General features: G+C 40.0%; 1 protein-coding gene and 1 pseudogene across 5 annotated transcripts; one reads left to right on the top strand and one right to left on the bottom strand.

Annotated features, from left to right (window-relative positions):
- Positions 1-16,550: 16,550 nt before the first annotated feature.
- On the bottom strand, positions 16,551-86,355 carry LOC148014284 (uncharacterized). 5 transcript variants are annotated; one of them, XM_087666240.1, is made up of 4 exons: positions 86,180-86,355; positions 85,844-86,080; positions 18,806-18,882; positions 16,551-18,729 (listed from the first exon to the last, which is right to left on the bottom strand). In XM_087666240.1, exons 3-4 carry the CDS (start codon positions 18,818-18,820, stop codon positions 17,470-17,472), a joined length of 1,275 nt encoding a protein of 424 aa, XP_087522366.1. In that variant the 5' UTR covers positions 18,821-18,882; positions 85,844-86,080; positions 86,180-86,355; the 3' UTR covers positions 16,551-17,469. The 5 variants fall into 5 exon arrangements, with proteins under 5 accessions (XP_087522366.1, XP_087522364.1, XP_087522365.1 ...); XM_087666238.1 differs by having other exon boundaries at positions 85,844-86,355; XM_087666239.1 differs by lacking the exons at positions 85,844-86,080; positions 86,180-86,355 and adding an exon at positions 85,798-85,814.
- Positions 53,054-54,947, top strand: LOC148014285 (uncharacterized; annotated as a pseudogene).
- Positions 86,356-144,179: the final 57,824 nt, after the last annotated feature.

Genomic DNA, 144,179 nt, shown 5'->3' on the forward strand with positions numbered 1-144,179 from the left:
ATTTTAAAGTATTTCCTCTCACAACCCAATCTATCTCCAAAAAAGAATAGGAATCAACCACACTGAAAAGTTATGACTTTGAGATCTTATATGTGTTGGGTAAAAACATTATTGTGGCTTATGCACTATCTACCATCTCTACCATACACAAAGATTGGATACAAGGCATTCTAGAGGAGTATTTATTGGATGATCAAGATACCACCATGATGAGGAAACTACCATAAGGTGATGGAGATAAATTCTCTGATTTGAAATGCCATGATGGGCTCCTTTATTTCAAAGAGAGACCTGACATGTCAAACAAATTTCAAGCACCAAACTTTACAAGAGATGCACTCTTAACCATTGGTGGGATATCTTGGATTGTTTAAAACCTTTGACAAGATCCGCAAGAGATTATATTGGAAAGGGATTTACAAGGATGTTAAAGTCTTTGTTTCCCAATGCTTTCCTTAATGCCAACAAAACAAGGATTACACTCTTTTGTTTGATGATTTACTTCAACCTTTGCCTGTTCCTCATAGAAAATGGATTGACATTTGCATGGATTTTATTACAAGGCTTCCTATCACCATGGCTTATCATGTAGGGAATTAGTTGCAGTCTTAGCCTTAAGAATTAGGGTTGACATTTTTCATTTGTATCTTTCATATTAAGGATCTCTTCTTGGACTTCTTGCCTTTCATGGAGGTGTATTTCCATACCCACCATTGCATGAGGTGTGTTTCATGTAGATTTTCATTGTATGCATTCATTTTATTCCATGCTATGGGGCTACATTAATGTACCATGAGTATTAATGAGAAGCTCTACCATGGCATGACTATGGCTTGATCATTTTTTGTGTTTCTTGGAATTATTACATGCATTCTATGTTTAGAAGTATGCTTCATTTCACAAAAGGTATAGAAGGTAAGTGGTCTAGTATTAATCTTGCAGTGAGGTATTCTATAGCCACATGACAATATCCATGGTACTTACCATACCAAATATTTAATCTAGGTGGATTTGAAGTTGAACTAATTTGAGGCTATTGCAAAGTAGCAACTTGCATTCTTAGCAAACAAATTTCCTTAGAGGAGCTTGGAATGCTCATATTATTTCTTATTTTATTTTTCTTAGGGGCTTTGCAATAATATCAGTCACCTTAGTTTCGTCTAATGCACGTTGACATTGCAGCATTGAGGGCATTCCTATTTGTGTCACATAGGCAAGAATAGAAGTATATGGATTCAAGGGTATATTCCACATATTAGAACTTGTAGTTGCATGAGGATTTATTGGAACTATCACATATGACACATTATTAGGTAACCCGCTTGAGATACTTCAATATTCCATCCAAGGTTTCTTAACCAAATCCTTCCATCATTGTTGGCTAACCTAAACTTCTTCCCACCATCTAGTATGTAGCTTTGTATCTTCTAGCGTGGATGGCCTTTGTAGGCTTACATACTTATGTACCTCAAGGTTAATTCCATCTATAAGTCGAATTCATCTTTTGTATAATTATTTCCATTTGCTCAATGTAATAACACTCTCGATCACTCCTTGAGATAAATAAACCAGTAGAAGCACTAGTGTGTCTTGGAAACCTTGACACCTAAACTTTTCTAAGAAGGCCGTAGATAAAGCACGATATGTCATTGTATGTTGTGCATCTATGTTCTCATACTATTTTGCTACTTCATCCTTTACTTGTGCAAGGAGTATAGGTAACTTTTGATCATTATCCACTATTTCATTCACCACAAATGCTACTTCGAACATCTATTTATATGCATTGGGATCTTCACCCCATAATCCCCCAAATTGGGTGAAATCCTCTACATGCAATGGGCTTTGAGCCATTACTTCTCTAAATGATGTTCATAGACTTGAGTCTTGAGCTTGATCAAACCAAGTATGTCTACCATGCTCTTTAAATAGAGATTCTAAATGGATATCTCAATCCTAAATCGGATACTTGACCCGACCAAAAGCTTCTAACAAGATCTTTAAATAATCGATTTAAACCAAAAGTATACTCTAAATCCCAATTATAAGGTTCATCACTTCCCACTATAGTGTTGATCTCACTTTCTTTGCTCAATACTTTTTGCAATTGGACTATCACTACTTGAGATAAATGTTTCCCAATAATATGAATTGGCTTCACTTCCACACGAGGGTGTCTTATGTGATTGCACATCAAGCCTAAAAGGCTTGTTGTTGTTTAAGATAGACACTATGTCCACGATGCCCAAACTTAGTAATGCATTTGCTCTTTCTAATCTCTCTAACAATCAAGCGTCTTACCAATTTGCTCATTCTCTCAGTCATTGATCTCAAGACTCATTCTCTCACTCATTGATCTTAAACCTTTTATTTTTTATTTTTCCTATCCTAAGAATTCATCCACAAACTACCCCCTTCTTATTTTGCACAAAGCTACATTTTGAGCTCGCTTCTATCATTCCCCCACCATTCCCTATTGTATACATCATATCTTGAAGCTCTGATACTTAATTAGGGCTTCCTCTCACTCGAGTGCTCAGTAATTTAAGAAAGTTCATATGATAATTTCTCTTCTTGCTTGAGGATTAAACCTAGAATTTCTACAACTTTCCTAGCCTCCCTTTGTATTTAAAGTTAAGCTCATACCTCTAGAACATTTATACAAATTAATAAATCTTCCCATTTAACCCTCCTAAAGATTTGATATACCAACTAATAGTTCTAATCAAAGTGATGGTATTTACTTAGACTTCATCAACTAACCCAAAATGTGCCATCAACAAGGCAATTATTTGGCCACTGTCATTGTATCCCCAACTCCAAGTCAATAGTTTCTTTACATCAAGATACAATGGATCCCAATGTATCTCCTACCCCCTACTAAATCTTTTTTTTTGCCTAATTCCAAATATGCCTTTGGCAATATTAGAGCAACTCTACAAAGTATTCTCTTAAGAAAGATACTTCATATTCACTCATTAACTTTCACATTAGTCCATAGAATTAATTTATCTTATAGATTACTAAAAGGTGGAGCAAGAGTGAGAGAATAAGCAAACGCAAGAGGAAGAAAGAGCTATGGAGGATCAAGCAAGAGACACCAAGGTGGTATATGGGAACTTCAACAATCACAAAGTGTGACCTGCTTTCTCTTATTCTATTATCATAAAAAGAATAAAGAATAATGTCACTGCCTATAGTATAGAGATGTACAAGCACTATAAATGTAGGCGACTAGACATTGGGAGCTTTAAATCCCCATTAACCTCCCACCTAAAGGTGAATGTTCCTGAGTGAGGAGAGAACAAGAAAAAGTATCAGAGTACAATGTGTATATATAAATATAATAGGATGAGGAATAGACATATTATCGTATGCCATGCCCATCAACTTCTCAAGGAAGGCATAATGTTCCACTAGGAAACTTGTAGTGCGTAGATCTATAGGATTCTCATTTTTTGAGATCTTGACAAGCTCAATCTGCTTGTCCTCAATCAGCTCTAGTTATGCAATCTTTGATTCATTGTAGAAAAAGCATACATGGAACTTGGTTTCCTCGTCGGATTGTAAATATACATTGATATGTAAGTGGGTGAATAAGTTGAAGAGCACCCCTAGTCACTATAGATCATACAATGCCTATTTGGTTGTAAAAGATTTAAAATAGAAAATGGACTTGACTTTGATTATATATTTTCCTATAGATGACTAAACACCATATTGGGGAATATGCGAATTTCCCATAAGTTTGGGATACATGGTCAAATCTTTGGATTTGTCATAACTTGAACATTATAACTTCAAATCAAGTGATCTATAGCTCAATAGATTCCATTTTTCAAGTGCTTTCCAATGAGCTTCCAATGATAGGTCACATCATATAGTTTTGAGAAACTTATGGGCATGTTATCCGAGTATCACCTTTTTAGTATTCAAAAAATTAGAATTGGGAGATTCCCAAACTCACTAATATTGTGTTACTACCTTGTGCTTTATTTTAGCCTTGGTTATACGATTAAATCTAGAACTTAAATAGATGGATGTAAAAATAACTTTTTTACACAATGATCTACACAATGACACTTATATGCAGCAACCTAAGGGCTTTGTAGAGAAGGGTAGGGAACACCTAGTGTGCAAGGTAAGAAAGGGTCTCTATGGACTTAAGTAGGCACCTAGGGAATGGTACCACAAGTTTGATGCTTTTATGCATTCGTAGGGTTATTCCCACAATGCTATGGGTCATTATTTTTACATGAAGAAGGCTTGTGATGATACCCTTATCATTTTGGCACTATATGTTGATGATATGTTGATTGTTGGGAGTGCTCATGTTAAGCTAGATGCCTTGAATACTTAGCTCAAGAAGAGCTTTGAGATGAAGAACATGACCCTTTCTTCTCACATACTTGGTATATGCACATTATGTGTAATTTCTCTAAGGGACTTCTATACTTAGTCACAAAAGGAGTGTATCCACAAGCAATTCTATATATAGATTAGTAAGTTTATTGCCTGCTCGTTACCTTCTCATGTGAATGTTAGTCAGGTAGATTGTACATGGTTAGATGATGAGAAGGCTAAGATGGCCAAGATCCCTTATGCATTTGCAATGGGCAACTATGCCATGATAGCCACCAGACTTGACATAGCATTGGTAGTGAAGTTCTAGCTCATTATATGAAGACACCTAGCCAGCAACATTGGGACATTGCAAAGGGTATCATGAGATTAACCTTAAGGGCACTGCAAATATATGTATTTGTTATGGTGGCTATGATATTGGATTCATGGGCTACATAGACTCAGATTATGTAGGACATATAAATAGTAAGAAGTTCACCTTTGGCTGTCTTTATTTTGATGGAGATGCCTTTTCTTAGATATCCAAAGTGCATAAATGCATGGACTTGTCTACTATCAAGGTTGAGTACACTCCATCCAATGACTATGACTCCTACATTGCATTTGGATGTTATTAATGTTATCCAGTTGCAACGTAATTCTATCCTTTATGTAAACCAAGCACATTGAGGTCAGTTTTATCACTTCCCAAGAGTGACTATTATCTCTATGCATAGCCTGCTCATAATAAAGGGCCCATCAAAATCTATCACAAAGATATAATGCATAGAGGGCTCAAAACGGTCAAGAGGATGGGATGCTCTATATAGAACCTTAAAATCAACTTTGGGGCCTCTATTGCTAATTCTCTATGTCTCACATCATGATGTTGTACAATAAGTAGATCCTAGGCCACTATATCCTAGCAACTACATATTGTCTAGCTAGAGCTGGCCATACTGTAACAAGAGGCTCCTCTTGAAAAATAACCCTGTGGAGCTTAACCACCTACTTTGGTCTCTTATGTCATGTATCCTTATATGAAACACAATATCATGGCTACAAATAACCCTCTCCAACCTATAGATCCCAAAGGTGGTAGCCCATCTCACCTACATCACCATATCCAAGAAAGATGTATTTAACAAACTTTGGATCTAACTTGTTATGTTTGTCTTTGGGAATACTATAAAAAGACTCGCAAGTGTGCATATGAGGAAGGTTCACTAGACCAAACCTCCTTTACAACTCTATTACCAAGAGTAGTGAATGGGGATCTATTAATCAAATGAATGGTAGTAGTATGACTACCTTGGTCCAAAATTATTGTGGTAATCTTGCCTAACTAAGATACTATAGGCTCTTTCTTGAATAGTCCTATTCATGCACTCTGCAACTAAGATACTATAGGCTCTTTCTTGAATAGTCCTATTCATGCACTCTGCAACTAAGATACTATAGGCTCTTTCTTGAATAGTCCTATAAGCTCTTTCTTGAATAGTCCTATTCATGCACTCTGCAACACCATTCTAGGGTGGGATGTAAGGAGTGGTCAACTAACACCTTAACACCCCTGTCATCACAAAACTACTCAAATTCCTTAGAGACATATTCACCCCCATTGTGAGATTGTTGGCATTTCAATCTATGCCCAAACAAGTTCTCAACCATAGCAAGAAAGTGTTAAAATGTAAGCAAGACTTTTGGCTTGTGCTTTATAGAATATACCTAAATCTTATAAAAATAATCATCAATTAATGTAATGAAATACTTTCACCACCTAATGACTGACAGGGCATGGAACCACAAATATCTAAATGCACAAGAGCCAAGCACTCACCCATACATATACAACCACACTTTTTTTACAAGTTATAATTTTGCCTACCATACAAACAATGATCATATGAATTAAAACATGAGTAATCAACATGTAATAAATACTATAAATGAGTCAAGACTTTTATTCATTTAAGGTACATATGCCCAAGACAATGATGTCAAAGAGATATATCTAAAAACCGATCATGGTCAAAACATGATCAACAGATCCAAATACAAGCAAGGGATACAAACTACCAACCTTAGCACCTCTAACAAAGATGAGGTTACTACATATAATCTTCCATACAGAATCACCAGAGCATATATAATATAGATTGCCAAACCTTGGCACCTATTGCAAAAATGAAGTTGCTACATGTAATCTTCCATACAAAATCACCAAAGGATACACAATACCTATAAGCATCCAACTATCCAACTGACATAAGGCCTTAAGTCAAAGCCAAGACATGACATACATCATTCAACACAAATGGAGTACAAGTACTCTAGCATCACCTATGCCAATAATATCACATACGTGATCATCACCTAGTCCAATTGAATCTATCATAGTGAAATAGATATAAAACCAATTATAATACTGGGTAGCTTGAAAGGAAGTCCCCCGAATCAAGAAGCCAATATTGAGAATAAGTAGACTAAACATCAATCAATTGAGTAGCATCAAGTGAAAAAGCAGCAATGTAATAGTCGAAATTGTAGTCCAAGGCATTAATCTCCTCAATCTTAATAGTGGACTTAGGAACAATGTAATCATTAAAAGACTTGGTATTATCCTACACTTTGCCTTTTTCATAGCTATTGTTGCGCATCTTATGGCACTATGGCCATACACATCCCTATTCTCCACAATAAGGACAACTAAGAGAGGACTTAGAACCACAATATCTACTAGGTGACTATATGTGAGACTTAGACTTTCCCCTATTGGGTTGTGAGTCTACCACAGTGATCATTATTCTCTTTACTATCATGTCTGCATCTAACTGTAAGTGCATGAGAAGTACGAGCTGCATCAATGTTCTTCATGCTTACTTCTTTTATAAGCAAAGCACTCTCTACATCGGAGCATTTAAAGCCATCTTCAGGAGTATGAGCACTCCATAGCAATACGAAATCTATCCCAAGACATAGATAGTATGACAAGAAAGAACAAAGACTTTATGTTATCCTCAAATTGAATGCTTTGTGAGATAAGCTAGCTAAAAATGAAGTGGAGCTCATTCAAATGAGTGGACATAGGAGTGCCCTTCTTCATGTGAAGGTCCACAAGATTCTTCAATCACCACCAATACAACTGTAAAGCAAGACTTTTCTTGTTATAAAGATTGCATGTACATAACTAGAAATGCATCCAAAGTTGACAAATCCACTGACAAGAGGAAGTACTGAGCTATCAAATCAAATCTAAAATCAGCCCACAATCATCAATGTCTACAAGGACAATGTATATCAAAGCCAACTAAGCATATATACATAGTCATGAGACTCCCACTTTCTCGAATAAACCAAGCTCTGTAATGAAAATATCAAAGTGGTCCATGGTAGCAAATCCATAATGTCCAAGAGAAAAGCAAAGTTTAATACATATGTCTCATAGCGTCCATGTACCCAAAGACATAAGGCAATACATCTGAGAGTATATGCCTACAATAGGCCTTGAAGCCCATAAATGGAAAATCATTGAAAAATAGTCACTGCAAGACTGTATCAAAGGAGCTCGGATCCAAATCTTACAGCTCAAGATAAGCATATTCAGGCTTAATAATCAATGGGAGGCATCAAGACATCCATGTAGTGTCCCCAAAGCATATGTAGGCATTCAAGACATAAGCATTCATTGTGTATGCTTACTACCCACAAGGTATTACAACAAAAAACCTTCCAAATGTTAAGTTAAACAAGCTCTAATCAATCCAAAAGGCTTTACGGACCATCAATACATCATCTAGGCATCACAAACTTGTCATGTAAGTATCAATAGAGCATTAACCCATCAAGTACTTACTACCCAAATAGTGAACAATAGGTTTGTCATGAATAATAGATCAATGGTTAACCTCAAACACTCAAAACAATACTTGATATGGAAGCCTTCAATGTCAAGGAGGATGCTAAGCAAGTGACCGATGAATTTGGAGCTTAGCAATGCTAGAGCAGATGAAGAATGTCAAGGACAAGGGCAACCAAACTAGCACAATTTTTCACATTGTTTGCTCCTAAGAACTCTACTACTTCTATTGAGCTTAAAGACCACTTGGCAAGGCTCAAAGCAATGTCTAAGAGGCCCTCGATAAGCCTGGAAGGTGTGGATTTGATCGAAGAAGCAACAAGACTAATACATATCTCAATGAGTATCTGCCATGAAAACTAGGAATGAAGCTCTCTTCTCGATATGAAGTGAATGTCAATGAAGCTCATCAAATGCCCACTCTAATACAAGTTGAAAGGTGGAGTAAGAGTGAGCATAAGAAAAAGAAAGAGTTATGGAGGTTCAAGCAAGAGAGAGCAATGTGGCATGTAGAACTCCAACAGTCACAATGTGTGACCTACTTTTCCTTATTCTATTGTCATATAAAGAATAAAGAACAAAGTGACAATGATAGGTGGCCATCACCTGTAGTGTACAAGTATGCAAGCAATGTGTACAAAGTAAATGTATGCAAGCATTGTATACAAGTATGCAAGCACTGTGGCCATCACCTATAGTGTACAAGTATGCAAGCACTCTCTACAAAGTAAATGTAGGTAGCTCAGCACAAGAAACCTTTAAACCCCAACAATAGTATCGCCTATCAAGTGCACTTTTATCCTAGAAAATTCACCAAAAAATATTCAACCAAGGCTAAGCCACTTTTTCTCTAGTAGCAAGCCAACTATTAAGGGTTATTGCACCAAACTAGGTGGAAATTTGCCGATAAATACACTCCCTTTCTTACATTCCAAGCTTATCCTAAAGCCATTTTTGTAGTCCAACAAGCACTAGTACTTAAGCTTTTCTCACCCTAGCTAATTAACCCCCTAGGTTTCAACTAGCCCACAGTCATTTACACTCACTCTAAACAAATATATGCATCTAGGTCTCAAATAAAATCTAGAAAACTACATGAGGCTAACTAGGGATTCTCCCCATCTCTCAAGGGCTGCTCCTCATTACATTTCCCCTTTCATTTAACAATGTTTCATCCAAGATTTCACTGCTAAACTTGAGTATGATTTCAAATTAATCAGATCAACAAATCTAACTGTCATTTATCTTTTTAGAGCATTAAAATAGAAAACATTCAAATCAATCAAAATTACCATATCTAATCAAAACCCCAAAAAATACTTGCAAACATTGTTGCTCTCATTACTAATTAAAAATTAATGCATTTTAGTAATAAGAGAATCCACCTTACTACTTCTCTTATTTGAATTAAAATGAAAAACATATAAAATCACTCTAAAAATCCTTGTAAGCTCTCATATGTAAATGATCACAATTAATGTACTCCCTAGATTATAAATTAAGTTACAATCCTCCACTTGTGCTCACACATATAAAATTCAATGCACAAGCCAAAAACATACAAGTTTAACTTTCTATCTTACTCATTACTAAACTACCTCCAAATCCTTAAATCCTATGTTTAGCACAAATCTAAATATTTAATATATTTCTATTCAACAAGAAACAATATAATAAAATGCAAAGCACCTGAAGCTAATTTAATCATTTGAATTCAATTTAGAATGCATTGCCACTTAGTAGAGTTCCAAAGAAAAAGGATAATAAAAAATAGTACCCCTTGTATTTCCACTAGTTTTCATGATTTCCATAGGCAATTCATAATTTTTATTCTAATGAAAATTGTGATTCTAATTGAAAAAATGTAGTTTGTGACGTTTCAAATATAGTAAACCTAATTTTAAAAATCCTCAAAAAAATCACATAGACTCTTCACATTATGAAAAATATCCAAAAACATGCCAACCTCAATAGAAACTCAGTCTACCATTTTTATGAATTTTCAAATGTTGTTTGTGAACATTTGAAAGGGTTTTTTAACACTTTAAGATTTTAAAAATTTCACCTAGAATCATTTAACATGCTGACATACAAAGGATGAAAAATAAAAATTTACAACATAAAGAAATTAATTATTCCATGGTTCAAAATTAATATACTAGCAAGTCAATATGTCGATGCTTGCAAGATCCACTTCATGACTGGAGCAATTGTTTAAGAAAGATGCTCACCATAGAAATTGAGTAGCCTTAGTGAAAAAACAAGCCATAGGAGAGGAGATCTCATACATGTCAAGATACACATGCACAACAACGACATTGTTCAAGAATGCACTTGAGTTTAGTGTCAACCTTGAATCTAACACTGAAGGAAAAATCTCTCAATATACGAATGCAAAGTGAACCAAAAATTTATTAATATACAAGTAAATGCAAAGGGACAACTCCAAATGGATCTACATGAACCATAGCTTTAAAGGCATTGAAATGCATGTAACAAGTTAAACAAACCAAATGAAGGATGTTACAAAAACACGAGATACACCATCTAAGATTCAAAATATAATATACTCTGTGTGTGTGTGTGTGTGTGTGTGTGTGTGTGTGTGTGTGTGTGTGTGTGTGTGTGTGTGTGAGATCATTATCATCCCTATAGTCATTATAACAATTGCCATCTCCATAAATAAATACTCAAAAATATCTTAGTGAAGTATATTATGCTCAAAAGCACGCATTCCAAATACATCCAAGTCTATAATCGTCTTTAATATATAGCAATAAGGCTCTAACATTCAGACAAAGGCATGATTGCTATGCATAATTCACTTGGCAATAACAAGGTCAAACACAATTGAATCCACAAATATAATTGAATCCACGAGAGAGAGAGAGAGAGAGAGAGAGAGAGAGAGAGAGAGAGTGTGTGTGTGTGTGTGTGTGTGTGTGTGTGTGTAGCTCTACTTAGGCCATCTCAAATTCAAATAACAATAGTCTCTCTCTATATCACATAACTCTTATACTAACTTTTTTATAAGCCTAACCCTAGATATCCACCTTAGATTATGTTCTCATACACACCTAATACATGGATTTCTATCTTTCAACACCCCCCTTGAAGTCTAATATAATGGATCCTTATCGACATAGTTTACAATCCCCCATTGAATATCTCTCAAACACACACAGCTCATTAGTCTTACTCATGTATGTATCAAATACAATTGTCTTTTTGGGAGTGACAAATTATACATTAATAAGAGTTCACATCATGGGGGATTCATGATGGGGACCCAAACAAGGTAATGTAAACTATACATTGTCCATTGGGATGGGATGTGGATCGTTGAAGTAACTCTAAAGCATAGTATGTTGAGGGTATTCCCCTCTAATGGGTCTTTCACCAAAGCATGAGTAACACATTACACCATTGGGCCATCAAAATGTAATGTCCATTCAACTTTCTTACCATGTTTAAAGAAGCTAATTCCCACATCAAACTATTAAACTGGAAATACAAGAAAATAGAATAAATTACTTAGGAACCATAGCCAAGGTGGCTAGGCTGAAATCATATTACCATTAATGAACTGAGAATCGGTTGATGAGAGGCTACAGCATAGTATGCATCCCAATGCTATGGTGGCCAAGCGTATGCACCCTCTTAGATGGTGGGAGATTGAGACCTCAAATATGAAATGTTAGAAATGGTAAAAAGATCCTTGGCAAGTTACATCTTAGCCATTTATACTTAACCCTAGTAGACTAAATATTGGCTAAGGCATTAAGGCATTTTAACTCTATTATAAGCCATCTCAGCCTAGAAGAGCTTTGTCCTCAAAGCTAAATTTGAGATAAGATACAAGGATGAGTATAAGAATAGCTTGAAATAGATGAAATCATGTTGAAATAAAACTCCATGTTGAAGAAGACCAAATAAGTTGATTAAGAAGGACCATGTAAATGGAACGAACTGTTATAGGTTATCCAAAACAAGCTGCAATACAAATATTGCTATATCTTGAAGTAGAAATGTCCAATTTCCATGTGCGAGCTATAGAAATGTAGAGGAAAATATGTAGTATCCAACTATGCCATCAAAATCAAATTTTGATAAAGATAAAGCAATTAATTTTAATACAAATATTTATTAAAATAAGTTGGTTATTGCTCAGTGAGTGAACTATCCTCTTAAAGAAGCCATGGAACTTGTTCTAAATACAAAGCATGATGCCAAGAAAACTCTTCCATAGACAAACCCTTCCATTTTATAAGGAGAACTCGATTCCTTACAACCTTCTCCTGCTCACCAATAATCTTTTCAGATTCATAAATGATCAAACCATCTTCATCAAGGGGAGATAGTTCTTCAAGAACTTGAATTTTAGGGCCAACATACTATCTGAGTTGAGATACATGAAAGACATTGTGGTACGTGTAGTTGAAGGTAAATCAAGTTGATAGGGAAAATCCCCAACTTGCTTAATTATTTGATATGGACCTTAATACCTATAAGCAAGTTTATTATGTTCTCTCTTAAGAAAAGCATGTAGGCAAACCCATTATGAAATCCATGCTAATATCAATCCACTTGTCATAAGGAATAGATAGTGGTTGAAGCAAACCACTGGATAGAAGCGTGGAATCCTTATTTTGTTGGTATAAAAATTAAGTCATGACATGGTCTTTAACATCTCTCCAAATACCCTTCCAATAAAAGCTGTTATGGATATTATCAAATGTTTTGAACAAACCACGATGTCTCGCTAAAGGTGAAGAGTGCATCTCTTGCAAAATGCAGTCTTTGGCATATGATTGAGGAGTCAAGAAGAAAATCCTTGATACCATAAAAGACCATTGGGCCACTTATAATTTGGATACTCTTCTCCTTTGCCTTATTGAAATGTCTTCATCATTTTGGATCTTACTCATCAAGCAAATACTCTTCTTGAATGTCATGGATCCAATCCTTATGCATGGTTGAAATGAAGCATGCCCACATTCTTGATAAGATATCCCATGCCACATTATCTTTTCCAGCCATATAGGATATCTCAAACTTATATCCTTGAAGAGTAGCTAACTATCTTCATTGCTTAGGAGACAAATTTGGTTTTGAAAGGAAGTAGTTCCACATACGATGATCGCTTTTAACTTTGAAATGGATGCCATAGATATAATTACACCACTTTTTAGTAGCGTGCAATATTGCCAATATCCATTGCTCATAAACATGTAATTGGTGCTCCTTGTCATCAAGCTTTCAGCTTTCATAAGCTATGACTCCATGATCTTGACACAAATAGCCCCAACTTCTCTTCCTCTAGGATCCGCACGTATGATAAAATCCTTAGAGAAATCCGAGCATACAAGGATATGTACTGAAATTAAAAGAGATTTCATCTCATCAAAACTTTTATCATCTATGGAGTCTCAAAAGAAAGCCTCTTTTTTAAGCCTATTCGTCAATGGAGCTGCCACATGAGCATAATTCTTTATGAATCTCCTATAGAAAGACGGTAATCCAAGGAATCCTCTCAAAGAGGTCACATTCGTAGAAGTAGGCCATTCTTTCATACATTTCACCTTATTGGGATCCACTCTAATGCCTTATTGTCCCACAATATGACCTTAGTATTTCACTTCATCTTTCACAAATAAACACTTTGTCATCTTAACAAAGAGTATGTATCTTCATAATGTGTCAAAGACCTCTCTACATGCTTCAAATGCTCATCCTTGGATTTGCTATAGATAAGGATATCATTAAAAAACAAGGATTGCTTTGAAGAAGAAGAGCTATAATATTTTATTCATAAGGGCTTGAAAAGTAGCGAGCGCATTGGAAAGCCCAAATTGTATAACCAAGGAGTGGTAGAACCCTCTCCAGTCCTTAAAGGTATTTTGAACTCATCTTCTTCCTTGATTTGAATCTAATGATAACCCGAACAAAGGTCTATTTTCGTAAAGACCTTTGCATCTTAAAGTTCGTCCAAAAGATCATCAATTTGAGGAATAGTATACCTATTCTTGACCATTGACTTGTTCAAATCCCTATAATCAATGTACATATGAAATGATCCATCCTTTTTTACTAAGAGTACGGGAGAGGAAAACGACAATTGACTTGGCTGAATTAAACCCATTTACAGCAATTCTTTAACTTGTCACTCCACCTCTTCTCTCTCAAATTTGGACAAGCGACAGGCAAGTTTGTTGATGGGCTAAAATAAATCCTTGTATTCCTCTTTGAAGCCTTTCTTTTTCCAAAGGAAAAACAAAAATATCAATCATTGCTTGCTTAAACTTTTTCCAAATGAGGAAGTCTTGCTTAATCTTGCACATGTATCACCACCAAGTATGGTCATCACCTTCAAGAAGAAGAGCCGCAAAATAAATATTAACTTATTTACTTCGAGGATAAAGGTTAAAGTACAATTCAAGCTTATTAATCCATTCCTCCCATTCCAAAAGTGAAGCATTATCTCCTTTAAAATTAGTCATGTTGATCTTTTCCTTATACTCCTTTTCATTGTTAGATGGCTATCCATAAGAATGTTGCTTCCATGAATATTTGTTCCAAGAGTGTTGCCTAAAAGTAGGTTGCCCAAAACCATGAGATGAGAGTTGACCGTTTGAAGCATGCTCTTTAGTTAAGAGATTGTGGACTAATCTTCTCCCATCATTCCTTTCACCTTCATAAACTTGATTACCAATTGAATTTCCTTTTGCACATTAGAGAACTGATGGTAAAAAGACTTACAGAAGGATTACATCCATGATAATCATCATCCCCATTGATTGTTTTTTCCTTCATGTCTAAAACCATCTTTTCGACTAGTGAATTGAGACCTTATGGTATAAATGTCATGAATTTATGAAAAGTAAAATAAAAATCTTTAAATATTTTCATACATTTCTATGTTCAAGAGACTGAAAATGCCATCAATCTTGATGAAATGCTTTAATGTAAGTCAATCCTTGATAAAGTAGCTTCAATCTAACCTTCCCGAAGTTGTAAACAACAAATGTTCCATGGATTGAAGCCTCAAGAAATCAAAATTTTTTTAAAAAAAATCATAGTTGTATTTTCTCAATTTGAAATTAAAAATAATACTTCCAATCTTACTTTAAAGCTTCAATGTATACCCAATGTCAGTTGCAAATACTTGCTTTTCACTTCTTGAAGCTAAAAGACGCAAAAGATTGACTCATAACTTCAAGAAATCTTAAAATTTTTCATGATCATAATTCTGTCATAGCTAGGATTATGATGAGAGCTCCAAGATTCAAGAAGAATAAAAGATTAAGTAAAATTATTAATAATCCAAGTTAAGACTACATTTAATCAAGCAAGTGAGACAATAGCTTCAAATCAACATGATCATGATTGCTAATTTTAGAAAAAAAAAAGACTATTGAAAATCAGCACAAACTATCCACGAACATGTTACATCACGCGATGAAAATAAACTAAAGATTAGGCATATAGGTAGTCTACAGGTTGCTTAAGACCTCAACCATCATCCTCTATAGGTTGCATAAGAAGTAATGGCCATGGAAAAAATATATGAGAAGAGATCTCCGTGAAAGCTCTCACAAGGAAGTAATGGCCATGGAAAAAATATATGAGAAGAGATCTCCGTGAAAGCTCTCACAAGGAAGCTTAAAAAAAGAAAAGAGAAACTTGCTTCAAAAAATAACTACAATTTAACTCTTCCAAATCCTATTTAGACTTAAATTAAGTCCAAGAACCTTCAAAACAGCCCCAAATTGACCATGAGCCACTAAAATAACTTTGAATCTGCCATTATTCCTTCAAGCCTTCTTCAAGATTCTCAAATTGAGTCCCGACTTACTGCAAATAACTTTAACTAGTCATGGTTTTAAATGTGTCGAGTCTTATGACTAATTCTTGTTCTCCAGTTACCCTGTGCCTAGTTTTGTAACCAAATCCACCATGAAAATGACATTCCCATTGGATCAAAGATTTGCTATGATACCAATGTAAAGAAGCTAATTCCCACAACGAACTATTAGATTGGAAATACAAAAAATAGACTAAATTGCCAAGGAACCATAGCCAAGGTGACTAGGCTGAAATCATATTACCATTAATGGCTAAGATTCAATTGATGAGAGGTTGCAACATGGTATGCACCCCAACGCTATGGTGGCTAAGAGTATGCACCCTCTTAGATGGTGAGAGGTTGAGACCTCAAATATGAAAGGTTAGAAATGACAAAAAGATCCTTGGCAAGTTACATCTTAGCCTTTTATACTTAACCCTAGTAGGCTAAATATTGGCTAAGGCATTAAGGCATTTGAACTCTATTACACCATGCAAGAACTCATAGAAAGAGAACAATTTTCATCATTTGCCATCAAATACACCATGAGCATCAATGTCCATAAAAACACTAAAAACATACTTTCTATGATCAGTATATGACCATTGCTATGACATTACAACACCATTACTTTATATCATACTCATTTTGAGTCTCCACAATATGTGCTTAGAGTATGCTTACTAACGTTTGTGTTCTACAAATCAAAATTTTACTTGCATTGTAAACAACATTTGAACCATCTGCAACAACAGGCTCACCACAACAATTGTCGCCTTTAACTGAAGGCAGTTGAGACAGGTGGCAGCATTTCCTTGCTTGAACTGTCTGACTTTCTATTTCCTGGCCTTCTCCAGACTGTTGGTCCTTTCTGTGGGCAACGCTCACAGCTTGCATGTGAAGCACCCATTACATAGTCTTTGGAGTCACCTGCACAGGTCATTGAACTGCACATAACTCTGTTCCAATTGATGTCATATTGTTTTGGCTTTTGTAAATGTTGTATCCTCTACAACTCAGAACAAGTATTCAGTACACACATAAAGTTTGGCAGCAAACCCTGTCAGGAAACAAAATACACATACAGAACTTCCATCTATTCACTTGAGCTAAGGCTGCATGATTGCAGTATAAATGTTGTTCTCTATATACTTACATGCATGGTCAACCATATAGACCACCACCGGTTCAAGAAAGCAGGTGTACCTCTTCAGTATGGCTTGGTTCAACAAGATCTTTCAGTATTCACTCTATGATTTCAGCTGAACCCATTTGCACATGCTTGATAAGGTAAAACCAGTCTTTTTTTTTTCTACTGGTAACTGAAACATGCTGCAGATTCACACCACAGAGCCCAAGGCCACACACATAGATCTCAGGCTCTCCATTATTCACACCGATCAGATTCATTTCTACACAATTAATTTTTCTCCAACTTTTGAACAACATGGTGAAAGAAGCCATTATTCTGCCCTTGATAACCAGATATTGCATGATAAACATCTGCAACCGTCAGCTGTTTAGATCCAATGATGTTCAATAAGTACTCAAAATTTCTAGCAACTACAGGATCACCAAATGTCGAGTAGTCCAAAGAGACACACGCCATGGCACTAGCACACACTTGCTGCAAGAACTTAAAATGCTTCTCTCCTTCAAATGCTCCACAACCCCAATGGGAAGTAACCACCTTTTCTGTACCTCCTTGAAAAGCTGCCAGAAAGCCAATATAGGCCTTGTTCAGGTCCCTGTCTACCTTAGACTTCGTAAAATGCATATGTGTAGCAGCATCAATGGACACAATGTCAAATGTTCTCAATCTCGGATAAAACCCTGTGAACCGAAATGTATTTGAGTAGCCTTCATACTCTGAGAACCTCCTCACATTTCTGATTATTATGGTCTCTATGTCCAACATTTCTTCACTAATCAAAATACCAACAAAGGCCTCTGGACATGTACTGAACAGTACTTCCTCCTGTGTGGCAGAAGATATAATCTTATGGATGTGCAATTTCTTGTTTGCAAAGTTTGCAAAGCCTACAGCATCTGATGTTTCCATTCTTTCAGTAAAGACCCTGACATGACCGGCATTGATCTTGACATCAAGGGAGCCCCAATCAGGAGATGGTCCAGCAATCGTATGCCTCTCAAAAGATACCACTTCCTCTCCATATGTGAGATCAAGCACCTGCGCAAAGTAGGAAAGGAGACACACAATGCGCTGACGTGCAAGTTCAGAATCATAATTGTAGAGGGGGAAAAGGCTGATGTTCCCATAATACCTTTGGCCGTCCCTCAAAGACATAACATTCAAGAAAAATGCATTGGAAAGTATGGTCCTTATTCTGCGCCTGGACAAGAGGACCTTGTTGACCTTTCCAGCTTGCAGCAAACCAATGTCCAATTCAGTGTCTTGATAGTCCAAAGCCCATCTGTGGATATGGGGAAGCAGGTCATTGAAAAAATCAAAATCTGGCTGATGATTGTGCTGCATAAACTCTTCGAAATAGTGAATCGCAGCTTGAACAGCATTGAATGTATTTGAAGGCTGGCTACCTCGTCGTCTATAAACTCTGTGGAGAAGGATTTTTCTTAGAGAAGGGAAATCTGAAGCAGACTGTTTTTTGAGAAGAGCAAGGGTGTCTTTCTTCAGGTAGAGAAAGCAACCTTGATCGACCTGAAAATACTGGACTCATAAGAGAGATTGAGAGAGAAAGATACACCAAACAAAAACAAATCATGATTTCTCTTACCGGTTTGTCTTCCATGCTTAGGCTGCTCAAAGACCGTGTAGTATTCAAAAGACTGCTTGATCTATGCAAAGTCCACACTGCAGTATTCACAGTCGTCATTCAAACGGTAGTGGAAATGAGAAATATGATTGTCATTCAAACAGACATGAAAAGAGAAAGGGAGGGACACGTGCATGCACACGCATGCACAGAAAGTATAGATTTCAACAGTCATTCATTGGCAAGTTTATTCATACTTGATAGTACCAGTCAATATTTAAATGTCAAAAGGAAAATTAATGAATCAGAACCCAGATCCTATTTTCCTTGATCAAATATATATCTTTTAAGCACATCTTTGTTGCTTTATAAACACAGCTTTGAGACCAGAAATTTGCACTCACCATATTGTTAATTTAAGTCGATAATACTTGTCATGAAATTTTCAATATCACACTCTTGGACTCTCCCCTTGGGCATAGTTCTTTGAAAGGACAATTCTTTTTCTTGAGGCAGTTACTTATCTCATTACCAAACTAGTGTCAAAGTCATTGGCAGACCATAGCAAAAGAATTTGGATTCTCATGTATATAACCCATTGCCCACTTGGCAGGTTCAAGACACAAAAGGACATGTAACCCTCCAAATTCGCAAGCTTTTTCTTATGAGTTGGGTTTCGGTGCACCTTCCTTTCAGCACTCATCCTCATCTCATTCTGTCTTCTGTGAACATATTCTACCCTCCTTTTCATCCACATTCTCCACCTATGCACTCCAGGGATCGTATTCCTTTAGGCACTCATCCCATATGTCAATTCCTATCTATCAGCCAAGTGTTGTGGGTGTGACACTAGTGGGAGTTCCGCTCCAAAACCATGCACCCCATGGAACTTAAATGCAAGGACATCCATCCTATGCATATCAAGTCCCTAATATCACTCAAGTTGTCACCAAAATGAGAAATGACCTAATGATTTAATTAAAATGAGCTCTAATTTTGGTACCTTGGCTCCTCCCATGGTGACTATAGTATCGACAATGAAGGATTCGACAACATGCATGCAATGAACAAGTGTACGGACTATGTGGTAGAAGAACAAGGCAAAAGGAATTTTGGAAATATGCAATTTCCCAAGAAACCTAGAAAAGTGCAGTTTTTCCAAGGTCTAATGAGTGTTTGAAAGTTTCACCTAGTAGTCAACATTTGACTTAAGTTGTAAAGCAAGCCTAATGCTTAAGTTTGGTCTCATAAGCAGCTCATTTATGATAATCAGCCATAGATTAATTAGCCTTTAATCAAATTGGATTTTTGACTAGGGAGCAACCTGTTACTCATTTAAAAATTTGGACATGGCTATTTGGGATCTCTCTTGAACTTTCATTTGAGCAACATGAGTTTGGCGATAGCCACTCGTCTCAAATTGCAGCTTGCTAACCGCACGTATGAAAAGTCAATAGCCAATCTTCTCCTCTTAGCATGGGAATCCATTGGGGAACTCTATAACTCCATTAACCAGTGGGTATGCTATTGTTTTTATCTAAATATCATTAAGACGAGCTATTACAGTAAGACACACTGAGATCCTCTCTTCTCCTCTAAGATCTCGAGCCTTGTCCACTTTAGCACAACTTGGCCGCAAAGAGAGTGAGTTTCTCACAATTTCATCACAAGAAATCTCTCCCTTTGTGAGAGGAACATCATAAAATTGCATGGGGATTATACAAGATGGTTTGCACAACAAAGCAATAAAATGCATCATTTTATTGGCTATAGTACTAAGAGAAAAGGATATCAATTGTATTAATAATTAACAAATTATATGCAAAGTGCTTGTCAGTAGAGATATTGTCTTTGCTGAAAATTCAGAAATACCTTTGCATGATTGCAAAAATCCGCCAATTGGGCCCCAAAGTGTTAGCAAGATTGTCAGCTCATGTGTGAGTCCATGCATGCCGATTCGGCTCAGCACATTTATTAGTATTTTAGGCATTTTGTGCCAAATGGACATTTTTTGTGCCAGTCCGACCAGCTATTGCTTATGGCTTATTTTGGGTCTAGAGGTTCCTATCATGCTGCCAACTATTGATAGGTGGATTTGGCAATAGGTGGATTTCTGCTCAGCATCTCTGCATTTTTAGATCTAATCTTGATCTTGTGCAAGGCAAAATCCTCTATTTGATTTTTTGTGATCAGCCTATGAATACTACGTGTGAACTCTATTTTTGTTCACTTTGTGCTATTTGGTTGGCCATCTTCTCTTTGTGTATACTTTCTCCCTACTATCTTCTCTTCTTATCCTCTCCATATGGCTCCTCCGTGCACTTCTACAAATGATAAGTTACATGGACTTGACGATCTTACATGCAGTACCTCTGACGAGTTATCCTCTTTCTCAAACTCTGACTCCGATCATTTGGTCACGAGGAGAGCTTAGCTGCCCCTTCCTCTACTGCTAATCTAGGTGATGCAGTCATCCCTCACAACTCTCCAATGCCAAAGAGGGAGTATGAGAGGGTGGTGCGATGGGACAATCGTGCCTCATCTATACAGGTGTACAAGTTCCAAAGATGGACATACCTGATGCATCAATCAAAGTCTAGCAGTTCAAATCCTGGAGTTGGAATTGACATCCACATTCATGATGGGCTGGTATTCGGTCTTGTCTCCTAGTCTTCAACTCATATGAGGGGACACTTTAGTGGTTTGGCCAAAGACAAAGAATCCATGGTCACATATGTTCAGAGGCATTTTTGACAAGATGGTCCTATATGCTACTATGAAACATTGATGACGAACACAGAAACATGCTATGGCTCTTCTCTATTTTCAGGAGTTGATATGATCAACATGGACATCAGATTCTCTCCGAGGCACCTTGATGGTGGCTTAATCATCCACTTCTTGGGTATGCATGGTTCTACTCTAGTGGTTCTATGTTGTATGACCTATAATGAGCCATTATCATTGTATCATTATATTGTATCAAATCACCCATGATCTAAGAGAGAGTGTTAGCAAGATTGTCAACTCATGTGTAAATCTATGCATACCAGTTAGGCTAGGCACATTTATTAGTATTTTAGGCATTTTATTGGCTTGGCATTTTATGCTAGATTGGCATTTTGTGCCAGAACAACTACTAGTTATGGCTTATTTTGGGCCTATTTATTCGGCTCCTCCTCCATAGATTCAGTCATCATCATTCTTTAAGTGGTCTTCCTATTGAAGAGAGGAGCCAGTGCCAGTGCCCACATAGCCAGTGGCTCACTGTTATATGTGACTATCTCATGTTTGGTATATGGATTCCGTTTTCCAAGCACATCTCTGAGTTCTCTTTCTTTGCAATATTCTTTTGTTTTTCTTCTTTTCTATCTTGTGTTCAGCAGTTTATTTCAACACTTATTTATATTACCATTGCTACACCATTTCTGACACAAAGATGTGTTTAATTCCCTTATACCATTATTCAGGTCATTGCTAATGATTGTTGAGCATGCACCCACTCAATGTCATGCATCATAGCAGCAAATTCAGCAACCTATACACATTGAATTTCAGCCTGATTTCCTCTCCATTGAGGCAACAAATCATGATGACATAGAGACCACATAGAGGTCTACCATCCAAGAAGCAAAGACTGTGCCTAGATGGTTGATCTTAAGGGACAGCAAACAGCCTGCTCCCCTTCTAGGATACTACAATAGCTTCTCGTCAAGCATTATGGAACTTTACACATTGTGCTTTATTGTCCACTGCTTGTGGTGAAGAGTGTTAGCAATTTAGTCAACTTGTGAGTGAGCCTAGGCATGTGTAGTTAAGGATTGGGTATTATAGTTTACTTTAGGTATTTTTTCTGGTCATTATTCATGTGATTTATAGCATTTATGGCTGACTATCCAGCATTTATTGCCGGCCGACCTGATGCATTATTTTATGCCTATTTATATCCCTCCCTCCTTCTCAATCAGATCATTCATCACTTGCGAATTCCCAATGCAAGTCTTGTTGGAGAGAGGAAGCCACTGCCACTACCCATGCAGCCAATGACTCATTGTTGTATACAACAATCTCATGTTTGGTATATGGATTCCACTTCCTGAGCATATCTTTGAGTTCTCCCTTTGTAGCGTTATTTTATTTTCTTTTGTTTTCTCTTTTCTCTTATGCTGTGAAATCTATTACAAGTCTTCTACCCTTGCATCACTGCACCCACTTCCGACATGGTATCAAACATTCGTGTTTGGGCCCTAGGTGCTGTTTTTTGTTGTGGACAGCGCCCTCACAGTTTTCTGTTGTTTTTCGTTGTGGACAGTTTGCCCTCATAATTTTGTGGTGTTGATCAGTCTTCTTCTATCTGTTGCATCCTGGGCGACTAGCTTTTAGGCATTTTCTACACTTATTGGTGGCTCCAAAGCTTGGCACCCCTTTCGGTATTTCTTTAGATTATTGAAATATGCTCAAAATCTATTACAAATGGCTGTTTTTCAGCAATTTCTCATGACATAATTGATCCATAGTGCACAATGGCCTTGACACCTTCACTGCTGGTCTCCAACTAGTTGTAGAGTGTTCAAAGCTACAAATGAACACTTCAACTTGCTAAACCCTAAAAATGACAAGCAGCGTTTGACCCTAATTTCATGAAGTGTTTGCTAAGACAACTCTCCTACATAGTCCCCATGCAGTCCCACATTGTTCCTCTCACAAATAGGGGCGGGTTCTCATGAGGGAAGTGTAAAAATGTCACTTTCTTCGCAACAAAATTGCCTAAAAAGTGCACTAGGCTTGAGATCAAGAAGAAAAAAGGATCTCAAACCTAGTGCTGTCATAACCTATTTTTTTACTTTTTAACTCAAAAACAATAGAATACCTTGCTATATATGGAGTTACAAGGCTGTCTAATTGAATCCCCATACCAAAAGGAGAAAATTTGGCTGCTATCCACACTCCATCTATATTGTAAGCTCATTCCATAACTGAAATCTGTAATTTTCTGTGACAATAAACAAAAGAATGATCGTTTTCAAACTTGGATTGCTTCAAATGAAAAAGAAGAAGCCCCAAATAGCCAAGATAAGCTTTCCAAATGAGTAATCAGTCGCTCCTTAGTCATATCACATTTTTATTAAAGGCTACTTAATGACTTAGCCATTAATCATAAGTGAGCTACTTACTAGGCGAAACTTTAGCTCAAGGCTTGCTTAATAACTTAAGTGCCCTAAGTGAGTTGCTTATTGGGTGAAACTTTCAATGTAACTCAGTTCTAAGGTTCAAACTTTCAATTTAATGAAAGCTTTACGTTGCACCTTATTCCTTTAGCCCTAGCCATGGCCCACATACTTGTCCATCACATGCTTCACTGTAAAATGCTTCACTATCAGTGCAATGGTCACCATACCAAGAGCTAGGGACACTAAAATTAAAATTCATTTTAATTAAAAAACTTCATGAAGCTTAATTAAATCATCATTTGTCATTCTAGTGACAATTTCCAACTTCTAACTATGTTTATTGGCTCTCATCCCTCTAACTCTCCTAGATTTTGTACTTGTTTTGTGATCGGCTCCTCTTAATACTGCATATGAACTCCCAACAGTGCAATTTGTGTTGTATTCGGCTGTACTCTCTCTCTCTCTCTCTCTCTCTCTCTCTCTCTCTCTTCATCTTCTTTTCCTATCCTCTCCAAATTGCTCCTCCCTATTGTTCTATTGATGATAAACTTCATGGCGCTTACTATCTTACATGAAGTGTTGTTATGAAAGTATGATTTGTACAAAAGAAAGTGTGGTGTGTGGTGTGTGGCTTCTAGCGCTATTGAGCGCCCTCAAGCTTCTACTACTCTTCCTAATGATTGGAACCATGACAACCATAAGGAAGCTAGGCTTACAAGGGACTCTAATGATGCCCGTGCATATTCTGCTCTTCTCTACCGGCAATCATCTTCTACATGACCACTTCAATAGTATAGGAGAAGCTTCAAATGATGTATGAGGCTCCCTCAACCATGCATGCAATTAGCCTCTATGGATAGCTCCAACAGATGAAGTTTGAGCCTAAAGATACTATCCACTCATTCTTGCTTTGTATTACAGAAGTACAGGATCAACTTTATCACATGCAATCTACCCTCCCCAAGGCTCATCTTGTGGGGACTATGCTCTATAAACTCTCTCCAAAGTTTAAAGTAGCCAATGCTTTGTAAGCCCAGACATCATTGGCACGAGTGATCTACCCATATGTCCTCAATGCTACTTGAGCATGAGGTGTCTTTGCGGTTACAGGGGAAGCTTTCATCTCAATATGGTGGCTTCAATGTGACATTTGCAACTTCAAAGAGCTATCACTATGATAAGAAGAGATAATAGCACAAGGATTATAAGGAGTAAGCAAATTCAAGGAAAAATAAGGAGAAGGCCAAAGAAGTCATCTTCAAATCGAGGCAAGGCCCTCGTAGCACTTCAATGCCAAAGAGGAAGAGTGAGAGGGCGATGAGGTGGGACAGGTAAGCCTCATCTATATAAGTATACAAATGCAAAGGATCCAAAGAGAGCCCTTCGTTTCACATCAACTTAAGTTTGGCAAGTTTTGAAATCCTAGAGCTCGAATTAACTTCCAAGTTCATGATGGGTTGTTCCTTAACAAAGAGTGGAATTAGCTCCTAGTCTGAGCTCACATGAGGGAACATTTTGATAGTTTGACCAAAGACTGTGAATCTATGTTCACATATGCTCAGAGACATTGTTGATAAGATATTCATATATCCTATTACAAGGCATTGTTAATAGACATAGAGAGTTATTATAATTATTCTCTATTTTCAAGAGCTGGTATAATCAACATCGACATCAAGTTCTTTCCAAGACACCTTAGTGGCGGCTTAATCACCCATTTGCCTGGGTATCCATGGTCCTACTCTAGTGGTCTTTGTTGTATGGAGTATGATGAGTCATTATCATTGTATCATTGTATTATATCATATCATCCATGATCTAAGAGAGAGTGTTAACAGTTTAGTCAACTCATAAATGAGTCAGGGCATGTGCAGTTGTGGGCTAGGTATTATAGTTTACTTTAGGCATATTTTTTTGTCATTATTCATGTGATTTATAGCATTTATGGCTGGCCGTCCAGCATTTGTTGTGGGGCAAACCCAATGAATTATTTGTATTATTTTATGCCTATTTATACGCCTCCCTCCTTCTCAATCAAATCATTCATCACTTGCAGATTCCCAATGCATCTTCGAGTTCTCCCTTTGACAGTGTTCTTTTGTTTTCTTCTGTTTTCTCTTTTCTCTTTGGTTGTGCAGTTTATTATAGCTATCTTCTACGCTTCCATCACTGCACCCACTTCTAACAAAGAGTGTGTTTGTATAGAGGATGTGTTGGAGGATACACACTGGCTAGATGCTATGTTTTCAAAGTTCCAAAGCATTGATGAGAACAGTACTGGGGAGTTGTGTGACTTACTTAAAGGCTAGTGTGCCATCGGCATTAAGAGAGTCCTAAGCCTAAACATCATGAAGACACAAGACCTTTGCACCCGCGTCACATATGACAACCATATCATTGCTTTGGCTGCACATCATGGTTGGAATGTACATCAACTTGATGTTAAGACTGCTTTCTTACATGGTACCTTGAATGAGGAAGTTTATCTCAACTAGCCATGAGGGTTTGTACAAGAGGGTATGGAAAAGAAAGTCCACCATTGATGCTTGTATGTGTTGAAGCAAGCATCACGAGCATGGTACACAATGATTCGTTCTTACTTGATTGGTCTAGGCTTTCAAAGCAGCTTAACTAAGAGCGTCATTTACATTAGACAGGATGGGTATAATCTACTCATTCTGATGTTGTATGTTGATGATATACTCAATTGGAGGGTTGTAAGATTGAACTACAGCAATGGAGCAGAAAAAAGTGTACACAACTCATAGAGAGAGGGAGTGGTCACAGCACAATTGTTTGCATAATACAATGTGAAGTACAAAGTTCAAAATACAAAGTACAACCCTTAGACTTTAGGGATGTAACAGTGACTTAAAGTATGTTCATACACAGATGTGTGTATTGTGCAATAAGTGAACAAAATGTGTAATGCGAATACACAAATGAAAATAAAAGTGACTAGGGAAAAAAGCCTCTTCCACAGAGAGTAAAAAGTGTCCTAATTTCCTACATGCGGATCACTGACCCTCCTGTGTGAGCGTAGATACAAGTAAAACCCAACAAACCCCCCTTGAGTGATAGGTAATCAACATACAAGGGTCATCCACCAAAGGAGATCAAATTTAAAGCATTACGGAATGCTTCAAATTTGTCATGAGGAAGAGCTTTGATGAAGATGTCTGCCACATTCTTATTAGTAGGACAATAGACAAGACTGATATCCCTACATGTAGCCTCTCTTTGACAAAGTGATATTGTATCTCGATGTGTTTCGTGCGTGCATGAAGCACTGGGTTCCACGCCACTGCAATGGCACTCTAATTATCCTACGTGCAGATCACTAACACTTGTATGTGAGAGTAGGCGTGAGTAAAACCCAACCAACCCCCCTGGATCGATACGTGAACCGTAATCAGCATACAAGAGTCATCCATCAAAGGAGATCAAATTTAACGCATTGCATAATACTTCAAATTTGTCATGAGGAAGAGCTTTGGTGAAGATATCTGCCACATTCTTATTGGTAGAACAGTAGATAGGACTACTATCCCTTGCATATAGCCTCTCTTTGACAAAGTGATATTGTATATCAATGTGTTTCATGCATGCATGAAACACTGGGTTCCGTGCCACTATAATGGCACTCTGAATGTCAGTACACAAAGGAGTAGGCTCCGTGACAGATACATCAAGATCAGCCAACAAGCATCTCAGCCATACACATTCAACTGTAGTAGTGAAAGATGCCTTATACTCGGCTTCACAAGACGATCTGGCAACAATGGATTGTTTCTTACTAAGCCAAGAAACCGCTCCTGGTCTTCCAATTCCCTGCTTATTCTCTCCTACTCTCTTTCAAGGCTCAGCTTTTTGGTCATGGTTTCTATTTCTCAGTGGTGGTGTTCCTCTTCTCGCTTCCTTCCTTCTTCCCCTGCGGCAAACTCTTTCATGCCTTGTTTGATCCGACCTATTTTTGCCGCCAGATCCTCGTGTTGCACAATTAGAAGCTTATACTCTCCCTGCATTTTCTCTAGCTCTTGATTTTCATCTAGAAAGAAACAATTACCACTATTAGAGTGATGAGAATCAAAATCACCAACCCAATCTAAATCACGGGACCACTCGGATTGGGCAAGTGATGTGGAGTTGAGATGCTCCACTACATGTTTTTTTTCCCCTCAGATCAAGAGCCATGTAGCTGTAGCAGTCGCCCCTTGACATAAAGCAATCCAAGAGTCTTGGTACTCTGCAAATAATAAAAAACACACTTGACAGATTGCCAATGTGACATGCATGGACTGTGCATATATCTGCTCAAGGCTGAAAACGCAAACTAAATATCTGGCCTTGTGATGTATAAATAAATGAGGCAACCAACTGCCAAAGCATATGTATGGATATCAAACATATCACTGTCATTATGCAAAGACAACTTAAGTCCAATCTCCATCAGTGTGCTTACTAGCTCATAATCTTGGAACCTAAATCTCTCAAGGATTTTACCAATATCTGGACTGTGACAATCCAATGCCTCTAGTATCATGAATAAACTGAATGCCCAAATAGTAATGCAAAGGCCCCAAATCTAACATTTCAAAAGTTTAGGTAAATTTTTCTTAAATGTTGAAATTTGATCAACATGTATCCTTGTGAGCAGAAGATCGTCCACATAAAGACATATGACCAGCAAGGATCCCCCCTTAAGTTCCCCTTGTAAAAATGCAGTTTTAATGTCAAGCTAGTGCACAATCTAACCACAATGGGCAGCCAATGCAACCATACACCTGATAGTGCTCATATGGGATGTAAGAGCAATTGTCTCCTCATAATCAATGCCTTTCTTTTGTGCATAGCCTTTTGCCACAAACCTAGCTTTATATTATCAATGGATCCATCCGCTTTTCGTTTCAACTTATAAACCCATTTAGTACCAATGGCTTTCTTCCCAATAGGCAATGTAACTAAATCCCATGTTTGATTCTTCATGATAGAATCATACTCAGCTTGCATTGCTGTCATCCAATGCACACTCTGTTGTGCATCCTCCAAAGAATCAGGCTCATCATCATCATGTGTGTTTGCTGCCATAACAAACTCCATAGCATTGGCATAATCATGCAAACGTGTCTATCTTCAAGTACGACCGGTAAGACGAGCACTCAAATATTCAACATCTTGCTGAATATTCTAAGTAGCCACACGCTAAATTTCTGCATTATTTAATGGGGCAACTCACTGAACATTTTGTTCATTTAATGGAGCTCCAATTGTATCATCAAAAGAAATGGACAGCAGCCCCTCAAAACACACTTTACTTTCACTATTGTACCCCACAAATATACATTTGGCTGCCTTATTGTCCAACTTTTTTCTCAACGATTTGGGAATATAAGCATATACAAGATACCTAAAGGTATGAAAGTGACCAATTGAAGATTTACTATTGTTCCAAGCCTCAAAAGGCATTATATTTTCAATGATTTAGTAGGGCATCTATTCAACACGTGACAAGCACACTTAACTGCTTCCATCCAAAAAATGTGGCAATTTCTTTGCTTTCAATATACATATAGCCATCTCTGTAAGTGACCAATTCTCCCTTTCTACAACCCCATTTCGCTATGGAGTATATGCAGTAGTAAACTAATGTGCAATACCTTTTTGTCAAAGTGAAGCAATGCGGAAGCGAATGACCGTGACAAAGAGTGAAGAGAGAGAGAGTGAAACGTAGAAAATCTGTAGTAAAGAATGTTGTACAAGGATGCAGAATTATACACGAGTGCGAAGAGAATATCTGTGTGTGTCTCCACCTCGATGATCTAGATCTCCGTCAGCCCCAAGAGCAATCTCCGCCGTCTGCAGACTGAAATCTGTGAGACACAATTGCCAAAGACTACTAAAAACACAGCCTATTTATCGGCTGAAAATAATGCCTGAAAATAATCAGGTAGGCTGCAACTAATGCAGCCGACTGCTGCAGTCCGACTGCTACCACCCTCTCTTAGATCCTGGACAAGGCAACAAACGGACGGATCTGGAATGTCGGCGAAGTAGAGCTTGGGGAAGTGCCTTCATAAACAAATTTGCAAGATTGTCTTCGGTCTTACAGTATTCCACATCAATGGTCTCATCCAGAAGCTTCTCCCTGATGAAATACTACTAGATCTCTATGTGTTTTGTCCACGCATGGAATACGGGATTCCATGCCAAGGCAATGCAACTCTCATTGTCGCACCGCAAAATCGTAGGACAAGTCTACGAGCAACCAAGCTCCTCCAACAATCACCAAAGCCACACAATCTCACATGTGGTAGAAGACACGACCCGATACTCCGCCTCAGTCGAAAATAGAGCTACCGCGGACTGCTTCTTGCTACTCTAGGAGATAGCACCAACACCCAAAGGTAAAACAATAATCTATAGTAGACTGCCTTTGGGTCCACATCACCAGCCCAATCCGAATCACTCCAACCTGCAAGAACATGATCGGAAGCACCTGTACCTACTGGATAGGACATCCCTAGGTCGGAGGCCCCCCTCAAAAACTGTAGTATCCTCTGCGCAGCCTGCCAATGCACCTACTGAGGTGCACTCATGAACCCAACCAAGAGACCTACTGTAAAACATAGATCAACCTGTGTGTTGAGGAGCCAAATCAATGATCCAATCAGCTGACGGTAGCGGGCAGCATCTACCAAAGGAGAATCTGAGTTTGAAGTGGCCTTTCAGTTCGGATCTATAGAAGTAGAAATGGGCCAACGATCCTCCATCTAGAAAGTCACCAAGAGCTCCTGTACATATCTCTGCTGAGAGAGGAAAATCCCCCTCTAAGTCTGATAAATCTCATGGCCCAAAAAGAAATGGAGAAGTCCTAAATCCGTAATCTCGAACTTCTGATGTAAGGCTATCTTCGTCTCTTCAACCTTTTGGGCATGGTCATCTGTAACAATCGAGTCATCAACATATAAAACAAACAACACACGACCACCCTCAAAAGTGTGTACATAAAGCTGCGGATCGGCCCTAGAGTGCCGATATCCCAACTTTGCCAAGAGAAATGAGTCAATTTTCTCGTTCCAAGCACGCGGAGCCTGCTTCAGGCCATACAAGGCCTTCTTCAGCCTATAAACCTTCCTATCTGAGAAACCAAAGCCAAGAGGCTGCTTTACATAGACCTCCTCCTTCAAATCGCCGTTCAAGAAGGCCGACTTCACATCCAACTAAAAGACAGGCCATCTCCTATGACCAACCAAGACAAGAACAGCACAAATAGTCACCATACGAGCAATAGGGACAAAAATATCACGGAAATCAACACCTAGGCGCTGTGCAAAACCTTTAGCAACAAGACGAGTCTTGTGCTGTCCAAAGAGCCATCACTATGATACTTGGCCTTGAAAACCTGTTTGACACCAATCACCTTCTTATGAGAAATCAAAACATGGGCACTATGCAAAACCTTTAGCAACAAGGCGAGCCTTGTGCTTGTCCAAAGAGCCATCATTATGGTACTTGGTCTTGAAAACCCGTTTGACACCAATCACCTTCTTATGAGAGGGATGAGGTGCAAGATACCAAGTGTCCTTCCGCTAAATAGCTATGATATCCCAACTTTGATTTAAAATCTTCCTAACTTCTCGCAGAATGGACTTGAAGAATTCTAAAATCATTAAATAGAGAATATCTCAAGCAAAAAGACTCCACGATCGTAACACGATATTTTTCCGTATTGACAAGGACTGTAGCCACCTATCACGAAAGTTACCACATGAACGAGAGTTATGAGCCATATTAGTCATTAGTGTCAGTGTTTATAGTATGGATGGTCTAGAAATACTAGATTTTTGGACAAAACTAGCATATTTTTTATATTATTATTATAAATATCCTAAAAATCTACGGAAACTTTTAGAATAGGGTGTCATGCAAAAAAAGCATGTGGCTTTTTCAGTCAGTTTTGGAGATTTCATATAAAAAGAAGGATTGGCGAAATCGTACGCGTCACGATCGCAGTTTATAGGCAGCAAACAACACTCCGAATAGGGAGAATAAGGAGTGATCTAGAAGAATTTTGATCTGCTATCCCGGCGTTTTACCCCCCTTTCGAAGCCAACAGAACCATCAGATTGCATCTTGGAAGCTTCAAATTACTCATTTTACCAAGATCCCTTCCATAAAGAGCTCTTCTTCTTAGCCACAACCCTTCTTCTCTAATTTAGCTATAAATAAGAGGCATGGGGAGCCGTCGAGAGCAGTCTGAGCAAGAGAGGAGAGACCATTCTCAGGAGTATAAAGCAAGAGGGAGTGAGGCAAGAGAAACATAAGTACGGGAATTTCTCGTCAAGAAGACAAGGAGGATACTTCGTGAGCTCTCGAATGCAATTCCTCCATCCCTTCTATCCTATTCCCCTGTGGAATCAAGACTGTTCTCGATTTCTCAGAATTCTTGGTGATTTCTTTTCCCCTCTCCCTCCCCCTGGTCAATCAAAATTTCCATCAATCAAATTACCCTCAAGCTCCTTCGCTAAATTTCCATTTTTTGCGATCTTGCATAAAGACCATGGCCCCGAAGAAAACAGCTACGAAGGTCGGGGAGGCAGGAGCTACCCATAACGCTGTGGACATAATTACTACAAACGGAATGGTAAGTATGGAGATTACAAATGAAGCTACAAATACCATCAACCAAGCACCCGTCATAGATCGTCATGTACTATTTTTCTTAAATAAAAATAACTAGCAAGCCTTTACCCCATGAATAGGCAATAGAAGCTACATGCATAAAATAAGATTTTATTCGATTCTTGCATATAATTTCATTGAGAAATTCTTAACCACGAATTTCAAGGGGTAACTTGGATCTATACAAGATGAACCTAAGTGAGTATAAGGAAGGTATTGTGTCCCTAAAATATTTAATATTTCTAATTTTTGTGTTGATCAAACAAACTCTCTGATGGGTAATAGCGGATGCTAATCCTCGTATATAAGAGATCTTAAGATGATGCAATTGCCAAATGATACTGTTCATAATTAAACTAACCAAGATTTTCTTTTATTGCACGCAAAGATCCACAAAACTCCAAGGGAGTTATCCTCAAGTATGAAATTCTTGCTTAAATTCTGTCCAAACTACTCCCCAAGGAAGAGGAAGTCCAAGAGGACTATTGGAAGGTATTGCCACTTATCTTGATTTATCTCGAAGTTATTTTGTCACTAATGCTAATTTGCCTCAATGTTTTTTTTTAAAAGATTTTTCTTCAAAATAAACTTATTAAAAAGTTTATGTATAATGCATTCGAAATAAGATGTTTGTGATTCTAAGCTAGGTATTGATCTTTCCTAAAATCATCACGCTAAAGGATAGATGACTGAGTATAGATCGCAAACTAACGCAGTATTCCGATCAACATAGAACGCCGACTAAGGCAGCATTCTTAATAGTGCTAGACCTCCCCAAGGCCAGCATTAATAAAACCTACTCCAAGGGGTTTTTCTTTTTATGTTTCGCGTTAGTGAGTTTAGACTAATCATGACGCGAAAGGTCTTATTGTAGAGAGCTTTAGTCCGTAGGAGGAGATAAGGATACCACGAGGCTCTGGTCATAAACTCCTTAGGCTCTTACAAACTGCCAACTACCCTTCGATTTCCAGACTGTGTCTAGAAGTTCCAATACTAGTTGGAAAACAAAACTTGGAGAGAATAATACCTTCGAACAAGAAAATATTTGTAAAATGTCATTTTTTTTAAAGGAACTATTAAGAAGGAATTACTTTACTCTATTTTTGTGTCGTGAATTAAGAGCGTGTAAGGAATTTGTATCAAGAGATAATTCAAAGTTGTTTTTATATGTTAAACCTAAAGTGGTAGGTAATTAGATAACTAAAACTACTCTCTCGAGAAAAGTGGAAGAATGGACCTCCAACGGATCCAGACCTATGGCTAAGTGGTCTCGGTAAGCTGAAAGCTTTCCTAAGAAAAAATAAAAATAGCACTTGATGGACCATTAGAAACCAGAAAGCATGATTCGCATCACTTTAGAATCTGCTAATACTAATTAGCCGCTAGTAATAGATTTAACTAGAAAGACTCAAGTCGATCCTCGTGGGAGTGGCCGAAACTTCCACTATGGGATAGACTCAAGCGAACCTAGTTAGCAAACTCCACCGGTTTTATCAAACTCCCGAACGTCGCTTCCTAAGAAATCTCTTGATGGGCTACTAAGAACGTACCTCCAAGAAAAGCTCAGGCTGCACGTTACAATTAGTAACAGAGCACAAATTGTTGTAGGACACAACGTAGGTTAATAAAACTAGTTATATTTATAACATAAAATATATTTTCCCTTAAGTAGTAAAGTCTTCTCTTATTGATATATGTTCTTGATTTCTAGCGAAAAGACGAACCTTGGGAACGATTCTTGATTTTCCAAGTTATGTTTATGTCAGCAATGCACTTCTCTAACTTCAGCTCGAGAAACTAGATGATGCGAATATTAGATCAGATATGCAATCCTTCACCCCTATATTACGAAAGGCGATGGATGTTAAGCGGAGAGTATTGTTATATTGACACAAATCATCTTACTTACCTTCAGAATAATTTAAAGAGATTAAGGTGAATGGAAGCCCTTAAGGTTGCCAAGATTTATCTCTTCTATGAGGCCAGAGTAAACTCAAACATGTTCACTAGAGTACGATAGGTCAAACTGAACCGGTACATCTATAAGGAGGTTACAAGGGTTATACCGGCTGATCGGATCATGGTTGTAGAACGCTCTAGTCGCCACAACTACAAGAAAGATGGATTACTTGATCTTCCTCTGAAATATAGAATTTTGGATATTTATCCTCGGAATCCTAATTACTATCCAATGGAAGTATCGCAATGCCATACCTAGATTGTGGTAGAAAAATCTTTTCCAAGAATAATATAAGCTCCCGAACTACTCGAATAATGTATTCCCTTCCTATTGACGTAAAGAATTATTTTTTTCCATCTGTTTGTCTCCTTAATAAATCAAAAATAGTAGATAGACTTTATTTCCTAATTAAAAATTAAAACTCTCTTTTGAAAGTATAAACCCTGTTCATTGTTGGAAGGACAAGTAGTACATAATTTCCCTCCTAAATTAATGAGGTAAAGTAAGCAAGTGAACATCTTTTTTTTTTCTGAATATGATTGGAAAGAAAATTGATTATAAAATTGTATGATTCTCCGAATATCACCTCGAAACTCAATACTACAGAAGCCCAAGAGAAGAAATTTATTCTCAAGCAGTACAAGCTACCAGAGTTTGATGGTAAAGGAAGGTGTCAAAAGATGGCGTATCAATGAGACGCTAGGGTTTACGGGGAGAAACAAGGAGTAAACTTGACAAACATGGAGAAGAGAAAAGAAGAGAGAGGAAACTCTGATGAATGGAATGATGAAGTTCTGAATCGTTGAGTGAATGTGATACAAGGAAACAAGGGTGTCGTAGCACAAGGAAAATGATAAAGACAATCACAATCCACAACTCACAATGTCCTCTTCAAGGGGTGTGAAGGCAATGAAGAGGCTTGAGAGAAGAGGTGGACTAAATGAATCAGCCGTAAAGAATGAGTGAGAGAGTAGTCATAAATAGGCATAGTCAATCTAGGGTGGCACCCCTTTTTAGGGCTGCAAACCCTAAATGCAAAACGCAAAAATGTAAAAACGCAAAAACGCAAACTGTGAGTGAAGGATGAAGGGTTTCTCAACATCTCCTCTCACGCCCAAAAAGAGAAAAAAGAGAAGAGTGAGGTGGAGATAGAATACTCATGCAGCAGGTGCCACTTGGACAGTGTCCCTCGTGGAGAAATTATTCACTTTTCCAAGCACCCTAGTACAAAGATGATGAAATCGTGCAATGCATAGGAGGAATGTCGGAATTTGTGTGGTGCCAAGAACCATAAGAATATGCCCGTACTCGATCTCAAGAGTTGGCTCCATGCTGACCAAGTGACCAAGGCAAGAAGAAGAGAAGAAAGAAGATGTAGAGGATCCCTAAGATCCAAGATTTCCACCTGAAAGGTAACCTACAGTAAAGAACAGTAGACAGAGTGAACTGGAGAACCCGAAACTCAATCTCAAGAGAGAAGCCACTAGCTCTGTGCATCCATGAGGGAAGGAATACGAAGGCCTCATCACCAAGTCGTGGCTGAACCTCCAAGGCCCCGATCTAGGTAGATCCCCAAGATCCTGGGAATGAATAGGTGAAATGATTGCTAGAAGGAAGCCACTCCATCCAAGGGTAGAAGAAGAAGGTAAAAGGCCTCCGCCAAGGTGTGCGAAGGACTGAGTGGTGAGTGGAGAACCCCCTTGAAACCGGAGGAATAGGAGTCCCCTCTAAAGTTGCAGTAGATATAGATGTCCCCTTGGAGAGCAAAGAAATATCAACTCCCTTGAATCCCTCTCTGAGGTAGATAGGGAATCCAAAAACTCATGGATCACAGACTCCGAAATGTCTGAGGATGAAGGAAGTGCCGCTGGTCGTGCCGAAGAAGATATATGGGGTAGTGAAATACACCCACAGTTGGCCTCTCGAACCTGAGTAGGCGAGGGTGAAGGGTGGGGCTCAAACTGAGCAATGAGTGGGCAACAATCGTTGCTTCTCAATGGAGCGACGGACCGAGAAGCCGAAGAAGAGAAAGAAATCGAGCAATCACTGTCTCTCAAAGAAGCGGACTAACAAGGAGATGGTATCAAACAATCACTGTCTCTCGATGGAGCAGACTGCAGAACCGCGGGCCGTGGTAGCCACTGTACCCAAAAATAGGTGGGAGAAGACTATCGTTGGCATTGTGATGATCTCCAGGAGGTCGTAGCGCCAATCAAGATCCTCCATGTGCTCGAAAGGACTTAGTGCGCATCGGATGCGTCTTATTGCCTTGACGCATAGTGCTCTGATAGCCGATGTAAAATGATCTCTGTGACCCAAAAAAGAGAGGTGGCACAAGGAGTGCCTGGTGGAAGACGCATATACTTCGGAGGGGTGGAGAGCAAAGGTCGAAGTTGGCAAGCATTGGTGGTATCTCCGGTAATACTACAGTAGAAGCACCTAGTAGTCTAGGCATCTATTGGTAAAGAAGCCGTGGGTACCAGTATGCCTTGCTGAGGAAGGAAGAGGTGGAAGAGGTCAGTCACGAACCGCAATGTTCGCCTCAAGGGGTGTGAGGGCAATGTGAAGCACGAATCGCAATGTTCGCCTCAAGGGGTGGGAGGGCAGTGGAAAGGTTGAAAGTGAGCTGCCAGTGGAAGGAGGATGCTAATAGCAGTAATAGATTGCAACCAATAGAAAAACACAAGTGAGGACAGAGAGAGAGACTAAAAACGCAGGTTGCAGGAGAGAGAAAACAGCAAACGCAAGCTACAAGAGAGAGAAAGACTAAAAACCAGCAATAGCAGTCAACATGCTAAAATCAACTCCGAATAACGTGTGATAGACTGGAAACAGGCGTCAGACTGTTGTAGACAACAATGGCCAGCTTGAACTACAATGTTCTTTACGTTCGAGGTGTGGGCAGCAAGCTGAAATACTTGAAATCTACAAAAACGAGATTGTTTTTTTGAATGGAGAGTGATCAGCAATAGTCGCTCTGCTGTAAACAGCTACAAACTGCGAGTGGAAGGCTGGAACTAGGCACCAGATTGTAGATGATAGCAAGGGATAGCTGAGACTGCAATGTCCTCCACGAAAGGGGTGCGGGCAGCAAGCTGAAAACACCTGAAACCTGCAAAAACGAGATTTTGATGCAGCGAAAGAAGAGAAGTGGATACCCAACCCGCCACCGGTCTTTGCCTTCACTGGAGTGGAGGATCTTTGCCGCTCTTTGAGCAGATCCAGCTCTGATACCATGTCAAAAGATGATGTACCAGCAAGACAGTAGGGTTTGCGGGGAGGAACATGGAGTGAACTTGACAAACATGGAGAAGAGAATAGAAGAGAGAAGAAACTATGTTGAATGGAATGATGAAGTTCTGAATTGTGGAGTAAATGTAATACAAGGAAACAAGGGTGCCGTAGCACAAGGAAGATGATGAAGACAACCACCAACCACGACTCACAATGTCCTCCTGAAGGGGTGTGAGGGCAATGGAGAGACTGGAGAGAAGAGGTGACAAACTGAATGAATCAACCGTAAAGAATGAGTGAGAGAGTAGCCTATAAATAAGCACAGTCAGTCTAGGGTGGTGCCCCTTTTTGGGGCTGCAAATCCTAAATGCAAAAAGTAAAAATGCAAAAACGCAAACTGCGGGTAAAGGGTGAAGGGTTTCTCAACAAAGGACATTCCCACTGAAGCAGAAACATGGATAGAATCTATGGAGGACTATTTCATTGCTACAAGAACTGCACCATCAAATCAAGCCATGATTGCCAAGCTAAAACTCATAGGAGATGCTCGTCTTTGGTGGAAACAATGGTGCAATGACCAAAGAACACTCGAAGGCGCTATCACTTGGGACAAAATTAAGGACGCGGTACATGAAAGATATCTTCCGCCCACATATCAAGCCCAAAAGATGAACGAGTTCTTCAATCTAAAGCAATTAAGCCTAAGCCTAGAAGCCTACTACTCCAAATTTGTAACACTTCTAAAATATGCATCTATGATAGATGTTTCACAGCAAGTATCCAAATTTTGCAATGGTCTAAATCCGCCCTTGAATACCCATCTTGAATCAATGAAACGATCTAATTTACAAGATGCATTGATTCGAGCAGCTCCAATAGTTCACGAGATTGAATAAAGGCCAAGAAATGCAAAAATTTGAAACAGAAACAGTCAGAATAAGAGCAACTTCCAAGGCTATGCAAAAAGAGCCCAAGGACAGTACCAACCAAACAAAACAAAAAAGGCCAAATCAAATGCCGTGGGAAGCTTTATACCCACAGGAATGAGTAATGAGACTCCAAGGTGTTTCTATAGCAAGGAACCAAGACATTTTAGGAGACACTGCCCGAAGCCTAGCCAAGGTCAGTAACAGTTTCGCCGACAAAGCCAAGATACCAAGGGAAAGGTCGCTGAAATAAACCTAAAGGAGATCAGTAACGATAAAGATCCCACGATGAAATCTGATATGGAAAAAGTTAGAGTGCACACCACTCTCAATAAGAAGGGTCCAAATCACCAATTCTCAGTAATTTAAACACAAGAAAATTATCAAGGTAAACCCTTTCAAATTTTAATCGGCTGTGGAAGTACCCACTCTTTCATATCACCAAAATGTGCAAAAAGACTAGGCATAAACACTACTCTTGCACCTAGTTTGCTCATAGAGTTAGCAAGCAGAAAAGAAATTCTATCAACACAACAAACTAGCAAGGTAGAATTTAGCTTGGGTGGCAATTCTTCCAAAATGAACTTCCGAATTATGAACCTCAGGGCTTATGAATGTCTACTAAATATGGATTGGTTAATTTCAAATAATGCCCATATCCATTGCGGAAAGGGCCAAATCACATTCCAGAACTCAAAGGGAGAACAAGTAACCACTCAAGGAGAAGCAAGAAACCCTAAGGTTCGCTAAAGCCTCTCGAATAGTAAAGGGACTGAAAAAAGAATTACATGTCTATCTAATTAAACTCAACAAGACTGAGCAAGATAGTGAAGCCAAGGATCAACCATCTTGGCTAAAAGAATATGCGGATGTTTTTCTAGAAAACCTGACAGAGCTCCCACCAGCAAGGGAAGTAGACCATGAAATTCAACTTATTCCAAGCGCTACCCCCGTCGCCAAACGGCCGTACCAAATGTCAATTCCTAAAGCCATTGAGTTGAAAGAACAACTTAAATAGCTATTAGACCAGGGATACATCCGACCAAGTAATTCACCAAGATACATCCGACCAAGTAATTCACCATGGAGAACCCTGGTTTTATTTCAAAAAAAGAAAAGCGAAACACTCCACCTTCGTATCGATTACCGTGGATTAAACTAGGTAACAGTGAAAAACAAATATCCAATTCCCAGGATAGTTGAGTTGTTTGACCAACTCCAAGGAGCAAAGGTCTTCTCAAATATCGATCTCAGATCAAGATATTATCAAATAAAAATTAGGGAGGAAGATATCCCTAAAACTGCTTTTACCTCAAGGTACGGTCATTATGAGTTTATTGTGATGTCATTTGGGTTAACAAATGCTCCTACCACCTTCAACAAGTTGATGCAAGACATTTTCCGACCCTACCTTGACAACTTCGTCCTCATTTTCTTTGATGATATCTTAACATATTCCAAGAGTGAAAATAACCATGAACCACAGCTACGAACAGTTCTTGAAACAATGAGAGCCCACAAACTGTATGCTAAAAAGAATAAATGTGCTTTCTTCAAGAAGCAGATAGAATATCTAGGATTCATAGTATCGACAGATGGCATTTCAGTGGATCCTGCCAAGGTCCAAGATGTACAAGACTGGCCACCCCCGACAACAGTCAAGTACGAAGCTTTCTAGGGCTAACTGGTTGGTATAGAGTCTTCATTAAAGACAATGCCTTAATCACCGCACCTCTCATCGACCTTCTCAAAAAGCAAGTCTCCATTACATGGACGTCCGGCAAATAATCTAGCTCTAAGAAGCTTAAGCAAAGTTTGATAGCCGCCCCTATCCTAAGGCTACCCGACCTCAACAAAGAATTCAAAGTCATAACTGACGCAAGCTCTCTTGCTTTGGGTTGTGTGCTTATGCAAGAAGGACATCCAATAGCCTATGCTTCAGGAAAATTAAAGATCCACGAAAGAAACTATGTCATACATGATCTAGAATTACTTGCTGTAATTCATGCATTTAAACTATGGAGATATTACCTACTTGGTAATAGGTTTTCTCTAGTCACTAATCATAAGAGCTTAAAGTGAATTTTTACTCAACCAGATCTCAATATGAGACAACACCAATGGATTGAGACCTTGCAAGAATTTGACTTTGAAATCAAGTATAGACCAGACAAGGAGAATGTGACTACAAATGCCCTAAGCCGTAAATCATTCCTTGATGCTCTAATCCTAGAAGAACCCTCTAGGGCTAGAACTCTTGCCACAATGATTTCAATGCCTAGTAACCCTCTCATAAAAATTGCTAGAGAAAAGTCAGTGAAGGATCCAAGCTATCAGAACTTATTAAGAGAAATTTCCGTCGAGGATTCAAATCCAAAACTCAAGACTAAGTATCAAGATTTTTCCATAAACGAGCAGCTTGCCTATTACAGGACAAGATTATGTATTCCTACAAGTCAGGAACTCAAAAGAAAAATACTCTGAGAAGCTCACCATTCCCCATTTTTGGTTCATCCTGATTATGCTAAGACTCTTAATACAGTCAAAAGAAAACTGGGAAAGACTCAAGGATGATGTACTCAAGTATGTCACCGAATGCCTAAACTGTCAACAAATTAAGGCCGAGTGTGTTAAGTTGCCAGGAAAGCTCCAGCCACTTGACATCCCTCAAATGAAATGGGAGTATATCAACATGGACTTCATAGTTGAATTACCCCTGGTACAAGGAGGATATAACTCCATAATAATAGTCATTGACATGCTAACAAAAGTTACACACCTTATTCCTGTAAAAACCAATTATAAGGCTTCCAATATCGCCAAGCTCTTCATTAAGGAAATTTTTAGGTTATATGGATTACCCCAAAGAATCATCAACGACCGCAATTCTCTCTTCATCTCAAACTTTTGGAAGAGTTTGTTCGAAGCTCTAGGAACTCAGTCTACTTCAATACTGCTTATCATCCCCAAACCGATGGTCAAACAGAGTAAATCAACCAAGTTATTGAGGACATACTGAGGGCTTATTATAGTAGGAAACCCAAACAATGGATCCAATACCTACCCTTAGTTGAATTTGCCGTTGAATTTGCCTACAATGCATCATACCATCAAAGTATTCAGATAACTCCTTTTCAGGCACTATATAGGCAAGATTATCTTACACCATCCATTTTTTTCCGATCCTACCCTACAGGTAGAAGCATCTAGGCAAATGCTTGAAAAAATGGATCAACAAGTGAAAGCTATAAGGCAAGATATTCAAGCCGCCAAGAATTGACAAAAGGCATATGCCAATCAACGAAGACAAGAACGCATCTTCAAAGAAGGTGACATGGTTTTCTTACAAGTTCGCCCAAAGAAAAGCTCCTTATCTTTAGGGGAATTCAAGAAGCTAAGTCCCAGGGTATTGTGGGCCATATAAGGTACTAAAGTGTCTAGGACCAAATGCCTACAAGCTACAACTTCCTAATAACTTGAAAGTACATAATGTATTTCATGTTAGTCTATTGAAAGCATATGTCCCTAACCCAGACTATGTACTTGACAGACCAACAAATTGTAATGCCAAGTCAAGGAATCCTCGAACTTCAACTAGAAAATATACTTGACATGCGGAAGAAGACTCTAAGAAGCAAAATCCTTAGAGAATATCTCATCCAATGGAAAGACTACCCTGAAGAGGATGCCACTTGGATTGACCATAAGTCACTATATAACCAATATCCCCAGTTTCAATCGAGATGAGGATATCTCGATTCCTCTTAGGGGAAGAGGATGTGATATCCCGACTTTGATTTAAAATATTCCCAACTTCTCGCAAAATGAACTTGAAGAACTCTACAATCATTAAATAGAGATCTCGAGCAAAAAGACCTGTAATTCATAACCCAACATTTTTCCGGGTTGACAAGGACTGTAGCCACCCATTACGGAAGTTACCGTGTGAACGAGAGTTATGAGCCATATTAGTCATTAGTGTCAGTGTCTATAGTATGGATGGTCCAAAAATACCAACTATAACGTGCCGCCCGAGCTTTTCTTGCCGCTACGTTATTAGTAGCCCATCAAGAGATGTCCTAGGAAGCACCGTCCGGGATAAAACCCTCGAAGTTTGCTAACTAGGCTCGCTTGAGTCTACCCCCCTGCAGTGTAGCCACCCATTACAGAAGTTACCCTATGAACGAGAGTTATGAGCCATATTAGTCATTAGTGTCAGTGTCTATAGTATGGATGGTCCAAAAATACCAACTGTAACATGCCGCCCGAGCTTTTCTTGACGGTACGTTGTTAGTAGCCCATCAAGAGATATCCTAGGAAGCGCCGTCCGGGATTTTGATAAAACCCTCGAAGTTTGCTAACTAGGCTCGCTTAAGTCTATCCCCCTGCAGTGGAAGTTCCATCCGCTCCCACGAGAATCGACTTGAGTTTTTCTCATTGAATCTATTACTAGCAGCTAATTAGTATTAGCAGATTCTAAAGTGATGCGAATCAAGCTTTTTGGTTTTTAATGGTCCATCAAGTGTAATTTTTATTTCTTCTTAGGAAAGTTGTTGGCTTACCGAGACCACCCAACCATAGGTCTAGATTCGTTGAAGGTCCATCCTCCCACTTTCCTCAAAAGAGTAGTTTTAGTTATCTAATTACCTACCACTTTAGATTCAACATATAAAAACAGCTTATTTGAATTATCTCCTGATACAAATTCGTTACATGCCCTTAATTCACGACACAAAAATACAATAAAGAAAATCTTTTTTAATAGTTCCTTTCAAAAAAATGACATTTTACAAATATTTTCTTGTTTAAAGGTATTATTCTCTCCAAGTTCAGTTCCCCAACTAGTATTGAAACTTCCAAACAGTCTGAAAATCGAAGGGTAGTTGGCAATTCGTAAGAGCCTAAGGAGTTTATGACCAGAGCCCCCTGATATTCTCACTTCCTCCTACCGACTAGAGCTCCCTACAACAAGACCTTTCGCATCATGATTGGTCTAAACTCACTAATGCGAAACAAAAAACGAAAAACCCCTTAGAGTAGGTGTTATTTACGCTGGCCTTGGGGAGTTCTAGCGCTATCAAAAACACTCCCTCAGTCGGCGTTCTGAGTTCACCGAAATACTGCCTCAATCATCAATGATCTATACTGAGTCATCTATCTTTTAGCCTAATGATTTTAGGAAAGATCAATACCTACCGACTAGAGTTCCCTACAATAAGACCTTTTGTATCATGATTGGTCTTAACTCACTAATGTGAAACAAAAAAAGAAAAACCCCTTAGAGTAGGTTTTGTTCACGCTAGCCTTGGGGAGGTCTAGCGCTATCAAGAGCACTCCCTCAGTCGGTGTTCTGAGTTCACCGCAATACTGCCTCAATCATCGGCAATCTATACTAAGTCATCCATCTTTTAACCTGATGATTTTAGGAAAGATCAAAATCTAGCTTACAATCACAAACATCTTATTTCGAATGCATTATACATAAACTGTAATGAAGGAGACCTAGCTAGCCTAACTAAGGGAGAGAAGAGAGAGAGACTACAGGAGAAGAAGAGAAAGATAGGAAGGAGAGAGAGAGAGAGAGAGAGAGAGAAAGAGAAAGAGAGAGGAAGAAGAAGAAGCCATGAGAGCTTAAGAGAGGTGGAAGAGAGATTTCTTGATAATTCCGTGATGCCTGAGGAAACCCTCTTACACCTTTTATACCATCAGTGTGACTGGTATTTTCCCATATACCCGGTTCATTACAAACCATCCCTTCTCATGAAGTTTTTGTCCTCAAAACAAGGGAGGAACAGGCGGGGAGGAGGCTACAAAGTACTACTCTGCGCATGATACAAGGGCAATAAGCAAGGGCGTCCATGTCATGAAAATAAGGCCCTGGATAGAGTGGACAATGTGCAGTCCAAGATGGGCCTGCTATAGGAAGTCAGCCATAACTTTGGGTAGAAGACTCCGAACAAGATGACTGAGGTGTCGTTGTAGACCCCACGAGATATACTTTCAGCCCATGTGGGTAAGGTGGGGGTGAAAATAATTCAGGACCAAAACTATTGCAAAACAGATGGCTGTCCAGAAGCAGACAGGTATGCTGTCTGAGACAGGACTGCTGTAGGAGAACAGCCATAACTTCCCGTAGGAAACTCCGATCGGGACAAGTGAGGTGTCGTTGCGGAGCCCTTAAGGTGTACTTTCAGCCCGTGTAGGTAAGGTGGGGCTGAAAATAGCTTAGGACCAAAACTGGTGCAAAATAGATGGCTGTCCAGAAGCAGACTGTAGTCCAAATAGGGGCCAAGCGTGGTCAAGATCCAGCCAATGCAGCCTCCTTGAGGTGGGAAAACTCATCCAAAATAGAGGCCGGGCGCCAAGAAGCTTCCTCTAGAGATAGGCCTTGCCATTTGATCAAGTATTCATGAATGGACCGAGTACAAAGCATTCTGCACATCATGACAAAAATGTCTCAAGTAGGTCTCAAGCCACTTATTAACCTGCTCGATCTGCCCGTCTGTTTGGGGATGATAGCTATAGACGGAGCTAGTTTGGTCCCCATGGAGCTGAAAACTGTCTGCCAAAATTGACTCATAAATTTGGTATCCCGGTCATGCACTATGACATGTGCCAATCCATGCAACCTAAATAGATGCTCCATAAATTGAGTGGCAACTTGAGATGCTGTAAACTGAGATTTTGTAGGGATGACATAGGCTGCTTTGGTGACGCAATCAACTACCACATAGATGCTGTTCCAGCCCTTCTTGGTTGTAGGCAACCTGATGATGAAGTCCATCGTAATGTGGGTCCATTTGCCCTCAAGTATAGGCAAAGGCTGCAGTAATCCACCCGATTTAAGAGTGCTGTCCTTATTTTGCTGACAAGGCATACATCTAGACACAAAGTCTTTAACATCCTGCCATAGGCCTTTCCAATGGAAGCTTTTTGCAATGCAGTCATACGTCTTAAACACCCCTAAGTGACCAGTAATCGAAGAAGAATGCATCTCTTCAAGTATCCGTTGAGTAAAAGGGGAGGCATGGGAAATCACAATACGGCCATGTGTCCAAATAAGACCATTGTGGAGCTGATATTGGGAGTTGGCATCCATAACACCTTGCTGTAATTTCTGAAAAGAGGGCTGAATTCAGCATCAAGCAAGTAAGCCTCTTAGAGTTCTTCTATCCAATCATGATGGAGTTCAATGATAGATGAGACCTTACATACCCACATGCGAGAGAGTGCATCAGCCACTACATTATCCTTGCCAAGGGTGTGAGTAATCTCAAAGTCATAGTTCTGTAAGGTGGCTACCCATCTGTGTTGCTTAGGAGTTAAGTTGGGTTGAGTCAAGAAGTATTTGAGCACACGGTGGTCACTTTTCACTTTAAATTTACTGTCATACAAGTAGTAATGCCACTTTTTGATAGCATGAATGACTACCAACATCTCCTGATCATAGACATGCAACTGTCTCTCTTTATCATCCAATTTGCGGCTCTCAAAGGCTATCACACCATGTTCTTGCAACAAGACAGCACCAATACCCCGTCCACTAGCATCACACTGAATGGTAAATTCTTTCAAGAAGTCAGGGCGCACAAGAATGGGGGTTGAGGTAAGCAATTCCTTCTGCGCTGAAAACTGTGATCAGCCAAGGCATCCCAAAATAAGACTTCTTTTTTCAGCCTATCAGTCAATGGTGCTGCAATTGTAGCATAATGGCAGATAAATCTCCGATAAAAGGAGAAGAGACCAAGAAAACCACGCAATGAGGTAGTGTTAGTGGGAGTGGGCCAATCCCGAACACACTCCACTTTCTTAGGGTCAGCTTGGATGCCTTTCTCACTAATGATGTGCCAAGTACTCAACCTCAGTTTGCATAAAAATGCACTTGCATTCCTTGGCAACTCTTAGTATATCAAAAACTTGCTTGACATGGTGTAAATGCTCATGCAGTGACTTGCTGTAAATGAGTATATCATCAAAGAATACCAACACAAACTGGAAAAGCCATGGCTGCAATATCTTATTCATGAGGCTCTGAAACGTGACGGGGGCATTAGTGAGCCCAAATGGCATAACAAGGAAGTGGTACAAGCCACGATTAGTCCGGAAAGTTGTCTTAACTTCATCACCCTCTCTCATTCGTATCTCGTGGTAGTCGGATCTCAAATCAATCTTGGTGAAGTAGCGGGCTCCCTTCAGCTCATCAAGCAAGTCATCAATTCTAGGGATAGGATACCTATTTTTGACTGTGATCATATTGAGATCATGATAGTCAATGCACATTCAAAAGGACCCATCCTTTTTCTTGACCAATAGAACCGGGGAGGCATAAGGGGAAGAACTAGACTCGATGAATCCCATCTCAATGAGCTCCCTGACTTGCTTGGCTACTTCCTCTCGCTCACATTTAGAGAGTCAATACGGGGGTTTATTGACTAGTTTGGCATGGGGCTCCAAGTCAATCGGGTGGTCTACTTGCCTCTTAGGTGGGAGGGTGGTGGGGGGTTGAAAGAGATCTCGATATTCAGCCAAGAGTGCCTTTAATGTTGCATCTTTCTTCCAAGAATTGTGCTGGTCATCAACATCCTTATTCAAATGCAAAACAAAGATCTGTGAGCGCTTCTTAAATTCCTTTTTCAATTGTCTTGCTGTTATAAGCTGAAAATCTGCATTTTCTTTGATGCCTTCCAAATGTACAAGCTGCCCATGCACCATAAACTCCATATACAACTAAGAGAAGTCCATAGAAATTTTCCCCAACTGCTTCAGCCAATCACAACCTATGACAACATTCACAGGGCCCATATCAAGTGTTATTAGGTCCACTGTTACTGCATAATTTCCAGCCAACCTGAGAGGCACTTATGTCCAAACATGGGTGCTTATCTCTTCACTCCCATAAGCCACTTGGACTTTTAGAGGTTGTTGTGATTCAGTAGGAATACATGTGAGATGGGCAAGGGTGGATTTATTCACAAAACTGTGTGTGCTGCCACTATCTATGAGGATCAATCTTGTCATGTAATTCATTTGGGCCCTGCTGCCCATGCATGCCATGTGCTGCATGCTGCCCATACATACCTTGCTACCCATACATGCCTTGCTGACCAAAATGTCCCGGGGTGCCATGCTGCCCATACATTACATGTGGGCCAAATTGAAACTGATTATTAGTGCCTTGCTGCCCAAAATTTCCATGCTGACCATGTGCACCTACATTAGGGCCTTGCTACCCAAAATTTCCATGCTGCCCATGCAATACATGCGAACCAAACTGAACATTGGGGCCTTGGTGCCCAAAACTGCCATATGCATGCTGCCCATGTGCACCTTGCATACTATGCTGCCCAAAATGTGCATTTTGCCCTTGCATATAGCATCCACTACGGGGGAGCTGCTATCCCAAGGATGGGCTGGAAGGGTTCGTCACAAGTGAGAGGAGGATGGGCTTATCACGTCGCATAGAAGACTCGCCCAGCTCATAGGTGCTATGGGGAAAACCATGGGTGCTACCAAAACCTTGTTAGCCACGTCCTGTCTCCAAGGGGGGAGGACGGTTGGTCTCACGGGGAGGACCATGCTCCTTGGGCTGAGCTGAGGAGGGTGAGAGGGTGGAGATGAGGGTGCCCATGCGCTCTACGAGCAAGTCCATCTCAGCCATCATCTCGCTATGACGCTGATCTTGGCAGTTTTCCATCTCCCTATGGCTGTGTTCCAGCTCTCGATGCCGCTCAGCATGATGCGTCTCATGTTGGCATAGTGTGTCGTTAAGCATAGCAAAACGGTCCGTCTCGGGGGCACCTTCTTCAAGCATGTCTTCACAATCCACTTGGGCAGAGCTAGGATCATTCATAGATGCACGGGAATCTTTGATCTCGCGCAGGAAGTCCTCCTGGGCCTTGGCTTTACCCTTATGACCGACCATACTAGGTGCAGTCCACCGGACCCCCCGTCACAAAAACTGCAATATCTCGAGTTAGGGAGCTCCAATCACCAAGCTTCTTAATTCGAAACGGAGCCCTTGATCCCCTCTACGAGGCCATGCAAAAATATTTCTCATAGTAAATATGCAAAATTTGCTGTAATTGACTTTTCAGAGCTGAGGCAGGGTATACCTATCTCCCACTGCATACATCCATCAAGTCGTACATGTTCTCCCCCAATACGTGTGCATTTAGCCATCATACATCCACCAAGTCATACATTTTCTATACATCCATCAAGTCATACATTTGCTGTCCATACATGTGCAAGCCACTTGGACGTCAATGATTGGGACTCGGGCCACCAATTTAGAGTACCTGCACCTGCAAACAAATTTTGGGCTCCGGATCACCGGGAGATGGGCAAAGTTCCCCCCAGGCCGGGTTGTGCACCCCTTCAATGTCTTTGGTGGCAAGGGAGGGTCACCCCTCTTTTATCTTGCCACCTCGCCTGGCATTAGGCTTTTCCTCACCCAGAATATATATGGCAGACATTTATTATTAAGCAACCAGCATGATATGCATTTACAAATTGAGGATTGGGCATTTCATGATATGCATGATCAATAAGGAAAATGGGATGGGGAAAGGGGTTACCTCTACAAATCAGTGACTCACTAATTGCATCACTTACCCTTTCTTACAATTTTTAGCTTAATGATCAAAAATCAAGACCAAGCACGGTTATGGGTTAGGAGTGAAATTCTCAACCAATAGGAAAGAAATTTGAAGTGTGCTCGGTCATGCATGCATTTCAAGAAGTGCATAATGGAAAAAGGCAATCAATAGGTGATCCATAGCTTCAAGCTAAGCAAGAATTCATGTAATTCTTTAATCTCTCCAAGCAAGAGGTTGGGCTCAGCAAGCGGTTGGAGAAGAGAGACCAAGAACCATGAGACATACCTTGCTTAAGCTTGGGGAAGAGGTAGTGGCTACCCACTCCAAGAAATTCATGGTTGTCCTCCTTCTTGCAGCCCGTGGTCGTATGGAGCCTTCAATGTCTTGTGGCTCGCACTTGTTGAAGCTTATGGTTGCTCCCACGGCTCCCGAGACAAGAATTTGAAGCGTCTTCAGTGTACCTCGAGATCCCTTGAAGGTTTCATGGCTGCCATGGCTGCTGCCCACAGTAGGATTTTGGGAAGTGCCAAGAAGATGAAATGTCAACCAAGGAGGTCAAGAGTGGGACCAAATGAGTGCCTGGAGCTGGGGTTTAACGCTAAAGACCATGGCTATGAGCTGGAGGGGTAGGAAGAGCAGCAGATCAGTCCCCTAAAAATGTGCCGCAAATTATGGGGGCAGCCCTGGGGGCTTCAGCAGGGTATGGGGTGGCACTCAGGTACTCCAAGGTGAGTCCAAGGTCTCAAGAAAGTGGCTGGAGGTGCCATGCAAGCCTTGGAAGAAGGGGAAGAGAGATCTTGCAAGATTTTGGGCTGGAGCTTTCATGGCAGCTTGAGGGTCCTGAGAGAAAGAAGGGGGAAAACTCACTTTTGTAAAAGAGAGTCATGGTTAGTCTTTTCCCCAAGTCCAAAGGGGTCTTCTTGGAAGAGGCACCCCTAAAATTGCTCTATGAAGTAAAAACGAGCTACCATTCTTGCCCTTCTACCTCCAGATGCAGTCAAACCTCCAGTGAGCTCCCCAAGAAAGGCTGCCATAGTCTTCAAGAAGGCTGACAGCTTGTCAAAGTACTCCATGTATACCTGTGGGAATTGTGTAACTTGGATTTTCTAACTGTGAAGAGCTGTAAGGAACCTAAATCTAAGGGAAGAAGAATCAACGACAAGGCTCTGATACCACCTATAATGAAGGAGACCTAGCTAGCCTAACTAAGGGAGAGAAGAGAGAGAAAGCAGGAGAAGAAGAGGAGAGAGAAAGATAGGAAGGAGAGAGAGAGAGAGAGAGAGGAAAACGGAGAAACCATGAGAGCTAAAGAGAGGTGGAAGAGAGATTTCTTGATAATTCCATGATGCCTGAGGAAACCTTCTTACACCTTTTATACCGTCAGTGTGACTAGTATTTTCTCGTATACCTGGTTCATTACATAAACTTTTAAACAAGTTTATTTCCAAGACAAATCTTTTTTTTTCAAAAATAATAACATCAAAGCAAATTAGCATAAGTGGCAAAATAACTTCGAGACAAATCAACATAAGTGGCAAGATAACTTCGAGACAAATCAGCATAAGTGGCAAAATAACTTCGAGACAAATCAGCATAAGTGGCAATACCTTTCAATAGTCTTCCTGGACTTCCTCTTCCTTAGGGATTAGCTTGGACTCAATTTAAGCAAGAATTTCATACTTAAGGATAACTCCTTTGGAGTTTGGTGGATCTTTGCGCACAATAAAAGAAAATCTTGGTTAGTTTAATTATAAACAATATCATTTGGCAATTGCATCTCAAGATCTCTTATATACCAAGGATTAGCATCCGTTATTACCCATCAGAGATTTCGTTTGATCAACACAAAAATCAGAAATATTAAATCTTTTAGGGACACAGCACCTTCCTTGTACTCGCTTAGGTTCATCTTGTACAAACCTAAGTTACCCCTTGGAATTCCCGGTTAAGAATTCCTCAAAGAAGTTATATGAAAGAATCGAATAAAATCTTATTTTACGCATGCAGCTTATGTTGCCTATTCATGCGATAAAGGCCTGCTAGTTGTTTTTATTTAAGAAAAATAGTATATGAGCATCCATGACGGGTGCTTGGTTGATGGTATTTGCAGCTTCGTTTGCAAGCCTTGTACTCGCCATCATAGTTGCCTCCATATGTGGTATGGAACAATCTATACGGTACGATCCGTACGGTACCATACGGTACGATTTCGTACATTAAAACTGGCCTCTTTCAGCCACCTGGCCTGCATGTCCTCTTTCCGCGTTTCCTACGCCCCAGCGTCTTACGTTTCGCGCTTTTCCTGCACTGTTGCACTTTTTGGGGGGGTGGAAAGCCTTGGATATCTCACCCCACCCCCCTTTTCCAAATTCCAACCATGCAAAACTTAAAAGGTACTCCTCTTTGGATTCCTTCCAAGCTCCAGCTTGCAGCCCTCTCTTTGGATTCCTTCTCTCTTTAGACTTTGATTGTTTGAACTTTGAACTTTGACCCTTCTCTCATCTACAAAAGGTACTCCTCTCCTCCATGCTTCCACACCAATTCAGCAAGCACTTACAAGTTACCATTCTCATCTTCCTCTTTCCCGCACCCTATCGAAGCATTTGCCATTCTCAAATCTCATCTCCCATCCACTCGGGCCTCTATCCCGCACCCTATCAAAGCATTTTCCATTCTCATCTCCCATTCCCTCTCTCTCACTCTTGCTCTTTCAACTTTACCCCAACCCTCGGGCCTCTCGAGTCTCCCTCCCTTTCAACTTTCAAGACTCAAGTTTCAAGAGTCGAGACTCAAGCATCTCTCTCTCTCTCTCTCTCTCTCTCTCTCTCTCTCTCTCTCTCTCTCTCTCTCTTTATTCGTCATTGGCACCATGACACGTGAGAAGCACGAGGCCTTCAATTTGCATGCGATCCATGTGGAGAGGAACACAAAGAAGTCCAACTCCCACCATTGGACATGCAAGTATTGCGGGAAGCGCTATACAAGTGGTGCAACTTGGCTTCTCCAACATCTTTCCAAGACGGGGAGGCAAGTTGCTCCATGCAAGGAGATCCCTCAAAACATTGCGGAGGAGATTCTTGCCAAGATGAGAGGGGGGATCCACAAGAGGAGAAGGAAGTGGCTTATCGGCACCAACTCCTATGCCTACTAACGAGGAAGCATCCAATGTAGGCGTATCTTCAAACGATGCAGGGGAGGCCTCTACCATTGGTGGTGGGGGCTCCACATCCGCATCCGGCTCCAGTAAAAGACAAAGAGTGGAGGCTCATGCGGTGCCGGAGAGACAATCGTCTCTCTCTCAAGCTCCCGGTCATGTGCATGGATCGGTTGCCTTTCTTAGAGAAAGGCAACGACTTGCGGACATTGAAATTGCACGCACGGTGATTAAGTGCAATCTTGTATTCAATGTCCTAAAGCAAGAGCAATGAAAGAAGATGATAAAAGCCATTGCCAATGTGGGTCCATGTAAAGGATGGACCACTATCACATACAACGACATGAGGACAAGAAAGATTAATGAAGAGAAAGAGAGGATTAATAGAGCTCTTGATCCTATTCAGGCCGCATGGATAAAATATGGTTACTCCATTCTCAACGATGGATGGAGTGATCGTAAGAAACGGGACATCATCAACATACTCGTCTCATGTCCACTCAGCACTTACTTTTTGTGGGCCATAGATACTGGCAAGAGGGGGAGAAAAAGGGGGGGCGCATTCATCTACCGCCACATTCGACAAACTATCATTGAGGTATACATTGCAATTTGCGTTTTAAATTTATTTCACTTTCTTTCATTATGATAATATCATGATTCATAATTGAAATTTGATTTATACATAACTTGTAATTTGTAAATTGTGGTTGTAGGTGGATCCCTCAAATGTGGTGCAAGTTGTTACGGACAATGCATCAAATTGTCGGTGCATGGGCCGGTGCATGGGCCGTTTGCTTGAGGCCGAGTTCCCTACAATTGTGTGGACTCCATGTGTAAGTCATTGTTTGGACTTGCTCGTGGAGGACATTGGGAAGCTCAAGTGGGTGAAGAGAGTGGTCCACAAAGCTACATCAATTATCACATTCTTCATGGTAAAGGTAAAGGTGCTTGCGATGTATCGTGAGCATAGCACACTGGAGTTGAAGAAGCCTTCTTCAACTCACTTTGCTTACATGTGGTTATTGTTGAAGCGCCTTTATGAGGTGCGGTCTGCCTTGCGCCAAACAGTGGTGTCCACTCTATGGAATGAGTGGGATGAGCATGAGATAGAGAAGGCCAAAGCCATGCAGCGCTTATGCCTTAATGAGCAGTTTTGGCAAAAAGTCCGTGCTGTTATCATTGTCGTGACTCCCTTTTATACCGTGTTACGTATGAGTGATTGTGAGGGGTCCACCATGGGCCTTCTCTTTCACTTCTTTAGGGCGGCATTGGCAGAGGCACGTGCTTGTACAGTGATCACAAAGACACAGCGTGCACATGTTTTAGAGATAGCAGAGAGGATATGGGCGTAGATGCATAAGCCCATCCATGGTTTTGCCGCATTGGTACATCCAGCCTACAAGTCACCGGCCGTCATGGATGATAGAGAGTTCCGTTCAGACCAGCTTGCTTATTTGACTCGTGTGGTCCCTGTTGATGACCACAATGCAGTGCTAGAGGAGCTAGGATACTATGCAGATCAGAGAGGGCATGTGGCTTCTATTCCTCCCACTTGTTGGAGGAGAGAGTCACTTGTGAAGCCTTTATTTTGGTGGCAAAACTTTGGATACGCACTGGAGACTCTTCAGCCCTTAGCCATGAGGGTCCTTGCCTAAGATTGCTCTTCAGGTGCATGTGAGAGAAACTGAAGTGTCTATTCTCTTATTCACACAAAGATTCGCAATCGGCTTAGCACACGACAGTTAGAGCGGCTAGTCTATTGCTACACTAACTTACGCATGATGAGGGCTATGATGAGCATAGGTAGTCCGAAGCGAGTAAAGTTTAAACACTTAACCATAGCATTTAAAATTTGTTGTTTTAACTTTTAAGCTTTGAACTTTGAAGTTTAAACTTTATACTTTACAATTTAGACTTTAACATTTACAATGAATCATGATCAATCTTACGTACATCACTGCATTGTGTAGGTAAATGTTGATACATTCAAGTTGACGGGCGACACTCTTCCGAGAGTACATAAGGAGGTGGACAAGGAGGAGATGATTTTTGCAAAGCTCTATAGAGAGCTTATAGCAGCAGATACTCGTGACACTCGCAGTCAGCGTGCTCGTGGGTGAGGAGTTCGAGCAGATGGTAGCAGGGACATGGTCATTCGACGCCCTCCATCATCGAGGAGGGGCGGTTTGAGTGGCTTGCAGACATATGTAAGGCGGGGTTCTAGTAGCTCACATCTTGTGCCTCATGATGACATCCCCCCCTTGCCTACACAACTGCCACCTAGGGAGCCATCATTTGATGATGATGATGACCTCATTAGTGAGGATGAGTATGAGTCTATCTCATCATCGTATGCCGAGGAGTCATCTTCGGACTCTCTTGATGAGCACTCAAATGGTTCTGATGATGATGATGATAGTGATGCCTCATCATAAATTCATCATTCATATGACATAGGTCTCTCTTTTTTTTTTTATCAGATATACTAGACTGTAGTTGTATGATGCATCGCATGTTTTCCATAGCCCATGCGACCGCGGTGGTCACCCTCATGTATTCATCTTATTCTGTAATGAAATGGCTATTTCCGCTTTAAACATGTATTCTATGATCTATCATTTAATATTTATGATTTTTGTTATTTTAAAAATCATCTTAATTTTTTTTCGTACTAATATCGTACCGTACCTTATAAAATCACAAGGTACCAATTAGTACCGTATTTTATCGTACTGTACCTTTCATACCTCACAAGTATGCTCGCCATTCCGTTTGTAGTAATTGTGTCCGCAGCGTTATTGGCAACTCCTGCCTCCGCAACCTTCATAGCTTGCTTCTTCGGGGCCATTGATTCCACGTAAATAAAATAGAAGGAACGAAGAAATTGAATTCAAGAGCTCACGGAGTATCCTTCTTGTCTTCTTGACGAGAAATTCTCGTGCTCGCCCTTCTCTTGCCCACTCCCTCTTGCTTTATACTCCTGAAAAGGGCCTCTTCTCTCTTGCTCCAACTACTCTCCATGGCTCCCGATGCCTCTTATTTATAGCTAAATTAGAGAAGAAGGGTTGTGGCTAAGAAGAAGAGCTTTTTATGGAAGGGATCTTGGCAAAATCAGCAATCTAAAGCTTCCAAGATGCAATCTAATGGTTCCGTTCACTCTGAAAGGGGGGTAAAACATTAAGACACCTCAGAATTCTTCCTGATCACTCCTCCTCCCCGTTCGAAGTGCTATTTATTGCCTATAAACTGCATTCGTAACGCACGCGATTTCGCCAATCCTTCTTTTTGCATGAAATCTCCAAAACTGGTTGAAAAAGCCACTTGCTTTTTTGCATAAAATCCTATTCAAAAAGTTTCCGTAGTTTTTTAGAATATTTACAATAAATAATTTTCAAAATATCAAAAATATACTAGTTTTTTCCAAAAATCTAGTATTTTTAAATCATCCATACTATAGACACTGACACTATTAACTAATATGGCTCATATCTCTTGTTCACGCGGTAACTTCTGTAACGGGTGGCTACAACCTTCTGAATCTAGAAAAACGTCGAGTTACAATCCTCGGATCTTTTTGCTCAAGACCTTCTCTATTTAATGATTTTAGAGTTCCTCCAGTCCATTCTACGAGAAATCGATAAGATTTTAAATCAAATTTGAGATATCACATCCGTTTCTTGGCGGTACGTTCTTAGTAGCCCATCAAGAGATATCCTAGGAAGCGTCGTCCGGGATTTTGATAAAACCCTCGGACTTTGCTATCTAGGCTCACCTGAGTCTACCCCGCACTGGAAGTTCCGGCCGCTCCCACAAGAAACGACCTGAGTTTTTCTAGTTCAATCTATTACTAGCGGCTAATTAGTATTAGCAGATTCTAAAGTGATGCGAATCAAGTTTTTTGGTTTTTAATGGTCCATCAAGTGCGATTTTTATTTCTTCTTAGGAAAACTGTTGGCTTTACCGAGACCACCCAAACATAGGTCTGGATCCGTTGAAGGTTCATCCTCCCACTTCTCTCGAGAGAGCAGTTTTAGTTATCTAATTACCTACCACTTTAGATTGAACATATAAAAACAGCTTCTTTGAATTATCTCCTAATACAAATTCGTTACATGCCCTTAATTCACAACATAAAAACATAATAAAGAAAATCCTTCTTAATAGTTCCTTTCAAAAAAATGACCTTTTACAAACATTTTCTTGTTCGAATGTATTATTCTCTCCAAGTTCTGTTCCCTAACTAGTATCGAAACTTCCAGACAATCTAGAAATCGAAGGGTAGTTGGCAATTCGTAAGAGCCTAAGGAGTTTATGACCAGAGCCCTTGGATATCCTCACCTCCTCCTACCGACTGGAGCTCCCTACGACAAGACCTTTCGCATCATAATTGGTCTAAATCCACTAATGCGAAACAAAAAAAAGAAAAACCCCTTGGAGTAGGTTTCATTCACGCTGGTCTTCGGAAGGTCTTGCGCCATCAAGAACACTGCCTCGGTCGGCATTCTGTGTTCACCGGAATACTGCCTCAGTCGACAATATGTACTTAATCATCTATCCTTTAGCCTGATGATTTTAGAAAAGATCAGTATCTAGCTTACAATCACAAGCATCTTATTTCGAATGCATTATACGTAAACTTTTTAACAAGTTTATTTCCAAGACAAATCTTTTATTTCCAAAAATAATAATATCGAGGCAAATTAGAATTAGTGGCAAAATAACTTCGAGACAAATCGGCATAAGTGAAAATACCTTCCAATAGTCTTTCTAGACTTCCTCTTCCTTGGAGATTAGTTTGGATTGAATTTAAGCAAGAATTTCATACTTGAGGATAACTCTCTTGGAGTTTGGTAGGTCTTTGCCCGCAATAAAAGAACATATTGGTTAGTTTAATTACGAACAGTATCACTTGGCAATTGCATCTCAAGGTCTCTTAAATACCGAGGATTAGCATCTGTTATTACCCCCATCAGAGATTTCTTTTTATCAACACAAAAATCAAAAATATGAAATCTTTTAGGAGACACATTACCTTCCTTGTACTCACTTAGATTCATCTTGTACAGACCCAAGTTACCCCTTGGAATTCGCAGTTAAGAATTCCTCAAAGAAATTATATGCAGGAATGGAATAAAATCTTGTTTTACGTGTGCAGCTTCTGTTGCCTATTCATCGGATAAAGGCCTGCTAGTTATTTTTATTTAAGAAAAATAGTACCTAAGGATCCATGACAAGTGTTTGATTGATGGTATTTGCGGCTTCGCTTGTAATCCCCGTACTCGTCATTCCATTTGTAGTAATTGTGTCCGCAATGTTATTGGCAACACTTACCTCCGCGATCTTCGTAACTTTCTTCTTCGGGGCCATGGTCTTTAATCGCGAGGTCGTAAAAATTTGAAATTTGGAGAAGGAGCTTGGGGGTAATTTAATTAACGGAATTTTTGATTGACCAAGGAAGAGAAAGAGGAAAAAGCAATCACCGAGACTTTTGAGAAATCGAGAATAGTCTTGATTCCACAAGGGAATAGGATAAAAGGGACAGAGGAATTGAATTCAAGAGCTCGCGGAGTATCCTTCTTGTCTTCTTGACAAGAAATTCCCGTGCTCACGCTTCTCTTGCTCCACTACCTCTTGCTCTATACTTCTGAGAAGGATCTCTCTTCTCTTGCTCCGACTGCTCTCCACGGCTCCCCATGCCTCTTATTTATAGCTAAATTAGAGAAGAATGGTTGTGGCTAAGAAAAAAAGCTCTTTATGAAAAGGATCTTGGCAAAATCAACAATCTGAAGCTTCCAAGATACAATCTGATGATTCTGTTGGCTCTGAAAGGGAGGTAAAACCCCAGGACACCTGATCAGAATTCTTCTAGATGACGACTCCTCCCCATTCGGAGTGTTGTTTGCTGCTTGTAAACTACGATCGTGATGCCCACGACTTAATTAAACCTTCTTTTTACATGAAATCTCCAAAACTGGCTGAAAAAGCCACTTGCTTTTTTTGCATGACACCCCATTCTAGAAGTTTTCATAGCTTTTAAGATATTTACAATAAATAATATCCAAAATATAAAAAATGTACTAGTTTTGTCCAAAAATCTAATATATCTAGATAATCCATACTATAGACACTGACACTAATGACTAATATGACTCATAACTCTCGTTCGAGTGGTAACTTCCGTGACAGGTGGCTACAGTCTTTGTCAATCCGGAAAAATGTTGAGTTACGTCTGGATTAACAACGACTATAACCACCTATCACAGAAGTTACCGCATGAACAAGAGTTATGAGCCATATTAGTCATTAGTGTCAGTGTCTATAGTATGGATGGTCCAGAAATACTAGATTTTATGACAAAACTAGCATATTTTTTATATTTTTTACATTATTTATTGTAAATATCCTTAAAAACTATGGAAACTTCTAGAATAGGGTGTCATGCAAAAAAAACAAGTGGCTTTTTCAGCCAGTTTTGGAGATTTCATGTAAAAAGAAGGATTGGCGAAATCACGCACGTCCCGATCACAGTTTACAGTCAACAAACAGCACTCCAAACCGAGAGAAAAAGAAGTGATCTGGAAGAATTCTGATCAGGTATTCTAAGGTTTTATCCCCCTTTCGAAGCCAATAGAACCATCAGATTGCATCTTGGAAGCTTCAGATTGCTGATTTTTCCAAAATCCCTTCCATGAAGAGCTCTTCTTCTTATCCACAACCCTTTTTCTCTAATTTAACTATAAATAAGAGGCATGGGAAGCCGTGGAGAGCAATCTGAGCAAGAGAGGAGAGGCCATATTGTGCTAAGAAATGCACTTAGCCACTTAAACAGCCCCAAAACATGCTTATTTTAGCCAAAACCCTAAAACAGAGAGCGGATTGAGAAAGTTAAGTGGGAGAGAATCTAGAACCCTAATTTTCTATAAATTGGCAGCCAGCCCTCCACTCTTTCACAATCTCGTTTTTGCAGGTTTTAGGTATTACCAGCTTGCTGCCCACATCCCAGTCATGAAGGACATCTCAGCCCTTGCTGTCCATCACTGTTCCCTATTGTCTGGCACATGTTTCCAACCCTCCACACGCTAATTGCTGTTATTTCTGCCTGGCGACTGACTGTTGTTCATTTGCATTGCTGTCGTACAGCCTGCCACACCAGCAAACTTCTGTGTTTGCAGGCTCCAGCTGCCGCCCTGACAGTTTTCTCTCTCTTATTTGCAGTCGTTGCAGTCTTTCTCTCCCTTGCAGGCTCCGTTTTTAGTCCTCTCTCCTGCAGGTTGTCCTGCCTACGTTTTCAATCTCTCTCTCTCCTGCAAGCTCCGTTTTTAGTCTTTCCCTCTCTTGTAGGCTGTCCTACCTGCGTTTTTAGTCTTTCTCTCTCCTGCAGTCTCCGTTTTTAGTCCTTCTCTCTCCTCACTGCTGTCTGCATCAGATCCAACTTCTCACTGCTGCGTTTGCTAGTGTTTGACATCCGGAGACTGCCTTGCTGCGATTCGGGATCCGTTCAAAGTACGGCACACTCTCCAGCTCATTACCCCTACCCTGATCCTAGAGATATAGGAGTTCAAGGTTCACTATTCATTCACTGCATAGTGTGTTTGCTGCATGAGCATCGTATTATTAGTAGTCGTATCATTTCATTTATTCACTGTGTTCATTGTCTCTGAGTTACTCTAACCCTAACCCTAACTCTGTTCCTTTTATCAATCCGTGCTTTGTCGTACGATTTTTGTTTATGTTGCTGTGTTAGGGTATTTTTCTTTACATGGTATCAGAGCCTAGTATTCTCTGAGAAACCTAGGCTTTTGATCTGAAAGCTCTTCGCAAAAAGCAAGAACAATAGTAGATTCAAATGACTTCGAATACATCAACACCAATTCAATCTCCAGATTAGTCTATGCCAAGAACCGAGCAAGAGTGGGCCGATCAACTTGCTCCACAAAGTTACGACATAGTGGGAGAAATATCTGAGTACATGAAAGAAAAGATAGGCAAGCTGACCTCTGAGGAATATAAACTAATCATAGTCTATCGACAAAAGAAGATTGAGGAGCTCGACCGAAGGATTGCCCTTCAAGAAAAGCTTCTAAATGAAGGTATGCATGGATTTCACTCTTCAGATGTTGCGTGTAAGTCTGATGATGTTGCAGGACTGTCGAGACCTCCATCAAGGATGGGGCCCCCTCTTGGAGAGCAAGATCTGGAGTATGTTCCATTTTTTCAGACTCGTCCGTCCTCTTCGATGCAAGGTACTTTTGATTCGTCTTTTGTGCCTTCTTCTTTTACCTCTTCTATTTTACAATATACTGGTGGAGATCATGTGAAAGAAAGAGTCCAGTCTATTGACTACGGAAAAGGTCTTCTAGAGGATCAATTCTTGTATGTTAACACACGTCGCGGGGATTATAAGAAAAAGCCAAGTAACTCTTCTTCTGTCCTTCCTTCTTTTCCATCTACTTCACATAATCAGATTGAATTTGGTGTTCCTTTCACTTCATTACATGGTGTATCATCATCTTCACAGTTTCATTTTCAGTCTTTGAATGATAAAAATGAACAAAAAGAATTTGCACCTCATACATCTCACTTTCAAAACCCACCCATCCCACCACATTCTTCCACTACTTCACCACTTCCATTTACACCATTTACATTTCCATTTTAGACACCTCATGTCGCACCGCACATTACACCGGGGGATTATGGAAACATAGGCACGTCCTTTAGGACCTCATCCTTCCCTCAGCCGGGTGGTGTTCCACCTACCTCATACACACTTTCGGGATCATTGCAGCCTGGATATCCCACTCAGTCTCTCCCGAGTGTGGATCAGTTGCCTCCACAATTTGCCTCCATGGCATTGCCTAGTGGACCTTCTGGTCATAATGCTGTGTCCTAGCCTTACTTTAGACAAGGCTACTATGTCCCAGTGCCTCCACCTATACCGGCACCTTATGGAAACATTCATGTTCCAGTGCCTCCGCATCAATCGGCACTCATTGGACACTCACAGCCTACTTCTGCCTACCTACCTCTTCCCCCTCCTTACTCTTATCAGACACTCTCACCTCCACCATCTTTCCCACCATCATCTTACTCCACCCACCTGATACCTCATGGTTCTAGCTCATCTTTTGCCAAGAATGCATTTAATGACAAGACTCGTTTTAACGCGTCAAACTTTACTACTTGGTTGAATTTGATGAGACATGTCCTTGATTCACAGAACCTATGGGATCTAGTGCAGGGGTTGAAATCCCAATCCGATCCCGCATTTGTTCCATACGAGGTCGTCTGCTCATGGAAGGCTAGGAATGCCTCCGCTATTGTCGAGCTGATGCAGGGCTTATTGCCAAAGTTTCATTCTCAGCTTCAACATTTTGACTTAGTGTCAGAGCAATGGGCACACTTGACTGACCGCTATGCGGCTCGAGATAGGACCCGTCGTATTAATCTTGACCATGAGCTTCAACTTTTCAAAATCAATGATTGGGATGATTTGAAAGTCAAGTTGGCTGAGTATCGATGCCTCCTTGCTAAATTCTCCACTACGGGCACTCCCAAGTTCTCTAACGATCAGGTCACATTGTTCCTAAATAAACTCCCCAAGAAATACTTCAATTTTGTGGAAGGAATAGTTTCAAAGCCTACCATGCCTACATTCTATGAATCTGAGTGTCAGTTGTTACATTATGCACGTTTGTTCGATCAGTTTTATATGAATTCCTCTTCAGAGGGGACTCTTCTTGCTCATTCTCAGAAAGGGCAACAAGGGAAGGACAAAGTAAACCAAACCTCCACTCAAAATCAAAATCAAACTCAAAAGCTAAATCAATCTGGGGATTCTCAAGGAAACTCCCAGTCACAACTCAAATCTGGGTGGCAGAATGTACCCAAAAAGAATAGGTATTGTCAACATTGTCAAAAGGCTGGCCATTTTGACGACAAGTGTTGATCAAAGACACGAGGCACAGCACCGAAACCTAAATCTCAAACCCCCGCCCCTCAGTCGAGCAACCCCCAGCAGGGGAGGCAAGGAGATGGCAAGGGGTAGTTTAAATGTCAAACTCACATTGCCACCACACAGTCATCTCAGTTGACAACGTTCTCAACTCCAGAGGGCTTGTTTGACTGGTCTGCAGAGGCCCATATCGTCTCTATAGAGACATCAGATGCGAGTCTCGTCCACATCTGTGAGTTGCCTCCCGACGAGGTTACTGCAGAGGCCCACTCGTCACAGCCGAGCACTTCAGCTCCAGTTTGGATTGTGGACAGTGGAGCTACACATCACATGACTCCTATAGAGAACATTTTCCGTACCCGAGCCCCTACAGCCAGGCGGGTCCGTGTAGGAAACAACTCCTCGGTCAAGATTCAAGCTCAAGGTTGCATCAGTTTTGCCACTGACAAGGATCTGGATTTGGCTTCGCTGGACAATGTATATCATGTCCCTCAGCTTGGGGTGAACTTGTTATCTATTCAGCAGCTTTGCCGGTTAGGGCGAGCAGTTTTCTTTACAGTGACCACAGTCGAGGTTTTTGACTCTCTGACTGGTTTAGTGATTGCTCGCGGTGAGACACAGCCTAATGGCCTATACCACATAACACTTTCTGACCGAGCCAACCGCCGAAGGCTCCGTGTTTCATAGCTTCCAGGCCTTAGCCACATCTCGGGAGCCTGTGCACAATGAACGTCTTTGGCATTTTCGCTTAGGGCATCTAGGTTATGACTCACTTTATGAGTTGTCACGCCGTGAGCTGGTTGAGAGCCTTCCACACCTGAAGCTAGCTCAAGATGTCTGTAAAGCTTATCAGCTCAGGAAGCAACACCATACCCCATTTCCTCAGCAATCTACACATAGAGCTGAGGATCCTCTTAGACTGGTTCACGTTGATCTTTGTGGGCCGACATCCACTGCTCCTTTGAACGGCGCATTGTACTTCTTTTTTATAGTGGATGATCATTCTCGATACATGTGGGTGTACTTCCTCAAGCATAAGTCAAATGCTTTCACATATTTTTCTGCTTGGGTACTGCTAGTTCATAACCAGACTCGTCGTCGTGTTGGGTGCATGGGGGTGATAGCGGTGGTGAGATTATCTCTCAGGAGTTTTCCGAGTTTCTACAGAAGCATGGCTCCCCCTCTCAGAATGGAGTCGTAGAGCGTAAGAACCGCACAGTCATGGAAATGGCACGCTCTATGGCAGCAGAGCTTCCTGAGCGCCTTTGGGTCAAGGTTGTTAACACTTCGATGTACATCCTCCACCGGTACCCGACTGCAGCTCTTCCTCAAAAGACCCCGTATGAGGCATTTTTTTGGCTCTCGGCCTGTTATTTCCCATTTCAGAATCTTTGGGTGTCGTGCGTTCACACGACCAGTGGCCATGCCTTTTGATCCTATTGTCCACTTGTCGAAGGATATCCTAGGACAGCCCTTCGATGCACACACCTATCGTTCTGTTGTAGAAAAACTTCTTTGGTTAATTCACACTAGGCCAGATTTAGCTTACTCAGTTAGCATACTCAATCAGTATTTCACAGCACCTAGAATGTCACATTGAATTACATGTCTTCATGTGTTGCGTTATTTGCGGTGTACTTTTTCTTATGGCTTAACATATGGTTCTGGTTTATGTTTGCAAGGGTACACTGATTCTGATTGGGCAGGAGATCCTGACACCCTGCATTCTCATGGCGGCTACCTCTTTGCCTTGGGCACGGCTCCCATTTCTTGGTTCAGCCGTAAGCAAGAGATGGTAGCGGCTACCTCTTTGCCTTGGGCACGGCTCCCATTTCTTGGTTCAGTCGTAAGCAAGAGATGGTGGCGGTTTCCACGGCCGAGACTGAGTACCGGGCTCTCTTCGATGGCACCACCGAGGCCATCTATCTGAGGAGTTTACTGGCGACGCTTCATTTTCCATGTAACTCTCCCACAGTTGTCTACTGCGACAACCAGAGTGCCATTGCCCTTGCGGGCAATCCGATCATCACACCACACGGACACGACATATAGGAATCCACTTCCACTTTTCCAAAGAGCAGGTTGAGCTAGGCACTATTCGCCTAGAGTTTGTACCTTCATCAAATAATTTTGCAGATATCTTGACCAAAGTGGTCAATCAGCCGATTCTTCAGTACCTGCTACCCAAGATCAACTTCGATACACCCTCCCCTACTTCTTTAGCTTGACGGGAGAGAGTGCTTCCCTCTTGCTTTCCCTTCCAGTTTGAGAGGGGGCGGCTCCTACTCTTGATTGTGACAGTGATGATGCTTACAGTTTTTTAAACATTACATTCACTTATTCTTTTGTATTGTATTATGGGCATTTGTAACTTCATCCACACTATCTGGATGACCTGATTGTAAAAGGACATTTGGACAAGTGACCACTTCCCCTGCGAGGACACTGTCCCAGTGGCACCGTTGTATAGCATATTGCATGAGCATGACATCTTGCATCTCCCTTTGTATTACCCTATGCATTGGCATTCTGTTCATCTCAACATGCATCTATGCACATTTATCCCTTTTCGGTCTTTTGGAGTGGTCAACTCTAGGATCCACCATATTCGTAGCATAACACATGGCAGTTCTCCTAAAGGCAGTTTCCCTACCCTTGCTTGCTTGCTTGCTTTTGCTTGTCTTACTAAGCCCACCGTTTTTTTTGCCTCTCACATATTCAACACATGATTGGCATACACTCACTTTTCTCATCCTTAGACACTCATCCTAGTCAATGCGAGGGATTGGCTTGCTAGTTTTGTGAATACCTTGGGTTTAAAACTCTCTTTATCTTTTCCTATCTGTCACTTAATCAGCCGCTGCCCCTATATTACTTATGTATTTTCAAAACACTTTCCAAAAAAAAAAACAAAACAAAACAAAACAAAACAAACAAGTCCATTGTTGATTCCATCCGCCTTTGTAGGACTTGGTAGGCCCTTGGGCAGCCGTCGAGCACCCTTGGTTTGATGACCTTACCTCTCTGGCGTGATCACTTGGGCTCCCTTTGTAAGATATCCATCGCCTCTGTAGTCTTGGTAGGCCACTGGGCAACCGACGTGCACCTTTTGTCCAACGCCTTGACTGCTTTGGGGTGGGATGCCTTGGGATAAATCAAAATTTAGGCTGGCCTACTTTTCTCGCTCTACTTTGGGCCTCAAAGGGGGTGTTGTGCTAAGAAATGCAGTTAGCCACTTAAACAGCTCCAAAACATGCTTATTTTAGGCTTATTTTAGCCAAAACCCTAAAATGAAGAGCAGATCGAGAAATTTAAAGTGGGAGAGGATCTAGAACCCTAATTTTCTATAAATTGGTAGCCAGCCCTCCACTCTTTCACAATCTCGTTTTTGCAGGTTTTAGGTGTTACCAACTTGCTGCCCACACCCTGCTCACGGAGGACATCTCAGCCTTTGCTGTCCATCACTCTTCCCTACAGTCTGGCGCCTATTTCTAGCCCTCCACACAGTGATTGTTGCTGTTTCTGCCTGGCGCCTGATTGTTGTTCATCTGCACTGCTGTCGTACAGCCGGCCACACAAGCAAACTGTTGCATTTGCAAACTCCAGTTGCCACCCTGATAGTTTTCTCTCTCCTGTCTGCAATCGCTACAGTCTTTCTCTCTCCTACATGCTGTCCTGTCTGCATTTCCAGTCTCTCTCTCCTACAAGCTGTCCTACCTACGTTTTCAATATTTCTCTCCTGCAGGCTCCGTTTTTAGTCTTTCTCTCTCCTGTAGGCTGTCCTACTTGCGTTTTAGTCTTTCTCTCTCCTGCAAGCTCCGTTTTTACTGCTGTCTGCATCAGATCCAGCTTCTCACTGCTGCGTTTGCTGGTATTCGACATCCAGAGGCTGCCTTGCTACGATTCGGAATCCATTCAGAGTACGACACACTCTCCAGCTCATTACCCCTGCCCTGATCCTAGAGATGCAGAAGTTCGAGGTTCAGTATTCATTCACTACGTAGTATGTTTGTTGTATGAGCATCGTATTATTAGTAGTCATATCATTTTATTTATTCACTGTGTTCATTGTCTCTGAGTTACTCTAACCCTAACCCTAACTGTGTTCTTTTTATTAGTCTGTGCTTTGTCGTACGGTTTCTGTTTATGTTTCTGTGTTAGGATATTTTTCTTTACAAGCCCTTCTCAAGAGTATAGAGCAAAAGGAAGTGGGGCAAGAGAAGCGCAAGCACGAGAATTTCTCATCAAGAAGACAAGGAGGATACTCTGCGAGCTCTCGAGTTCAATTCCTCCGTCCTTTCTATTCTATTTCCTTGTGGAATCAAGACTATTCTCGATTTCTTAGAATTCTTGGTGATTGCTTTTCCCCCTCCCCCCCCCCCCCGATCAATCTAAATTCTGTCAATCAAATTACCCCCAAGCTCCTTCGCCAAATTCCCATTTTTTGCAATCTCGCAATTAAAGACCATGGCGCCGAAGAAGAAATCTATGAAAGTCGCAGAGGCAAGAGCTATCAATAACACTGCGAACATAAATACTACAAACGGAATGACGAGTACGGGGATTACAAATGAAGCCGCAGATACCATCAACCAAGCACCCGTCATGGATCCTCAGATACTATTTTTTTCTAAATAAAAACAACTAGCAAGCCTTTATCCCATGAATAGGCAACAAAAGCTGCATGCATAAAATAAGATTTTATTCGATTCTTGCATATAATTTCTTTGAGAAATTCTTAATCGCGAATTCCAAGGGATAACTTGGGTCTGTACAAGATAAACCTAAGCGAGTACAAGGAAAGTACTGTCCCTAAAAGATTTCATATTTCTGATTTTTGTGTTGATCAAATAAAATCTCTGATGGTAATAACGGATGCAAATCCTTGATATATAAGAGACCCTGAGATGCAATTGCCAAATGATACTGTTCATAATTAAACTAAACAATATTTTCTTTTATTGCAAACAGAGACCCACAAAACTCCAAGGGAGTTATCCTCAAGTATTAAATTCTTGCATAAATTCAATCCAAACTAATCCCCAAGGAAGAGTAGGTCCAAGAAGACTATTGGAAGATATTGCCACTTATGCTCATTTGTCTCGAAGTTATTTTGCCACTTATACTAATTTGCCTTGATGTTATTATTTTTGGAAAGAAAAGATTTGTCTTGGAAATAAACTTGTTAAAAAGTTTATGTGTAATGCATTCGAAATAAGATATTTGTGATTGTAAGCTAGGTACTTGTCATGAGGACATGTATTTTTGAAAGCTCGCTTAACATATGGATTAATTTTTAATCACATGATTAAATAAATGTTGCACATGTGAGGTGTAACTAGGATTAAAGTAAATTTAAGAGTCACGGAATGTCAAAGGTAAAAGTTGCTACAAGTTATGCCGCACATATACTTGCTGATATCTGGTGCCAGTTGTTGACCTAGGTCATTCATTTCGTCATAAGTGTTAGTTGGCAACAATAGAGAAGTGACGTTTAATGGTACCTAACGCCAATCTAATCATCAAAGATAGTGCAGAGACATTCGGGAATGAAAGTTGCCTTGCCAATTTAATTATTGGCTAGTCAAATTATTTTTTCAAAGCATCGAAATAATTATTAGATTAATTTTTAGTATTTAAATATTAAAAATTAATATTTAATTATAGATAATACTGAAAAAACCATTTGGGAAGACTGTCACTTGTTAGAAATGCCCATGTAAGACTGAAAAACATCTTTAGAGACTAAAGAGAGGCATTTTTAGTGTATTCAGTCTGCAAGAGAGAGAAAGAAGATACTGTTGGTCTAATTTGCAAGCATTGGAGGACCTTCTGAGACAACCAAGGGCAACAAAAGACTGATCAACAATAGGTGACGGCATGTACAGGCTGTTGAGATAGAGCAACAGCAGTAAATGATTGATTTTCTTCAGTTCTTTGCATCTACAAGCTATTGAGACAAGGCAACAGCAGTAAATGACAGATTTTCTTCAGTTCTTCGCGAAGAAAGTCCGACTTTTCTCTCTTTACAGCTTTCTCTCTCATCTCTTAGCCATTTCACAGCCTTGCTACGAAGATCTCAACATTTGGACCCTTGGAGACTGATAAATTTCAGATTTCTCTATTGTAAACCCTAATTTGCAGCAGAAATTAGGGTTTAGCAGCAGCCTTGGGAAGCATGCCAGAAATTGGAAGCTCCAAGACTTGGATTTTTCAGGACTGAAGGTGAATTTCAGCTGAATACAGGTGGAGGACTAGCCAGCCATTGAATTTGGGGCATTTTCATTGTCTATGAAGTGGGTGAAGGCCAATTAAGTGCCCAAATCAAGGGGCAAAATAGATTAAAAACTTGCTGGTCACTTTGAACAGCAAGGGGATTTTGGATTCGAAGGGGATTGGGAGAATCCCATTGTAAATCAATTTTTTCTTCCATAAAGCTAAAGAAATACCGAAAGGGGCGCCAATTTTGGGGCCAATCGGATATGCATTGTCCAAGATCAGTAGGTAAATTTTTATTTTCAGATTTGCATTTATTGTTTACTCTTGTAATTAAGTTGTAATCAGGGATTTACCATCCATCCGCGGAAGGAAGGTTGGTTGCAGTACTGATCTTTTCTAAAATCATCAAACTAAAAGATGGATGACTAAGTACAGATTGCCGACTGAGACAATATTTCGATGAACACAGAAACTGAGACAATGTTATTTATGGCACTAGACCTCCCCAAGGCCAACCTGAATAAAACCTACTCTAAGGGGTTTTTCTTTTTTTGTTGGCCCACCAAGGGACTTTGGTCATAATCATAAACTCCTTAGGCTCTTATGAAATACCAACTACCCTTTGATTTCACGACTAACTGAAAGTTCCAATACTAGTTAGGGAATGGAACTTTGAGAGAATAATATCTTCGAACAAGAAAATATTTATAAAATGTCTTTTTTTTTTAAGAAACTATCAAGAAGGAATTACTTTACTCTGTTTTTGTGTCGTGAATTAAGGGCATATAACGAATTTGTATCAGGAGATAATTCAAAGAAGTTGTTTTTACATATTGAACCTAAAGTGGTAGGTAATTAGATAACTAAAACTACTCTCTCGAGGGAAGTGGAAAGATGGAATCTCCAACGAATCCAAACCTATGGTTGGGTGGTCTCGGTAAGCCGAGAGCTTTCCTAAGTAGGAACAAAGATCGCACTTGATGGACCATTTGAAACCAGAAAGCCTGATTCGCATCACTTTAGAATCCACTAATACTAATTAGCCGCTAGTAATAGATTTAACCAGATAAACTCAGGTCGATCCTCGTGGGAGCGGCTGGAACTTCCACTACGGGGTAGACTCAAGCGAGCCTAGTTAGCAAACTTTGAGGGTTTAATCAAAATCCCAAACGGCGCTTCCTAGAACATCTCTAGGCTATCATAGCTATCCATGACTTCTCAAACTAAAAAGTGATGCTAAGCTACCATATTTATCCACAACTTTTGCAGCATGCTCTATATCCACTCAAAATAGATAAAGTAATTGCTTCTCAACTTAGTAAGCACTCAATGCTTAGCTAAGCCTTGGGAAGATCCTCAATCAGCTTGGAACAAATGTTGAAGATAGGGAAGCGAATGCATACCTCAAATGGACTGAAATGGGGCTGCCCTGAAAGTTGCAAGTCAAGCTCTCTCCATAGGCTGAATATAATGTCAGTGAAGCTCTTTGAATAGATGTTCTAATACTAGTTGAAAGGTGGAGCAAGAGTGGAAGCACAAACAGAAGAAAGAAACAAGAAAGAGCTATGGAGGTTCAAGTAAGAGAGAGCAAGATGATATGTGGAGTCACAATGTGTGGCATATCTTCCCTTATTTCATTATCATGTAAAGAATGAAGAATAAAGTGTTAGTGGCAAGTGGTTGCTACCTACAGTGTACAAGTGTGTAGTTAATAAGTACAAGTAAATGTAAGTAGCTAGGCATAAGTGGCCTTTAACCCCCAACAGTTCAACCATGAAATTACCATTTAATTAAGAGGTTTTGCAAACTCCTGGTGAATACCACAATCTGCACAAAACCAAGTAAACTCATTTAAAAAAAATTCTCCCCACTTATCTACTCATAAGGTCTTCAGCTTCCGCCCCAATCGGTACTCCCCGACGAGCAACCAATCCTTAAAGTTGGAGAAAGCCTCCGACTTCAGCTTCCAGAAATAGGCCCATGTCATCCTGTTGTAATCATCTACAATGAGCATGAAATACAAGCTCCCTCGAAGAGATTCCGTCCTCATCGGTCCACAAAGATTAGTAGAAACATGCTTCAAGGGTACTAAAGACCACCTCAAAGCCTTGCTGGTAACAAACATCACGAGTTTGCTTCCCATGGATGCAAGATACACAAGATTGCTGACTCACCACAATATTCAATAAACCTCGAACAAACTGGCACTTTGACGCCTTCTGAAGGTAATCATAATTGAGGTGCTCAAACCAAGCATGCCAAAGCTCGAACTAAGTTTGAGAGGTAAGAAGAAGAGAAGTCAAGGTGGAATAAGACCGCAAGTTGTAGACTCCATTCTCCTCATAACCTAAAGAAAGAACCTGTCTCGATCCTTGATCAAGAATCTAAAAAGAATCCACATCAAATTCAACCAAGAGGTTGAGAGCACAAATCTTGTGCACTGAGATAAGATGATACCCCAAAGCCGGCACATAAAGTACCTTAAGTGTATGGGCACCACCACGCCCATTTGGAAAAAGATGCATGTTGTCCTGTCCCTAAATAGGAATAGACAAACTATCTCCAATGAGAATCTAACCATGAGAAGGCCACAAATGAGTAACACCTGCGAAAGGAGGAGTCATGTGCCGAGAGACACCACTGTTAACAATCCATCCTAGATCAATCCTTTAATGATTTGATACCATGTCAGAGTGAAGCAATGCAGAAGCGAATGACCGTGACAAAGAGTGAACAGAGAGAAAGAGACTGTGAAACACAGAAAATCTACAATGAAGAATGTTGTATAAGGATGCACAATTATACATGGGTACAGAGAGAATATCTACGTATATCTCCATCTTGAAGATCTCGATCTCCATCAGCCCTGAGAGCAGTCCCCACCAAAGACAGCTGAAAACACAGCCTATTTATAGGCTGAAAATAATGCCTGAAAATGATCAGGTTGGCTACAATTAATGCAACCGACTACTACAGTCCGATTGCTGCATTCTGACTGCTAGCATGTGGCAGCTCGTCGACTACCTACCACGTGGCACCTGCTTGCATAGCCTTGCTTGCCGGTCCAAGTGATGACTCTAACATTTTTTGCTTTAGAAAGGAATTCAGCAATGAAGACATATATTCCCCCCTCGGTCCGAATGGAGAGTCTTAATCTTATAGCCAAATTGATTTTCCACGAGCAACAAAAGTCCAAAATCCATCTACTTTTTAATCAATGAAAAAACCCAACAAAAACGTGTAAAGTCATCAATTAACATAACGAAGTAAAAACATCCACCCAATGACTTTCTCTACATGGGTCCACATATATCTCAATGCACAATCTACAACCTAGCCTTAGCTCTAAAAGCAACATCACGAGGGAAAGAAAACCGATGCATTTTTCCCAAAATGCATCCCTCACAAATCTGCTCAAGAGGTCTCTCCAAGAGAGGTAAGTCTTCCAATATCTGAATACACTACATAAGCATTAGATTGCCATAATTCACATACTCCATTCGAGCATGCCATAACTCTATTTGTGACATAGCAGGAGTAAGAGTAGATGCCAAATAAACTAACTAATTAATAGTGAGCATCTAACTCATAAAGTCTATGACATAATGTGCCAATGAGAACCAAAGTCAAGAATTCCTTATCCCAGACCATGCCTTTATTATCATCAAAATAAGTGAACTGTTGGGATATTAAGGCCCGGTAACCTCGGTATATATAGTACACGCACATTGTACATGTGAACGCATCCTTTACGTGCCCTAAGTATAAATACATTTTATTCTTTGTGTACCAACACATTGTCGGTACACTCTTATCTTCTCGTACTTTCACTCTATACACACACTCTCCAACAGTTCTACTCGTACGCTCCTGTTCGAACCCAAACCAACTGAGCTATGGCTTGTCAGTCCAACAATTGGTATCAGAGCTCATAAGACTCTGCACATTTTCAAGATCGTGGCGCGCAAGTCAGACGTGGCGCCTTTCGTGGGCAGTACATGACGCGTCAGTCAGACGTGACGAGGCGGGCAGTTTCAGTGGGCCTTTTTTTAGGCATCAATCAGGCATGGCGTGCAAGTTAGACGGGACGTCTTTCGCGGGCAGTTTCGGCAGATAGGCGTCACAACATGCAGGCGACTTCGCATGACAAGCGACGTGACGCAACAGGGGTCAACGGACCCCCCTCCCCGTTAGTTCCATCGTTTTTTTTTTAATTTAACAAATCAATTTTCTTTAAGCCCCTCATTAGCCTTGGTAGGTGTTCACACACCAGAGGCACTGTTTCAAAATCTGTGCAAATCGGGCCACAAAATTTGGAGCTTTTCCCAGATTTGGCATCATTCATGCTGTCATTGACTTTTGAGTCAAAAATTGCAGACATCGCGTGCAGTGACCTCAATTAAATTGGGGATTTTGCAACCTCAATTAAATTGGGGATTTTGCAAATTTTGTCAAAATTTTGCCTTTCTTGGGTAAAATTTCCTGACATTGGATCCTAGAAATTTGGGGTTTTTCATGTATTTGCAAAGCTTTACTTAGTTGGGTCAAATTGACTGACATTCATGCAATTTTGGACTTGAAATTTTGGGGATTTGCACAGAATTTGGTAAATTTCTGCATTTTTGCCCGTGCAGTGGTTGGTTAATGTATAAATAGCAGAGATTTATTTCGGGTTGAGGAAAAACAGCAGGGTATTTTGCTGGTTCAGCTTGTGCTTCTGCAGATTAGTGCATTTACTCTTGTGTTCGTGATAAAATGGCTGCAACTTCTTCCAGTTCAGGCATCAAGAGTTTGACGGAGATTAAACGGTTTGATGGTCATGGATTTGACCTTTGGAAAGACCGTATGTAGGGCATTTTGTTCCTAAAGGATTGTGAGGATGCTTTGCAAGAAGATAAATCCGCAGTAATGACTGATGCAGATTGGGCCAAAGTGAATAAAAAAGTTGTGGCTTGCATAAAGATGGGTGTCACTGATGACATTCTGACAGACATTAAGGGTTTAGACACAGGTTATGCAATATGGGAGAAGCTGAAAACTACTTATGAGATCACCACACCTGTTAATCAGGTGCATTTAATGCGCAAGTTAGTGAATATGCGATTGGATGAGTCAAACCCTGCAGCTGAGCACTTGAGTGCATTTACAGGGATTCTAAATTAGCTCAAAGATGCAAACTTGGACTTTGATGATAAGTTGAGGTCGATCTTTTTAATCATGACACTACCAGACTCATGGGAAACCTTGGTGGTTTCACTCAGCAATAACACCAATCTCTCATATGATGGGGTGAGGGTTCTATCTTGAATGAAGAAATTAGACATATGTCTAGTGGAGAAGGCAGCAACTCATCTTATAATGTAAGAGGCAGGGCTGAAAAGAAAAATGCATATACAGGGTAGAGAAACAGGAGCAAGAGTAAAGGAAAGGATAAGAGTGACATCACTTGCTATCATTGTGGTCGGAAGGGCCACAAGAAACCTGACTACAAGTACTACAAGAAGGAACAAGAGAGAAAGAAAAATGCAGAAGATAAAAAGAAGAAGGAAGAAAAGATAGATGCATTGGAGACATCCAAAGGCAAAGAAAAGGCCAATGTGACCTCCAATATGGTCATTGAGGAGCTTTCAAATACAGAGGCTAATGTATTATGTGCAGTTGATTATGATGCCCTTGTATGTCACATGCAGGATATGCAGATTACCAAGGCTGATGTGATTGATGCACTCTTGTCAGTTGATGATGGTGTCACTCAAACTTGGATTGTAGACTCTGGTGCCTCTTTCCATGTAACTCCTTGCTTGGAGTGTTTTGCTATGTTTAATGCAGGCAATTATGGAAAGGTGTACCTTGGAAATAACTATGCTTGCAGCATTGATGGGATTGGCACCGTACACTTGTCTTTAGACAATGGTCAAGAACTTGTGTTGAAATATGTTAGATATGTGCCTGGCATTAAAAAGAGTTTACTATCTGTTGGTCAGCTTGACTTGCATGGCTACACCACACTATTTGGTGCTTGATTTTTGTAATGAGTGTCAGTTTGGAAAGCAAATCAAAAATTCCTTTTACAATGGTGTCTCTCGTAAGTCCAATGTCTTGGACTTAGTGCATTCTGATGTATGTAGTATGCCCATGAAATCATTAGGTAGTGCTGCATATTTTGTCTCCTTTATTGATGATTGTTCCAAGAAGATTTGGGTGTACTTGTTGAAAAGAAAAGTAAAGTGTTTGCTGTTTTTAAAACTTATCATGCATTTGTGACCACTCAGATAGATAGAAAGCTAAAATGCTTGAGAACTGATAATGGGGGTGAGTTCACATCGACTGAATTTAAGTCATTTTGTGACTTACATGGTATTAAGAGGGAGCTTACAGCCCCTTACAGTCCTTCAAATGGGGTGACTGAAAGATATAACAGGACTTTATGTGAAAGAGTGCGGTGCATGCTGTCCACTGCCAATCTCCCTCCTGCATTTTGGGGAGAGACACTCAAAACCGTGGTTCACATTTGCAACCGCTCTCCAAATAGGTCTTTAAATAATGGCATCCCTGAGGAGGTTTGGTCTGGCAAATCGACCTCATATGACCATCTGCGTATATTTGACTGTGATGCTTTTGTACATGTTAGGGATGAGCTGAGGAACAAACTTGACCCAAAATCCACCAAAGGCATTTTTGTGGGCTATGGTGATGAGGGTGAATTTGGCTACAGAGTGTGGTTACCTCAGTCCAAGAAAATTATTCGCAGCCGTAATGTTGTATTTAATGAGGCAAAATTGCTGAAAGGCTCTTTAGCCTCTAATGAAGATCTGAAAAAGGTGAAATTTCAGAGTTTACAGCCACCCATAACTTCAAGAAATGAGCCTCAAGGTGCTGTACCACAGGCTGAAACTGATGATCAGCCGGTTACTTTTGAGCCAGATAATGATAGACAGCAAATAGAAGCACAAGGAGGTCATGGACAGCAAGATAGGCTTGCTGATTATGAAAATGCAGGTGCTGGAAATGAAAATGAAGGTCCTGTACAGCATGAACAGCATGCTGAAAATGGTTTACAGCAGCAAATGAATGCTGAAAATAATATACCTCCTGATGTAGACCCAATTCCTGATAATGTTGATCATTGGGTACGCAAGTCTACACACGTAAAAAGGCAAACACATAGGTTTGACCCCCCCTTGCATTATGTGATGCTTACATATGAGGGCGAGCCTCTTACATACAAAGAGGCCAAGTCATGTGAGTTCAGCAGTAAGTCGATGGTTGCTACTTGTCCAAACATTGCTCGTGCAGTGGGAGTTGTTAGCAGGTTTATGTCAAATCCTGGCAAAGCACATTGGGAGTCTGTCAAGTGTATTCTTCGATACCTTAAGGGTACACAAAGAAAAAGTATTTGCTATGGGCAGGGTGCACTTAGTTTGCAGGGTTATTGTGATGCAGACATGGCAGGTGACTTGGACACTCGTAGGTCCACCAGCGGGTATGTCTTTACAGTTGCTAGTGGGGCTATTTCTTGGTGTTCCAGGTTGCAAAACATTGTTGCACTGAGTACCACTGAAGCTGAATACATATCAGCACTACTGAAGCTTCTAAGGAAGCTATATGGTTGAGCAAACGTGCAGATGATCTCGGCATATCTATGGGTACTGCAGTTTTGGGATGTGATAGCCAGAGTACAGTGTATCTGGCTAAGAATGCCATGTATCATTCACGCACAAAGCATATAGATGTGCAATATCACTTCATCAGACAGATTCTAGAATATGGTCAAATCACATTGACCAAGATTAAAACACAAGATAACCCTGCAGATGTTCTCACTAAAAGTCTAAGCAAAGCTCAATACGAGCATTGCATTCGACTAGTGGGAGTTGGTTAGCTAGAGGTTCATATCAGACCTTTAAGTGGGAGGTTGTTGGGATATAAAAGCCCAGTAACCTCCATGTATATAGTACACGCACATTGCACATATGAACGCACCCTTTAAGTGCCCTAAGTATAAATACATTTTATTCTTTGTGTACCAACACATTGTTGGTACACTCTTATCTTCTCGTACTTTCACTCTGCACACACTCTCTCCAGCAGTCATACTCATACGCTCCTTTTCGAACCCAAACCAGCTGAGTTGTGGCCTGTCAGTCCAACATGACCTGCATTCCACATTTTGCTAAAGAAGAAATGAACAACAAATTCTTCTTTATGCTTGGCACATATAAAGCATTATGCAAACAGAGAGTAGAGCCATCAATGGCTTTCAAAACAATCGCTCCAACGTCTCTAACAAGATAAGATACATTGTTGGCATATTATACCGACTTGCAAATAGGAGCTGCAACAACAGAAGTAAACAAATCCCTGTGGGATGTAATGTGCTTAGAAGCACCACTGTCAAAAAACAAGTACTAGCATCCTCGTTAAAGTTAAATGCTCTATCTACCCAAGGAGAATCATAATTGCAAGTATAAAAACAAAATAGTTACAGTCAATGACAAAAGACGTGGACTCTTTGGCAATAGAAGTTGAAGGTGCATCTGAAACTGACATCCTAGACTCTTTCTTTTTCTCCTTGGCAATGCGTTTCCTACATTCTATGATATAATGACCTAGCCTTTTACAATAATGGCACTTACCCTTCTTAGATTGTGTACCCCTCTGCTTCTATTTGTTCTATGAAGTTCCAAAACTTCCAAAACTCTGCGGAGCATTCTTGGGCTGATTGCTCTTTACCTTTCTGCTTTGTCACAAAGGCTTGTTCAGAAGCTACTACCTCCGCATCACTATTCTTTTTTGTTTGCTCTTCTTCCAACAATAAGCTAGCCAATTGAAGAAAAGTAAGTGGCTATGGAAAAACCTGCATTGTAAGATTCAATGCAATATGGAATGCCAAATAAGACGGTGGCAAAGAGTTCAAAACAATAGAAATCATCTCAACATTAGAATAATACTTATCTACAATGATCAACTGCTCCCGCAAGTCCTGAAATTTATTAAGGTGATCTTGCATAGTATCACCTTCTTCCATCTTCACATTTTCAAGCTCCTTCAAAAAAAAAATGTGTGCCTCATTCTTGCCTGTAAAGATGTGCTCAAGTGTGAGCTATGCTACTCGTGAAGTAGTAGCAAAACGAATATGTGGGATTATCAACCGCTGAACTACCAATGAAAAAAGTAACAATGCTTGGGTATCCCTGGTGTCCCAAGCCTTTTGAGCAACTATTCTTTGGGGTGGTGGCTGTGTGGCAACTTCTTGCCTTTATCCACAACCTATTGCTTGTTGAAAGGTTGCTGCTACACACCCTTGCCTTTGTCCACAACCTCATGCTTGTGGAGGGGTTGCAGGAGCCAAATCACCAAAAGATACTTCTTCCCCACTAACATAATTCCAAAGACCTTTTGCAACAAGCACATTTTTCATCATAAAGGACCACAAAGAATAGTTGTTGCCATCCAATCTATCCTCTTTCGAAACATTAGTGAAGACATCATTTTGTTCATTTTGTTCATGAGCTGCCATGATAAATGTCACTTAATCAAATGCAAAAAGAGTAATTATAAAAGCTGGCTGACCTGGAAATCTTCAAATTCCCAGAAATTACAGCAAATGCCAAGCTGTAATCGACCAAATTTAGTCAAAAGAACAAATCGTGTCATACTTAATCAATATTGCCTCAATGTGCTGAAATTGACAATAAGAGTACTTAGCAGCACTAAAAACACAAAAGCCCTGGATTTTGAATGTCCAATGTGTGTAGCTTTAGTCACTTTCAGACTAAAAACACATTACACGTGCCAATGTTTGCCAAAAATTAAAAAATGCCAATTTTTTTGACCCAAATTTCTTCAATTCGTGCACTGAAGCACTTGCTGAAGCAAAAATTGACTTGTTCCTGCAAAAGCCCTTTGCTTTGGCTCTGAAATTCTGATTAAAATAATAAAATATATCTGTACCAGCTGTGCAGATCTGAAAATATGCTGATGTGGCAACCCAAGAGCAAGTAAAACCAGCTTTGAGCTGTATGGCTGCTGATGTGGCAGGCTGGAACAGATCTGGAGCAGTTCTGGACTGCACAGGAGCTGACATGGCAGTTCAAGACTGCACCTCAAAGTCAGGGTTTTTGGGACTGCGCCTACAAAATTAGGGTTTTCTGAACTGCGCCTATAATATTAGGGTTTTCTGAACTGTTCTGAACAGCCATGGCAGGTTGCAGAGCTCAAGGAGAATAGAGAAGGCACGTCAAAAACACGGGTCACCACAGGCAAAGCAGCACGTGGGCTGAGCTGAGTGAAGAGAGCAGAGAGACAACTGACTGAACAGCTCTGATACCAAATGTAAGATTGAAGTACAGCAATGGAGCAGAAAGAACTGTACACAACTAATAGAGAGAGGGAGTGGTCACAGCATGGCTGTTTGCATAGTAGAATGTGAAGTGCAAAGTTCAAAATACAAAGTACAAACCTTAGATTTTAGGATTGTGAAAGTGACTTAAACTGCATTCACACACAGATGTGTGTATTGTGCGGTAAGTGACCAAAATGTGTAATGTAAATACACACATGAAAATAAAAGTGACTCCGGAAAAAAACCTCTTACGAAGAGTGAAAAGTGCTCCAATGTCCTATGTGCACATCATTGATACTCTTGTGTGAGCATAGGTGTGAGTAAAACCCAATAGGGATGACAAGATAAAAATTTCCGCATTTAAGGCTGATTTATAGCAAGCATTTGCTATGATAGATCTTGGCCACTTGCATTGCTATCTTGGTATCCAATTTGATACTATTCAAGGGCATGTTGTTTTCACGGAATCCAAGTACATTGGACAGTTATTATCAGCCCCAGCATGGAGCAATTGTGCGATTGATTTAATAGAAAATCAATGAGAATGAATGAATTAATCAATGCACAATAATACTCAATCATGAATGAGGAGTGTATTAATGAGTGAAAGAGCGTACAACACTCAAGGCAACCACAATGAATAATGTTTCACTTATGTACTAATGAGACACAAAGTGTATTTATAATAGAATATGAAACCCTAACCGCTTAACCATCATAGGAAACCCTAAATAAACCCTAGCCCTAGTATCACTTAGTGCCTAAGACACTAGGGACAAGAACTACATTTGACGACAATTTAAATGCCTAGGAAGCCCAGATCATGGATCAAAGCACATCAATGCATAGCCCACGAGATGGCCTACAATTACTACAACGTTCTCACTTTGAGGACTGCTAATCCAGTTGATTCAAGCTTTCGTTTTTCTCTTGAGGATGCTAGTGATCCTTTCAACACTTCTCTTTATCAATAGGTAGTTGGACATTTGATCTACTTGTGCAATACATGGCCAGATAGTATGTTGTATCGCAATTGAGAAAATTTACGCATAGCCTAGGCTCATAGCATCGGCAAGCAGTTAAGTATGTCCTCTAATACCTAAAAGAGGCACATGGGCTTTGAGTTGTTCTAACCTTATGGCAACTCTACTTCCTTGCATGCTTTTACAGATAGTGACTGTGCAAGATGTTTTGACACAAGTGTCCACTAGTGGAAATCATTTCTTACTTTGCGATGCTTGCATCTCTTAGCTTAGCAAGAAGTAACCTAGAGTGGCCACTTCAAGCTATGAAGCTAAATATAAGGCAGCTTTTATAGTTATAGTTAAATATGTTTGGCTTAGACACCTTTTATCAAACCTACATATTGCACTTCTATTAGCTACATGTATCTACATTGACAATCAAAGCACACTCGGAGTTGCACGAAATCTAGTATTTCATGCACGAACAAAGCGCATCAAAGTACATTATCATTATGTTAGAGAGAGACTCCATGCAAGGCAGATTGATTTGGTCTATGTGTCTATACACGACAACATAACAAACATATTCACCAAGGCTCTATCCAAAGAAATGTTTAAAGCTTTCCGCAAAGCTTTATGCTTCCTTCCGTTTGGGGATTGATTTGCGACATCCCTATTTTGTTCACATCATTAGCTCCAAGGGGATTTAATAAATACACCTTGTATTTTCCTCTAAGTCATTTATAAAGGTATACTGTCCATGTGGCATTTTTTACCCTCTTGCATGGGAGGGGTTTTCTTCCCTATTTACACACACTTCATGTTGTAGGTCTACATGACCTTATCAAAAGACGACATACCAGCGAGATAGTAGGGTTTGCGGGAAGAAACACAGAGTAAACTTGGCAAACACTGAGAAGAGAAGAGAAGAGAAAAGAAACTCTAATGAATGGAATGATGAAGATCTGAATCTTGGAGTGAATGTGATACAAGGAAACAAGGGTGTCGTAGCACAAGGAAGATGATGAAGATAGCGCCAATCGATCCTCCATGTGCTTGAAAGGACTTAGTGTGCATCGGATGTGTCTTATTGCCTTGAGCATAGTACTCTGATAGCTAATGCAGAACGTTTTCTATGGCCCAAAAAGGAGAGGTGACAAAGGTAGTACCGGATGGGAGACGCATATACTCCAAGGGGGTGGGGAGCAAAGGTCAAAGTCGGCAAGCATCGGTAGTGTGTCCGATGATGCCACAATAGGAGCACCCAATAGATTGGTCATCTGTTGGTAAAGAAGCCATGGGTATCAATGTGCCTTGTTGAAGAAGAAAGAGATCAACCACGAACCATGAACTACAATGTCCGCCTCAAGGGGTGTGAGGGCAGTGCAAAGCATGAACCGCAATGTCCGCCTCAAGGAGTAGAAGGGTAGTGGAAGGGCTGGAAGTGAATTACTAGTGGAAGGAGGATGCTACCAACAATAAGAGGTTGCAACCAGTAGAAAAACGCAGGGTACAACAATATGGTGGAGCTATCAGGTTGTAGAAAATAGCCGCCAACAGATTGGCTGAGCTGCTAGGTTGCAAAGAACGGCCACCATCAATCTAGCTGAGCCACCAACAACAAAGAACAACCTCTAGCAATCCAGCTAAGCCACCGACAGCAAGGAGGAGCCGCCAGCAATCTGGCTGAGCTGCCAGCAGTAGAGAACAAACGCCAACAGTCTGGCCGAGCCGCCAATAGCAAGGAGGAGAAGCTAGCAGTCTGGCTAAGCCACCAACAGCAAAGAGTAGGTGCTTGAATACTGCCAGGTGCAACAGAAGAGCTGCCAACAGTAAACGCAACAAAAGAGGAAGTGGAGACGATAGCAACAGCCCTGTGAACGTAGGCCGGAACACAACAAACGCAAGAGGGAGCAACCGCCAATTAGGGTGTTGATGTAGCGGAAGAAGAAAAGTGGATGAAGATCTAAATCTTGGAGTGAATGTGATACAAGAAAACAAGGGTTTTGCAACACAAGGAAGATGATGAAGACAGCCACAAACCACGAACCACAATGTCCTCCTAAAGGGAGGTGAGGATAGTGGAGAGACTGGAGAGAATGAGTAACAGAGACAGCCTATAAATAGGCAAGAGACTGTCTAGGGTAGCGCCAAAAGGGAGAGTGTCGGTTGTCTAGGGAGACGCCCCACTGTGGGCACCTAGCCCCTAGCCCCTTTTGGGGCTATCCATTGTGAAACCCTAAACGCAAAACACAAAATGCAAACTACATGTGAAGGATTTCTCAACAGACCTTGGGGTTATATCTTGTACTTTCGTCCTTGTGACTCATTATAGTGACGGTATTGTTGCACGCTTCTTTATGCATCTACTCTCACTCTCACCCTCTACTCCACTTCATATCTATTGATTGCACATTCAAACCAACATTCTCTTTGATTCTTGAAAAACAAGCAAGCGATGTGAGTTACAGGGATGTGACACATTTGTAATAAGAGGTTATCTTTGCTTGTGGACCATTGCCTTACTGTTTGGAATGGAATTGAGGATATTGCTTCCATTTGTGTTGTTTGAAAATCCATGTTTGCACAAAATATAGCTTTGGTATGGGCACGAGATAGAGCAATGGCATTATGACATGGACTATTGTTGGGTGATCAGCTATAGCTTGCTAGAGTCTTTCTATTGATAGCCTTGCAAACTTCAATATGGATTTATAAAGAGGGTTATTGCATATGTCGATTGGCTGTTTTCACCACTTGATTTGCTCATCCTAGGTGTGAGCTTTGAGAATGATTACACAATTAATATGGGAGTGGATAAATCTCTCATTGTGACAGCTTGGTGTATTTGGACCTCTTGTAGTAAAGCATATATAATATACTTTGTTTAAAAAGTAAATGGGATAGATTCTTTAATGTGCATGGTCATCTTTAGTGTCAAAACAAGCTATGGTCTACATTTGCAAGGCATCAAGCTATTGATACTATTGAGAAAGCAGTTAAGACTTTCTTTGGCAAACTTTGAGATGAGTTAGATGCTTTTGTAAAAAGTTTGCATTGCATAAGATAAGCTATTGGATTTGTTGCACCTCTTTGTCTTATGTATACAATGAGCTTTGAGAATTCTATGATCAATGTGGCAAACACACACATTTCTATAGATATGCTCAATTATTTACTTGTTCAATGAGCACCACTTGATAGCCCTAGATTTGTGCAATTGTAATTTGTTGTTTACTAGTGCACTAACTAACATTTTAATAACTATACATAGAGTAATAACAATGTGCTTGGTTACTTAGAAACATGCATTGACAGCCGTACATTGCCATTGCATGGACTACTAGTAGTGTACATGGTTACTTGGAAATATGTATGGATAGTGAAAACCCTTCTATTATGTGTAATGTAAAAGAAGCTTGCCTTGTATGATGGAAACAGAATCATTTAACTCTTCTTCAAGCATTCCATGTGAAGAATACTCAAGTAGCCTTGCTTTTTGCTAAAGAAGCTTGTGAGAGAAGGGAGTGGATTTCTCTACGAGACCTTGCTAGAAAAGCCTAAGAAAGATGAGGAAAAGAAAAATGAAACCTTGCTTCCAAAAAGTAGTAAGACTTCTTTTAGTCTCCTCTGACCTCTTGTAGCTCCATTTTTTATCACAAGCCTTGAAAATTGCTCCAGTTTTGAATGGCAACAACTCCACCGTTTTGGTCCATATCTTAGCCATGTCCTTCAAGAATAACCACAATTTGTTGTGGAAGAGCCTATTTAGTCATAACCAAGTCCGATGCCCAAGTATCTAACTGCAATGCTCTATTTTGATGATTGTAACTAGATTGTGACATGAAAATGGCTCCACTAACAAGATCTAAATCAAGCTTTGATACCATTGTAAAAGAGACTTGCCCTAACCAAATTACCATGACTGTCTACTCCTAGAAAACAAGGAATTGCACAAAGAAATGCTAAATCATGGCCATGCCATGGATAACCCTTTCATTCAATCCACAGCACAAGGAAGCCATGGTTGTTGCAAGAAAATACAAAGGTGTAACTTGGAATCCCTATAAGCTAATGCTCAAAAAAAATTGAGTATTTGTGAAATGAGCCAAAAGTTGTTACATTGGCACCTTGTGCCCTTTTATACTAAACCCTAGAAGTCTAAACTAGCGGTTCTCCCATTTTATTACAAAAGCTCATGAGGAATATTTCCTTCACTACATGAAAGCACTCCTTTCACTCTACCAAGTGGTTAATCTAGATCCACATGCGCAGCAATCACTATTCACATAATCAACAACATTATCTCAGCATTCTCTCTTCATTACCTCACTATAACTTCATCATCGACACTCTTGAGGGTAGTTTAGCACACTAAATGTCCTTATGGAACATAAGAGCCATAGAAATCCACCCCAAAAAAAAACAAAAAAAAACAAACAAACAAACAAACAAAACAGAAAGGATCCATTAACTTAGGCTACCCAAAAAAAGATGTACATTGCCTCTACGATCCTACTAGGGCCTTGACTAGAATGACATCCTTGGTCCAATGACTTAATCTCTTTGAAATGAAACCTTTTGGCAAAGTTATGCTCTCTCTACACTAGGGAACCTTTTTGAACCCCGGATTGAGTGTCAAGCAAGGGAAATTAAGGACTAAATGAATCTCAAATTAGTAACTTCTATAATTTTACAGTCAAATTTAATTTTTTAAACAGCCCCGAAATGGACTATTTGGACAATAAAAATATATTTTAAAGCAGTGGGACAAAAGGCTTAAAAGTATCTACGTAAGGCAATCATGGGCATTTCCATCACTTATTCCTGCGCCAGCTTTATTCCATCATCATCACCTTTTCTTCTCCTTGCCATCATTGCCAACTCTCCCTACTGCTGTGTTTCTCCCTCCAGCCCTGCACAATGACCTCTCAGCCTGCATCACCATCATTCTCTACCAAGAGGACCTGCTGTTGTTCGAGCTGCTGGATGTCATCAACGTCATTGTTTCAAGACTATCTGCTGCTGTTCGAGGCGGTCAACTGCTGCATCTTGCAGCCAGCCTATGACCTGCTGCTATGATCCCTCACTGACCTGTTGTTGTTGCTATCCTCAAGAGATCTTCCTATTGCTACATCTTCACTCTTGAAGGACTGTTGCCATCATTTCCAGGCTTGGCAGGCTCCATGTCGACATTAACAGACTGTTGTTGCTGCATTTTGGGTACAACACACTCTTGGAGTTGCTTATGATGTCTGTGACTCCTCCATCAGCTAACTTTGCCCCGAGTCCTTGAGACATGGAGGCTTGAGGCTCCTTTGTGTGATTCCGCATTTCTATGCACTCTTCCTCGTTGAGTGTTCTTCAGATTGTGTTATTGTGTGCGTTGTATAGTTTGTGCTTACAATGGTGAACCGAAGAAAAGGACACTGACCATAAAAAGAAAAAGCATAGATATAACAGAACTGGAAAGAGCTCATAAGGTCTCTCGTTGACAGAGTGTAGGGCTCACAACCGAGCGATGACCATGGCCACTAACGTGTAGCCCACTAACGTGTAGCAGCTGTATTCAAGGCTGTTTTCATATAAGCAAACTAAGACCATAAGTGTCCATCACAAGGCAAAGAAGCTTCATCTCTGAAATTTATCCAATAAGAGGCTTACAATAACATCAAGGCAATTTGACGAGCAATACGGTATGCATGATAAATCTCAAGCTAATAATCATTGTTAAGAAGAAGATCGATTGGATTGCTCGCAACGAATCTTTGGCAGCCTAAATCCCAAAAGCCAGAGCGAACCTGAGCAGAAACGTAAGGACTGGAAAAGAGAAAAAGAAAGGATGACCTTGAACGTTGATTCTTTGTCCGGCTGAAGCTATCAAAATTAAAGGCCTCAGATGGAGGGTGCGGGGCGTGTCTCTGACACAGGCAGGCCTACGGTTCTTCTTTCTTCTGTCTCTTCTGCGAAAAGACGGGCAGACGTCTGAACTGTTGTTGTGCGTCTCATCACAAAATGCAGTCCAACCAGGTCTTCATACAAGAGGCGGCCATGTCCTCAACGGTGATCGAAATAGCCCAGAGCCTGTCACAAAATGCAGTCCAATCAGGTCTTCATACAAGAGGTGGCCATGTCCCCAACGGTGCTCGAAATAGCCCAGGGCCTGTCAAAAGTATACGTGACCCTGTATATATATGCGCTTGTATACAAGTGCTTCGATCGTTTCGGCCCTAAAATATACTTGAGCTTCAAGTATCTCCAGATGTTTTGACCGATCAGGAACAGGAAGAACCAGCGGAAAAAACAGAATATTCGCCTCCCATGATATCCGTCCCACATCTCTCCTCTCCCTCTACGTCCTTTAGATGAAAGATGCAATTCCATTTATACGAGCATCTCTAAACTTTTAGAGAGAACTCCCCACCCACTTTTGGATGGAGAGTTTCCCTTGCCCACTTTGTAAAGTGGTGGACAAGGGTGCACTTTTTACCTTTGTAATCAATCAAAAAAAAATTAAGTTTATTATTTTTTATAAATTATAAATTATACCTATTTGGTGTATAAAGGTATGGTGCCCATGTCCACACCCAATTTCAAAGAATGCATGCCGACACTCCAGGTAAGAATTGGTCATTCGTCACTTGGTGTGTAACCAACCTCATTTTCAAATATCATTTCTCCCAGAAAAGCAAGGGAGTTTTTACAATTTGAATTAGAAAAGGGACGACTCCCTCTCCTTTCGCATTCATTTTGCCGCATCTCTTTTTGCTTTTCTTTTGGATCATTCATGACCTGCAACCTGTCAATTACCTGAACAAGACAATATCAAATTCATGTCAGAGCTCCACCTTCATATGTGCCTAACTAATCACTACAACATTTTAAATGCAAAATAGTATGCATTGCACAATCTCCTCCCTATGCCTACACCCTACCACTGTTCTCAATGTTTGTTGATCCTAGTCACCTTGTTGGAGCCAATCCATCCATAGCAAATTTGCTACTATCTGTCCACTAATCTCCTCATGATGGCATTCAAGACAAACTTTGACCATTAAGAGTATCAAAATGTCATATAACCAACAATAAGCCATATCTAGGTTCAAACAACCCTAGAACTAGTTTTACACCAATCAATATTCTTCAAGCACACCATGCAATGCAAGATTTGGCTTGCATTAGAAGTAGTGGAGCTTCCCCTAAACCCAATGGCATGCATGCTTACCGAAACTGTCATACTAGCAGTTAAAAATAGCAAATCGTGGTGCAAGGAGGATATGTCATACTATCACAAATAATAGCAGTCCATCATGACAAGTCCAAACTTTCATGTTGTCATAAAAACAACACTCCAACATGTGATGAATCCAAGTAACGCAATATATTTGAGCATATATCTAATAGAAGCCATCATAATGCGGGGAGTGACCAACATGCCAATGATGTTTGTGGAATTTAGTCATGCCAGATTGCATCACATATGCCATTTTAGGCATGTAAATAAGCATAGAGAGAGAGGGAGGGAGGGAGGGAGGGAGGGAGGGAGATAGAGGCATACCATTCTTTGCTACATTTGGCAACCATGAAACACAATTCAAGGGAACAATCAACATTCACCTATGATTGTTGTGTGATTTGCATATATGCTCCATGTGATTATTGTGCAATTCGACCATCTATGAGGTGAGGCAAAGCCTGAGAGAGAGAGAGAGAGAGAGAGAGAGAGAGAGAGAGGCATATCGTCCTTGTCCTCCTTCAACTCGTTTGTGGCTTACATGGTGCTTCTACCTTTTTGCAAGTGTTGATCTTAAAGTCTGATTCAACAACCTTTCTATTGGTGTGACAATGCAAGCCTTTTTGTAGGAGTGGCTTTGCATCCTAATTTGACAAGGGTTGCAAAGAAAATCAACTCGTTTGTGGTTTGCAAACTTGATACCTTGTGCAACATATTGGACTCCCAACCTTTGCATCTTATTGGGGATATAGTAGTGTCTCTGACAAAGTGGAATGTAGCATTGAATATGTGTATAACATACATATATGCATATGTACATATATTTGTATTTATATTTATTTTGTGTGTGTGTGTGTGTGTGTGTGTGTGTTATAATTACAATATACATACGTACATGAAGGGAAAAGCCCAAGTGGAAGCATGAGCAAGTAGAAGCAAGAGAGGTGTGAGCTATGATGGATGGATAGAGAGAGAGAGAGAGAGAGAGACTCAAGATGTGGGAAGTCCAATAGTCACAATGTGTGTCCGGCCTTCCCTTTATTCAAACGTCGCTGAAAGAATAAAGAATGAAGTGGCAGTGATGGTCACCTATCATTTGCAATGTGCAAGTGCGGGTACTATTAGTGTAGTAATACACGGATAGCTAGGCACATGCACCTTTACCCATAACAATCTCTCACTTAAAGGTGAATGTACCTCAAGTGAAGAGGGAACAAGAAAAAAAATGACAAAGTACAATGTGTATGTAGAGTACAATAGGATGAGGAATAGAGGTGAACTCATCCAATACCCATTAGCTTCCTTAGAAAGGCAAAACACTCTACTAAGAGACTTTTCATGAGCAAATTTGCATGATTTTAGTTAGTTGAGATCTTGACAATGTCAATAGATTTATCCTCCATGATCTCTCTGATAAATTGATACGATACCTCAATGTGCTTCATCTTCGCATGGAAGACCAGACTAGACAACTCTCATAGAATCCAAATACAGTGTAGGAACCACATTGTCCTAACCAGAGAGTCTCCTTGCAAGCCTCAATGGTGGCTGAAACATACTCGACCTCTATAGTAGAGAGAGCAGTCTATTTTGCACATTGGACATCCAAGAAACAGCACCCCTAGCAAAGATAAATACATAGCCAAAGGTGGATTTTCTATTGTTTACATGTCTTGCATAATCAAAGTCAGTGTACCCCACAACTCTTCTATCATGGCCACCATAATATATGCACATATTTGATGTTCCCTTCAAGTACCTCATGATACCCTTGATGATATCCCAATGCCAATTGCCAGTTGTAGCCATATAGCATGCCAGAAGTCCCACTGCAAAAGCTATGTCAAGATGAGTGGCTATCATGGCATATATCAAATTGGCCACCATTGCAAATGCATAAGGGATCTTGGCATCCCACATATGAAACCACTTAAGGACCTTCTGGATATACTCCTTTTGTGATAAGTAAAGGAGCCCCTGAGAGTAGTCACGCATAATGTGCATCCCAAGTATATGTGAGGCCTATCCCATGTCTTTCATCTCAAAGCTATTCTTGAGCTGACTTTTTAGAGCATCCATCTTATCAGGAGCTCTCTAAGCAATCAACATGTCATCCACATAGAGTGCTAAAATCAAAAGACTATTATCATGAGCCTTCTTTGTATATAAACACACAACTATATCATTGTGTGTATAGTCTTGTGAGTGCATAAAAGCATCAAACTTGTGGTACCATTCCCTAGGTGCTTGCTTAAGGCCATAAAGGCTCTTTCTCAATCTGCACACTAGGTGTTCCTTGCCTTTTTCCTCAAAGCCCTTAGGTTGCTATATATAAATCTTCTCATGCAAGTCCCCATATAAGAAATATGTCGTAACATCCATCTGATAAAGGTCGAGATCTAACTAAGAAACCAATGCTAGTACTAGGCGTAGGGTAACCATCTTGACTATAAGAGAAAAGACTTCCTTGAAGTCAACACCATGCTCCTATTTAAAACCCTTAGCAGCCAAGATGGCCTTATAGGCAAGCTTGGGGCATCTAGGAGTGCTCTTCAACTTGTATACCCACTTGCATGGCAATGCACGCTTTCCACCAGGCAAAGGAACCAACTTCCATGTATGATTTTTCTATAAAGAGTCAAACTTAAACTACATGGCCCTCTCCCAAGAATGATTATCGCCATGGTGCATTGCCTCATCATAAGTGAGATACTCATTTGCATATGTTACCATCACATAATCAACAAAGGGCTCAAACCACTCAGGAGAACATTTAACTCTAATAGAGTATCTCAAGGCAGGCTAAGGAGCCTGCATATTCCATCTAACATCATGGTCATGGGCCGTTGGAGCATCAGCCTGCTATTGTGTGGGCTATTTAGCTGGCTACATGGGAGCAACAGACTCCTCTGAAATATAGCCCTACATATCTTGACTATCCGCTCAAGCTGCTTATGCATATTTTCCTCATGGAAAACTACATCATGGGTGGCTGCGGATGACTTTCTGAGCCTGTGGATCCCATACTGATTTCCCATCTCACCTACCTCCCCATAACCAAGAAAGATGCATTTCACAGACTTAGAATCTAGCTTTGTGTGCTTGTTCATGGGTACACAGCAGAAAGCATCATAACCAAAGGCACGCAAATGAGCATACAAGGGAGGTTTTCCAGACCACACCTCCTTTGCAAACTAAAAGTTAATAATACCTCAAGGAGATCAATTGATCAAGTGTACGGTAACAATCACTGCCTTAGCCCAGAATTGTTGTGATAAGCTTGCCTAGCTAAGCATACTATGGATCCTTTCATATATTGTCTTACTCATGTGCTCAATACCATTCAGGGGTGGGGTGTACGGGGCGATCAATTGAGGCTTAATATCCCTCTCATTGAAAAACTACTCAAAGGCTTAAAGACATACTCACCTCCATTATCTGATCGTAGGCATTTTACCCTATACCCAGACTAGTTCTCAACCAATGCGAGCCAATGTTGAAAGGTAGCCACCAAAACATCAGATTTCAACTTTATGGGATATGCCCAGACCTTATGTGAGTAATCATCAATGAATGTGACAAAGTACTTTGTGCCTCCTAACAACTGACAGGGCATAGGTGCACAAACATTAGAATGAACAAGAGTTAAAGGCTCACCCATGTGCAGAGTGCCAAACTTCTTATGTGTACTATGTGTCTACTTGCCATACAAACAATGATCACATGACTCAAAACACTTATTGTCAAGGGACAAAAGATATTACAAAAGAGTCAGTATTTTCATTCCCTTTAAGGACATGTGCCCAAGGCGATGATGCCAAAGTGATACATGTGGAACTATAGCCACAAACAAAACATGGCCTATAGATCCAGATACAAACAAGGGATATAAAGTGCTAGACTTGGCACCGTGTTAGAACAAGGTTCCCATGGGTGATCTTCTAAGAAGAATCCCCAAAGAAAATAAAGTAACCCTCATCATCCAGTGTGCCAATAGAGATAAGACTCTTCATGAGAGCTGGTACATGTTGAACATTATGCAAATTAAACATACTGCGCGTGAACCAAACTATAGCACGATATCACCAATACTAACTATCTGTAATGCCAAGCCATTCCCCAAATGGATAGATCCAGTGATATTGCAATAGGAGTGGAACCACTCTCTATGAGGGGTCACATGAAAGGAAGCCCTTGAATCCATCAACCAACACTGAGTAATACTAGGTGAGGCATCGATCAACTATGACTCATCCAAATAAGAAGCTATAAGTATGTAATCATCATCAGAGTCATGTTATTGCACTACATTGATCTCTTCAATCTTAACACTAGACTTAGTAGGGACAATGCTGCGATCATCAAACTTGTCGTGCACTTTCCCTTTGTCCTTTTCCTTATGCTTGTCAATGAGCATTTTATGGTAATGTGGCTTGATATGTCCTACTTTCCCACAATAATGGCATGTCAAATCGGACTTGCATCCACAAGACTTACTGCCACGGGAGTTAGAATTAGTAGAGACTTTTGCAAGTCTCTACCACGGTGGTATTCCTACTCTTGCCATCATGGTTACCTTGAATAGTCAAAGCATGAGAAGTATGAGAAGCATCCACATTCTTCCTATTTATCTCCTTTCTTAAGAGTGCACCCTCTACATCAAACAATTTCAACCCATTCTCAGGCATATTTACACACATAGTAGTACAGAATGTGTCCCAAGACTGAGGATGTGTGACCAACAAGAACAAAAGTGGAAGATTGTCAAACTCAATACCTTGTGATGACAGCTGGCCAATGATAATATGAAACTCGCTCAAATGTTGAGAAACACTCATACCTTTCTTCATACAAAGCTCCATGCTGCTTTAGCTAATACATTTGAGAAGCAGGGCTCTGCTTATAATAGAGATTACATATTTTCTCCCAAATATCCCATGCAGACTACCCATCTATGACAACATTATAATAAATCTGCTTGTTGAGAGACAAGGTAATCATAGACTTGGAAAACTCATCTAAGTCATCCCATACATCATGATCTTGACCTTTAGGCTTAATGCTCTTACATTTGATCGGCCTAGTCTGAGATTTCTGCACTAAAACTTGCCAAAACAAGCTTCAAACAAGAGGTATGGACTAAATAATGGGATGTCCACAAATTATGACCAAAATATCATCAAATGGAGGGGAATACTCTAAAAAAAATTCAATAGTCCGTAATTACAACATGCTGAAAATGAGACACAGTAGTAAGAAATCAATGCCAAATAGGGGCAATCATTGATATAAAACAACTTGCAACATGTGGGCAGAAGTTTAAGTAGCTCAAGCCCAATTGCAAATAAAATCCAAAGCTCAATGTAACATCCAAGTGTCAAGTAAGTGGTTCCCATTGGAACAAAATTCAGATGCCAGACGAGCAAACAAAGCTTAAATCCTCATGTGAGTGGCATCCAAGATACATCAAGTACATAGTTGGGAGCATAAGACCTAATAGAAGCTTAAAGTCCATAATGTCATAGATCTTTGAAGCATCCAATCAAGTAATTGATAACCAATGTCAAATGTCCTAAGCTCAAATGCATTCAATAGCATAACCAAGCATAGAGCTTCAATGTCATGCACCAATACATCTGATAGAATGCCTGAATAGCATAAAAGAGCATTGGGCATAGACTGTCCTAGTTAAAAGCTTGCTATCCATTGTATGTACAACAGTAAAATGACAGTCAATACTGAGCAAAAGCAAGCTCAAGCAAAGCCCAAAAGCATTCAGAGAGCATGGCCAAGCATGTGGCATCAACCATAGACATCAATGTATCATCCCAAGTAGTTGGGAAACATCAACAATAGGCATATGCTTTCACTGATAAAATAGCCTTTAGCCTTTCTTATTACATCAATAAAAGTGACAGTAAAATTGAGCCAAATATGGGCTCAAATTAGTCCAAAAGCATTCCAATACATTGGCGAAACATTCCCTAAGTGTCCAACATCAAATGAGCATCCCAAGACCATCACATTCCTCCACAAGTGGAGTCATGGCACTCTTCCAATATAAATGGAACCTTGTCAGGCATCACACATCGGAGATAGATATCATCAACACCCTGCCAATATAGTGTTCCTGTGATCAAGGGAAATTTCAATGCATGTTGTTTAATTTTCCTCTTCTCCGATTTTGATAAAGTAGCTCCAGTCTCTCTCGTAGAAAGATAGTGCGTTATAGCAGCATACCAAGAGGGAATAGACGGTGTATCAATCTTGAACAAAGTTTCCATATCACTTCCTTCAGTCGATACCTCTTTTGGCTCTCCAAAATCCACAAGACACTCCACAATGCTATGAATCTTTGGCGGCTTGCTCTTAATCTCCTAATCAAATTCCTGCAAAGTGATTAACCACTTTGCTAAATGGTCAGGCGACTGTAACTTATTTAACAACAATTGAAGCCCTTCCACCTTTGTATAAAAAACCACCTTCTCATAAAGAATGTAGCGCCTGAACTTTTTGGTCGCAAATACCATCGCAAGGCACAACTTCTCCATATAGGTGTAGTTAAATTCCGATTTGCCCAACTTTCGACTAGCAAAAGCTATTGGATGGTACCACTTCTCCTCCCAAATTTGGGATAAGCAGCAGCTAATACTATACATGGTTGCTGTTGAAAATATATAGAATATTTCGCCCCTTTTAGGTACTTTTAAAACAGGTGCTTTGGCAAGCTCCTACTTCACATCGTCAAAAGATACTTTGCAAGCATCACTCCATGCAAACTGATAGTTAAAGGACAATAGGTTCGTCAGTGGCAACATTCTTTCTGCCAAGGCATTGATAAACCTCCGATAATACCCTATCGATGACATAAAGCTATGCACTTCCTTTGGAGTACGTGGCGGACTCATGGCGACTATGACGCTGATTTTTTCAGGGTCAGTCGTAATCCCTACCTAACTAACCACATGCCCTAACAATAGCCCATAAGGCACTCCAAAGATGCACTTCCGCGGATTGAGAGCTATGCAAAATTGTCTGCAATGCTTGAAACACTTATGCAAAATAATCAATTGCCTTTCTATTATGGTGGCTGCCCCCAAGTCATCAATGAATACTTTCAACTCCTTTGGAGAGATATCACCAAAGGTCTTGTCGGCTATTCTTTGCCACAAACCAGGTGCATTACATAACCCGAATGCCATCACATGGTATGCAAAGGTACCGAAGACAGTGATAAATGCCATTTTCAGCTTGTCTTGCTCAGCAATCCCCATTATGGTTATACCTTGCAAAGTAATCCATGAACGAATATATTTCCCTACTTGCCAATTGATCCAAAATTTGGTCAATAAATGGCAATGGGTTGTAATCTTTAACAATCTTTTTATTTAGCTCTCTAAAATCTACACAAAGATGGATTTGATTATTATTATTCTTTCTAATCACAACTGGCAAACACCATTCAGTATGCTGAACTGGGAAGATCAAACCCACCTTCTGCAACTTCTGAAGCTCTTCAAACAGCCCGTTCCTTAGTTCAAAAGGCATGCACCTTACTTTCTGATGTATAAGGCAGGTGCCTTCCTTTACAAGAATGGTATGCACAGCCAGACTGGAAGGAATACCCCTAGGTTTGTCATAGCTCCAAGCAAAGATGTCGCAGAACTCGTGAATCAGGGACATAGTCCTCTCTCTCTTCCAAACTGAGCATGGAACCTAATTTGATTGGCCGCGAATCATTAGGTGTGTCAAGGTCCAACTCAATAACATCCGCATCTCTTATTTGATCTTGAGGCTCTATCGACTCATTCAAGGTTATCTGATAAATATCCTCTGTAGTGGACCCTTCTTTAGATCCATCACTTGATGACGTCTCACTACTAGATGGATCATCTACTGTTTCTAATTCAGTGGAGGATAAATGAGCTCTCTCACTCTAAGAAGACTCAGGGTAAGCATCCACTATTACATGATGAGCACCTCGACCTAGAATCACTCGACCAGCGGGTATATCGACTTGACAGTCTCTTCGTAGTAGAATCCATGGCCTGCCTAGCAAAACTCAATAGCTAGGACATCCTGCAAACCTTATCACCCTAAAGTCCATATAGCATTCCACGCTCGCAACTGTAATATGGACTTTAGTGATGCAACCTTCCGGTTGCCTTAGACTATCATTAGCCATCCTAAGAAGTGTGGAGCCATTTTTTTGGATCTCTAGACCTAACCTCTCCATCAAATCTGAACTCATGATATTGATGGAGGATCTAGTGTCCACGATAGCGTGCTCCACTAATATTCCATCCACATACGCTGGAACCCTAGGGCAATGCTTTTCAACACGATCAAACCAATCTTCTCCCACTCTAGCTATGCCCAAAGGTTCTACAATATACTCTATACACATGATTTTCTTGAATTCCTTGCATACTCATGGAGAAAGTTTAATCAATTGTAGGAGATTTACGTCTGGTTTAACTTTGCAAAGAAAACTTGCTAGGTCAAAGTCGTGGTAGTTAGCCAAACTTCTCTTCTCACGCCAAACCATTCTCTCCTTTGATCTTTGGATTGACTTTGGTGCCTCTTTTTTAGCCTTTACCTTCTTTCTTGGCAACCCTTTATCCTTCTCAGGATCAACTTTACTACCAACAGGTTTTAAAGGTCCACCTTCCATATCAGGATTCAGGACTTGCTTTTCCCTAGCATCTTGCTCAGGGCTTCCCTCGATAGGTTTTACAATTCCTTTGTCACCCTCTTTGATCTTTTGATCTCTTGTTATTGCTCGTAGATTAGAAGTTTCAGCATCATTGACACATACGGCCTCAATAAGGTTGACTCCACTGCCATGAGGCAACTCCTCTGCAGTAGCCTTTCCTCATTGCAGTAATTGTCCTGGTCCCTCATCTTGCTGGAGATTATTTCCTTGTGCGCGATGGTTAACTGGACATGGTTGTTTACTTCCTTGTTGGAGAGAACTAATCTTACTCCAACAGGTAGTAGCTAAGTGGCCAGACTTTCCGTAAATATTGCATTTAACATTTGGACAATTCCTAGGGAAATGTTGGCCACCACACCACTTATAACTAAATCTTGATATATTTCTGCATAGTGCATCATTCCTCACGCGGTCTAGAGAAATCGGAGGCATAGAGAATCTTCATTCCAACAGCCAGGAGTGTTCCTCTCCATTTGCCCGATCAAAAAATGCTTAAAAATTGGGGGAAAATGGGGCGCCGAAAAACTAAACCCCCCTCCCTCCCCATGGCGTTTCCTTTCTTGAGTTTTTCTCCAAGCTTAAGCTTTTAAACCCAAAGTATTTAGTGCATGACTTTTACTTTCACACTTTCGACAAGTGGATTTTTCAGTTTTGAGAGGGCAACCGACATCGGAATCAAGACATTACAAGATATAGGCCTTATACTGATGTTAAAAGTGACGAAAATGTAAATAAAGAAAATTTCTCCCATCATCACAAAAAGTGTCGTTATTGTCGACGCCATAGAACAGTCGGTATTAGTGTCGTTATCAACGTCGCTATTTGTGTTGGTATCAGCGCGTCGCATGCTATTTGCATTACCGATGCGGATAATGATGCTTTGCGACGCTAATAACACGGGTGTAGGTAAATTTGTGACGCTAATAGCGACATTAACAGGGGATTTTTTTTTTGTGGTAGGGTAGCTTGTGCTATATGTTAGGCCATACAAAATAGTTTCTACACTGTGTACAATGCTCATGTAAATAAAGACAAAGTGTACTTAAATCATAACACTGATACATGAAATAAATACATGATCGCATAATGAAAGCGACTGGTACAATCATGGCAAGATATCACTACTATATAGAAAATGTCTACACAGATCAGGTGACAAAAAAAGAAGGGTGTGTGAGCTTCAGGGATCCAAGGGCGAGCTATAGATTCTCGCCATCTGAAAGCTCGTCCTGCTGCAAAGAAGCATCGAACGGACTTTGCAAAAAAAGAAACAACTACACATCGGTCCACCATACAATAATGCATTCTAATTAAACATGGTAGCTACAGACTAGAAAGATGAGTGACTTACAGGGCCACCGCGTTTATACAATCGGTTGATCAATGCAGTGAGACCATGCCTCTCTACATATCGAGTCTCAAGGCCGGTCAGATCGCGATTTGTAATGGAGTGCTGCAAAGGAAACAAAATACTAACTATTAGAAACACGATTGTCAATACAAAGGATATTGTAAAAAAATAAGCAAGCAAAACAAAAGAAAAACTTACAAAGTCCTCCAGATATGTCCTGTGCCGCTACTCCCAAGATGATGGACCACTCCGGCCTCTAGTTGTGCCCTCACCGCCTCGCGCTACTAACTCTAATGTCCTGGAGAATCTGTAGCCTCCTCCCTGAGTTGACGCTAGTCGTCCGCGTCTAGCCACTCGAGCTTTGCAGCCCCACTCTTGAGTGCCTTGCGTGTGTCCAATCATCTATGTGACATATATGCACGCATGCACTCCATCATCCAGTATGTAGAAAACCTATCTGTTGTGGCTGGTACCAGAAACTCCTCATGCAAGGATGCTACTATGTAGTCCTTGCTCCCCTCCGGTATATTGTTCCAATGATCCAAGACGTTATGGCGAAAAACTTATTGGCACAACTCTCTCATACGAGCCATCACCCTCCTCCTCTCATCATTCATGATGATGGCTCTTGACCTATCATCTACAAAATAGGCATACCCCTATGGGTATGCCTAAGATGGGTCCTCTCCCACTTGCGACCGATCTCTTGGGCATATCCAGGAGACCCTTGTACATTTGGTGTATCGACCAGGGTAGTATCTATCAGAGTAGCACCCATAGGGGTGCCACTTGCGGATGACTGAGCAAAAGCTGGAGTAACTAGAGTAGACGTCCCCACAGGTGTGACAAATCCCAGAGGTGACGCAACTCCAGTAGAACGACGAGACGGAGACACTGTGTCTGTGCCTCCACAGCAACCACCTGAGCCACGCTCTCTGGAACTGCCACGAGAGTGAGGAGTAGCACCTGTATCCCGAGCCGATCGCGGGCTCACTGCATCTGTATCTCTGCAACATCCCCCTGACCCTGAAGCACTCCCTCCGTTTGGCCCAAGTTTGGAGAGTCAACCTCGTCTGCTTGAAGATGAAGCATCTGATTGCACCGAAGTAGATGTAATAAAGCGGCCTGACGATTTCCGAGACAGGTCCTAGTCTACCATGTCTCTGAATCTCGCCATTTAATCTGGAGACATGCGTGTGAAGATATCTTGCAACTCCTCATTGCTCATCTCTCGACTCATCCTGATGATCTAAGTATCCACAAAGGTCACCTGCATATACAAAAAATGATGTTAGCATAATCAATTTAAATCATACAAAGCACAGTAATATAAATCTTTAAAAAATGATCTTACTTAAAATGCATATCTTATGTACCCTTATAAGCGATTAGTCAATGAATTGAGTAAGTGGATGCTCCAAATATGAAGTATCCTATGGTTCCATATCAATCTCCTGGCACAATGCAGCATAAACTGGAAGGTTGATAGACATGTCACTACAAAAGGATGAGTCCACCTCGTTCTTAACTCCTGTATTTCCATTATTGTTACTCGATGCTGGCTCCTCTACATGCTCCAAGCTTTCAGTGGCCTCCACCCCTTGCAATATCGACCCCTCTATTTGTATATTGTCCTCATCTATGCTCGAAACATCGCTTTGATCATATACTCTCGCACTTTGGAGAGTTGAAGGTATAACATACCACCATTGAGGTTGTCGGGGGTTTGGATAGAAGATTACGTGTTCACAAATACTTACAAGAGAGATTAACTATTGTGACATGTACCATGTCGTAATACAATTAATAAACAAATGAGGTCATGCACATGTTCAAAATGGGCTGGCAACACAAAGGTGTCGCACGAATCCGTCCATTTTTTTTTGGAATTTATTTCGAGAAATCCAGATGAACCTTGTCAAATTGTTGCTCTAGCTCCTTCAAGTACCACTTTGAACCACTGCACATCGATATAAGAATAAGTTGGTTTAACATTCTCAACTGCCTTTACCATATAAGAATAATGGTAAGCTACATAATCTTCAAAACAAAATCTTTTAACATGATATCTAACCCTACTAGACCTGCATACCACTGGATCGCTCACATTGGAGCCTTTACATTACCATGTGCTCTTTGTACACATGGTGTCTTGATTGAAGGAATACCAAGCTCATCATCCAAACTCCCTAAACCAAAGTAATTTCCATCAAATCCCAAATGATTGGCAGATGCATCATTACCATCTAACACTTTCTTATTCCCTTTGTCTTTACTTGCAACACTAGTAGATGCACCTAAAGATGTGGGATTGCTCCTTAACCCAGATAAAGGGATAATTGTAGATGTAGTATTAGATTATGTTTCTGGTCCACTAACACTCTATGATTCTCTCTTTTCTTTTTGCACATAACTATCATGTTCATAATCATAATCCAATGCATCACCACTAGATACATACCAATTACTCATCTCATAAAAAATAGCATCTCTACTCACTTTGAACTCACTTGTGATAGGGTCATAATAATGATACTCTTTTTTCTCTCAAAATTATCTAATGAAAATATATTTTTAAGCTTTTGAATCTAGCTTCTTTCACAGTTCATCTAGCACATAATCATATGTAATACAACCAAACACTTTCAAGTATGACACAATGGGCTTCTTGTCTGCTTTGTCTATGCACGGGTCATGACATGCAATGGGATAGGTGTGGCCTCCCCATCGAGTGTCTCAACACCAAAAAATCCCAATGGGGATGATGGCTCATTCATTGAGTTAGAGGATGGCTTTTGTTTAGGGAAACCAACAAAGAGGTATGTGATTTTGCATTCAACACATCTCTGATCAGCCTTGTCTCGATTTGCTTGCTCCCTTTCAGGGCAGCACAAAGAGATATGCCTTGGGTGACTGCAAGTCCAACATGTGATTGGCTCTTGGGTCTGCCTTCCTAAGCCTCTACCTCTTCCTCTACCTAACGCCATCACTAGTACTAGTCAGTAGTCCATAAGGAGCGCATTTCCCTCTTTGTCATATGAGACATAAGGGTGCATGTAAGATTCTTCGTCGTTTAGCTCCTCCGTGTAGTGGACTGGAGCTTCATTTAGTGGATGGGTCTCGTAGGGTCCAAGTGGTCTAGGTATGCCTGTAGGGTCTATCTCCATCCTAGGAATGACTGGCTTGGCATCATTGAGTGCCAGGAGAGCCAATGGGACTCCCCTTCTAAAGAAGTTTGGCAGCCTATTGGCTAGGTATGGTTGATTATATGGTTGCTAGTACGGGAGTCTCCTCGGTAGTCTCCAATGCATAGCATTGTGGCTAAACCTACCACAATTAGCACAAGGTCAGGACCGAGGGTCCTAAAACTCAGTTAGCAGGTGGTTTCCACTTCAATACACATATTGGATGTGAGGGCGTGTTGGTCATCTCATCATCTCTTGTAATCTTGCTAGCTTCATCTTCATCTCCACTAGCTCATGGCTTGAGTCAGTGCCCTTGCCTTTATCCTGATGAGTACTTGGGTTGGATCTTTTGCTTGTCGTCGAAGCTCTCTCGGAATTCCTAGAGATAGTCTCATCTCGATTTGAGCTCCTGAAGTTTCTCTCCTTGAGCTGGTCATCCACTCTAATGCCCTCTTCAAAGACCCTCTCATCAAAGCATCTCGCTCTAAGCTCAAGTTGTCGGCCAAGGTCTTGTAGAGCTCTTCGCTTCGTATTCCATTAATGAATATTGTGGACACCACTCTCTCAATTGGTAGCTCGATAGTTGGAATTTTCTTGAAGAGACTCCTCACATGGGCCACATAATCCTGGATATCTTCCTTATCCCTTTGCTTGACATTCATCAGCCGCACTAGCATCTTATCTAAGTACCCAGCCTCTGAGAATCTCTTAATGAAGAGATTCTTAGGTCATTGAAGTCATTGCACTCTGCAACATCTAAACTGGTGTACCAAGTCCTTCCCATGTTGTGTCGCCTAAGCATAAGCCAAAGGCTTGCAATCGTTGAGTGAGATCAGTGAGGCCGTTGGCTTCACAGACCTGCATGAACTGCTCCACGAAGCTGTAAGGGTCATTGTCTGGCTGGTATTTGTCTAACTGCTTCGCGGCTATAGGGATTTTAGACTAGCTCTTGGAGCCTTGAGAAACCCCTAATCCTACAAGCAATGAGGTTGCCATTGCAGTGGCAATTCACTTGGCAGAAGTGTTCTCTAACAGTCGCTTCATGAGAAGCTCACTCAGCGTAAGTTCTTCTTCTAGCTCTCTTTCCCTTTCGGCATCCAAGGTCTATCCTAATTCTATTTGCTAGCACTACACCCACTAAATTTCATGTACCTCCATGTTTTTTTGCAAGCTACTGGCTTACTGCTCCTAATTGTATGTCACTAGGCTTTGCAAGGCCTCCCATGCTAGTCTCCTCTACTCTCCAAAGTCTGCTATGACATCCTCGAAAGTCCTACCATGGTGGTCTGTCCGGGCCTATAGATCGTAATTGGCGACCAGCTACGCTGGATTTTTGGAGACCGCCTAGGTCAAGCTCCTCATCCGTCTGTGGTTAGTACTTGTCTCTGCCATGTCCGCGGTCTTGTGCTCCACCAAGTTATCGATGAGGGTGAGTAGATCCACTTCTTTGATGGAGTCTGTCCTTGCTACAATTAGCTTCTCTATTGCGTTTTTAGCTAGATCCTATACTTGGGATTTCAATCACCTAGCTAAGTCTCAGGGTCTTCTCCTACTACTAGTGGGTTCCTTCAGGTTATTGTGTCTGAGTGAGTTCCTTGTTAATTACATGCAATTCTCAATTTACAATCACTCTGTGTGTGTGTGTGTGTGTGCATGCGTGCGTGCATGCGTGCGTGCATGCGCGTGAGCGTGCGTGTGCGTGTGCGTGTGCATATGCGTGTGTGTATGTGTGCTCTTTTTCGTGCAGTTAAACAATCAAGCTTTCAACTTTTATTAAGTGTACTTCAAGTGCTAGAAGATAGTATGAGTGCGAAGACAAGATGACTATTCAGCTTTCGCACTCCCACTTGTATTCGTGGCTTGATGGGGCTCTAAGCTTGGTTCTGGCCTTTCTTGATGCTTGCTAGGGTCTCCACCATGTCATTCAATTCGTTCAAGGGGATCGAACTGGGGTCTTCTAGTCATCCTATGGTCCTAAGCATATTAAATTTGCTACTAAGTGCGTCAACACTGTTCTTGGCCGTTCAGCTACCATTCTAGGTATGAACTGCCTATAAGGTATTTGATGCGTTCTCCTGGTGCAGGTTGCACTCTACGTTGTCCAAGATGTGTCAAATTCCCAAATTTGACAGTCCATGTGTGTCTGATTGTGCAAGGTCCAATTCTAGAAATCGAATGTCCGATTTACCAATGGTCTAATTTAGTATGGTCTGATTCACATTAGGAAAAAAATAAACTCACAAATGGGCCCATGTGAGCCTTTTGGATTGTCCAATAAAAAGGCTAGATGCTGACATCCATGAGGGTGAATCTTCTCTCTCCAAATCTTGGGTAATCTATTAAAAAAAGAGTAGTGGGGGACTTTAAAAAAGAAAAAATGAAAAGTACACAAAATTTGAGTTTCTCTCACCTTGTATTTCCCTACCTTTTTTTGGAGAATTTTCAATTTCGGTTTTTTTCCCTCTCACGAAATCAGTTTGACCCAAAAGTTGAGCAACATACCGCTTTCCCTCTCTTCTCTATACTCGTGAATGTTCGTCTCCATTGAAGCTCCCTACCTGAGAGTGATTAGGGTTTTGAGCATTATGCTTACCTCTGCACTTTCTTCTCCATGCAACTCCAAATTTTGGCATTTTCTCTTCTTAGCTATTTTTTCAATAGGGTTTGATGTCGTTTCTTATTGTTATTGCTGTTTCATTGCAGAGATTGTTTTGGGTAGGAGACAGAGGTGCTCATCTCTGTCTCTCTCTCTCTCTCTCTCTCTCTCTCTCTCTCTCTCTCTCTCCTTCCTTTCTTTCCCCCCTCTCTCTATGTGTTGTTTCTCTTTTATGTTGTATTTTCAATAGAATTTGATGTAACTTGGTTCTAATTGTTTTTTTCTTGCAGAGTTTATTTGGAGCAAGAGGCAAAGGTGTTAATCTCTCTCTCTCTTTGGTTTTCTTTTGTTGATATCTTTTCAATACAACATAATGTCAGTTCTAACCCTTATTTTTGTTTTATTGTAGATATCACATTGCATAAGTGCTCGTCTCTCTCTCCCTCTCTCTTTCTCTCTCTGTGTTTCCTCTTTTCTACTGTTTTTTCAGTATACGTTTATGTAAATACTAACTCTTGCTATTGTCTTTGCAGAGATCAATTTGGGAAAGATTGAATAGGTGCTCATTTCTTTCTCTCTCTCGTATATCACACACACTCTCTTTCTTTCTCTCTACATTATCCCTTTTCTACTATCTTTACATTAGGGTTTGATGTTAGTTCTAACTCAAGGATCAATTGTTGTCGTAGCACTTAAGACAAGGTAGAGCAGAGATTCTATAGCTCAATTTATGGGTAAATCTGCCATATTTTGTGGTGCCAAAATTTATTCACTTAATTAGTGACTTTTATGTTTGATGGGATTTATGTTTTCTTATGTCCATCATTTGCAATGGGTTTTGATAAGCAACGATTCAATCTTATCTTCAGCAAATCAGCTTATAGGTAAATTGGCCATGTTTTGTATTGCTTCTATTCATGCAATTATCTAGATATTTTTTGTTAAAAGGGATTCATGCAAGTATTTTTGTTAAAAGGGATTCATGCATGTATTTTTTTATACATGCAAGTATTGTACAAGGTTTAGGTGAAGCACATAATTCTCGATCAACTATTTTGATATGGTGAGTTATTCCTTTGTGCTGGATGATACAGATTTGCTGGAAGTCGATGGTTCAAAAATCCTCTACTTTATTGGTCCTATGTGTCCATTCGGATCTCCATACCAATTGGCAATGATCCATAAACTCTTGTATCATATCATCCATCTAACACACAATGTGTTGAGTCTTAGAATATCTCAGGTGTCAATCCAATGTGCCTATTAAGATTTGCATGCCATGTTGCTGCTATCCTTGTAACAACTACTCTATAATACCTACATTTCATATAATGTATTGAGTCAAATCAAACTCCTATTCATTATAATAAATTTATTTTGGCAAATTTCTCTAAGTATTCTTTTGCTATTCTTTTCATTATATTTCATGTAAGTGGTATAATTAAAGTGATGCCTTGAAATTGAATCTATACTTTGTGTCGATGTATATATCTACATGCGTTTCTATATCGATGTTTGTGTCTATTTACAAAAGTGTAAACGTCTCTTAATGCCATGTTGATTTGTAAGGCATATTGGTGATTACTAGACATACTTAAAATGCTTATTGTCTGGGGGTTAATACATACTTCTTTACATCTAGTGCATAGGTTATAATGCCTGAGAGAAGAACAAGTATTCTCTCGATAGAAGTACGTAATAGAAAATATGAAGAAGGGAATTGGATCATTGATATGTATCATTGCTTGTCTTGGGTACATATGCATCCGACTATGAAGGGAGCTTTCAGGGTGAAAGCATTTGCAATTGCAAATGTATCAAAGCATTGGAAGAATAAAATTTTAGCTCTTAGAAAAAGGAATGTTGACTCTCACCTTGTAATAGAGGCATTTTTACAACATGTATTCATGCAAAAACAAATACATATTGCACGCACACTGCGCTTTCAACGAAATATTGCAAACAGTAAGTATTTGCAACTCATTGAGAATGAGAATTTTCATTATATCTATGTAACAACTTGTCTTGTATTTATAGAAGTATACCCTTCAGATTGCTGTGAGTGGCAAAATGTTGAGAGTTTCACAGGTTCTTTAAGTATTACCACCTCAAAATTGGTAGATTGCTCTTTGAGGGGCATACAATTAAGCAATGTTGCAAATCAGAGTTGGAGGGTTGAGAGAGTGTGCACAAGAGGGAGAGAGCGAGCTCAAGTACAAGACAAGATCTTGTTTAGTTAGTTGCTCAAAGTATAACTAGTACACTCTCCTCTTCATTGAGTGTGTACTTTAGGCTGTTTATATAGCCACTGCTCAGGGAAGTTACTATATGTATATCCTCTACATCATGTGCATTCAAGGCCTATTTATAAATATCCTTATCTATGAAATTTTTCTAAATAAAACATAAACCTTGTCTATTCAATCTATAAATAACCCCTTTATATTACACCCTTCTATATGTAAATAATGTATAAGAATAGTATTTTAAAAACACCTTATTTTGAATCCACATGATGCACACATATATTCATAAGTAAATTACCCAAGAGCCACTAGAGGAGTTAGGGTTAGGGTTTCCCCTGTCCTCGAGTCCTTTTACACCTAGCTACCCTTATCCTCTCTAATGTAGGGAGAGTTCCTATGCTTACCTTTCAACACGCCCCCTCAATGCTAGGTGGCATTGGATACAAATAGGATGCCTCCCCTTAATTCTCAATGCCTTTATAAATGAGGCTACAAGAAAAGCTTATAGGTAGAGAGTGTTACAAGGCTCAAAAGAGTCGGTCACCTGTGGATTGGGAGGCAAAGTTGACCTCCAATTCCTTAGGTACTTTTGAAACACTAGGACACTTACTAGTGATATACCCAGTCTTTTTGCATTTACGGCACTTCATTTTTTTAGGATATTTCTTCCAACAGTTGCTCATAATATGCCCCTTTTTGTGACAGAAAGAGCACTTAGTAGAAGTTGTATGAACTAACACTTGCTCACGGGAAGTAAATGCTGAAGGCCTTCAGTATGGTTTCTCTTCTCTTCATTCATGCATGACTGGATGGTACTTGCTAAAGTTGGGTTCGGGATATTAGTTAGGGTAGTCACAAGGGTTGGAAAGACCTTCTTCACAGACTTTAGCAGGATGGCAATGGCATCTATATCATGGATAGGTGCCTAAATAGAGGCAAGCTGTGCCATAAGCCCCTTCATATGTGAAATGAACTTGCTTAGATATTCTCCATGTTTGTATTCCAAGCTAAAAAACTAAATCTTGAGAAATATCTTGGAGTTCTTCCATCTAGCACCGTAGAGCCTTTTGAGCTCATCCCATTTTTCTTTTGCAGTTGAGAGTTGGTCAATGTGATGAATTAAAGATTCATCTAAATGAAGCATGATGATGGCCTGAGCTTGTTCATCATCTTCTACATCAAGAGGATTAGAAGGGTCAATTACTTTGGTTCCTTGTATGAAGGGCCAATATCCTCTTTCCATAATTTTGTATTTGATCAAAACCTACCAAAGATGGAAATCTTTTCCATTAAATTTCTAATTTTGAGGACAGACATCAACATATATTGTGGCCATTGGGAAGGTCTTACCACTTGTTAGAGCAAGGGCAGTGTCTAGTCCCTTACAACCTTGCCACTGAATGCGGAAGCAAATCAAACGCTTGATATCACAGTTGTAATGAGGAGATAGGCTAAAAATCATACATATCTAATATTTCAAAATATGAGGTGGTCCTTTCTTATGTGCAATCTTCTTCCGAGGTTTAATGGTCTTTTTAGGCTTCAATGATCTGAGCCTAGACTAGACTTCAGGCTCCTCCTTGTGGTATGGCTTAATGGATGAACCTTGTGTTTGATAAGGACGGTCTATGATTTCAATGCTTATTTCTGATGATTCCAAGGAGAGTACAATGACACTCATCCCTCTGATTTCATTGACTAGTGTACTTGAAAAAAGTCACTCAATATATGTAATACAATTGTAGTGTATGATGGTCTATGTGGTTATAATTGTACACATAGACTTACAACTTGAAGAAACACACTGAGTTGTTTTAATTTCCTGATAAAAACATTCAGATTGTGTAAGTATTAGTAGCAATGATGATTAAACAATGTGCCTTAGTGCTTACAAGCACTCATCTGTAGCTCATGTTGCTAGAGATGGTAAATATCAGTCTTGATAAGTTTGATGATAACTTTCCAAGTGCACTAACCTCTAAGATAAGGTTCCCAGATTAGTAACTAACTCAGAAGGAGTTAACTCAGTGATTAAAATCATTGTTAATGACCAAACATTGAGAAATCTGAAAGTTGAAGAAGTTTGAAGCTTCCTGGCTATGACTGCTAGGAAACTGACAGTTAGGGTTTGGCTTCTAGAAGCTAGTAGAGAGATCAAATTTCCCTAAGCCCTCTTAGGGGGAGATGGCCCACAAGGGGGCTATGAAATCCCTATGGTGGCCCCAGTGATTGCACCACCTGCTCTGCCCACTCCAAGCTTGGAGACGTCACGCTACCAGAAACTAAGCTAATTCTGTGTTTCAGACAATGTCATCCTTCTACGTGGCTTATGTCAAGGTTTATGGTGCTGGGCTGTTGCACCCTGAATTGGGGAAGAGTTCCTTAGAAGGGGCCTTGGGTTGAAACCTCCTCCTTTATTCTCCCTAAGTCCTCCATCAGAGGTGGGTCTAGTTTGGCTATGGAGGCAAGATGTAAAAGATGAAGATGATGGAAAATCATGTGCACTTAGTGAAGCTGAGGGTATAGGAAGCTAAAGAGATCAGAGAAGGCTCTGATACCATGTTGCAAGTTAGAGTTGGAGGCTTGAGAGAGTGTGCACAAGAGGGAGAGAGAGAGCTCAAGTACAAGAAAAGATCTTGTTTAGTTAGTTGCTCAAAGTACAACTAATACACTCTCCTCTTCATTGAGTGTGTACTTTAGGCTGTTTATATAGCCACTAGAAGAGTTAGGGTTAGGGTTTCCCCTGTCCTCCATCCCTTTTACACCTAGGTACCCTTATCCTCTCTAATGTAGGGAGAGTTCCTATGCTTACCTTTCAACAAGCTTGCAGAGGACCTTGTTTTTTTCTATGACTTCAAGTACATATTGCCCAAGGGGGGTCAAGAATATGGAACCCTTGAGTCTATGCACATATTGAATCTCAATAGCATAGAATGGCCATTGTGTAGTAGCGACATTTTGCACATGTGTAGCACAAAAATTTTAGCAAACATATTGAATTCTATGAAGCCAAGCACCGGCTTAAAGAATGTACATCTAAGCTGGCTCATACCGATTGCAATTTTTGCACACATGTTCAAGGAATATAAGGGTTTGAGACATACCAAAAGCACGTACGTCATAAAAAGTGCATCAAAGGATTATGTAACAAGGATTCTAGGCAAAACTTGGACATAAAAAATGACTCACAGTCTTGACACAGTGGAGTGTCGAGTCACAACAAGGGACATGACTTTCACGTAAAAATTTTATCTCATAATTGACTATTATCTTAGTTTGGATGAATCAACTAACTTTCCTTTCCAATTACATATACTTTGTCACACGACAAACTTTATGCCTAGTGTTCAAGTATCATAGATGGAGGATGCTCAAGGGTAAATGGTTGTGCCTTGATCAAGACATGCGTGAAAGTGCAGCTGTGGATATTACTGTCATTTGTGAGGGTCGCAAGCCCCAAGTGTTGCAAATGGAGGATGATTGGCCCTTGAGTATAATGTGCCAAGAAAATACAATGTTAATGCAGAATCCACCTGTTAGCTTCTACTTTAAACTAGGTGGTAGGAAAATTCGAAGCCGAGCTAAGGATACTATTACCAACGGAAAGTGTGTGGCACCACATATTTTAGAAATTGTAGAGTTTCCCTAAAAATCCCAATACCACAAGTTGTAATATCCAACACTTATAAATTTTTGGATTTTTTCAACCAATAGAATATTGTCGCTTGCAAACTTGTTATATTTGAAAATTATGGTATTTATGTAAAATCATACACTTATTACACACTTTCCACATCAACACATTTACATATGCATGTAAACTTTACAAAGACATAAGTAAAGCCATAACTAAATATCTTATGTGAACAACCCTTAATGGTTTAAAACTTAAGGTTTTTAAGGTAGAACTAGTTTAGTTCTCGTTTCATTGTTTCATTTCACACTTTCTCTCTTGATCTCTTTATATCCACCACATCCCTCCTACCTGCTACGATGGATGCTCACACACACTTTGATGAGTGGATCCACGACACTATCTTTATCAGCTAGGGTGACGATATATTTCACGTTTCCTTTAACAACTTCAACCTTGAAAGCGTGCTCTCATCACTCGATCCCCCCCTTTAGGTTTTGGAAGACTTTGTGAGCACCATTGCTACCTACACATACTCCATCAAGGGATCCAACACATGACTTGGGTGCCTCTGGAACAACTCATGGTATTTCAGGCAGGGAAGAATCACCAAAAAGTGGTGAATAGGTGTCTGGTCCACGTGGATCCTTCGCATAGAGTATGCATTGTTCCCATGGGCAGTGCACCAGGTACAACACCTTTGGATCTCGTGGAGTGTGATTCTGCATTGGAAATTTACCTCCTTGCATTGGATACACCCCTAGAGGAGGAGAGTAATGAAGATACAACTCCATAGGTTGTTACTATCACATACATGGGAGAAGAACCAATTAAAGAGCCCATTGAAGTAGATGGTGTACAATACTTGCTTTTATCAGATGTGCTGCAATACTTGGAAATGAAGGAAGAAGAGTTATTTTCCATCCTAATCAGGGATTTGATGGAAGACCCGATCGATTATGATTACATGGATGTGCACCCGATGATGGCAGAGATTTGAAGATATGATGGGACAAGCTTAGATACATTGAGTGCCATCATAGCAACACGGGAAAATATTACCTCAGTTGAAGAAGATTACCTTGTGTCGGATGCCGAATTTGAAGCGCTACAGTATGATCTGTTTGGACCAAGGCCCCAGCTTCCTACCAAGGAGTTTGTAGATCCCTCTGCCCAAAGAGGTGCCTTGCTGACACATGAGGAAATGAAGATACAAGATGATCTAGAGATTGTGAGATTTCTAACTACCATATATTTTTATGCAACAAAACTTGACGATAGGGTGCGTCAAGTCCCCGAGAGTCCACTATTTAAATCTTGGCAAAAAATGATGTATGCAACTTCCAATCTGGCATTTGGGACCACTTTCTGGCCCGATCCCTCTGCCCAAAGAGGTGCCTTGCTGACACACGAGGAAATGAAGATATAAGATGATCTAGAGAATGTGAGATTTCTAACTACCACATATTTTTATGTAACAAAACTTAACGGGAGGGTGCATTGAGTCCTCGGGAGTCCATTATTTAAATCTTGGCAAAAAATGATGCATGCAACTTCTAGTCTGGCATCTAGGGCCACTTTCTGGCCCAGAAAGTGGCCGCAGATGCGAGGCTGGCAGCTGCAGGCATCATTTTTTGCACCCAAAAAGTTGCCCCAGCTCTGGCAGCCGTGCATGCATCATTTTTTGCCAAGATTTCAATGGTGGACTCCAGGGGACTTGACATACTCGACCGTCAAGTTTCATTGCTTTCTGATAACTCTAGGTTAGTCGCTAAATATATTGTTTGATTTGACTTTGTTATTCATGACATACTGTATATAGATGAGTTTTCATCAAGGCAAAGAGGAGCTCAGCATGCGGATCGACAAAAGGATTCAACTCTCAAGGAGTACATTGGTAACCTTGTTGTGAACTTGGTAGTCTTCCATAAGAAGTGCTCACCACGAGTGCAAGAAATAATCGTGAAAATGAAAAATTCGGGCTTTGACCAAGTTTGGACCTTTTTGAGTGATACCCGTGACATCTAGCTTGGAGAAGGTGGTGTTAATCAAGCAGTCAAAGCTTCTTTACTTGTTTGACCAAACGTGTGGTGGATCAATGTGTGTGCTTGCTACATTAGGTGACCTTGCTAAAGTGTCTGATCTACTTCTCCTAGAGAAAGAGTTAAAGGGGAGAGCACATCATTTTTTAAGCAAAGAAGGAACTTATATTTTCATTGGAAGCTGGCCCCTCTCCACTGATGAAAAAGCCAAGGAATAATTGAGAGTTCTTGTTGGCTATCAGCTTTTTGTATCTACCATCACTATCACCATCGCACGTATTTTTCTTGATGAATATAAGATATTTTACTTTGTCCATATAAATAAATATTTATTGAATAAATGTGTGGTTCGTGTAAGTGTGATGATAATGTTATTGTGGTACGTGAATGACACATTCACATATGTTAACATAATTCAATATGTAGTACTGCACTTGCGATTGTGCATAAGCAATAACATAACTCGTATTCATATGTATTACTACTTTTGATGCGTTCGTATGTTAAACAAAAATTAAGAGTCATGCGTTTCAAGAAACAAAACAAAACAACTTTACTCAATTATATGAATTCAATACACATCGCATGAGATATTATGTATATATAAATAAATATTCCAATGTGGTAAAGTATACAAATTTTTTTGGCCTTTCAAGATGCTATGGTGCTACAACACTCATTACAAAACCTTTCATCATTAATCTCAAAACCTATGGAGGAGTCCCCTTGCCGTATCGAAGTCGAATGATAAAGTTCATGTCTTTATTTGTGATTGTGACATGCTTTGCATGGATGGCCACAAGTTATGTATCATCGAACAAGTCAATGAGAAACCCCTCTATAGTTGTTTGTAGGGCCTCCATAGCTGTAGCAGTCCACCTTCCTACTGGTGGACCATCCCACACTTGTGCCCAAAATCTTCCCATCCCTTTCAACTCCAAGTCTTGCATGACTTCCCGAACAACCTTATGAAAAGAACTTTTTGGGATGAGAAGCTTGTATCTGCATTGGATCCTCCTTATCTCCCGAAGGGCCATAGTGCCCGGTTTCCATCTCCTCTTCTTTTGTGGTGGTCCTTATGCTCTATAGGAAGCACCTCTTGCTGCACTAGAGGAGGCTCCACCTTGTGTTCCAGGTGGCGGGCCTTGGCATGAGGTCTTGCTGGGGCGGAAACGATGACATGCTTGCTTGGTGCCTGCCATGCAGCCTCGAGGAGGGCGAGATGAAGAAGAGACAAAGGTTGGGGGTGTGAGAATGGAGGAAGCAAAGAAAGCAAGATGTGAAAATGAAAAGAAGAATGAACTTTTAACCCATTTAAACCCCAAAACCAGGTTAATGCAGTTTCATATACACTATCCATCGTGTAATCGTAAATCCATAACCTTTTATCGGAATGCCATGAAACTTCACATACACACTCGTTAGGTGGCCAAGAGCGCTTTTTTTTTAAAAGCCTGCAGATCCCTAGTCCAAAGTTTGGCGTCTGGAGCCACTTTCCTGCCAAAAGTGAGCCCCTTTTTTTTGAAAAAAAAAAGCATGCAAACCCCTAGTCCAAAGTTTGGCATCTAGAGCCACTTTCCTGCCTGAAGTGAGCCCTTTTTTTTTTGAAGAAAAAAGCCTATAGACCCTTGGTCCGAAGTCTGGCATTTGGAGCCATTTTCCTACCCGAAGTGAAAGGCTTCTTTTTTTAAGGCTCTTGGCCACCTAATGAGTGCGCGTGTGAAGTTTCGTCGCATTTTGATACAATTTAGTTTTTTAAAAATTATCCCACACCAAAATTATGGATGGATTGATTATTGAGAAATAAATATCGCGACTACTGGTCCTTAGAAACTTCGCACCACATAGACTATAAAGAGACATCAAGAGTAAAGTTTGCAATGGTAAATTTTTGCATGTTTTTCCTATTGAAATTGATAGTGCTAAGAAAAACTGTAAGTAAGAATTGAAAATATAGTGAACAGGCACAGTCAAAGCTGAGAGTGAATGATAAGAGTAAAAATTTAATTCATATTTTAAGGGCGCATACAATAGTTTTGCACTAGGACATAGTCATATATCTAATGCACAAGGATAACACTATGCCAAAAAAGATAACATTACAAAGTGTGTTCATTCCATTGGAATGAATGCATCCTTCACTGCTTGAAGATTTCTACAAGTTGGAAGTCCTTGGGAGTTACAGTGATGCGCTTCACATGTATTGCACAAAGATGAGCATCAGTTACTCAAGTCAACTAAAAAGGCCTTTGCAACACACTGTAGAGCATGAAGACATTATTTTGTTAAGCAATCAGGTCTATCCTAACATTGTGCCAAAAACCACCTCTTGCTTTCTGTGCAGTAGAGGTCTTGCACAATCTCGCGAACAAGTCTCGAGAAGTTTGCCTTCAGAATGATGAGATCAAAAGAGCGTTGATACCTCCTAATTTCTCTCAAGGCCACTGTATCTTGCTTCCACTTGTGTTTCTTGTGGGGATGTTGGATGCTGAGGAGGACCCTTGTGAGGGAGGCTTAAGGAAGCTGGGTTAGGTTGAGAAGGGGATGCATCTGAACTAGTAGATGCTCCAAGGAGTTGAACACAATATGGGGCTCTGAGCGGAAGCTTATTTGCAACTACCTTAGACCTAACCATCTTTCCTGCACAAGAGATGTGAGAACTCAATGAATAAGATAGAAAGTGAAACCCTCTTTTATATGAACCTAAACTATAAGACTCATTCACATAGATCTATACTCTCTCTTTCTCTCTTAAACTATGAATTGCATTCACACTGAACACATTGTTCATCTTACTATCTTAGCTCTCTTCGAACCCATTTGGTGCCTTGTCGAAGCCTTGTTTCTAGCCACTTGCCATGGTTTTCTTTGACACTTGAGGCTTCATAATGCACTCTTTTAGTGACACGACATGATTCCATCATGTCTATAGCCAATTCATTAGCACTTTCATTTACTCTCTTTTGCGAGAGTTTAGCTTCATCTGCTACTATAATCATATATCACCAAGATAGCAATTGGATCATTGGATTACTACCATTCACCCCTCCACCATGATTGGTTTTTCTTTGGTATGCACCACGTGCTATCCAATGTGAATTTTCCATCCCTTGTGTGGACCAAATTCTAATGCTTTCCTTTTCTGCAAACTATGGTCCATGTGCCTCAAGGATATGCTACAAAGACACATATCACACATGAGTAAAACTATGCTCAACAGTTTATACAATTCATACTATTTTAAAATATTAACTTAGTACACACCATGTAATGTGTGATAGAGCCTTTTCCCCACACTTCCACCATGTTTTTATAGAAGCTATGCACATCATTGATAAATTCTTACTTATCTTCATTGTTAAACACCATCTTGCAAAGTAAGGGAGCCAATTTGTTAAGACTTATCCAAACCTTAGCTTTGGCCAACCTTGTTTTTCCTCCATTACTTAGATCAGGAAATTGCAAAATGTAACTTTTTCCACCTATTGTAGTCCTGCGGCCTATGAATCATGACATTCCTTTCCTCATTGATGGGTGCTAAGAGAAACTTCCTAGTCTTTGCTCTTCCAAAGCAATGTTTTTTTGGCAAGTTACTAGATTTTCTTGATCTCTTCTCATCTTTTTCAATCGTCACTTGATGCTTGTGTAGCCCAGTTTCTAATAGCACTCGCTCCACATTCCTACACGTTGCTTTGCTTCTTTTTCTGGTTGCATCCTATAAGCAAAGAAAATGTATTCATATACAAGTTTCTCCATGATTTTGACAAAAGCATGCAATGAACAAATGTTAATACGATCCAACGGAATGTTGAAGATGGGCTTTCAAGTGGGATCTTCTCTATTGCGTGTCGGTGCAGCACTTGTCACCCTTTGTCAATTCTTATTTTCGTCCTTTCCTTCCATCCTCTCTATCAAGCAATATAGGCATGGATTCTTTGTATTTCCACCATTGGAGATTCCACCATGCATTTTAAAGTTTTCAAGTCTCTTGCAAGTTGCCATTCAATCAAGTATTGACCATACCCTTCAACTGAGAGCATCTCACCATGTTTCTGACAATCGATGATGCTAGGAATGCTCATGTGCAAAAAGAACAACTGCAACACCTTAAATGTTTCCTTAGGAACTTCAAATGCAGCAAACCACCACACATGGTGCTCGGATTGAACACTAAAGTTCCCTAGGTTGTTCTTGTTGAATTGTAAAGCTCTATTCATCAGAATTACACTAACTCTTTCAAGCTTTACTCCTTTGACGACCTCACTTTTATCTAATTTTATAACAAACTGCAATTTACCATTACATTTCTCAATAGACATATTGTAGTACATTAGCATTGCCGACTGTACCTTGTACAAATCTAAATAGTAATTGTTGAGTTCGGTGAACTTCACCTCATATGCATTTTTGGTCCAACCTTTAGTGTTTCCACACATTGAATATGCATGGGATCTCCTATCAGCTCCAAAACCTTAGTATTAAGTTGCCGTCGGGCCTCTATTAACTTTCAAGGTTGAGGAAGAGGCACAATTCTATTTCTCTTCAACACACGACCAAACCCAGTCTTCACACCTTTGAATATCTTTGAGTAAGTTGTTGTGCTAATACCGGCCCTATCACAAATAGATTGTGCATCCACAGCTGAGAACTCATATGACACATCTTTTAATGTGCACTCAATCACCTTTTCCTTCAGAGTCTTAAACTTAGGATTGCTCTAAGTATTTTCCAATGTACTTGCCTTCAACAATCTACTAATACAGGATCCAACCTCACCCTCACCTAAGTTCTCTTTCTGAGCTACCTTACATGCTTTGATATGTTGCTTCCAATGGCTGCTATTTACAATTAACTCATTGATTGGATTCTTCTTTCATTTGTGCTCCTGTGTTGGCTTGATGTTTATGCTCCTATGTTAGCTTGCTATTGATCTTTCTCAAGTCATCCAATTGTGCCTTTGCCTCCTCATATGAGATACCAATGCCATGGATAGTGTCCTAGATTGAAATAATTTGATTGTTTTGTTGAATTATAGTATCATTCAGCTATAGCATTTGTCCTATGAGCTATTGTACAACAATCACATCATGAAATTTTTTAATGGTTGCTTGGTAAGTTGTAAATACTTTGAATGCCTAATCATTGAGTTGCCTAGTGTAACCGAGCAACCCATTTTCACCCTCGCACACATACTTCAACAAATTTGTGATTCTTGAGAAAGTTGGAGGTCTATTGTTTAAGGGGTCAATCGGGTAGATTCCCCCATCAACCCATAAATCCACATGTTTCAATCCCATTTGCCTATAACTCTACAAAACCTAAGGGTTGACATTGGTATGCTGGGTTCTTTTGAATAATGGGGCGTATTCAATCTCTACCTCAATATGCAGCTCCTTCTTTCCTGTATTCATTTTACTATTAACAGAAACGGGGAGCCTACTTGATTGTCATAGGAGGTAGAGTCGAGATGCACAGACATGCACACAAAAGTGCCAAGGGAAAGGAGGGTGTAAGTAATTCACTCTGTTGATAAAGGTTGCATAAACACAGAGAAGATGTCACAATAGAGCCATGAGAGAGTATAGATATGGGGGAAAATAGCTCAGAGGGTAGGGATAACCAAGACTTTTTGTATTTTAGATATTTCTATTTTACCTCCAATTTTTTTTCCAAAAAACACAAAATTTGACCAATTGGTTTGTTTTTTGACCAAAATCTAGAATATAAAAAATCCCCAAAATATCTTAAAAGGAACTTCCAAAATTTTATTTTCCTTATTCTCGATTAAAAAATCAATTACCTCGTGTCTACTAATCATTTTGCATTGAAAACAAAGCACCACACTCCTGTAACTAACTCTTTTTTTAATATAAATTTTGGTTGAAAAAGACTTCTTGAATGAGGAGAGAGATGGAATCTGAGTATATCTTTGTAGATAATATAAAAAAGGCAAAATGAAATTGCAAAAGTGGAGAGAGGAGGATTACTTTACTATTCTTCTCTCCTATTTTCCTTGTTTTAAGGAGGAGAGAGGGGGGCTAAAAGGCCCATTTGTGAGTTCATTTTTTTCCTAATGGGCATGTCCGATTGTCAAAATTGAATAGGTGGCGTCTGATTATCAAAATCGGATAGGGTGTGTCTAATCGAACGAGGTGGCTGGTCCAATTTGGATGTGACAAATTTTGGAAATCGGACGGATCGAAATCAAAACAGGACAGAGTGATTCGATTGATGACATGGCAAGGCCCTATTCTAGTAGTCTAATTCTTAGAATCGAACAAGGTCTTTGATCCGACTGTCCGATCTCGTGGAATCATACGTCTCATTCTGGGAATCGGACACTGGTAAGCCTGTCTAATTCCATTAACTGAAACATATGTTGACTACAATTTGACAAAAATCTACAAGCTCAAGCTATGATCGCCTGCAAGACCTTCTAGAATTCAACTATGGGTGTAGGACAAGGGTCTCATATACCTAGATCTCGCAGAAAACTCTAGCATGCTCTGATCAATCTGATGTAAGCTCGTGGCCTCCAAGCGCGCGCGCGCACACACACACACACACACACACACACACTCTCTCTCTCTCTCTCTCTCTCTCTCTCTCTCTCTCTCTCTCTCGCACCACTTTATCACAGCCGACAGTTGTTCCCCTATCATAGCAGACATTTGTTCCCCTTTTGTAGCCATTATCTGGAGTACCAGAGCTACATACGCACATACACATACACGACACTTATCACACTCATAGCATCGTATTTTCAGTTTTCAATTTTTAGCTTTTCATTCAGCACTTTTATTTTGGATAGCTGGACCTCATCAGTTGTATCACAGTTTGTCTCATAGGCCAGTTTTGGTCTTTAGAAGACGTTAATATAACTTTCTTTCTTTCTTTCTTTCTCTCTCTCACACACACACACACACACAAAGCTAAGAGTGCAAATGAGGCTTTCTCTTGCCTCTCAGGGTCTTAAACCCTTGTGTTGGGCACAACCTTAATCCTCTCGATCACCCCCCTTGCCATTCCAACACATCTAAGCACTCATTTTTTCTATTTTTTCCCTGTTTATGCCTTGTTTGAGCCTATTTTATAGCAACAAACCCTAATCTTTCCACTCCAATTTCTTGATCATCCTAACCTACTCTAATCACAACAAAAATCAAAAGTAAAGTAGTAAAATTATTTCTCCCACTCAATTAATCATCAAAAACCAAAAATACTTACTTGTAGCATGGATTAAAACCCAAAATATCCTATCTAACTCAAGCTATGGGTCGGGGATAAAACCCTTACTTCGATACTCGATTTGAGGTACGCAAGTGCTCAAGCTTGAATCCATTGGTCCCGACAATAGAACTAAAATGTAGAGATGAACCACCAGACCCAGAGACCACTTATTCCTTCAAGCGTTTCAAGCGAGCATCTATGGCTATCTCTCACCTAGTCGACACACTTTCGATCCTACCGAGGTGTAGTGAGCTTACCTTGATGCCCAAACGAGTTGCCTCCTCCCTCAAGCACTCCAGTAGCCCCACGATTCATGATGCAAGCTCAAGCATCCTCAAGCCTCTTCCTCCAAGCTCCATCTTCCATAGCCAAAGAGAAGAGAAGAGAAGAGAAGAGAAGAGAAGAGAAGAGAAGAGAAGAGATGTTGGAAAGCTTCACCTCCAAGATCCCTCACGCTCACACACAATCCCTCACTCACTCACACTCCTCCCTCAAGCACTCACAAACAAGCAAAGAGAAGAGAAGGAGAGAAGAACAAGAGTCTACTTTTGCCACACACCAAAGAATAAGCTCTTCATTCACTTTTCAACTTTATATACAAAACCCTAAATATCTTTTGGGCAGTCATCCCCTTGTCCCCTTTTTACATGGCCGATCGTATCCTAGGCCTTCTTTCCCATTGTCCTCCTATCTTCCTAGCTTCCTTTCTGCTACCCATCTACCTTTGCAATTTGCACAGGAGGGAGCCCAACGCTCTTTTACAAAAAATTTTAGGGGTGCCTTGCATTTAAGAATGCACTTTTTCACTTTTTACTTTCTTCTTGTGTTGAGGTTAGCATTGGAATATATTGATGAGAAAAAGGCTTATAAATTGTATGACCAAGAGGTAAAGAAGATCATAATGAACCATGATGTGGTATACAAGGAGCAACCACATATAGTGGAAGAGGAGAATACAATTTATTCTACTCTATCATCCGACAAAGAAGTAGTTCACTATGAACATGTTCCAAGAGTAATCCCTACCCTCAAGGAAGAGGAAGCATCATCTACAGATGATGAGGAAAAAGTTCATTGGAAAAGCCATTGCTGCAATGGGTGAACTAGCCCTATGATTGCAGTAATCCTATTTCTACCATTGTTTAGGAAAAGGTAGATGGACCAAGGAGGTCTCTGAGAATAGAGGAGCAAAGAAAGGCTTCTGCTTACATAGTCAATATGTCCTCAATGGCTAAGACTATGAGAGAAGTAAAGGATCCAACAAACTTGGAAGAAGCAACCCTCGATCTAGCATGGAGAGCAGCTATGCAAGCTGAGTATGGTAGCATAATAAAGAATGATACTTGGGAGCTAGTGGATCAGCCAAAAAAGAGGAAAATTATTGGCACCAAATGGGTCTAGAAATTCAAGTACAAGGGTAATGGGAGCTTAGAAAATTTCAAAGCCTGATTAGCTGCATAAGAATTTTCATAGGTTGAAGGGTTTTATTTGCAAGTATCATTTGCTCTAACTACTAGAATGACCACTATTTACATAGCACTTTTAGTGGCCACTCATAATAAGTGGCTAGTTTACCAAATGAATGTTAAATAAGTGTTCTTAAATGGTGACCTCAAGGAGGAGGTGTAGATGGCTAAGCCATTGGGATTTGGGGCCCACCAATTTGAGAACAAATTTTGTAAGCTAAAGAAGGCATTGTATGGGCTGAAACAAGTCCCTAGAGCATAGTACTAGTGCGGATAGACAAATTCTTTTTAGAATTGAATTTCAAAAGATATACCTCATATGCTAACTTTTATGTTTACAAGGATGGTGAAAAGCCTGTAGATGTTGTCCTATATGTGGAACCTTCTTAATACAAGTGAATATGAAGATATGATCCATCAAACTTGAAAGGCTTTAAACTTTGAGCTTGAAATGAAAAACTTGGGCTTGTTGCACTATTGTTTGGGGATTAAAGTCGAGTAAGATCCTAGAAAAATCTTCATCTCTCAAAAGAAGTATGCATAGGAGACCTTAAAAGCATTTGGCCTGACTAAGTGTAAGGAGATAGCTACACCTATGGAGATCAATGTGAAGTTATCCATTGAGGATACATCAACACTAGTAGCAGACTTTGGAAGGTAAAAGAGATTAGTTTAACATCCTCATTTACTTGTGTTGGTGTTTTATTTTTGTTGTTTTGAGTAGATTCTCAAACAAACCACAACAAATTCATTGTTGGAAAGTTGGGATCTAGTGCTCATATACTTGAAGGAAACTCTTGACTATAGTATCACATATAGTTCCAAAAGTTCTCTTATGGAGACCTATGATTCACATTAGGTAGGTAACAATGATTCTAGGAAATTAGTTTTTGGATATTGTTTATCTTCAAGTTTAGGAATCTTCTCTTAGATTAGTAAGAAGCAACCAAGTGTGGCATTGTCTTCTACCAAAGCAGAGTATAAGGCAACTTCTTTTATTGCATGTGAAACTATATGGTTAAGGAGGATTCTATAGCATATGGGAGTAGAGGCTAAAGATCGAATAATGGTAGCATGTGACAATTAGAGTTGCATCAGCATTGTTAAAAATTCAAATTTTCATGCATATAACTAACACATTGAGATCTTGTATCACTATGTGCACAACTTGATCAAGGATGGGATAGTAGAACTTGTCTACCATCCAATGAAGGAGAATAGATGAATCTCTCTCTGCCCACCAACCCAAATGGGGTGTAGTACTTCCTTGGGTCTATACTAGATACTATCATCAATTTGTGCTTAGCTATGCAGCTATTTGTTAGCCACTTTACAAGCTACTAATCACCTGGGCATGGACCAAGGAATCCTAAGTCTCCTATAAAACTTTGAAAAAGGCTCTAATGGTTGCATCTATTTTAAGATCCCTAAATTGGGCAATCACATTCCATGTGCACATTGATGCTTCTAAGATTGCAATTGAAGATGTATTCTGCCAACTTAGTGAATATAATATGGATAATCTAGTAAGTTTCACTAGTCGACAACTCATTAAGGCTAAAATGAGTTAATCTAAATGAGAAGGAATAACAATGGGACACTACCTTCTTTCCACTCTCTTCACCTTTTTGTAGACCATGAGGCACTTCTTTACCTCGTGAATAAGCCTTGTGCCACATGACATTTCGCTCAATAGTTTCTACTATTGCCTAAATTTGGCTTCTCGATTGTATTGTGTAAGGGAAAATAGCACTTCATTACTCATCACCTATCTAGAGTTAATAGTTGTGAAAAGGTGACACCCATCTATTCCATACTACAAAAGAAGCTTAGCTCTTCAAAGCCAATCTTACACCTTGTTGGCCTAATTACATTGTTTATATCTTGGAATAAGACCTACCAAAATGGCCAATTGAGAAATCTTCCCTCACATGTCTCTTGATTTTAAGAGCAAATCTTATCAACTGACCATCACTACTCAATTATACTACTTAGGGCATGATAGCCTACTCAAGAGATATGTTTGTGAAGATGAAATTGAAAATTTCCTCCAAAAAACACATGGTGGCATTTCCAATGGACACTTTGATTCAACTACCAAAGCATGCAAGGTACTTTAAGGCCAACTATGGTGGTCCACACTCTTCAAAGATGTAGCATGTTTTGTCAAGCATTGTGATGAGTGCCAAAGGACAAAACTACCAACCATCAGAAAAGATAAAATGAAACTCATACCAGTAATCACTTGCTAGCCCTTTGAAAATTGGAAAATTGACTTCATGGGACCCATTAGTTTAGATAGCCAATAACCACAAGCTCAGTATATAATTGTTACCACAAACTATATGACTAAATGTGTGGAGGTTAGTGCAACCTGGAAAACCCATACACAAAACATTACTCAATTCCTTTGGGAGCAAGTCATCTCATGCTTTGATTGTCCCATTGAAACCATCAGCATGATCAAGGAAAGCACTTCTTAAATTATGTAATCCAACATTTACTATCCATATTCTTGATCCATAGGAATTCCATCTTTTGCTACCTATAAACAAATAGCCAAGTATCGTACTACATGAGCTCAACATAGTGCAATGTTAGACACACTTTTATTTCACCAAGATCTTCAATACACAAGGATCAACAACTAGCTCTCACATAGTCTCTTACATATTAATGCAAGCATTTATTTGTAGTAAGTAGCATGGCCTTCCTTCACTCCCATAAAGGATGCACGTTGCATACTCAACAATCCAAGAGAGTACTTGTGGCATGGCCTTCCTTCACTCCCATAAAGGATACACTTTGCATACTCCACAATTCAAGAGAGTACTCCCCTAAGTCTCAACCCTCTACAATCTCCACATGCAAAAGAGAAGCATGGGTATCCAAGAGAGTGTGGTTGGAGAGAAGATGAGTAGAGCTTCACCCTCTTTGTCCCTCACCCTCACTCTCACACTCTCTTACTCTCGATATCACCCTCAGTCTCTCACATTCAAAGTAGAAAAGACCGTGCAAAAAGTTTATATACACATGAATAGTTTATTCTATTCATTCTAAACCTTTTTATATATAATTTATAGGGTTAGGGTTTTCCTATCCCTCTTGGGAGTCAAGCCCATGTTAGGGCCTCAAGACCGATCATCCCTCATTGCATGATTTTTCTATGGTGAGAATGAACTAGAACCTTTATGGTTTTTCCACATGAGCCTATGCTATCATTACAACTTGCACAAGGGATCATGGCCAAGCTATAGATTTACATAATAAATCAATAAAATTATTGCAATAATTTCTCCTTCTCATGCTTGCTTGTATATTGCATGTTGCATACTTTTTATGGTTAATATTTTATCACCCGCCTAGATGAGTATGAGTCCCATGGCACTCTCCGTTGCAAGTGGCATGCTCCAGCTTGCACTGAAGATGTGGATGCTAAGGACCATTGTGTCTTGGCCTTGGAGGATCTCTTTTGACTGTTGATGGCATAGAAGCTTCTAGTTATAAGGCAAGTTATTATTGAAGTGGTGGTATATGTCCTCGTTGGTAGAATTCTTTGGGATTCTCTTGATGGGTTCCCATGTTGATTATTCTCATGGGGTAAGTTCTCATGGTGATTCACAAGTTAGAAATATTGATTAATGATGGAAAATATTGAATAAAATATGATGGCACAATGCTAGTCTTTTTATCATGTGTATGACATATTTGTTGGTTTGGGAGATAGGTCAAAACTCTAAGTGAACCTAAAGTGTTGTCCTTCACTTTGAGGACCTAAACCATGCATAGGTTATGGTGCATATATTATGTGAGTGTACATGAATACTTAGATATTACTTAGCTAGAAGATTGCCATTCTAGTTCCTCGTAGCTATGTCATTGATGTAGAGATGGGAGAAGCATTGTGGCTAGGTGAAATTGCACTTGAAGGAGATTCTAAAGATGTCATTAGTATGCTACATAAGATGTATCATAGCTAGATGGCTTGAGAATAAGGATCTACAATAGTATTTACTTCCAATGAGTTTGAAGAGAATAGTCTCTTATTTTAATGCTTTTTCACCTTTCTTTGTCAAGGCATTTATGTGGTTTAAGAAAGGAAATATGCAAGTGACCTAGGGTAATAGCTCTAACCAAGGTATGCTACGTAGGTATGTCTTTCCCTTCACATGCCTTGAGTGAGTTTTGGGGGAATTAAAAAAAGGGCTATGGGACTAGGGATAGAACTGACCAACCAAGGCCACTAGGTGTACCTAATTTAAGAACCCCTAGGTGCAATGAAGTGATGTTGACCAGGTGTGGCAATATCATTGATTGGTGTTTTCTGATTTATTGCATAGGTTGAGCAACTGCATAAGCCTTCGACAATACCATGATGAGCTTCTTTCATTACAGCATCTTTCTCCATAGAGAGAACAATGTGTTGCAACACTTTGAATAGTGTCCTTGATAGAGCTCGCCAAGGATGGATTCAAAATGCCGATTCCAAAGAGCTAGTAATTTGCAGTAGTATATCGAAATCCATTTGAGATTGTTAGTCATGCTGCAAAAAGTAATTGGGCATCAAGAAAGTCATCATCCACTCCTACAAGAGAGTCTCTGAAATCTAACTAAGAAAGGAAGTCAAAATTTGTCAGAGAGAGAACTAGGGAGAGAAGAAGAGGAGAGAGAAAGATTGCAGAGGAGAGAGAAAGACTGCAGGAAGAGAGAGAAATAGAGTGACGAGGAGAGAGAAAGACTAGACTTGGAGAGAGAAAGACAGGAAAGATGAAGAAGCCATGGAAGCTTGGAGCAAGAAGGGAGAGAAAGATTGTAAATGTATTGATATGTCAAAAAGATCTAAAAAATTACAACTTATCTCCTTATATACCAATGTCAGTGTGACATGGCATATTATCAACATTTAAACTATTTCCAACTTCTTACAATCCATCCCTTCCCAAAAGTTTTTGTCCCCAAAAACAAACCTAGAAACAAGCTAAAGAGGAGATGGATAGAACAGAGTACTACTCTGTACAGCATTGCAAGGGATAAAAGAAAAGATTACCTAATACTCAATAGTAGTACTAATCTATACAGGAGGTCAAAATCAGCCTGTAGCCTCCCGGATCAAAAGGAAAAATTGTATCTTTGTCATGCATAGGATCAACTTTCATAAGATCGAAATCAAATACTGCTGGAAACACGATCATCATGATAGTACTCACTAATAAAGTCTCCATTGCATGATGGTCTTCCAAGTCCACATGCTGTCCATAAACTGCCTTCTTGAACTGAACTTCTTGTTGTTGAACTTCTTGTTGTGGACTCATACCAAAATGGTCTTCAACAAGATGTTCTCCATCATTTACATCATAATATTCAAATAGCAAAATTATTTTGGCAGACTTTGCTCTACATGTGGCTTGGTGATTACAAGATAGTGGCTTAGCACAACGATAGCATAAGCCCGCAGCATGTAGTTCCCGTATTGTATCACTAGTAAGGTGTCTAACACGTTTAGCTTTAGATAGCAGTTTACACACCTGTTCATCACCATTGATCAGCTCTATGATAGTTTTGACATGCTGCTCATAGTCATCTTGCTGCTCATGCATAACAGATGGCTGTCCATGCTCATCATGTACAACAGATGGCTGTCCATGCTCATCATGTACAACAGATGGTTGTCCATACTCATCATGTACAACAGATGGCTGTCCATACTCATAACCATATTGCTCATGCTATTCATACTGCATATGGTGATAATAGCCCTGCTGCACATCAGAGGAACAGTTTGGTTGAGCATATACATTTGCTTCTACTGATGTTTGCTGCTCATATACATAAGCATGTTGCCTTTGATCATTGATCCCACTGTATTGGTCATAATCACTTGCTTGCTGTTGATCAAAGCTAGAAGTGTACTGATAAGCATAACCATTTCTGTTACATCCATAAGAACTATTTTGCTGAAGAGATGGATGCTCATAAGCATAAGGATGTTGACCATAATAACCATTCTGCTGCCAAGGTTCAATGGAATGATACTCTGCATTATGATATGGTACATCATATTTATAAGCATTAACATGCTGTCTAGATGTACTTGCATACTGCTCATATTCATTTGCATATTGTTGTTGTTCATAGTCATAAGATGCATGTGGATCATAGTGTGTACCATCAGCATATACATGTTGTCCATAAGCATGAACATTTGATCCAAGTGTACCATCAGCATATTGATGCTGGCCATGAGCATAAGCATTTGGTTCAGGTCTTGCTATTTTTTCCATATATGCCTTTATAAGAGCAATACACTGTTCATTCGAAGCTACAAGTTTGTCAATATTAGCTTGTGTTTGAAGCCAACGTTGTTCACTATAGCTGGAACTATTGTTCTCAGCTGCCATTGCAGAAATATGTTGTTCCTTGAAAAATAGAAGTCCAAATAAGGTGTATGATAGCTTGACTCAAAGGTTTGGATGTCTAGTATCAAGTAGAAATCCTGGTTTGAATTCAGGAGTAGCAATACCCCTCTCTGTTTAAGAATTTCCAGAACTGTCCACAGTAAACTGCTAGTGAACTACCAGTATCAAATAGGCTCTAACTCAAGAAATATATGTCCAAAAGAGACGTTTGATGGCTCCACTCGAAGCTTATGATAACTAGTATCACTTCCAGTTGTTTCTTTGTCGTTAGAATGATGCTACTAATTTCTGTAGCAACTTTTCCAAATCTGTCCCTGTTTGGACTGCACCATGTTTTGGCCCTGTTCCAAGTATTTTGAGTACTTCTTATCCAACTTGAGTCAATACCCAATACCTATACACTCAAATGAGTAGGAGAGAGCATTCCATGAATATGGCATTACAAGATTGCATCCCCAAAGCATCATATCCTTGAGAATACTCCATCGGTCTTCCATAGGCAATAGGTTGATGATGAAAAGTCAAGTGGTACAAGATTCATCAAATAGATCATTGCTGAGCCTTTAAGAAATGGTTCAATCTCTTCAATGTTGGGAAAGAACCTTCAAATGTTGTCGGTCACTGATGCTAAGAACAATTAGGAAGTGTTGAAGAGAAAAAGCCCCATGAAATTCTTCAAAATTTTTGAACAATTTTAGTGCTGTCCAAAACTGTCAATCCTAGAGTTCCAGATATCATTGATGATGCTAATGCAATGTATGAATCTGGATCTCCAGTGAGCCAGGAGACAATCAAATCTTCTCTGAAGCATGGGAAACTGCCATTGGTTGCATTGTCAATGGGTGACAATCGAACTATTGATGCAATATGAAACCTTGCGTCTCCCAGATAACAAAAGCCTCTTGAGTAGTGACAAGAATCCTGTTCATAGCTGGCTTTAAAATGCTTGGAACATTTGCCTCCTCTGCATAGTAGGTTCAGCTATATGACTTGTAACCTCATGTTTATCTGCCTTAATGATTGACAGTACTAGTTGCACACAGAGTGATGAAGAGGACGAAGAAGATATCGATTTCAATCCACTGTCACCCAGTAGTACAGGAGCACTCTTGAAATTTTTGCAACATGGAGTTCCTCCTGCTTTTCAGTTACTCCAGCATTACCAAGCCTTTTCTTACTTCAAAATCCTGAGCTACACATGCTTGCTGCTGCAAAAATGTTACAGTTCAAGTAGTGTGTCAAGAGGAAAAATTGCTATTGCAGAAAGGAGGATAAACCCCAACTTTTGAAGTAAGACAGTGAAAGTGGAGTCAGCAAGATGCGTGATACTGCCTTTTCAGCACTCCTTCACGCAATAATTGTTCCCTTGCTTGCCTTGACATGAATTATATCTGTCCCAAATGCTTTTGGAAACTCTACATTTTCAAGCTGTGATCTTTCAGTGTCTTCTGATCCATCCTGAAGACATGTCTTCTGGAATAATTCTGCAATAAGCTCTTCTATAGCTCCCTTTCTAGTTCAATGCAAGGTGATCTTGAGTATACTCAGTCCATTAGTACAAGTCATTCTGAACTTCTGTCAAGCATTTCTTCTGCAACTGTAGCTCCTAATGTAAGCCTGAACTCAAGGCCAGCAAGGATGTGTTTATGTCTTGAATCTGAAAATGGAAAAGTCTGCTACACTAGCATCACCTACATTCCGAGCAACAGTCTGTCATCCAATGATGTATCTCCTCTTGATGGGCACAACATGAGTTGACACGGGTGGGAAGCTTAAGAGTCACTTAGATTGTTGTAGGCATGGAGAAGCCTCAAAAGGTTCATGAATAGCATCCTTAGATAGAAGCTCTATGTCATCGATGGAGTGCAGGTCCAATATCCCTGCGCTAATCTCTCCACACAATTCAGGTGATGATAAGCCATCAACAACATTCTGTTTTCCAAAACCTTGAGGAGGTGAAGTGAACAATTCGGCAGAATGTTCCCCTCCATTGCTCATGGACTCTGTAAGCATGTACAACTTCTGTCTACCTTAGGAAAATGCCTATGCGCAAGGGAATGGCGCCAACACCCTTGTAGATGAAAGCAGAATGAACACAGGCATAAGCAGGTGTCCTTGCAGCCAGGAAACCATCTCTTCTAGTTGCAAGGGAGAATGCCCTTCCTTGATTTGACAGTGGAACTCACAGACAGGTTTTGAAGAACTCTCGCTTGACTCTAAATGATGATCCTCATGATGCAACATTTTAGCCTATGTGTGCATTCACAGTTCTGAGAATGAGCCAAGATCTGTTCCATGTGCACTTTGCTTATACTCAGTATGTGTGGCACCTCCCACAGAATCACAATAAGTACTCGGTCTTTATACCAGAAGATGATATTAGAAGTGGCAAGGTGAACATTGAGGAGATTTTGCTGAAGTTCTCTCCTGCTCAGATACAAGACATGAGAGAGGTAGTCATTAAGTTGATACTTGGACTAGTGTATGCAGATCCACGCCAACAACTCACAGATTTCAAGGATGCATTTGATTTCACGATGCAGGCCCTTGGCCAAGGGAGGCCAGATGCATGTGGGTGAGAAAAATTTCAAGGTTGCAAAGCAAGAAGAAAGCTCCCAGTTCTTCTAGCCGGTGCAGGAAGCTGCAACATGTGTACAGGCCTCTACTGCAGTGAAACTGGAAGGGAGTTCTTCAATGTCCATAAAAGACCCTACATCTCAGCAAGTCTGGGGAGGGGCACAAAATGCAAGATGTAGATGGAAAGAAGCAGGTTGATGCCAAGGCTGTACAGCTTCCAAAAGCAGTCACAACATCCACTAGTGAATTGAATGTTTTAGGGGCCCTGGTGCCACTGTGCCCAAAGAGCTAGATTCTCCTATTTCTAGCCAATACAATGCTCAACCAAGGAGAGGTAATACTTCACTGCAGAGTGAGGATTTCTCCTGAAGGCCTGCTCCTGTCGATTGTTGGGAACTCCAGAGAAGACTACACCCTCGACACTAATAGTGAAGCCTTCTCATTGCGCCTCCAAAGCTCCTGCCGCTTCACGGAGTGCCTTTGCTATATCTTCCATGAATATGGCATCAAAACTTCAGGGAATGCTAGCTGTTACCAGCACTGTTATAGGACAGAATAAGATTGCTTCTGCAGCAGCAGTGGAAAAACACGCATATGTTCCCTAGAAAGGCCAGTACATTAAAATGGGTCATGGTCACTAAGGCAGTTACCCATGTGGCGGTGCATCAGGAAGTGGACGCATTGCAGTAGATGCAACATCACAAAGTGCATCATCCTATGCTATCACTGCAATTCATCATTGGGCTACCACTCTAAGCAGTTGCAACTGCGTCGATTTACCGCCTAACCCACCCTGAGCACCATGTTGCCAATTACGCTGCCTGCATAAGCCACCCAAATGCAAAACATCCTGCGGAAAATGTTCCAAGGTTTGCGCCTGAGAATGTCCTAGAAAATGCAGCAAATGCTGGGCTGTCTGATGTGCCTAAATCCGATGGTCTGGCATCCTGGCAATCTGCCTTGGGACAACAACCCACTGGCTCTTATGTTTCTTCGTCTAGTACTAAACCTTCGGGTGCACAGACTTCAAAGGTTGAAAAAGCCATGGATGCCTCATGGAACTCAGAACATACAGTATCCCGAAAAGAAGAGTCTCGCTTATCAAAAGCTCCTCCAGCTAAGGGTCAAGTTGAAAGGCTATCCTCCATGGCTCTAAATTTTTACTAGGGTTGAAAACGAATTGCCATTTTTATCCCCTTGCCTCCAATTTGTCCAAGCTTCTTGGCATAGCTTGTGTGGTCTTCAAGAAAGCTGCCATCCCCTTGTACTCCATCATTACTCCTTACAGCTCCTGTTGTCCATGATGTACCTGTCTGACTAGTTTTTTTTTTTTTTTGAAAAATAGAACTGGATGTGAGAAAAGAGAAAGAAGAAAGGATCAAATACCTAGGCTCTGATACCACTTGTTAGAGAGAGAACTAGGGAGAGAAGAAGAGGAGAGAGAAAGACTGTAGAGGAGAGAGAAAGACTGCAGGAAGAGAGAGAAATAGAGTGATGAGGAGAGAGAAAGACTAGACTTGGAGAGAGAAAGACAGGAAAGATGAAGAAGCCATGGAAGCTTGGAGCAAGAAGGGAGAGAAAGATTGTAAATGTATTGATATGTCAAAAAGATCTAAAAAATTACAACTTATCTCCTTATATACTAATGTCAGTGTGACATGGCATATTATCAACATTTAAACTATTTCCAACTTCTTACAAAATTGACATGTAATGCTTCAGATCTATGCACCACTTTGAAGTCAAATTCCCAGAGCAAGAGGATCCATCTAGCCAATCTGCAGTGGCATTCTATTGCTTGACTAGGTAGACAAGAGTAAAATGGTCCACATGAAAGAAAAAGGAATGGCCAAGTAAATAATATCAAAATTTATTAACTAAGTCAATCGTTCCCAAGCATTCTCTTTTAGTAACTAAATCATTTTGCTCGACAGAGGGGAGCTATCTATTGGCATTATAAATAGGGTTGAATCATTCATTAGTGTATTGTTGCATTATGATACTACCAATTGCAATATCTAATGGATCCGCAAAGACATGAAATTGTTTTATCCAATCTAGGGGAACCAATATTGGGTCCTTGGAAAGTAAGAGCCAAAAACATTAGAAGGCCAAATCCACCACCTCATTCCAGGTGAAGGCCATGAGAGCGCGATTTAAATATCTAGGAAATTCCGAATATGTGCTAAATGATGCAAATTTAAAGTGGAAATGAAAGCTCAATGGAGGAAGAAGATTCAAATCTGACAATTTTAAGTGGTCATGGAAGACAAGAATTCAAATTACTTTAAAAGATCGACCTTTGTAGTGGTTGCAAATTTTTCATAATTTTTCCAAGTACCAGATCAAAGCAAGACAAGTCCCTAGCAGTTCTAGACTTCAAGATGGATGTGCGGAAATTTTTGAATCACGAATTGAGTGCCAAATACGATAGAAGTGGGAAGCGTCAAAATAAAGGCCAAGTTGGTGTGGGCATGGACTTTGGTCTTTAGGGGGCCATAAGCCCCAAAATTTTGACCAAAGGGGGGAGTTTAAACAACGTGGAGTAGTAAAATGACACCCGCCCATGCCATGTTGATTTGGAGAGAGGAGGGTTTAGAGGGCGAGAAGAAGCTATCACTTTGATCATTCTCACAGATTTCTCCAATTCTTTACTTTCTATCACTTGTCTCTGCACGAGGAATGGCTACCCAGTTGAGAAAATGGGAATTCATTATTTCTCTCTCCTCCCTCTCTCTCCTCCAAGAGGCAATTCATGCAAGTGGAAGAGGGAGAAGAACAAGATGAAGGATGTTTGTCTGGCAGGTACGAGATTATTGCAAGATGTTGAGAATTGATGTTCCATGCTATGTAGAGATCGATGGCGGATCTAATGGCTATCCACTTATTCAATTTCCCTTACCCAAAACACGCAATTTAATGGTATTTCTATTTTATGAAGAAAAATTACTTGTTTTTTATTGTTTATGGTCCAAATGAAGTGTATATGGAATCAAAATTTGTATGAACCTTGTTTGACATGTCTTTGAAGGTTGCAAGTGGTAATATGTAGAACCTGTAATTAAATATGGTTGTTATTAATAATTAAAGCCCGAAATATAGTATTTAAGCAAAAAATAGGGGGTTTTGGCGTTTCGGGTGGAGAAATCATATTGTTATGGAATGGAATGAAAGATAATGATGAATCTCAATAACCCTAATCAAGTTGATTATAAAATCAAAAAATAGCAGTAGATAAATAGTAAATAAATTAAGAAAAATAGGAAAAATATTTCTTCTGTGTTAGAAAATTACAAAAAAATACAAATGTGTTTGTGGATGTACGGTGGGTCTAAGGCATGATGTGTAGCCTTAGACCCACTATTTTTGTGTTATAGTGAGTGATTTATTGCTTTTCCAATAAGAAAATGATATGGAAACACTCTCTACACCTACCACCAAAGTATAACATTAAACAATAGGGGAAGGGGGATTTATGAGTATTGAATATAGGTCGAAATCTAATTTTTATGATGCACTTTATATATAGTGTTGAGAAATGTGCAATCACATCCACTATAGCCTCTTTGTAAGGAACAACAAGGCAAAGAAACACATTGCAAATAAAGTCTTAGACTAGGTCATGTATGCATGGTTTATTAAAACCACAGTTGGTAAATACCATGGTCACTTTCCACCTTTTTCCACCTACCAATACCACCTACTGTAAGCCTATAAAAGGCACTCATCCCCAGACTCATTTCATCTATCATTATCATTCAATTTTACTTACATTATGCTTGGATAATATCAATTGTTCTTCTTTGTCATTACTTATGCCTCATTATGATTGTCTATTTGCTCATTCAGTGATCCTCCTTGGTATGCATTCTCAATATTTTAACATAGCATCAGAGCAGGTTTTCAAGCTAATGAGTCATTAGGCCCCACTGATTGGGTCATTCCACTTTGAATTTCTAGCTTTCCCTCCACTTTCCCATGAATCTCTCACCTACCTCCATAGCTACCCACCTTCAGTGGAGGGCTTGAATCTCTCAAACCAGGCCATTTCAGCTCATAATTTCTTCTAGGGAACTCTTCCTCTTCTCTAGCACTCCTCCCTATCACCTCAAAGCCTAACATTATCACCTCTCTACTCCAGCATTGCGCGTGTATCAGCCCACTTCCCAGAATTCACCTGCAACATGGTGTACTATTGACGCCATGCCCGCAGCCCACGATCTTGATGACTACCATGGGGCTTTGAAAGCCCATGAGATAGGCTTTCTATCCATAAATTTTTTTTGGAAAATGACCAAGTCTACGTGCTACATGAGCTGAAAACACAATCACCTTAACAGAGAAGCCATAGCTCTTTTAACTTCAAGCTTTTATTTCACTTCATTTTTCTCCTCTGCCACTCTGCAAGCCATAGTGTTACCACTCAAACATAATTGGATTTGGCATACATTCTCACAACAAATCATTGAGAAAGGGAGATCTTGCTGACTTTTTTGGCAAGATTGAAGTATAGTCAAGCATAGTGTCTCTTGGCATTGATCTAGTGACTCTTGTTACTATGTCATCTGACACAATCAGCTTTGCCTTTGATAAATTGCCTTTGATCAAATCTGAGTTTTTTGTGCTACTCCAGCATCAAATCAAGGAGGGGAAGACTTGGACCTGCAAGATCTTGAAGGCCTCAAATATCTTTGAAGATTTCAAGTTCAAAGGGCATACTAATCACCTTATATCTCTTGATAGTAATCACCTAGTGCTTCTTGGCACTTGTGCGGCTCAACTCTTCTGCTGCTAAAATATGACATTTTTGGAGTTGATTTGCTACTGATCTTGCAACCTCAATATGGGAAAGGATTCACCGATAGCTCGATTCAAGAGTGTCGGATTCCATACATTGCAAACTAGGATCAAACTGATCCTGATGAAGAAAGGCTTGTGGTCAATCACAAGTGGTCAAGAGAAGAAACCAAGGGAAGCTGCACTTTCAGTCATATATGGGATAAAAATGATGATAAGGCTCAAGCTATTATCAAGTTCGAACTTGATGACGGCTACATTCATCATGTTGATGATTGTGAAACCTCTCAAGCAACATGGGATCGATTAGAAACCTTGTTTGGAGCTCACTCAAAATCCTCCAAATATGGCTTATTAATTGAATTTTTTAGGCTTGACATGAAAAATAGCACCTCACTTGCATCTCATTTGAATTATATGGAAAGTTTGTTCACACAACTTGTAGGAATCAACTTGAAGATGGATGAAGACATTTGCATTGGAGTGCTTCTCAAGAGTCTTCCACCTAAGTTTGATAATGTGTCTACCACATTAATCAACATGCCAAAGCCAAAGCTCGTGGATATCAAAGCATCTCTCCTAGAAGAAGAAAAGAAGATCAAGAGCAAGGGAGAAACAAGCATCCCAAGAGGAGACCAATAGCTCCTCTATGTGAAAGGGAAGAATAGCATAGTTTGTGATTTTTGTAAGACCAATAACTCCTCTATGTGAAAGGGAAGAAGAGCATAGTTTGTGATTTTTGTAAGAAAATTGGGCATATTGAGAAGTTTTTTCATGCTAAGAAAAGGTCTCAAAGAGCATATCTTGCAATAGTCAAAGAAGATGAAGACAACAATGGAGAAGCAGAAGAAGAAGAAGACACCCAAGAACAAAAGGATAGGACTCCCCATTCCCTCTTTTGTAGCTCATTTTTTGATAGACTTTTTTAAGTTTTAAATGTGTAATTGCCTAATGTTCTTAACATAAGCTCCTATACTCCTCATGTGACCTTTGCACACTACAGCCTCAACACACTTAGTGAGGCCTTGTGACAGACAGCCTCTAGCTTTGTATGGTTGGTACTTTCCATGTCTACACTTAGCAAGGTTCTACTCATGACAACCTCTATATACTCAATGTATCTCTTGGTTGTGATTGAGGAGGGGTGTTGAGAAATGTGCAATCACATCCACTATAGTCTCTTTGTAATGAACAACGAGGCAAAGAAACACAGTGCAAATAAAGCATTAGACTAGGTCATGTATGCATGCTTTATTAAAACCATAGTTGGTAAATACCATGGTCACTTTCCACCTTTTTCTACCTACCAATACCACACCTACTGTAAGCCTATAAAAGACACTCATACCCACACTCATTTCATCTATCATTATCATTCAATTGTACCTACATTATGCTTGGATAATATCAGTTGTTCTTCTTTGTCATTACTTATGCCTCATTATGCTTGTCTATCTGCTCATCAATGATCATCCATAGCATGCATTCTCAATATTTTAACATATAGGACACGTTTGGTTTGAAAGTTAAAGGGTTCAGTAGCATGAGTATACTCACTATTGTTCCCTATGCAACAAAGCAAATGTGTTAGTATGAAAGTATAAAGAGAACTATGTGTGCAATGCCACAATGTTGTTTTGAATAAATAAAATGGTTGAGCACGACAAATAATTCACTCTTGCATTGCGTTCATTACATGGTAATAGAAATATATATCGTGGATGCATAGCACCTGCTTCTATAAATGTTAACCCACAGTAAGAAGTCCCGAGCTATATGGTTAGTGATCCATTTCCTTTGGGGGACTTACTCACTGAGAGGACTATACTTTATCTCTTGGAATGATTGATTGATAAGAGAGGACTATGTATCGCACATGTTATATGTTGAAATGGTGCATCTTGACGCCAATCCCTAAGATGTAGGAGAGTCATAGTAGGGCCATGGCAGTCAACCACCCCGCGAGGGGAGTCCTGAATATGTGGTACGATCTTTTTGAGTACTCCCTACTGTGAGATGTTGGAAAGAGATCCATTGAACTATAAATAGTATGGATGTGTGTTTTAGATTAGTGTGTGTAGCCTCTGGATACTCCTGGGGGTTGCGAGGCCATGGGGCATTTTGGTTGATAATAGAGGCTCAGCTAGAGCCTTAGAGCCACTATTGGGCCCATTTTTTATCTCGATAGGTGGTGTGTTTGTTGGGAGTCACTAATAAGTGGCAGTGTTCGAATCTCAATCGATAGGGACTAGTTGATTAGTGTATGCCAAAAGGCAATGAAATAGACCCAAAGGACTATCAAGCCAAGCTTCAAAAGTAAGAAAAAGCTGAAAGGGCTAGATGGTGGGCTGAAATTATTAGCAGGTATTCTCCTCAATGGAGTTGTCTGATATCCCTACAAGGAAGGGGTCTTAACAACCCTAGTTCTATGAATAGTTTGTTAGGAGGAGGAGGAAGAGGAAGTTCTAGTACTTCTCCTCTCCCAGTCAGTTAGCCTACTTCGAGAGGGGTAATAATTCCAATAATTCGAAGACCCTTAGCAAATCCAATCATCGTCATGGCACAACTTAGTCCAATCATTGTAGGGACGCCAGACTTGCCAACCTTAGGATTTCATCTACCCATTTTCAACGGATTAGCAAAGGGATATGTGGAGCTCCACATTAATGAGTTCCAAAGTTAATGTTTAAGTGTCGAATCCAAGATAAGGAACATCTAATGATGTTTTTCAATATGACTCTAGAAGGATGCGATGTAGTATGGTATCACAGCTTAGAAGCTGGAACCATATCTATGATTGATCTATTCTTTATAGCCTTATAAAGAGAGTTTTCCATGGTATCACAGCTTAGAAGCTCGAACCATATCTATGATTGATCTATTTTTTATAGCCTTATAAAGAGAGTTTTCCCTTGAAAGAGGAGGTGAGTGTATTAGCTACATCTCAATGTAATACATCAAGAACCTCACGAGAATGTTCAAGGCTATGCCAAGAAACTGATGGAAGTGTTTCGTAAATTACAAACTTATATTCCCATCCCAGCTGCTACTTAATTACAATACTTTTTGCATGGGCTAGACTTTAACAACCAGGTGTAATTGAGCAATGTTACTCTTTCTGACATTGATACGGCTATTATAGAAGCAGAGGAGGTAGAGTCGCAATTAAAAGTAGCCTATGTCTCCAGGGTAAACTTGAATTTGAGTTTAGGGCTTGGAAATAATCCGGTGTGAGTGACCGATGGAAGTCAAGGAAGACCCATGACCAATTTGAATGGGAGAGGAAGTGTATGTCGACAGCTAGTCAAATGGCTCCACCGAATAATGGAAGCCAAATGATAAATGATATTGTCATTCCAATTAATTAGCAACAAATGATCCCGAATCAACTGGTTAGACCAACTGAACGGCAAGTACATGATTACAGCAATGAATATAGTGCATCAAATGTTCTTGGCAAAGTCAAGGACATGATAAAGCATTATACTGATATGATAATGGAATAGTACAGGGTAGATAGTTGTAGATGTTAATTTCCTAAAGAAACAACATAACTTGATAGAAAGTCAAAGTCCTGAAGAGGATGGTTCATCAAGATTTAGTTGTAAGTGGTGTGACAGTCATCACTTTCCGAGAAATTTTCCTAATGTCAAAAGTGACATTGTGGGAAGTCTAGCCACTTAGCTAGTACTTGCTATACTAAGATTAGCTCTCTTCAGTAAGGGAGTAAGCAGCCATGTCCAATAAATCATCGAGTACAAGGTAACAATCTTCAATGAGATGGACTAAAACAAATATTGTAAAGAGAAAAAGCTACCATAGAGGAGCTACCAAGTGGTAGTGGTGTTAGTCTTATCAAATCTATAAGTGTTAACACCACTAAGGTTTCCAATTTTCGAGATGTGACAAGAGGACAAAAAGTTGAAGAAGGTGACGAGGATAATGTAAAACATGTTGAGACAAACCCCAAGTAGGATGATAAAGGCACACAAGTCCTTAACCTTGATGTGAAGAAGCTGGTCCTCTAAAAGTTGTTGATGGCAAAGTTGACCCCAATAAGGTGTTTCCAAAGAATATGATGAAATCCAAGAAAGATATGCTTAAGCTTGTTTAGCAACAATGACCAAGAGAAATAATGGATTGGCAGAGGAGAAGAGAACTATTGCTAGCCATCACAAATTTGATTTAGTGAGTTCTCTTTCCGAGGTAAAGCCTGACGTGAAACTCATGTGGTTGATCAAGTTATCTCCAGGAGTGCATAAAGAGTTCAAGAAGATTCTTTGCCATTGGGTATATTGTTGACCCCTTGGGAATAGCTCGGGTGGAAAATGATTTGTCTAAACATGCTAAAAATCATTGCCCAAGGATAGCAGCATATGTTGATGGCATATTAGTGGACCATGCCATTGTGGATACGGGATCCTCTGTCAATATTATGAGTTCAAAATTGATCAAAAGATTAGGGCTGGAAATCCAAAAGGATGCCTTCGTGATTCTTTGAATGGCTGATGAGAGTTTAAGGCAATCTGAAGGTTGCATTACCAAAGTCTACATAACTATTGCTAATGTGGAATGTGTTGTGGACTTTAGGGTTATCAAGTTTGCAAGATGGCCGAGCTATCAAGTATTGTTAGGAAGGCCATGGATCAATCCAACTATCAAGTTGATATACCCATTAGTCGTCTGATTTTTGGTAGAGGTTTCCGACATGTGATAATGGATGCATATCTTGAGTCTCCTCAAACTGAGAGAATACATTTATCTTCGTCAAAACTAGATGCATTAGATGATTCATCTGGTAGTGGGACTTCATCAAGTGACGAATCAAAAGAGGGGTCCACTATAGAAGATGTCTAGTAGATGACTCTAAATGACCCAACAGAAGCTGAAGATAGAATAAGAGACGTGGATGTGATTGATTTGGATCTCGGTACGTTGACTGATCCACAACCCATTAAATAAGGGTCTATGCTCAGTCTGAAAGAAAATACAAAGGCGGAAGGATTGAGGCTATTAATGAATAAGTTGCTGCCAAACCAGGTTATGCACATTTTTTGTGTACAATTTGTATAGGTATAGTGTTTTTGGAATAAACGTAAATTTCAAGGCTTGTTGCTGCCTAATTTTTCTCTTTTTACAAAGTGGCTCTAGCCTCTTTTGTGGATAAATAGTGTGTTACAGCAGTATACTAGGATGGAATAGAGGCCATATCAATTCTAAATAGACCCTTGAGATCACTTCCTTTAGCCAAGGCTTACTTTGGCTCCCTGAAACCCACAAGATATTCAACGAATGATCATCGAATTTTAAAGTATTTCCTCTCACAACCCAATCTATCTCCAAAAAAGAATAGGGATCGGCCACACTGAAAAGTTATGACTTTGAGATCTTGTATGTGTTGGGTAAAAACATTATTGTGGCCTATGCACTATCTACCATCTCTACCATACACAAAGATTGGATATAAGGCATTCTAGAGGAGTATTTATTGGATGATCAAGATACCACCATGATGAGGAAACTACCATAAGGTGATGGAGATAAATTCTCTGATTTGAAGTGCGATGATGGGCTCCTTTATTTCAAAGAGAGACTTGACATGTCAAACAAATTTCAAGCACTAAACTTTACAAGAGATGCACTCTTAACCATTAGTGGGATATATTGGATTGTTTAAAGCCTTTGACAAGATCCACAAGAGATTATATTGGAAAGGGATTTACAAGGATGTTAAAGTCTTTGTTTCCCAATGCTTTCCTTAATGTCAACAAAACAAGGATTACACTCTTTTGTTTGATGATTTACTTCAACCTTTGCCTGTTCCTCATAGAAAATGGATTGACATTTGCATGGATTTTATTACAAGGCTTCCTATCACCATGGCTTATCATGTAGGGAATTAGTTGTAGTCTTAGCCTTAAGAATTAGGGTTGACATTTTTCATTTGTATCTTTCATATTAAGGATCTCTTCTTGGACTTCTCGCCTTTCATGGAGGTGTATTTCCATACCCACCATTGCATGAGGTGTGTTTCATGTAGATTTTCATTGTATGCATTCATTTTATTCCATGCTATGGGGCTACATTAATGTACCATGAGTATTAATGAGAAGCTCTACCATGGCATGACTATGGCTTGATCATTTTTTGTGTTTCTTGGAATTATTACATGCATTCTATGTTTAGAAGTATGCTTTATTTCACAAAAGGTATAGAAGGTAGGTGGTCTAGTATTAATCTTGGAGTGAGGTATTCTATAGCCACATGACAATATCCATGGTACTTACCATACCAAATATTTAATCTAGGTGGATTTGAAGTTGAACTAATTTGAGGCTATTGCAAAGTAGCAACTTGCATTCTTAGCAAAAAAATTTCCTTTAGAGGAGCTTGGAATGCTTGTATTATTTATTATTTTATTTTGCTTAGGGGCTTTGCAATAATATCAGTCACCTTAGTTTTGTCTAATGTACGTTGACATTGCAGCATTGAGGGCATTCCTATTTGTGTCACATAGGCAAGAATAGAAGTATATGGATTCAAGGGTATATTCCACATATTAGAACTTGTAGTTGCATGAGGATTTAATGGAACTATCACATTTGACACATTATTAGGTAACCCTCTTGAGATACTTCGATATTCCATCCAAGGTTTCTTAACCAAATCCTTCCATCATTGTTGGCTAGCCTGAACTTCTTCCCACCATCTAGTATGTAGCTTTGTATCTTCTAGTGTGGATGGCCTTTGTAGGCTTACATACTTATGTACTTCAAGGTTAATTCCATATATAAGTTGAATTTATCTTTTGTATAATTATTTCCATTTGCTCAATGTAATAACACTCTCGATCACTCCTTGAGATAAATAAACCAGTAGAAGCACTAGTGTGTCTTGGAAACCTTGACACCTAAACTTTTCTAAGAAGGCCGTAGATAAAGCATGATATGTCATTGTATGTTGTGCATCTATGTTCACGTACTATTTTGCTACTTCATCCTTTACTTTTGCAAGGAGTATAGGTAGCTTTTGATCATCATCCACTATTTCATTCACCACAAATGTTACTTCGAACCTTTGCTTATATGCATTGGGATCTTCACCCCATAATCCCCCAAATTGGGTGAAATCCTCTACATGCAATGGGCTTCGAGCCATTGCTTCTCTAAATGATGTTCATAGACTTGAGTCTTGAGCTTGATCAAACCAAGTATGTCTACCATGCTCTTTAAATAGGGATTCTAAATGGATATCTCAATCCCAAATCGGATACTTGACCCGACCAAAAGCTTCTAACAAGATCTTTAAATAATCGATTTAAACCAAAAGTATACTCTAAATCCCAATTATAAGGTTCATCACTTCCCACTATAGTGTTGATCTCACTTTCTTTGCTCAATACTTTTTGCAATTGGACTATCACTACTTGAGATAAATGTTTCCCAATAATATGAATTGGCTTCATTTCCACACGAGGGTGTCTTATGTGATTGCACATCAAGCCAAAAAGGCTTGTTGTTGTTTAAGCTAGACACTATGTCCACGATGCCCAAACTTAGTAATGCATTTGCTCTTTCTAATCTCTCTAACAATCAGGCGTCTTACCAATTTGCTCATTCTCTTAGTCATTGATCTCAAGACTCATTCTCTCACTCATTGATCTCAAGCCTTGTTTTTTTTAATTTTTCCTATCCTAAGAATTCATCCACAAACTACCCCCTTCTTATTTTGCACAAAGCTACATTTTGAGCTCGCTTCTATCATTCCCCCACTATTCCCTTTTGTATACATCATATCTTGAAGCTCTGATACTTAATTAGGGCTTCCTCTCACTCGAGTGCTCAGTAATTTAAGAAAGTTCATATGATAATTTCTCTTCTTGCTTGAGGATTAAACCTAGAATTTCTACAACTTTCCTAGCCTCCCTTTGTATTTAAAGTTAAGCTCATACCTCTAGAACATTTATACAAATTAATAAATCTTCCCATTTAACCCTCCTAAAGATTTGATATACCAACTAATAGTTCTAATCAAAGTGATGGTATTTACTTAGACTTCATCAACTAACCCAAAATGTGCCATCAACAAGGCAATTATTTGGCCACTGTCATTGTATCCCCAACTCCAAGTCAATAGTTTCTTTACATCAAGATATAATGGATCCCAATGTATCTCCTACCCCCTACTAAATCTTTTTTTTTGCCTAATTCCAAATATGCCTTTGGCAATATTAGAGCAACTCTACAAAGTATTCTCTTAAGAAAGATACTTCATATTCACTCATTAACTTTCACATTAGTCCATAGAATTAATTTATCTTATAGATTACTAAAAGGTGGAGCAAGAGTGAGAGAATAAGCAAACGCAAGAGGAAGAAAGAGCTATGGAGGATCAAGCAAGAGACATCAAGGTGGTATATGGGAACTTCAACAATCACAAAGTGTGACCTGCTTTCTCTTATTCTATTATCATAAAAAGAATAAAGAATAATGTCACTGCCTATAGTATAGAGATGTACAAGCACTATAAATGTAGGCGACTAGACATTGGGAGCTTTAAATCCCCATCAACCTCCCACCTAAAGGTGAATGTTCCTGAGTGAGGAGAGAACAAGAAAAAGTATCAGAGTACAATGTGTATATATAAATATAATAGGATGAGGAATAGACATATTATCCTATGCCATGCCCATCAACTTCTCAAGGAAGGCATAATGTTCCACTAGGAAACTTGTAGTGCGTAGATCTATAGGATTCTCATTTTTTGAGATCTTGACAAGCTCAATCTGCTTGTCCTCAATCAGCTCTAGTTATGCAATCTTTGATTCATTGTAGAAAAAGCATACATGGAACTTGGTTTCCTCGTCGGATTGTAAATATACATTGATATGTAAGTGGGTGAATAAGTTGAAGAGCACCCCTAGTCACTATAGATTATACAATCCCTATTTGGTTGTAAAAGATTTAAAATAGAAAATGGACTTGACTTTGATTATATATTTTCCTATAGATGACTAAACACCATATTGGGGAATATGGGAATTTCCCATAAGTTTGGGATACATGGTCAAATCTTTGGATTTGTCATAACTTGAACATTATAACTTCAAATCAAGTGATCTATAGCTCAATAGATTCCATTTTTCAAGTGCTTTCCAATGAGCTTCCAATGATAGGTCACATCATATAGTTTTGAGAAACTTATGGGCATGTTATCCGAGTATCACCTTTTTAGTATTCAAAAAATTAGAATTGGGAGATTCCCAAACTCACTAATATTGTGTTACTACCTTGTGCTTTATTTTAGCCTTGGTTATACGATTAAATCTAGAACTTAAATAGATGGATGTAAAAATAACTTTTTTACACAATGATCTACACGATGACACTTATATGCAGCAACCTAAGGGCTTTGTAGAGAAGGGTAGGGAACACCTAGTGTGCAAGGTAAGAAAGGGTCTCTATGGACTTAAGTAGGCACCTAGGGAATGGTACCACAAGTTTGATGCTTTTATGCATTCGTAGGGTTATTCCCACAATGCTATGGGTCATTATTTTTACATGAAGAAGGCTTGTGATGATACCCTTATCATTTTGGCACTATATGTTGATGATATGTTGATTGTTGGGAGTGCTCATGTTAAGCTAGATGCCTTGAATACTTAGCTCAAGAAGAGCTTTGAGATGAAGAACATGACCCTTTCTTCTCACATACTTGGTATATGCACATTATGTGTAATTTCTCTAAGGGACTTCTATACTTAGTCACAAAAGGAGTGTATCCACAAGCAATTCTATATGTAGATTAGTAAGTTTATTGGTTGCTCGTTACCTTCTCATGTGAATGTTAGTCAGGTAGATTGTACATGGTTAGATGATGAGAAGGCTAAGATGTCCAAGATCCCTTATGCATTTGCAATGGGCAACTATGCCATGATAGCCACCAGACTTGACATAGCATTGGTAGTGAAGTTCTAGCTCATTATATGAAAACACCTAGCCAGCAACATTGGGACATTGCAAAGGGTATCATGAGATTAACCTTAAGGGCACTGCAAATATGTGTATTTGTTATGGTGGCTAGGATATTGGATTCATGGGCTACATAGACACAGATTATGTAGGACATATAGATAGTAAGAATATCACCTTTGACTGTCTTTATTTTGATGGAGATGCCTTTTCTTGGATATCCAAAGTGCAAAAATGCATGGTCTTGTCTACTATTAAGGTTGAGTACATTCCATCCAATGAGGCTTGCAAGCAGGCCCTCTAGCTAAGGTTATTTGGTTGCAAACCTTGGTATGACTATGACTCCTACATTGCATTTGGATGTTTTTAATGTTATCCAGTTGCAACGTAATCCTATCCTTTATGTAAACCAAGCACATTGAGGTCAGTTTTATCACTTCCCAAGAGTGACTATCATCTCTATGCATAGCCTTCTCATAATAAAGGGACCATCAAAATCTATCACAAAGATATAATGCATAGAGGGCTCAAAACGGTCAAGAGGATGGGATGCTCTATATAGAACCTTAAAATCAACTTTGGGGCCTCTATTGCTAATTCTCTATGTCTCACAGCATGATGTTGTACAACAAGTAGATCCTAGGCCACTATATCCTTAGCAACTACATATCGTCTAGCTAGGGCTGGCTATACTATAACAAGAGGATCCTCTTGAAAGATCA

This window comes from Lygodium microphyllum, chromosome 25 (genome assembly GCF_053477565.2).
Source record: "Lygodium microphyllum isolate KBCC chromosome 25, Lygodium_microphyllum_v1.1.10, whole genome shotgun sequence".
NCBI classification, from domain to species: Eukaryota; Viridiplantae; Streptophyta; class Polypodiopsida; order Schizaeales; family Lygodiaceae; genus Lygodium; species Lygodium microphyllum.

Bases quoted from the DNA above. Each gene is read 5' to 3' on its own strand.
- LOC148014284 (XM_087666237.1), bottom strand. From the start codon at position 84,874: ATGATGGCAAGGAGAAGAAAAG. The intron at 18,883-84,852 runs GTGATGATGATG...TGAATACTGCAG, and splicing joins GATGGCAAGGAGAAGAAAAG to TGTGGACTTTGCATAGATCA. The intron at 18,730-18,805 runs GTAAGAGAAATC...CAGTATTTTCAG, and splicing joins TAAGCATGGAAGACAAACCG to GTCGATCAAGGTTGCTTTCT.